General features: G+C 40.1%; 4 protein-coding genes across 8 annotated transcripts; 2 read left to right on the top strand and 2 right to left on the bottom strand.

The window, feature by feature from the left end:
• Nucleotides 1–67,222: 67,222 nt before the first annotated feature.
• xxylt1 (xyloside xylosyltransferase 1) lies at nt 67,223–92,902 on the bottom strand. Of its 2 annotated transcripts, XM_084547957.1 has the most exons (5): nt 92,811–92,902; nt 90,363–90,993; nt 85,661–85,808; nt 79,036–79,168; nt 67,223–69,867 (listed from the first exon to the last, which is right to left on the bottom strand). In XM_084547957.1, the coding sequence occupies exons 2-5, from the start codon at nt 90,891–90,893 to the stop codon at nt 69,471–69,473; spliced, it is 1,209 nt and encodes a 402-aa protein (XP_084404083.1). In that variant the 5' UTR covers nt 90,894–90,993; nt 92,811–92,902; the 3' UTR covers nt 67,223–69,470. The 2 variants fall into 2 exon arrangements, with proteins under 2 accessions (XP_084404083.1, XP_084404084.1); XM_084547958.1 differs by lacking the exon at nt 92,811–92,902 and having other exon boundaries at nt 90,363–91,046.
• Nucleotides 92,903–93,369: 467 nt separating this feature from the next.
• Nucleotides 93,370–101,621, top strand: LOC311491002 (serine/arginine-rich splicing factor 11-like). 4 transcript variants are annotated; one of them, XM_084548833.1, is made up of 12 exons: nt 93,370–93,770; nt 95,073–95,206; nt 98,175–98,284; nt 98,375–98,464; nt 98,552–98,598; nt 98,683–98,816; nt 99,027–99,108; nt 99,197–99,310; nt 99,447–99,536; nt 99,640–99,711; nt 100,633–100,810; nt 101,009–101,621. In XM_084548833.1, the coding sequence occupies exons 1-12, from the start codon at nt 93,649–93,651 to the stop codon at nt 101,060–101,062; spliced, it is 1,227 nt and encodes a 408-aa protein (XP_084404959.1). In that variant the 5' UTR covers nt 93,370–93,648; the 3' UTR covers nt 101,063–101,621. The 4 variants fall into 4 exon arrangements, with proteins under 4 accessions (XP_084404959.1, XP_084404958.1, XP_084404957.1 ...); XM_084548832.1 differs by having other exon boundaries at nt 93,400–93,770; nt 99,212–99,310; nt 100,900–101,621; XM_084548831.1 differs by having other exon boundaries at nt 93,400–93,770; nt 100,900–101,621.
• A 1,032-nt stretch (nt 101,622–102,653) lies between these two features.
• LOC311490877 (ankyrin repeat domain-containing protein 13C) lies at nt 102,654–128,046 on the bottom strand. Its single transcript, XM_084548622.1, has 13 exons — nt 127,116–128,046; nt 125,341–125,382; nt 118,890–118,994; nt 113,993–114,078; nt 112,480–112,525; nt 111,404–111,470; nt 110,000–110,144; nt 109,220–109,351; nt 108,195–108,356; nt 105,623–105,702; nt 105,321–105,419; nt 105,001–105,101; nt 102,654–104,880 (listed from the first exon to the last, which is right to left on the bottom strand). The coding sequence occupies exons 1-13, from the start codon at nt 127,498–127,500 to the stop codon at nt 104,750–104,752; spliced, it is 1,581 nt and encodes a 526-aa protein (XP_084404748.1). The 5' UTR covers nt 127,501–128,046; the 3' UTR covers nt 102,654–104,749.
• Nucleotides 128,047–131,857: 3,811 nt separating this feature from the next.
• Nucleotides 131,858–143,277, top strand: cth (cystathionase (cystathionine gamma-lyase)). The gene is made up of 12 exons (XM_084548040.1): nt 131,858–132,549; nt 134,184–134,265; nt 134,393–134,488; nt 134,582–134,691; nt 134,967–135,101; nt 135,227–135,284; nt 135,855–135,932; nt 136,299–136,451; nt 137,215–137,336; nt 137,883–137,935; nt 139,427–139,565; nt 142,323–143,277. Exons 1-12 carry the CDS (start codon nt 132,364–132,366, stop codon nt 142,338–142,340), a joined length of 1,230 nt encoding a protein of 409 aa, XP_084404166.1. The 5' UTR covers nt 131,858–132,363; the 3' UTR covers nt 142,341–143,277.
• The last annotated feature ends 902 nt before the right edge of the window (nt 143,278–144,179 follow it).

Here is a 144,179-nt window from a genome sequence, read left to right as displayed (position 1 = left end):
CAGTCTATTGTTGGGTTATAAGAAGTTTCCGAATTGGCAATTTACTTTATTAGGCCTGTGCAGCAACAATCTAAAAGCATATACACAAAAGGATAGCTGCAAAAAAAGTGTTTCTCTCTTGACACATTATCAAACACATTTACATCCAGTGCAATTAGTTTTATTTTACAAGCAAACTATTGTTTGGGGTGGCACAGTGTCGTGGTGGTTAGCACTGATGCCTCACAGCAAGAAGGTTCTGGGTTCGAATCCATCTGCCGACTGGGCCTTTCTGTGTGGAGTTTGCATGTTCTCCCTGTGATTCTAAATTGGCCGTAGGTGTGAGTGCAACCCTTCACGGGACAAGCGGTTACAGAAGATGAACTACTGTTTGCATATTAATTTTATCTTGGTATATTTTTCAGTTGTAGGAACTACATTGTTTAATACTAAAGCTTCAGATACAATGCACCAAAGCAATTTTGTTTACTCACAGTCAGAGTCTGAAATATTTTGGCTTCAGTACAATATGGTGCTTTAGCTGGTTAAGCTTAAACATTTCTGTATAATCAGGTTTCCACATCAGGAGTGTACCTTGTTATCTTGGGGTTTTCGTAATCCTCCAACCCGACAAAGTGACCTGGGTCTTTCATTCAGATGGCGTTTCCGAGATTTAGGTTACTGCCAATAGCGGCCGATAATCATATTACTTAAGTGCACATGAATGCACTCTATGTGTGTGTGCATTAGCGCATGTGCAGTGTATTTACATGTGTCCATTAGCGTCCAGTGCAAAGTGTCTTAATGGGGGCATTTCCCAGTGCAGGGGGGCTTTGCAGATTAGAGTGCAGATGTTGTGTTGACTGATTCATCTCTGCTTCTTCCTGTATATTGCTCAGGATGTCCAGTGGGCAGTGTTAAATCCCTTACAGTGGACTCCTTGTTTTATGATGTAAGTAACACCACAACCAAGCATTCCTGAGAATCACACCGTGGAATGCCAAACTAAAAGATTGCAGCTCTGCAGTTACAATCCCTCTTTCCTTTAGCTATGTGATTTGAAGTGTTGCAAATTTGTGACAATTAATTATAATTACTCTGAAATGTTTTGTTTAAACAGCAACACTGACATAATTTCTTCATATCTTTTTAAACTTGATTGTATAAAGTTACAAAGACTACAGCAGATATGGAGCAACATTATCATATGCTGTATTTTAATGTTTCTGTCTTTCTGGTGAATCAACGATGCCTCTCCTTTACCTTCTGTTTTCATCCACAGTAGATCCTGAGTAAAATATTACAGTAAATGTATTGTGCTCCATATTCCACCTTGTTCACCACTTTTTGATGAAAAACGCTGATGATGAGAAAATGAACCAAAGCGCCAACGCCACAGGTTGGAAAACCAAACCATTTGGCAAAACGTCACTAGAGAGTTGGGGTCATATTTATGAATTTATTTATCTTTTGACATCACACATTCACATTTATTATATCAGTTGTATCGACTGTTAATATAAAATGTTGCATTATATCTAGGAATAGTTAATTTAAGAGAAGAGCTGAATTTGGGAATGTGGCATGGAAGGAGGAAACTCCACACAACCATCTGCCTCCTTGACCTCCACATTAAATCCTGCACTGACACTAAACATTGACACTGGTTGTATATCTTGTGCAGCAAAACTGTCAGACCGGACTTACAGTATACAGTATTTCAACAATGACCCACACATTAGACTTGGCCTCGTTTTTGTTTTTTTCAGTAATGTTTTGCACAATAAAATCTGCTTTTTGCACTGCCTTATGTTGCACGAACCACTACCTCACCATCTTATAATTTTTATATTTTTACCATCTATTTATTTGTAAAAACCACCACATTATACATAGAGAATGTCTTTATATTTCTATTTTTCTCTATATAATTTAGTGTTGTTATTTTTCTATTCCACGCTACTGTGACAACAACAATGTCTTATATCTTATGTCTTATGTGTATGTGCAAAACGTTGGGCAGGGTCTTTGAGACATTGTTCAAAATCGTGAAACTAAGCAATGTAAGGTTGTTTATTATTGAACATTACTTTCCAGTCTGTCTCTCTCACCTTGGCAAAGTTAACCAGGCTAATGAGAAATGGTCGTGCTGCTTTAAGCTTCGAGTCTATAAATATAACGTAACAACCACTTATAAATATTTGAATGAGACAATAAATGCATGGGCACACACACATACACACTGAAAAAAGGGGAAAAGGGAGATTGTTCAATTTACATATACATTTCGTATAGAAGACATGATTGAGTTATGTTCTTCTCTGAACATGATTCAGTCATGTATAATCCCTTAAATCTTGGTGGATGCAAAATCTGCAGGTCTCAGTCATGTTAAGAAAACAGAAAATAGTTATGTTTCCTCTGAAACCTCCGCCCCCTCGGAAAACTTCTGCAGGAATTTTGGCCGCCATCTTTTCACCCTCACTGGACAAATTGAAGTCGACTTGGAGAGTTATGGACAAGGTAAGGACAATTAAAACTTATCAAATGTTTGTGTGAGGGAAATTCTTAAATGTCGCTTGATATTGTAATATTATATATGAAATTAACACTGGTGGATGCGACATGGGATTGTATGTAGGGTGGAAGCTTGTGGTATGGTCAGAAGATCTACCTGATGATAAGCATGTGGTTGCAAGAAAGATTGGATATGTTGTTGTGGGCTCCATTGTGTAATATGTTGTGACTAAGGAAACTCACATGAAGGAGTTCAGCCTGAGGGGGTCTTTGAGGTATCTCCTCTATGTCCCTGTGTTCTGGTAATTTGTCACTGTATGTCACACAATGGTGGTCAAAGTGAAGGAGAAGTGGTATGTGTGTCATGAGATGTATGTTGAGATGTTAGTACAATGAGTTGTGTCCAGTCATATGTGATCTTATGATGTGACTACAGATAAGAACATTGTTTAGGAAAGTATAAAAGCTGAGGAGAGACTGCCTCTCTTCAGTCATCATCCGTCGCTGATGAGTGGCTCTTGCTTGCAAGCAATAAAGGTTTCTAGAAACTAAATATTGTGTCACAACTTGGTATTTGACCAACTCTCATCTGCACTAGACTAGCAACTGACTTGCAGTTGCCATGACAATTGTCACGGTTGTCATTTTAGACGTATAGTTTTCATAAAGCCGATGTTTTTATCAGCCAGGAACACTGAGCAACATGAATAAGACTGTTAGCTAACATTTACTGGAGTTTACGTTTAGTGGAGAGGGGAGGGTCATAACCGCCCTGTTAGCCTGCGGAGTCATATCCGCGGTCGCGAGGTGTGGAAAGTCAAAGTCGCCCTGAAAAGTTTTGGGGAAACAGCCACAGCTGCCTTTTACTGCAGATATTCACAGTGGACGCCCCTACTCGGCCGAAGTCCATCCACATTATCCGATGAGAGAAAATTGTTACCATTATGAGTTATATACTTCCATTATAACTTTTCCATATCATTCATCTGATGGTAGACGTCTCATGATATTCATTTGAGCACAACTGGGCTGTATTAGGCTATTGATTCCCGTGATTTTGCTTATAAATTCCGATTCAGCTATTAGCCTACCTTCGTGATAACGCAAAGAGGTCTGCCATGGCGGTCCATTCAGAATTCGCCTAGAAGCTAGCTCACTTCTTCTGATGAGTGGCCACCCCCAGGACCACAACGCCAAACTCGCCAGTCCTAAAATTCCCGTCATTCCTAATTAAATAACCCTCGCTCAAATCACGAGTCACGACAATGCCTTGACATACCCTGATCACGAGCTCATGGCATGGGATAGCAATCTATCAGCATCTCATCAAGCATCAGCAAGTAGCGCTGGGCAAATTGTACACTAGCCAAGTGAACATGGAACAGGAACAGTACAACAAATTAAGTACAGCCAACACGTCACATAATGAAAAGTTAGTATATCCCAAAATTCAATTAAATAAAAGTTGCTATAAAGGTGGTAGCGATTCATCACCGAACTACCTTCACAGCAGGGGAAGTCGCGCTGGCTAATTAGCTAGCAGGCAATGCTAGAAGATAAAAGATAAAATATAAATAATTACGCTGTGCATATACAAATGAAGACCAGTATAAGCATCGCAAAGGGCCTCTGATACAATATATCAATCAATCAATCAACTTTTATTTCCAGACTCATGGTCCAATAAGTACACATACCAATACCAACAACAGCACATAGACAAACAACAGGACAGTTAAAAAAGGCAATGATACCAGTGTTTCCACATGGATGACTGGTATCGCACAGTACTAAAACCAGGGTTTGACAACAGCATAATGATAAGGTTACATGAGCCATTCAACCTGCAAATAAATTTGTACATTAGGTTTCTCAACAGTGCATGGAATGTGTTGACTCCTACCCTACAAAATAATTCACTTGCACTGCACCACCTGGGTTTTTTAAGCAGTATACGCAAACCATCATTATAGGCTATCTGGAGCTTCTGGATACTAGACTTTTTAAACTTGGTCCATAAATGTGCAGTATATAGAGGAGTACAGTATGCTTTAAACTGGCTTATCTTAACTTGATCTGAGCACCAGTGGAATTTCCTAACCAGCATGTTAGCTTGTGCATATAACATGCAGCGCTGCCTATAGATGTCATCATCATCACACATTTGATCTGTGATGATGTGTCCTAGATATTTAGTTTTATTACCTACAGTTAAAGCTTGCCCTGCCAGGTGAAAAGGTGGAAAGATTAACTCCTTATCTCCTTTTGTTTTGCAGATCAGAACAACACTCTTTTTACTATTATATTTAACATCAAATTTAACACCATACTCAGTACATATGTTCAGCATCTCTTGAAACCCAGCACTGCTAGGAGAAAAAATAACCAAATCATCGCCGGCATACATAAGGTGGTTTACCAGGGTGTTGCCAACCATGCATCCTGTTTTACTGGCTCTTAGTTGGTCAGATAGATCATTCATATAGATATTAAAAAGGGCAGGTGAGAGTAAACCCCCCTGGCGAACCCCATTACCCACGCCAAATGGTGTAGAGACTGCATTCCCCCACTTGACCTGCATGCTCTGATTGGCATACCAGTATGCCAGGATCCTAATTATGCTATTTGGCACACCTCTTTGACTGAGCTTTGTGAACAACTTAAAATGATTGACTCGATCAAAAGCCTTCGATGCATCAATAAAACAAATCAAAACTGAAGAATTCTGTCTTCTCTACTTTTCAACCATTTCCTTCAGGGCATAGATACATAAATCAGTACCATGTTTAGCCTTGAATCCAAACTGGTTGTCTGTGGTATTAATATAACAGCTTAATCTATCTAGTAAAATTCTTTCTAGGACTTTGGATAACACACTAGCTGAAGCAATTGGTCTATAGTTATCCAAGCTCCCCACCTTGCCTGCTTTGTCCTTGATGACAGGCACCAAGGTAACAGACAACATGGAGTGCGGCAATAGACCATGAGTCATAAAGCCTGTGAAGCAGATTGCAAGAAGAGCTGCAGCCCTCGGACTTGCAAATTTGAGGTGCTCTGCAGTGATCTGATCTAAGCCACTTGCTTTGTTATCAGCTAGCTGTGTAATTGCTTGTTGCACTTCTCTACATGTGATTCCCACTGTGTCACTGTTGGCAACATTGCCCACCTTGTAGAGATCACTTTTTACACAGTTGAATAGCTCAGAGTAATGTTGCTTCCACAGTTCAGCTATCTTATCGGTTCCAGAAACTCCTTCAACTGTACATGGTAACGATGTACTGACCCTGTTCAGTGCTCTCACCTCCTTCCAGAAGCCAGTAACATCGTTTCCAAGAAGCTTCTCAGCCATAGAGTCCGCTCTCATTACTTGCTCATATTTGCTGATATAACGAACTGCATATTTATACCTCGCGTTGGTAAGCTTTTTGTGGTCTAGGACAGGCCCCTCTCTGGGCCTACCTGCCAGGACCCAGGCCTTATATGCATTCTTAGCTTCAGCATGATAAGCACCCACATACTTGTTCCACCCTGGCTTGATTCTCTCTCTTTTACTAGAGTAAGTTAGGCATGGCCTACTGGCCTCGTACACAGCTCCTACAATACAATTATACATGGTACAAAGGTCCTTACAGTGAGAACTGTCATTACAATTCACATCAGAGCACAATATTGCATCTCTGGGTAGATATACATCCCTTAGAAGACCATCAGTTCTACCATAGTAAAACATCACATCTTCATTCGTTAGCTTAGACCAGTCCAGCTTAGCCTTACAATCACTATTAACTTCTTGCGACATTTCAGGGAGACTATCACAATCAAGTACCATAACCACAGGGACACGATCGGACATCACTGCCTCATAAACAATCTCCATTGATTTTAAACTAGCATGAGCATCAGCAGTGCTAATACAATGGTCAAGCCATGATGTAGAATGCCAGGCCTCACTTATGTAAGAGTAGCTTTCTGCAGGTAGGAGCTTTTGGCTGGATAATACAAGATTATTATCATCACAAAACTGCAGCATGTGCTTGGCAAACAAGGAACCTTTGTCTGACAGGTCAGCATTCATGTCACCCACTACATATACACTTGTGGACAGATTGTCAGAAATAAAAGAATTTATAAAAGCAAGTCTACTCAAATATTCATCTTCATTTTGTTGTGACTCATGAGGATGGTAAACTGTTTGTTATTCATTCGTATCTCTACAGCAATACACCAGTCAGCTTCAAGTCTAATGACATTTATCATAGTGTCCAACTTTTTGTGCCAAATGATGGCCACGCCCCCTGCTATTCTTCCTCTCACTATTCCCATTGATAGGTCAGTAGTGGACTCACCAGCCCCATGGAAATTGTCATTAAAAGAGTTCAGTTTTCCTAGGTCCTGTTTAGATAAAAACGTTTCTTGCAGACATAAAATGTCACAACTTTGCAACAGGTTGTCAACTGTAGCACGTCGGGCTTTGTCTCCTGTGTTGTTGCCCAGGCGCAGCCCACGACAGTTATAAGATCCAACCCGCATAAAGTTTACTTGGACATTGTAGCCACAGCCCCAATCGGTAGGCCCAGTGAATCAGAGAGAGGCCTAGTTGTACAAGCCCCCGACCCGTCTGCTTTACGTGGTTCATAATATCGCCTCACAACAGAGCCTTCCGGCCAGAGTTCTGGATTGTACATTTCGTTCACTTCATTGCACTCTGCGGACACTTTAAACGAGCTGTATCTGTTGCCCGCAGTGACAATGCGTTGACAGCTGACGCTGCGGCCAAGTTGGCCACTTAAGTATTCAGACAAAGTCTCTGCATCAAGGTCCGGTGAGAATTTGGTGGCAAAAACACTTACCAATTTCGTTCGAATCACTCTTATATTTCCTTGCGCACCAGTACCGACAATAGGCTTAAACACCCGTCGTTCAGGTTTTCCAGCACGCGAGGCGATCCGACCCTCGGCCTCGGCATAACTCCTCCGAGCCCGGCCCTTTTTCACCACACGGCTCCATTTCGGCGAATTATCCACAATCCCTCCAGGAGTCGGGCATCCACTCATAGTCCCACTCCCTGTACCTGCCTCGGCACAGGCGCTCACGTCGCCCGAAGTCAACTTCGTGCGAGGTGATGCAGGAACGCCGACACAGGTGGAACCCGCAGGAAAGCCAGGGGCGCTCCCATTAGCCAGCTCCTCACTATTCTCCTCAGCCGAGATTGCTAGTCCTCCTCCATTGCTCGATTCCAGCCGGCGTTCAACAGCATCAACTCTGTAGCCTAAGGTCGTAGTCACAGAATGCAGGGTCTCGCCGACATCTGCCTGAAGTTTAACTGCATGCCTTAGCGTGGAAATCTCGCTGTGTAACCGCTCCATCTTGCAGGCTTGAGACATCCAGGTTATTAAATGACACCGGTGGCAGCTCGTCTAGATAGTGGGAGACGAACCGGGGAATTTTGTCTCCACACTCGTTTAGCACTTTTAAACAGCTTTTGATATTGTTAGCGTCCTTCTGGTTGCCTTTAAAGCCCACGCACCGTTGTTTGGTATCAGGACAAAGTTCGAACAGTACCTTTTTGGAGGACTCAATCCACTCGGAGTTGAATGTGTTTGAGGCTACAAGGACGAGTTCGTCCTGGGTCATTGTTTTAATTTTAACCGTAAGGAAATTGAGGAACTCGTCCTCAACGATAACTTGGCCGTCAATGGTCTTATAAATTACAGGTTTTTCTCGAGGCCGGTGCTTAAAGCCAGGAGCTACCGAGCCACGCTCTGCAACGTCCGCCATGTTGAAAGTTAGCTGCTGTGCTATTTACGGTTGACAATTCAAAAGAGGTCGATATTTCAGCAACTTACCTCTGGAACAACTCAATGCGCAGCAATGTAAGTGAATGAGGTCCAACGCCCAAATGACAGTGTTTGGAACTAATCCGATTTTCAAATCCCGGAAGTAGGCGGTTAAAAGCGCCGCCATTTTTTATGGGAGTGTCGCAACTCTCTCTCTCTATGGCACTGGCTGGAACAACCAACACTTCTTGTTTCCGATTGGACAGAACCCGACTCGTGCACGGACACAGTAGGCGCGTTCGACTTCATGCAGATCTGTGCAGATCTGACTTGACGTGATGCATGCTGGGTAGAACAAGTTCATTTTAACCAATCATATTCGAGGTCTATGAGCATAACAACCCAGCATGCATCACGTCAAGTCAGATCTGCACAGATCTGCATGAAGTCGAACGCGCCTAGTGATGTATAAACAGGAAATGTAACGTCATTTCCTGTTTATACATCACTGTGTCCGTGCACGAGTTTTAAACTGCGTTGGAATAAATCGCTTCATGAGCTACCGTGCATGTGTCGGAGCCTCGGGTGTCAAAGGACCATCACTGCCTCTGGTGCGTGCAAACGTGCTAGCGAGCATGTGACACCTGGCCACGCCAGTAAGGGGCGGGGCCAATGGGCCACATCGTGATGACATCACATGGCCATCATTATGACGTCATCGAGTTACCAGCAAAAGTTTTTAAATAGGATTCACTAATAGTTTGTAGGTTAGGATCCAAGGGCTAGGGTTTGAATCCAGGATAGCATCCCAGGACAAGGGATCGAATTCAGGCTAGGGTTCGAATCCAGGATAGCATCCCAGGACAAGGGATCGAATCCAGGCCAGGATCCTAGTACTATGGGAACAGGATCCTCAGATCCTCGGTGTCGAATTGAATTCGGAATAGATGGATTGATAGATTGATAGATGGATGGATGTATGGATGATAGATAGATGAATAGATGGATAGCTGGATAGATATCACAGTAAAGGCTTCATATTCAGCACATGAGGAAACTGTAAACTGCTCTAATAACTAACCGATAGTGAGACAAGGAGGAGCTAACAGGCGCTAGTTATTTACATTTAGTTATATTCATCGCATGGATTCCTGTCTTCCACATCCAGTTAGTACGGTGGCCCTGAAGGTCAAAACACAGCATTTCACAAGACACAACAACATTTGGAAATGGCTGGAACCATATGGCTGTAACAACCAACACTTATTGTTTCCGATTGGACAGAACCCGACAGTGTAACGTCATTTCCTGTTTATACTTCACTGTGTCCGTGCACGAGTTTTAAACCGCGTTGGAATAAATGGAGGACGAAATGGCATTAATAGATTATTACAAAATATTCAGAGGGATTCAGAGATTTGTATATTATTAGTGCAGACATTCAGTATAATGTTTCAAGTGTATATATTTAATGTGTTTTGTTTGATCTCACTTTGTTACTTTTGTGACTGTGCGCTCTGCAGGCAGAAGATGAAGCCCTCTTTCCAAGGATCCATTGAGGAGACCGTGGTGTGGGAATATATGCCGCTAGACATGATGCTACCAGTAAACCTGAAGACATTGTGGTTGTCTTGGAAGCCCAGATGGTACTGCATGATCTGGACAACATTGCATTAGATGCTGCCATGTTATTTGGCCTAATGTATGCTTTGAACCTCAGCTACGCTCCTGAACTGAAGTATTTTTTGAAGTGCTTCAGAAAGTTGTGATGAAGTTGGGCGAAAACACGCTCTCTAAGAAAGCCCAAGCCCTCCAAAACAGACTCTGTGAGTGAGCTGTTGCCATGGACCATGGTTGGTCTTTTGTTGCTGTTGTACTGGAGTTTGGACAAATACTTGCACTGCCTTTTATTTATACTTTCTTTATCTGTGGCATATATGCTGTGTTTTCATTTTCTTCCAAAATGTGCCTTGCAGTGTTCTTTGACAAAATAAAATCACTAGTAAAAAGTTAAAGTTTTACTTTGCCTTGTTTGTTTTTGGAAATTTCATGGTAAATGCTGTAAATAAGAGCTTAGGTTGGATCAGACAGAAGGATGTACAAAATGGATTTATTTAAGTAACACAAATTAGTGCACAGAAATAATTTTATCATGCAATGGATGAGCAAAGTATGCAGAAGCTTTATAAGTGTAAGATTTACTTGTCCGGGTCAGGTAGATTTAACAGAACAACAGTGTGTGTAATTTATGTAAAAAGCTTATGTTGCTTTAACAGATGATAATTGAATATAACAAGCATAAAAAGCTTTAAAGTAACATTTAAAATAATTATGTTGGTTTAACATAGAGTAATTGAATATACTTGACATTAAAGCAAATTGTTGAATTAACATACAAAAGTCATGTTTCTTTAACAAAAAGTAATTCGGTATATTTAACGTAAATAAATAATTTTAAGGAAACATAACTTTAATATGTACATACTTTTTTCATGTAGATCAAACAGCCTTTTTTTTTTCAGTGCACTCACATACATAGGCATTCACACAAAATAAAATCATTAAGACACACAGATACAGTAGTGATTGTTCATACATGAGCTTCCCCACTGCCTACTAATACACCTGTCCTTGCTGAGAAAGAAGAGTTATATATCCATCACAGGACACAGGTTCATAATCAGCGAACGTGAAGTTGGCGGGACAGGAGAGGAGATAGGGAAGAAAATTTACCAACATGTCAGCTCCTCCACACCTCCACCTCCTTGGCAATAAACTAATAATAGTTACTGCAAAAATAACTGCAAGTGAAGTGAATAGAAAATACACACATGCACGTTTATAACACACAAACAGTTCAGGTCAGTTTAATCATTATCTACCTTTTTTAACCTTAAAGATTCAAAGCAGACATCAAAGAACAAAATCAAAGTGTAAAAATAAAAAGTAATAGTCGAAATTGAATAATTTCTCATTTATTTTCTGTCAGTTTTTCTGCAACAGACCTGATTGGTTTACACAGTGTGCACATAAGGTAATACATTTTTCAGTAGAATACAGGGTTGAAGGCCTCTGGATCTGCTGTGGCTGCTCCTGTTTGATATGAGCTGTCTGAGGATTAAGGCTGCTCAGAACCTGGGGCCTTCAGAGATCAGGTCCACGGTGTATTCACTCTGATAGAGTTACCAGACAAGAGCAGCTGCACTTAAGCAACTCTCAAAGGAGGCCATCAGAAAAAAGCACAAGGCTTTGTGGCCATTCATTTGTTGCCTCACACCTAAAAAAGAAACAAAAAAAACATTTTGGGGGTTGATGTCTGGAGTTACACAATCCCAATTGAATTTAGCTGCCTGTTGTTTTCTTTAAAAGTCCACCTTATCTGCTGAGTGAAAGCCTGGCACTTCTAACTCCCCCTTTCATTATTAATGACCCTATTAGGAATGAGGCTAACACCATGCTGTTTGCTGGATGGCTGTTGTATTTTTGTGCATCTTTGCTGTCCTTGAAAACCTGCTGGAGGCTCAGACCTTTGGAAAGAGGTCATTTTTACCCAGAGAGCTCATTCTGTCAAGTCCATGGGCAACCAGTTTATAATTCAGGACATGGATTTGATTAAAATCACAGGTTTAGTTTAGGATGAGTGCAGAAGCTTTGGATAATTTTGAGATAGTGCTTAGATTTTCAAACATGTCAAACTAAAATAAAAGAGCAATAAACAGAAATTATGACATTAAATTTCTTTAAATGTTTGGTGTGTCTTTATAAACTGGGTGGCTGTGGAACTTTTCACAGAAATAATCCTGTACATTACAGGAGGGACTTAGCTCGGGTGATAAAAACTCCACAGGGGATTGTGGGGGGTCCTCTCCCAGATTTGGACTCAATCCATGCAAAACGGATCCGAAAGAGGGCCAGCCGGATCGCTGCAGATCCCACCCACCCAGGCCATGGACTGTTTTTACCTCCTCCGTCACAGAAAAGGTACAGAAACATCACAACCATAACCAGCAGACTGAGAAACAGCTTCTTCCCCAGAGCTGTGAACACTCACTCAATGCTCCCCCCTGAAAAAAACTGGGGACAACCAGTTGGCCAGTTGTTATCATGGAAGTCATCCATATGTATTGCAGATATTTTTCACAATAAACAGATCAAAGAAAGGCTGATAAATCATCATGCTAACATGAACCCATCAATAACCTTCGATCGAACTGCAATCAAACAGCGCAGTGATAGCAAGAAGCCTTTAGCCAAGTAGCTTGCTCTTTTGTTCCACAGGCCTCATCTTCAAGGACTAATTATCTGTGGCCACTAGACTGCCAACTAAGCTCAAGTAAAATAAATACCACCACTAAAATGAAAAATGTATATATATATGGATTGAGGAGCATGACATGCATAAGATGGACTTATGTGTTACCCAAAGGTGATTTGCTGTACAGCTGGATTTAGAGTGGTATGAATGATAGCATTCACTGTGGGAGCAGAGCTGGATGAGTCTGTTGGAGAACGAGCTCCACTGCCCCTCTATAGCCTGGTGAAGAGGGTGTGAAGAATTGTCCATGAACGAGAGCAGTTTGTCCAGTGTCCTCCTGGGTTGTTTCACTTTTATTACCTTTCACTTCAGCAGCCCACCCCCCGACTATCCAAATTATTCATATCCTGGGGAGCTTTAAACTGGGATTTGTATTTTTTACATTTCATATTATTTACAAGTGAATAACTATAAATGGAGTCGCTGAGACAAAAGACTGCTCACACTTTGCAGCTCAGCACGGAACTGAATGCTAGGCGACAAAAGGTGCTATCAAATATTTATTTACACATATCTAGAACAATCTGTGCAACAATGCACAGCAAGGCTAGTGAAAATAATAACTGGTCTTCAATTATTTAAGTATTTAAGTTTTGTTATTGTTTTTTATTTTGTTAAAACTTTTCAGCACTCCAATGGTTTGTCCAGTAGTCCTCAGCTTGCTCTTCCTGTCACCCCCACACAGCTTGTTTTTCCTATTTACCTTGTGTGCGTGGGTCTATTTTTAGGTATAGGGGCTATATTTTGCTGCGCACCTCCTAATTTAATTTCTCTGAACCAGGCGAAGAAGGTAATAAAACCATTGCTTACACACACATCCACTCAGCACCAGAGTGGTAACAACAGCAATGTGGCAATAAATGTCCATAAGTTATCCTTTGCTAGCACAAAGTGTAGCGATCCCTTGGATTAAAGACGATTGAGAGCCTCGACTGATGCGTAAGGTGTCCTTTATTAAATCCACCAGGCAACAGAATAGTGGTGATCAGGAACTTTATTCGATATATCCTTACGGCACCGTGAAAACTGCATTGAAACATAATAAACAAACAAACATTTCGCACACTTATTCCCACGTTAAACACAATAAATAAAATCTTGATTTAATGGGTTTTAAATATCAAACATCATACCTCGCTGCGCTCTCCAAGGAATGCAAACAATACGACAGTCCATTTTTCTTAATTTAAATACAAAGTAGCAGCGCTAATCCATCAGATTCAAAAAGGTATCGTGAACCCGTCGGCTGATTTGAATGCTGTGCAAAACTACGGAGCTACCAGTGGGACAAATTTAAGCAGTACGATGCATAGTATTTCCGGGTCACACAGAGGTCACATTAAACTCGTACAAAATTTGGGAATATTTAAAATAGTTACATATACACACACATAAATGTCAGTGTGGTCCTTTACACTCCCACCAATCATTCCTTAATAAACTCCTCATAATTAACGAATGATTTAAATTCTAAGGACCATTTAAGCTTTTGAATTGTGCAAATAAGCATTATGTAACGGCTGCCTGTGCCTGTGCAAATATGCAGGTGTATTCTATTTCATTGTTCATTTTCAAGGAGCACCACTAATTTCTGAACTGGTCTCTCCACAATTATGAGCTTTGACTTAGAACGAAGCTTTCCTGAGTCCTTCTCTCCAACTTGCAGTTTCACTCTTCTCACTAGGCCGTCACTGTCCACAGTTGTTTCCACTATTCGTCCCAACTGCCACTGATTCCTTGAAAGTAGGTCCTCCTTTACAATGACTACATCATTCACCTTGAGATTGCGCCGAGCCACATGCCATTTCTGTCGGGTGGAGATGTTCAACAAGTACTCTCTCTTCCATCGACTCCAGAACTGCTCAATCAAGTACTGAACCCGGCGCCAACGACTTGTACTGTACACGTCTTCACACACAAATTTTCCTGGAGGTGGAAGAGCAATCTTTGACTTCATTTGAATTAAATGATTTGGCGTTAAAGGCTCAAGAGAATTAGGGTCATTTAACCCATCAACAGTTAAGGGACGGCTATTGACAATGGACATGGCCTCATAAAAGAGTGTCCTGAGAGAAGCATCGTCAAGTCTTCCTTGGCTTTGAGCCAAGGTGGCATTCAATACGTTTCGAATAGTGCGTATCTGACGCTCCCAAACTCCACCAGCATGACTTGCTGATGGTGCGTTGAAGATGAATTCACATTGCTTTTCGGCCAGAAATATTTGCAACACTTGATAATGACACTGTTTGAGTGATTCCTTAAATTCATTATTCGCTCCTATGAAGTTCCGACCCTGGTCACAGTAGAGCTGGCACACAACCCCTCTCAGACTGATAAAACACCGCAAGGAGTTGATAAAGGAGTCTGTGGATAGATCTTCTAACATCTCCAGATGGACAGCCCGAGAATACAGACAGGTAAATATCAGGCCATACCTCTTATACTCTTTGCGATGCCTTCTGATGACAAACGGTCCAAAGCAATCCATGCCACAGTATGTAAATGGTGCAGATGCTTCAATGCGCTCTCTAGGAAGTTCGGCCATACGCTGTTCCTCGACTGGACGCCTCAGTTTTCTGCATTGCACACACTTATGGATCAATTTAGCGACCAGCTTACTACAGCTGATAATCCAAAAGCCATATGCTCTGAGCTCCATCTGAGTCCGACTTCGACCTTGGTGACACACTTGAACGTGATAGTGAGATATGATAAGCTGAGTGATATGACTGTCCTTTGGCAGAATGAGCGGATGCCTGAACTCATTACTGAGAGAAGAATGTTTAAGTCTTCCGCCAACTCGCAGTCTGCCCTCCTTAAGGAACGGATCGAGGCAGAAGAGAGGACTAGAAGAAGGGAGGCTTTCTCCAGCTTCAAGCGCCTTCATCTCCTGGCTAAATGCCTGCTGTTGGACAAGCTTTATCACTGTTTCAATAGCATTCTCACGCTCTTTGACAGTCACAACATTTGTAAAACACTTGGGCGTTAAAGCCAATCTCTTAATTCTTGCCACTACTTTAAGGAGTGTTGTCCAAGATGAAAATCTTGACAGACGATCGAGAATGTCTGTACAACTACTGATTCTTGTGGCAAAGGTCTTGGAGGTTTTGACCTCAGGGTCACCAACCAGCAAGTCAACTGATGGTCTAAGTTCCTCATGAACTTCTTCCTTCCACAAGAATTCAGGACCTGACAGCCAATTTGTCGACATGACCTCAGAGGCTCCAAGTCCCCTAGAAGCGTGGTCAGCTGGATTTTCAGTTGTGTCAACATAATGCCACTGGTTAGGACTGGTATTCTCTCTTATCAACTGGACACGATTCGCGACAAATACATGAAATCTCCGTGCGTCATTATTGATGTACGCCAGAGTGACTTGAGAATCTGTCCAGAAGAACTCTTCATCAATCTTCATGTCCAGCTCTGATTTCAACAGGATACTCAATCTGGCTGCTGTGACAGCAGCTGACAGTTCTAAGCGAGGAATGCTTGTGATCTTTGTTGGCGCAACTCTTGTTTTAGCCATGACTAGACTACAATGCACCTTGTTTTCGTCATTCTTGTATTTCAGGTAAGAACATGCACCATATCCTACATTGCTTGCGTCTGCAAAGTGGTGCAGTTCTATCCTTACGATCTTGCCGAAGTCTCTGGGATGATAACACCTTGGAATTGACACCCTGCAGAGACCTTGCAGACCAGTCTTCCATTCCTCCCACCGTGGAAGCAGGTCATTAGGAAGCCGGTCATCCCATCCAATACTTCTGCGACACAGCTCCTGCAGAATGCACTTCCCACTCAAGACAAATGGGGCTACAAAGCCCAGTGGGTCGTACAGGGAAGCTATGACTGATAGAATGCCACGGCGTGTATCAGACTTGTCTTTCACATTTATATTGAAACTGAAACTGTCACTTTCAATTAGCCACTGGATCCCCAGTGCATGTTCCACTGAAGCTAGATCTGAATTGAGGTCAAGGCGTTCTGCGCTTGCTGCTCTTTCAGATGGATGCACGCAGGAAAGAACTTCTCGCATGTTTGAATTGAACTTGTGGAGTCGCAGACCTCCTCTTTCACACATCTCTTGTGCCTTTACAATCAGGTCAGAGGCTTCTTTAGCTGTAGCGACGCTCACTAGCCCATCGTCGACATAAAAACTGTTTTCAACAAATGATGCTGCAACTGCGTATTCAGACTTGTACTGCTGTGCCAGATATTTGAGACCAAAGTTAGCGCAGCCTGGAGAGGAGGCAGCGCCAAAGAGATGAACTGCCATCTGATATTCTTTGGGCTCACTATCGAGGTCTCCATGTTCCCACCATAGAAATCTCAAGTAAGTGCGATGTTTAGGGGATACAAGGAACTGATGGAACATCCTTTCAATATCACAGATGATGGCGACTGCTTCCTTTCGAAAGCGACAGAGAACTCCCACCAAGGAATTGATCAGATCAGGGCCGGTCAACAAGGTGTCATTCAAGGAGATGCCACGGAATTTAGCTGAACAATCGAAAACAACTCTTAGCTTGCCAGGCTTCTTTGGATGGTACACACCATGGTGTGGTATATACCAAACAACGTCACCAGTGGATACAACCGGGGCAAGCTCAGCATCACCATTGTTTATCACATCATCCATGAAGGCCTTGTAATGATCGTAGAGTTGTCGATTAGCTTTGAGTTTCCTCTTTAGATGCTGCAAGCGAATAGTCACCAGTTTCTTATTGTTAGGCAATGTAGGCGGGCTGCAGCCTTTAAATGGAAGAGGCATTTCTAAGTGACCATCCTCCTTTTGACAAATATTTTCACTGAGTAGCTGTATAAAGTGCACATCGTCTTGAGAGACATATTTGCCCTCAGCGTTTCTCTCATTAAAGTCGGACTCTAAAACTCTTAAAACATCTAAGGCTGGTGGTACCGGCAGCTCTTTTACAGTAACTCTGTGTACATATCTTTGACTTCCTTGTCTGTCAAGATGAGGATTCGCGGCCCCTATTATACTCCATCCCAGCTCTGTTTTCTGTGCGAATGGCTCACTCTCATTGCCCATAACAACCTGAAGGGGAGCTAAGGCGGCAGGACAATCATACCCGATCAGCAGCCCCACATCACAATCTTGAAGTGCTGGCAACTTGTTAACAAGATGTTTAAGGTGCGGCCATTGCAGTGCTGTAGTACTGGTCGGGATACAGGACATGTCAACAGGAATGAAGTCACGAGTGTATGCTTGTGGTATCTGCAAGTATTTTCCATGATAGAAGCTTCGGGCTCGCAATCCAAATACACTTTGACTAGGTATTACTGTATCTACGGCAGTCATTGTACTGAGTTTCAACTGCAAAGGTCGAGTTGTGACATTCAACTCTTTAATAAGACCTTCCAAGACAAAGGAGGAATCACTCTGTGTGTCAAGAAGAGCATATGTAAGAATTTCCTTTTGAGGTTCCTTGTCAGATGACACAAATACTGGGACAATACTGGAAGTGGCTGAGGCATTACGAATAAGTGCATGAGACAGGACTTTATGGATTTCGTGACTTGTTTCTCCCCCTCCAAGAGCTGGAACGCCATTTTCTGTGTCACCAAGCTGCTTCTCTCTCTCCTCATGCAAACAGGTAGGGTGGCGTCGACCACATATTCCACAGATATGTTTAGTTCTACACTCCTTCGTTACATGGCCCTTGCGCAAGCAGCCGAAACAGAGACGATTTTGATGTATGAATGACCTTTTATCTTCCATTGGCTTAGAGGCAAAGACAGGACACTTAGCAATGCTATGCAACTCTTCCTTACAGACAAGGCATGACAGTTTTGGCTTGGAAATGGAGAGATTCTGATGTCTCAGATGCAAGATCTTTAGATTGGGCATTGGTACTTAGAGACTTTGCCTTTTTATAGAACTTATCCTCTGACCTGGAGCTAAACAAGAAGGGAGAGGCAATGGGATTACAAGCTATACGAGCTTCCTTCTGCACAAATTTGGTAAAGCATTCAAAGCTTGGATACTCTCCAGATTTATCAAGTTCTTCCACGACAATTCTGCTCCATTTGCGCACAATCCAGTCTGGCAACTTCTTTAACAGCTTATGATTTTCTTCACTGTCATTCAGAATGGTCAATCCTTTAACATGAGGCATAGCCTCTGCACAACCTTTTAAGAAGTCAGAAAAGTCTCTAAGCGCAAGAGAATCATATGGACCTATTTTAGGCCATTTCATCAGCTTATCCCGAAAGGCTTTCTGGACAACAAATGGATTGCCATATCTGTCCTTTAAGACAGACCAGGCACCTTCATAAGCATCTTCCGAGCTCCGATAGAAAAAACCCTCTACAGCCTTACGTGCCTCACCAGCAAGGTAACCTTTCAGATACAACATTTTCTCACAGGCAGGGATAGGTTTACGGTCAATCAAAGTTGTGAATGACATCTTAAAGTCAACAAACTGCAATGGATCACCAGCAAATGTGGTAGGCTCAGGAACAGGAAGGCGATTTAAAGAAAATGAGCTTGCAATGGCTTCGGCAAAAATGGCTGCTGTGCCCTGAGAAGCGTCATAGCATTGGGATGTAACCGTTGTACCTAATTGTCCATTTAAATTCATGACAGGAGACGTTCTAATAACAGGTAATGAATTGTTACACTCAACAGCAGCATCGCACTCAATTTGATTATATGTTCGAACACGAGCTGCAGCCACTTTAACATCCATTTCTGCTTGCATCAGTTTTAACCTTGTTTTTTCTTCCTCCAATTTCTGGTCAACTTCCGCTTGCCTTTGTTTTAATTCCACCATCATTTGTGACTCATGGAGTTTCCATTCACTTTCCAGTTTGCTAAGTTTGACTTGCTGAGCTTGTATCTCCTGCATAGACTTTACTTGCTCCAGTTTAGCTGCAAGTTCTGCTTCTGCATCTGCGCGCTTACTTGAGGTCTTTGAAATGACTGACAAGTTATCGATATCATCAGCAAGAACACTGTCTGTATTTCTGCCACCGAAGACAGATTCATATTCATCACGATCCAATGTCATCCGCACTCTTTCCTTCTCGGTTTCAGGATTGAAGGACCTTTGTTCTAGGCATGCCTCCAGTCGTCTACTCACAAGGTCACAGATTTCTGTAGTCAGTGTATTACAAGCATCAATTTTTCTTATAACGTCAGCAGTATTAAGATCATTTCGTTGAAGTGGCCCATAATTCTGATTTACACGATCGTATCCTCTTTGAATTTGTTTGTTTATATTTTCCAAATCCTCCCTCAGACAGAATTTCTTAAGCCTTGTCCTAGATTCTTTGGCTATCTTCTTCCAGGATTCATAAGCCTTCGTAAATGCTTTTAAATGCCCTTTAGAGTCCTCTTCACGCATTTGTTTACCCTTTTCTGTGGGCCGTCGCTCGCGAGAACCAGAGACTGTTTGTTGCACATCAGTGGGCCTTCCGTTCTCTTTATCTAGTGAAGATTCTTCTATAGGACTAAGACCCAAGTCTTTCTCATCTGTGGAGTTTCCCTTTTCTACTGACATAATTTGATATGATTAATTACTTGACTATATGTGAGTGCTATAGGCCCACAGGTTACACTTGAAACACTGGATAGGCTACTAAATTCTAAACACATTGACATCAAATAAAGACCTTGCGGAACCATACAGACTAAAGAGAATTAATAATTCAACCTTTGAATTAAACCTTTACCATAAGAAGGAAATTCAACTTTCAGCATTTAAACGTGGCATTAACCATTCAATTTCATGTAGGCTATAAACCCTTCAGTGTTTAAAACTCAACTTTCAAACACAAATATTTAAGCAATTCACATGACAAATCAATCAGAAATCACGAAGCAGTAATTCAGTTCGTCTTAGAATAGTCCTGTAAACAGTTCAGTTCGCTTAGGTGATAATGACGTTAATCACGATCTCTCACTGCACATGCGGTCTCTGTTAAATCACGATTGAATTACGACCTTGCCTGAAGATGGAGATGGATCAAACGAGAACAGGTTCGCAGGCGACGTAGGCAGCAATCCATAAAATGGCAGAGACCCAGATGTAGCGTCGAGTTTTCACTGTAGCGATCCCTTGGATTAAAGACGATTGAGAGCCTCGACTGATGCGTAAGGTGTCCTTTATTAAATCCACCAGGCAACAGAATAGTGGTGATCAGGAACTTTATTCGATATATCCTTACGGCACCGTGAAAACTGCATTGAAACATAATAAACAAACAAACATTTCGCACACTTATTCCCACGTTAAACACAATAAATAAAATCTTGATTTAATGGGTTTTAAATATCAAACATCATACCTCGCTGCGCTCTCCAAGGAATGCAAACAATACGACAGTCCATTTTTCTTAATTTAAATACAAAGTAGCAGCGCTAATCCATCAGATTCAAAAAGGTATCGTGAACCCGTCGGCTGATTTGAATGCTGTGCAAAACTACGGAGCTACCAGTGGGACAAATTTAAGCAGTACGATGCATAGTATTTCCGGGTCACACAGAGGTCACATTAAACTCGTACAAAATTTGGGAATATTTAAAATAGTTACATATACACACACATAAATGTCAGTGTGGTCCTTTACACAAAGGTTGAGCGGGATATTTTGTACAAATGACATATTGTATAGAGTGTACTGTATGTTTAAATGTACAATATGTGTATGTTGCAGTTGTTCAATCTGTAACCACTTGCTCCTGTGAAGGGTCGCAGGGTCTGCTGGAGCCTATCCCAGCTGTCACCCTGGACTGGTCTCCATTCACACTAACATCATCATCGGGCGAGAGGCGGGGTACACCCTGGACAGGTCTCCATTCACACTCACATGCACACCTACGATTTAGAATCACTTTGGACAGTGGGAGGAAGCCAGAGTACCCGGAGAGAACCCATGCAGACACAGGGAGAACATGCAAACTCCACACAGAAAGGCCAGTCAGCCCATGGATTCGAACCCGGGACCTTCTCGCTGTGAGGCATCAGTGCTAACCACCTCGCCACTGTGACGCCCATGTTGCAGTTGTGCTGGTGAGTAATTTTAACTAGCAGTAATGTAAGCTGTTTTCAGTCTAAAAGCTTTAGAAACCCAAGGGACACTCTCAACTCTAGTGTTTCTTGAAGATGTTTTGCAACTCACCTGAGTGACTTCTTCAGAAGAGTGAGTTGTCCAAGAACCAGAGGGTTAGTGGTTCGATCCTACAGTAAAGGGACCAAATGCATAAATGTCTTTGAGCAAGACATTGAACCCCAAGTTGATCCCAGTGCTTGGCACTAGTGTGTGAATTTGTGTGTTTGTGTAAACAAGTGGGAAGGTGTGCCATTGTGACTGTAAAGCGCTTTGACTACCACTGGGTACCGTTACCACTATGAAAATACAGAACTATTTACCATTCACTGTCCATCTTAAACATACATTACACTTGTGTTTAAGCTAGCACCTGTCAGCAAAACTGCTTAGAGTTACGGTACGGAAACAAAACCAACCTCAATGTTATACCTTCCGCTCCTCTGGGAAATAAATAACTCGGAAGAACTACTATTAGCTGGGTGGGACTATGAAGAGCTACAAACTATAGAACAGAGCTGGCATTGCCCGAATCATGCTGGTTAGTTCAACTACAGTTTATTAATTCTAGGTGATTATGTTGTTGTGAAAATATTAAATATTAATAAAGGTTTTTTTCTTCACGTGCACTGGTCATTGGCCAATCAGAGAGATCTCTTTGGCTGACTTGTTGAGCCTCTGATTTAACATGTGACTTGTGCCAACAGTGTGGAAAACACAAATCTTGACCTCAGTGAAACAACCACTGAATCGACCATGTGAAGTGCTTATCGCCAGGCCAAAACATGAAAACCATTGACTGAATGGAGAGCAGATGAATGATTTCCTATCTCTATTGATGCAGTGGGCTTTCCAATGCATTTTGAGCTTCTGAATGGCAAACATGTGAATTTCTAAAGATGAATGGCAGCAGTTGAATGCACATTAGACCATGAAGACAGTGAAACGTCCACTGAGTGGACCACGTGAGGACCACATGAGGATCTTATTTTCATTTTATGCGACTGCAGGTTGACTGAGGCGCTAAAGGTGAAAGACAAGTACTCATGGTATTATCAGGCTGTTAAACACATTCACCTCTTTTTGTTGTCACTCTTTAACGATGCAGGTTATTGAACTGCACCACCATAGCAAAACACTTGCTCAAAAGCGCCCCATTTCCTGCTGATGTTCTTCGCCTGATTCCGTTTTATTTGAATTTAAATTTATTGAGGGATAGCCCCTTGAGATGTAGCATCTCATTTTCGAGGGGGTCCTGAATACACAAGTAACACAGAAAAACATAGATACAAACATATATTACATGAAACAATAATACAAACAGACAGTACAAAGAGAAAAAAAAAACACTGAAATGAATTTTCGGAAGATTGTACTTAAATTAAAAACATGAACAAAGGAGGAAGATTATTCCGGTCAGATGGAGCTTTATATTGGAAAGACCTGCGACCAATTTCTTTGAAAATTCTGGGTACAAAAAATGAGGGGTATTGCATATGTCTAAGTGAATAAGGGGAACTAAATGGAACAAGAAGTTGACTTAAATAGGAGGGACAGTGAGAGTGAATACACTTAAAGATGAACAAAATCCAGTGAAATTGTCTTCTGTTATTAAGATGCAGCCAATTAAGTGATTCATACATGAAACAGTGATGAGTTTTGAATGGACACCTCAAAATAAATCTACAGGGAATTATAAACAATATTGAGAGGTTTGAGATAACTGTCAAATGTGTTCTGATAAACAATGTCAGCATAATCAATGATAGGGAAAATAAGTTGAACGATTATTCTTTTTCTTTTTCTTTTTCTTTTCAAAAGTAAAACACTTAATAAGCAATACAACTGACTGAGACATCCATAGGTTCTCTTAACAACAGAGTCAATATGAAGTTTGAAGGAAAGTTCCAGGTCAAGCCAAAGTCCGAGATATTTGAAGGAGCTGACAGTCTCGAGAAGTGAACCATCATCAAAATTGATTTGCAAATTGTGGGGATGTAAGTGATTGTAACGAGTATGAAATAACATGCTTGCAGTTTTCTTCATATTAAGTACAAGTTTGTTATTGAAAAACCATTTTTGAACCAAACTGAAGTCTGACTGTAAAGTATTCTGGATTAAAGATAAATCAGTGTGAGATGTATAAATAACAGTATCATTAGCATACAGATGAACAGAACATTGGGAACATATACTTGGCAAATCATTAATGAAAATAGAAAAAAGAAGTGGACCTAAGGTGGAACCTTGCGGAACACCCTTTTCAACAATTAAATAATTGGACTAAAAACCCTGAAAAGCAACATATTGACGCCTGTTATGAAGAGATGAATTAAACCAGTGGAGAGCATATTGTGAAAAACCAATAGAATAAAGCTTGTCAAGGAGGAGGTAGTGGTCAACCAAATCAAAAGCTTTGGAGAGATCAATAAATATTATGACCGTACTAGTCACAGAGCATACCTCAAACTGACTTAACTACTGACAGAAAAAAAACGGTTTATTAAATGAAATGTAAACTGATGATCTGTTCAGGCAATGGTGAAACTGACAAAGTGACGACTAGCTACCTAAAAGATTCTTGCTGTGTAAGTGTGGTTGAATCTAATATAAATGCCGTGCTTTTGCTAATGACAGTGCACAATTACCATAATCGTAATTAATTTAAAATAGACAACTGGGCATTCTCAGTGACTCATGAAGTGAACCAATTTGTCACACTGCTGTTTCCCAAGAAAAATCTTCTTATTTCAATTTAAAGCACAGAAATCAAATGAAAGAGATAATTTGCGTCATATGAGCAAATTTGATATCTGTGATTTCATTTACAAAAACAATCAAATTTAGCATTTAATGCTCACTTTTATATGCAATCAGATACAAAAACAAATGGTTCGGTCTGTTGGGTTTCAAATAACCACATCATTAGCGGAAAAATCGCCATCTCACAAAAGAGCAGCAGTTCATCTGCACTAATGGGAGCAATACATAACTTGTTATGAGTGGTATGGAGTGTTAGTGGAGGTATGATTTACATGAAAAACCTTCTGGAAAAGTTTCAGTACTGAAATATTTCTTACTAAACCTTGCTTTACTGGATTCTGCAGTATGAAGGATGCATGGTATTGTAATATAGTTCTAGGGTTCCAGTGGTGTATTTTGGCCCTGTATTGTTACATGAAACATCAGTTGCAAAGGTGGAGAATCTTTCATTTTAATTGTTTATTGTTGCCATGTCTGTGAAGGTTCTCAGTCATCCAGGTCATGGTATATACAACAAAGGTTCAAAAAAGGCAACTGGACTTTTTTTTTTTTGAGAAGACGTTTCACCACTCGTCCGAGTAGCTTCTTCAGTTCTAGGGGACTGGTAGGAAGTCTGAGGTTTAAATAGGAACTCCTCCTGAAAAAACTTGCTTGTTATGCTAATAACCAGAAACTGGTGCAGCTAATTTCCATTAACGACTGGGTACTTACCTGTTGTTGAGGTTCTGCCAAAGCTTGACTAAGGAATAGTGAAGACCTTCTTTTAAATTGTAACTCTGAAAAATGACCTCTGAAAACTGCTCTTCAGGAATCCTGAGAAGGTTTATTCATCTTTACACAAAGTCAATGATACAAACTCAATTATGAGATGTGTTCTAAAACTCCTTATTACGGTAAGTGTTAAAATTGCTTTCTGGGGTTAGAACTAACAAATATACTTGGTTCTTGAAAAATTACGCTGACTGGGTTTATAAAATATTACAAGCAAATGTGAAAAATGTGCAGCTGATCAGAATCAGAGTCTGGTAACATGGCTTGGGATAAGAGATCGTCCTACAACCAATTAGAACAGCCAGAGAGTGAGATTGAAGACGCCAAAGAGGGACCATGGCCTTGGCATGTTCCTCAGAGAGAAAATAGGGCAGATAACTGACCCCAGCAGTAATCTAACAGAAAGTCACTATGACACAGATGGATTGACTATTAACTACACAAAGTATCTATAGGGAAGTGAAATTATTCTCTAACAATCCCCTCTTATTGATCATAAGATCAATACACTATAATTTAGCACCTTAAGGGTGAGTTAATGTCAAGCCATCAGAATCAAAGACCATCACGCAATACAAGAACCCCATGAGATCAAATGTAAAATGTAATAAACAATTAAACAAATAAATGCATCAACATTGATAAAGATGGTGTTGTAAAATAAAAACACAATTAAACACAGAATCACGTGAGTCAAATAATATCATGATGTAATATTCACACCCCTCTTATATAGTATGTCAGCATATCTAACATGTGACCCATGAATCATTTTGTTATCATGTGAGCATGGTGCTGACATTACTCTTCTGATGTTCTGGCACAGCATATCTTTGCCAGGGCACAATCAATGCCAAAATGAATGATGGTTTCAAGGTGGACTAACATAAATAAAAGCAAAAAAATATGGTTATTTGAACCAAATGAAAGAGTAGACTATGGCACCTGAAATCAAGTTACATAAACATATACAGTATAATGTGATGATAACAGACAGCAAAGGGTATATCCTGATGATGTAAACTGATTCAGATTGCAGGACACATACACACAGCCATTAGCTCTTTCTATTCCAGAGTCTGCATGCCTGATCTGTTACAGTCTTGAGTAACATGAACACAAAGCCTGCTGTGTGTGAGGGTTACCCAGGTCCTTACAGGGTCGTAGATGTAATTTCTCAGATCAAAGTTCACGATGCGGCTGCGAAACATGAAGATGTTGTGAGACAGCATTGATACAGAAGATACAATGGTCCCATTTAGGAGGCCTCGTCAGTGCCAGGGCTAACTGCTTATCGTCTGTACCTAGAGGGGGACAAGGCTCAGCCACATGTAAGTTACAGCGACTGCATAAGGTGGAGATGAAAGACGTGGAGAGCAGAAGAGTCAAACAAAAGTTATTGTCTGTTTGACTCTTTCCTCTTTTATATCCCAAGTGTTTTTCACATCAGATTGAACTGAACCGAACCAGTTAGTGTTGAATACAGCTGAGTTTATTTGAGGATGAGGCTGGCTCCTGCCACAATACATTAGTTCCTTGAATGAACACTCAAACGGTGAGTCCACCCCAGTAGACCCTATGTTAAAATGCACAACTTCACAGCAGAAGTAAACATATTCACAGTCTCATACAGTTAATACTTTATGTCTGTAAAGATATTTTTCTATTCAAACAACTATGGGGTTGATTTTTTTTTTTTTTTTTTTAATAAAACTTAAAAAAGGAACACAGTACCGTTCGCGTCTGGCTCGCATATCCAGGCGGGCGCCATCTTGGGGAAACTGAACTCTCTTCGTTCAGTGCTTCTCTATGCTCTCAGTGCTTTCTTCCGGCAACAGACAGTTCAGTTTCCCCAAGATGGCGCCCGCCTGGATATGCGAGCCAGACATGAACGGTACTGTGTTCCTTTTTTAATAAACTGCCTGTATACTTGCAAAGTTCTCAATGCTTCGGTTTACATGTAGAGACCCTAGTTATGCTACCGTGTAAGTGTGGTGATATTGTGAGCCTTGTTAGTGGTATAGAAATAGCGATTTCTTTTTATGTGTAAGTGTGCCCCGAAGGCTAGCGTTATACGCTAATTAGCGGTTTGCAAGAAAACTGGTCACATTTGACTAACAAAACAAATGCATGAAAACAAATACCAGAGAACGGTCAAACTCGGTACACATGTGTTATTAACCCCAGGTTCATTTTGCGCCGGAGTTGTCCTTTAAATATAGTGCAGTGTAAACTATATCAGAAGTATGTTAGACGCATTATCTGGCCCGACTTCGTAATGGAATCATAGGAGTGCAATAAAAAGATGTTCGCATATAAAGAAATGAATAATTCAAGGGTATCTTAATATTTTATATTAATATAATCGTGCCCTAATTGTTTTTAATGTAAAATAAGAATATATTTTTTTCCTAAAATATAGGTTTGAAAAGATGAGCAGTTTTAGAACTCACACAATCTCAAGGTTAATGAGAGTTTGTCAGGCTTTACGGTCAGAAAAAAAAAAAATAAATGAAAGAAACTTTATAAAGGGTGGCACAGTGGTGTTAGCACTGATACTTCATGTTTTGTGAGTAAAATGAAGGGGTAAATGTTGCCAATGTTACCACACAAACTGTGGGTAAGCAGTAATTCGTGTAAAAACACTATGGTCTCTTTGTTCCTGTGTCATGTCTACATAATAGGCTTGTTTGGACATGTGGCAAGCTCTGTGAATGGTGATATAATGTATACCCTGGTCAACAGGGTTAGATTCAGATCTGGATTGACACTGCACTCTGCTAATGTACTCCGTACCACCTTAACTCTCCTTACTAACAAGCTCAGTAAACACTTCCATTTTAACACACTTGGGATTGGGTCACAAACTTCCATTATATGGTAGATTTAAATTCTATTGTATCTAACATTAATAAGGTAAAGGTTGAAAAAACTAAATAAAACTGCTGAAAACATGCCCCACTTGGCTTATGGAAAAGACAGGAACAATGGCAATTAGCATAATGTGCAGGTATATCATCTGTTTAATGCCTACGAAGCAAATAGACATGGGCAAAATTACTGAAATTGAGAGAACTGGGTCACACTCAGAAAATAAAATAATGTTAAAATAAAGTTACACATTAAAATACATGTTTACATCATATATATATATAAAAAAGACTGCCAAGCCATTTTTATTAAATTGATTTCAGGCACAAAACTGGCTTCAAAGAACTACCAGCAAGAAAGGCAGAGTGTGACGTCACCTCAAGTCACCTCAAGGAATACGGCATAAAACTGACGTCTTGGTGTGGTGGCCTTGTATTTCCTTGTATTGGTAATCACAAGCATTTGAAATGTCTTGTACATTTTCACTACACAAAAAAGTGTGAAATATTCACAACTCTGTTCTTAAAGTTCTAGTTGGCACCGTGAAACAAGAAGCTGTGAGGAGCCGATCAATGTTTTTCAGTCACAGACAACACAGAACATCTCCAATCAGTCTCGTCTTTCCATTTGTGTGTTGTTTTACATCTGCTTTGTGTTACGTCCCTGTGCACCTCCACTGGCTGTCCAAGTGTCTTTGGCTTGTGCTGAATCACCTGTACCGCCCACACCTGAGGAGACTGAAGGGCCTTGTTGAAGAGGCCTGGGAGGATTACTTTTCAGCTGCAGAAGCTCACTATGTCTGACCTGCTGCCTTTTTGTTTTCTTTTGAATGAATTAAACCCTTACTTTTGTAACTCCATCATGTGTATCCACTTTATGTTGCGCCACTTAAGCCAGGTCGTAACATAAATGGCAGCTCATCTGGGATATCTTTTGGAGTTTTTTCTTTTTCTTTTTTTTTTTCTTAGGGTGAGAATTGGGATTATTCAAAGCTTAACTTGCAGTTGATGTGTTTTTTCTTAGACATCAGTGGGGTCAACCTAATGTTGCCAAATGAGGTAAATTTGCATGTTATAGAATTTGCCTGGTGTATTAAGCCTCTGACCGTTCCAGTGGTTACCATTACTACTACCACTTTATTTTTTTGTGCGGTAACCCTGGGGTGGCCCCTGGTGTTCCCAGGAAAGCCGGTGAAGACTAGCTGACGACTAGTTATTTAGAATTTCAGTCTGTTAGGTAGAGAGGAAACCAGGGAAGTTCTGGAACAGTCTAACTGTGAGTAAGAACCTCAAATTATGTGGTGGCATGTGGTAGAATTCGCTGGTCTTTGTTTTTACAGTGTTCTTTGTCGAGATGGGGATATTTTGGGTGAGCTGACAGGAGGAATTATGTGAACATGCCCACTGTGTCAACATTAGTTGTTTTGTGTGCGCGTGTGACCTTTAGTGTTGTTGGGGAGTTGGCCCAGTTTTGGTGGCTAATGTTGTGCCGTTACTAGCTGGGTGAAGGCAGTAACTTTTGTGTGGTGTAGTGCCACATTTGTTGTGAGTGTGGCTTTTCCATTTGTTGTTAGGTCACTTGGCTTCATTGAATTTGTAAGAGGTGTGTGTGTGACCATTAGGCTGTGGTGAGGACAGTTCACTGTGTTGGGATTACTTGTTGCTAACCTTTGTCCAAGGTAGTAACTTGGTGTAAGTAATCATTTGGTTTGTGACTGTTGTGCTCTCCGTTGTGTGGGTCACACAACACATTTTGTATCTGGTGTTGAAATGCTGTGTAATCGTGTGTAAAGGCATCAATTTTTGCACATCTTGGAAGATGGGGCAGGATCAAAGAGGGGCTTTGTTCATTTTCAGGGCTCCTGGAGGATCCCTATTAAGGGTGGAGGTGTTATGCCCCTCTACACCTCCACTGGCTGTATCACCTTAACCAGCCACACCTGAGAAGACTACATAACATTCGGGTGCCTGAATGAAATAAACCCTTATCTTTATGTAACTCTGCCACGTGTCTCCACTTTGTTTATGTCCTCGAGCCGGGTCATAACACTTTATCTCTTCAACTCACTGAGGGACTTAACCTGAGCCAAGCTCAGATAATTAGAGTGGACAACCTTCACGTGTAGTCAGAAAATGAAGCAACCTGTTTACCTAAATGTATGTCACTAACTGTTCTCACTAAATTGAGTCTTAAATTTGTCAGCTTTAATTCCTGATTCATTGCTGCAACACTGACCTGAGTTGATGCTAAATTGACCCTCTTATTTGCAGCCAGACACAGTTTGATGAGAAATACATAGTGTAGCAAACATATACTCCACTCTCCATTTCCCCAAGGCTTTACTGTCTATAATTTAGGGTGAAAGTTTGTCTTATGTACAATCATTTTACAAAGACCTGTAAGCTGCTGAGGATGAAAACTTCAGAAAGATCTTCAAGCTGTGTATCTGTCCAAGTCTGAAAAGCTTTTGTAAATTATGACCATACTTAATTGCCACAAAGTGCCAGTTTGAATTTTGTGACAGACATTTGAAGAGCAAATTTACCAAAAACAAGCAATCCAGTTTAACTGCTGGAGTTCACAAAATAAAAAGGATGCTTGTAATAAGTGTTAAACCTTTATGCAAATAGCTGTCTCGGTTGAATGCTGTTGTCAGTAGTTAAGCTGCAGTTTATCACACTGAAGTTGACATTTGATCATTTTATCCTGTTAGATGTAATTAGTGTACAGATCCTTGCCAAAAATTGCGCCACCAATTGATCACCAATTTCTGATCAGTTCATCCTTAAAACAATATGGATGTTTCTGACTAATTTAAAGGAAATTTGCTTGTTTCATGTTCATGTGAGTGGGACTGAAAACTCGAAAACACAAAGCCTTCAGCCACAGCTATTATGGAGGTATGAAAAAAGTATGAAAAATAAAAAATTGGAACTCAAAGACAGAATGAGCCTGGTCTTTCTTTTATCGAGTCACCTTGACGCCATGTCCCACAACACAAACAACATATTGTGGATAATGCACTGTTTTCTTCCTGCACGTTCACACAGAAGAAAACACAAAAGCTTCGAAAATGGCCTGACAACATTCCAATTGTGTTTTCAGCAACAATGGTTGTGAACATGTTTCATGTGAGCTGCAGATGTTCAATGATGGGCAGAGGGTCTAGATAGTATTCTTTTACAAACTTGTAGTCACACAGTTCAGTAAGAACAATTAAGGTTTTTTGTTTTAGGGCTATTGTAGGGATGAATCTAAGCATATGGAAAACAACACACGTGTGCAAATTGTGACAGAACCCTGCAGCGTGAGCGACGAACAATTATTTCTCATGGCTGACACCACTTGCAGGTATACTGTGCTGAAAAGCAAATTAAAGATAATTTATTGTGCACATCCTCATGTCACTCGTCTGCAGCCTGAGAAACACGGAATGATTCACATGTGACTGTCACCATCCATGGCCTATTTCAACACCTCAATTTCCTGTAGATTCTAACCCTAAGGTTGCCTTCAGAAAAGTGAATACTCTTCAATTTGTGCACTGCCATAAAAAAGAAAGGGAGGCGAGAGGAAGGTAATAGCTGGTTTCACTGCAGCATGTGAATAAAAAAACAAATTTCCAAGACTTCTGCAACATGGATAGAGATGGCACGTGCATCCACTGCGAGCCTGTCATTTGTCTTTTAGAAACTCTGAGCAGAGAGGTGGGGCACACTGTAAAACTTAATACCTTTTCTCCAGAAACAGATCGATAAAACAATCCCTTTAATTTGAATTCTGGGTAAAAACTGTAAATATATCTTACAGTGCAGTGTCTTGATGATGCACTGTAGTGTGAAAGAAAAATGTTTTGGTCTGCAAGTGGCTTTCCTGATGGCCTCTGGCTGTTTAGAGAGCTGATTAGAAAGACATGATGTTCTTTTCCCTTTGTCTTTATGGAGGGAGCACCATTAATGACTGCGTTTCATTTTTAACCCGACTAAAGGTTACTTTTAATGAAATCGTACTAGGTTTACACAGCACATCCCATGTAAATGGATTGGAATTTGTTGCAGCACTACTTATTCTTCTAGGGGATGATGCTAGATCTTACTGAATCTGGTTGTATATTTTGAGTCATTGTTATATTACACAAAGTGAACTGATGGCTCTGTTCGTCTCAGTCTCGTGCACCATTCAATAACATAGTAAATAGTTGTCCTATCATAAAACCAACTTATGTTCTGATATTGTACCACCAATCCCCCCATCATCACATCATTTAGCAACATGCTGCCTGGACTAAACCATTAGGGTCCAGGCATTTTGTGGTATTTCAAGTTAGCTGGAAAACTACAGTTAGATTTAAATTTGTAAATCCAAAAACAAACCTTTTATTCTGTGGTCATAACAAAATAGACAAAGTTTAAACTTAATTTTCTTTCTACTAATGTGACTTAAAAAAATAAATATGAACCAAGTCAAAAACAAAACAGACGTATTTTCCTTCGATGAAAGTAGAAGTAGCCTGGAATCTGCTCTCTCGTGCACTGATCATTACAACAGCCTGTGCAAGTTCAGATTTTCATTGCAAGTACTTTCTTCTATGCTATGGTGTGCTGGGAAGGCAGCACTAAGAAGAAGGTGCACCTTATGGCTGGATAAACATACAGAAGGAGGTCTCTGTGGTAGGGGCAGAGCTGGAGTCCCTGACATCAGTGGCAGATGCAAGGACCTTGAACAAAATCTGGTCCATCATGAACAATGTCCACCACCCTCTACATGACACCATAGTCAGAAAGAGAAGCTGTTTCAGTGACAGGCTGCTGTCTCTGTCTTGCTCCACAGACAGATTGAACAGGTCGTTTGTCCCTTAGGCAATAAGGGTTATTGGTTTATTTAAATCAGACTGAAGAAATACTGCCTACACAATTTCTGACAAGAGTTATTGATCCTGTTTTTTTTTTTTTTTTCAAATACAGAGAACTTGTATTAATGGAAGGATCAGCAGTCCTTTTTATATTGTGTCTTTTATTTATTTACTGGTGAGGCACTCTGAGTTCTTTGCACTGGATAGAAATAGATTTTCCTTTGTGGGATCTGTACCCCTTTGCACCTGGTGTATCTATACAGAGTTGGGAATTTTCCATTCACCACTTTTTCAAATGTTGAGATCCTATTGTTCTTTCACTACAACAAAAGAGGATAACATTCACCCCACTCTCACATCATCCCTCCATCACCTTTGTCCACACCCTCAGCCAAGCAGCAAGCTGCCAGTCAGCCATGGGCAAATGCGATGCACTAAAGGGCTCTGACTGATGATTAAAATAAAGCAAGCAGAGAGCACGTGAAGGGATGGAGTTCATCCCTACAACTAGGTTGGCCTGTCTGCATGCACTGAGATGAGTGTGAGAAAGACGGGTAGATTAAACAGGAGCGAGAAGAATGGAAAATCAAGGCCAATTTTGCCCAAGATGATCAAATTAGTAAATCATAAAAACACATGACACAATTTGACTTATCAATATTGTCCAGTCCAAGTAACATGATTTTGACATGAGAGCACATAAAACACTTTCACTCAAAATAATTGCTGCATTCCTAAGTGCTTTTTGTACTAATCTTTACCATCAAGGTCTAAGGGTGCTTTCTTTAAGTTGTACCATCACAATCTTGAAGATTTAGTTGATGATTAATTGACAGAAATGATTGAGAACAATTTCATTGCCTATGGTAAACTTTGCAACATTTCTTTAAATGCCTGCTTGTCAGTTGTATTCCATGGCTGCACTTCTTTGGCTATATACTTTCAAAATATTATAAGTTAGGCGCAAGTTAGTGGCATCAATTTACTCCTCAGGTGCCTTCTTCCAACCAAAGAAGGGGAGGGAAAAAAAGGTGATGTCATTAAAGAGTGCCTCAAATCTCAGGTGTTACCATAAAGTTGACATGATTGTAGTCTCACTAACTAAAGTAGCCATACAATATTACTTTAATAGTATTCACATATCTGGTATTTAAACAGGATTTTCTGTATTGCATTGTACACGTGTGTCAATGGTATCTGAAGCAACACATCCCCGGTGCACAGCCACATGAATAGTTTTCAAATGTGCCCTAGTTTGTTCAGAACCTCTTCTGACTCCACCCCCCAGTCAGTCTTTCAGTTTATTTGTAGAGAGACATCTTTACAAATTTAAAAGCTGCAGATTCTTTTCCAGGTTTTGACATACTACGTTATGATTGGACAGAAGTTCTCCAACCAGCATTTGGTGAAGGTACTCTTCATCACTTGGACTGATTACCATAACGTCACATTGATTATGGGTTTTAGCAATTCAACAATATAAGATGAAATAGCTTAGACGCATAAAGCTGAAGTATTGAATGTATTTTATTGTGTGTTTCTCTTGGTGGGGCCTCTCAGCTGCTACTGATGAGGGCCTGTCCTGTGAAGAGAAACACATTGGTTGTAAAGATGTTTACAACCAATGTGTAGTGGGAAGGATGTGTAGTGGGACAATCTGTCTGTATATTTTCAAATGTTATGTTTCTTACCTTTGCTGTCTCCTCAGGTGTTCAGCCTAAAAGAAGTCTGCTGGAGGCCTGAACACATTCTTAAATGTGAATAACTGGAGAGGGGATAGCAAATGTTTGAAGATGGTAAATAACTACGTAAGGTTTAGGTTTTTAAAATGAGGTCGATAAAAGTAGTGGTATTTAGAGTATATGAATATATGAATTATTAGAGTATATGAATTATACTCTATTATGAGCAATTTCCCCATTGTGGGACAAATAAAGGTTTTTCTTATTCTTATTCTTATTTATATTATTGAATAGGATATTATATGGTGGATCTGGGGAGGAAGCTCAGTGAGTGATTGGCTGGTATGGTATGTCTTGTCTTGTATTTCGACTACTTAATACAGGACCATGAAAAGGCAGTTTTAGAAAAAGGCACTAAAACTGAAATAACAGAACCCGCTCTCCTAGGTTCACTTGCGTATACTTTTTACAGCGCTTGGCAGGTAGGAGCTTACAAGCATCTTGTTAGACTTGCAACATTTCTTCTGTGAATTGAGGCTACCTCAGTGTCTTCTGACATCTGTCCATCTGTCCCAATCTAGTAAACGTGAATCTCTTCCAGTTGGCAGAACTATCCACTTGGACTCAGGGATGAGCTGATTAGAATTTGATGATCAAAAGATTTAGTATTTGTATCATCTGTAACATTTGTAGGTGGAACCTTCTGTAAACAACCCAATACTCACAAATTCTGACTGCAAATTTCACCGCTGTGGGATAAAGGATTATCTTATTTTATCTTATCTTATTCATCTGAAGTCTTCTTTGCACATTCAATGGTTTTCTAACAGTCCATTAACGATCAGAAATGCTCAAGCCTCAAGGTTCGCCTGGAGGTTAAACTTCTTAGGGAGCGATGACTGTGCTGTAAGAGGCTGATAAGTCAGCAATATCTTCAAGAAACCTCAAATCTAGTTGCCTTTGTTTGCATGACAGAGAATCTTTGCAGACAACAGTATTTCTAGTCAGTATAAGCAATAGTTAACCTGCTGATCCTTCATTAAACATTTTCACTTACACTCCCTTGATAGCTGGTTGGTAACTTTGGCATATTTCTGCAAATACACTTCAACCTAATGAATAAGAGAGCGGTATAACCACCAAAATGTTTTGAGAATTGAAACAGACCCCATGTCTGTTTGGCGGCAATCTAAATCTTTTTTCATCAACCACTGTCTTGTTGCAAGTCCACATGAGCATGTGTGAAGCTAATGTTGACACAAGGTAAAATACTACCTTTTGCTCAAAGTGAAAAGGCTTCAAATTAATGTCCGTCTTTGTGCTGACAGTGGTTGTCTTATTCTTTAACATTCTCATATATAATTTTTCAAGCTTTGCCATTTTATGTAATATATTATAGCACAATGATTAGAATGATATTATTATTATAATGATATAATGGCAGAGTGTGAGATTAAAGGACTGCTTATTATTTAAGGCAAGCTTTTAAAACTTGTCTTAAAACCCATGTTTATTCCTTGGCTTTCGACCCAGCATGAGGCCCTGTTTTTGTGCTTTTGTTTATTGTTTTTATTGTTTTTATTGTTTTTTATTGATTTTATTATTTTTATTGTTTTACTGTTTTTAATCATTTGTCTTATCTATGTACAGCACTTTGTTTCGGCTGTGGTTGTTTTTAAAGTGTTTTATAAATAAAGCTGACATTAGTTGACTTGAGTTGAGTTGAGTAATGCAAAATTTAGAACAGTAAGACATCCAGGCATCCGTATCACCCTGGAAACTGCAGGCATATTTGAAAGTCCCTCTCCATTGTTCTTCCATCTTTCTCTCTGGCCCAGTCTTCAATCAATCAATCAATTAGACTTTATTTGTATAGCACTTTTCATACAAACAAAATGCTTTATACAGTAATCCCACCAGCACCCCCCACATACACAGACACACACATCTTAATAATCCGTGAAGCACTACAAATAAGAACAGTATGCATTAAAAACAAGAGTAAGGACTGTCTTTTCTCTGTCTTCTTTGCTTTCATGCAAAATTATCCATGTGAAGCAGTGAATGAGTGAAAGTTAATTAAGAGAAAGACAGACAAAGGAAAAGACAGAGAACAGCGACTCGTCTGACCAACACTCCACTTTTCCCAATTACACTGCAGACAGTGAGCCATCCCCAGATGACTGGAGCACCAATTAACATCCACGTTGAAAGGCGTTAGGAAACCTCTCATCAGTGCCATGACCCGACATTCACCCTGGCAACAGTGTATATTAACAGCCAGCCAATAAGACCATAATGAGATCACACCTAGGCTGAGGGTGTAAAGTAGCCTACATCCCTCAGGACAAAACTCTGGCACGATATAGCAGAGGGAAATCCAACAGGAGCTCTGAAAGACAATTTTTGTATTATGGGGCACGCAAAAGTGTAGCACAGTGCGACTGCTGTTCCAGATAGGAACTGGAACCACACACTTCAACAAAGCCAGTACAGGACAGGTAGTCATAAACCTCCTGAGAATCACTGAATGGAGACCCAGTGGCCGTTCAGACCTTGCTTTAAGATCCAAAATTTGATCATGTAAAAGTCAGGTGTGAACACCCCAGGATGCACTGAGATCGCCTTTGAGAGACCTGATCTCTGACCCCATTTTGAGGTGGTCTGGGGGCCTGTTTAGACCTTGCACCCTAGTTAAATAAACCATTAACCACAAATTCACATTTAGTTTTACTCTCTCGCTTATTCAGGTTCACTCAATTAAATTAAACCAAATCAAATTTATTTTTAGACTTAATTCCAATATTATAGCAGTAGTGATGGGCTGGAAGTGTAGTGAATGAATATGTACCCTAATGAGGATCATCTTTAAAATATTTCTCTCTTTCTTCCACATCAAGAACATGACCTGGACGCCAATGAATATTCCAACCATCACCTCAGGTTGTGAATCTGTCACTACTATTAACTTGACAGCTAGGAACTTGAACTTGGATCATCTTTTTTTGAACATAAACAATCACTTAGTAACTGTTGTGGAACATTTAACTCATTATTTTCATGAACAGAGACTTAAACATGTCTCCACCCGACAATAGAAAACCGCTGAAGACCAGCATTTGCTTACTCTGTCATTTAACATGTAAACTGAGGTATTAAAAACACACTTGCTAGTCACTCAGTTCTCTTAACCAGTAAAAAGGTAGCTCCTATTGTTGGATAGAAACTGGACAACATGGTAACCATGGCAGGATTGTTTGTAATGAGATCTTATGCAGCAATGCAAACTATTAAACTGTGGTTAATGTAATATGATTCAGTCATTCCAGTCAGTAGTAGAGATGATATCCAGGTGTTTGTGTTCAAAAATTCAGTATTTTGTTTTGAAAATGTTTCAGATTGAATCAAACAAAAACAGAATGTTCCTGGATTCCATGTCCTGCTTAAGTAACTAGTGGACCTGAACCTGCCAGTCACACACTGATCTTACTGAGGGAAAATACTCAAAGTTGTTTTTGCTTGTGAACTATTTCATAGTGATTTTTCTGCAAAAAATGGAAAAAACAAACAAAAAAAATCATCAAACATCTTCAATCACTTTTGGAAGTGGACCCACAGGAAGTGCAACAATGGATACATAAGTAACAACACTAATGATTGACTGAAGGTTTTAATTCAAAGCACTTAAATGCTCTAAAAAACTTGAATCACAGGGAATCTTTAACACAGTAAGATGTCAGTAATAAAACTTTTATAATGCAGCACACTGAAAGACACTGTAGACAGGAAAAGCCCTCTCCTCGATGGAGAACACATAGACAAGGACAATGACACTGACCATGTAAAACGTACACAAAAGTGATGAACTATTTCAAAATCCTTTCAACAGACACAAATAAGGACCTCTCCTTCAGCCCATCACCTACATGTCTGTCCGTGGCAGCAGAAGACGTCTGGGTACAAATTTTTCTTGGCAGTCAGATGGCTGCCCTTGCTTGTAGGAAGGCTCTAATGGCAGGTGACGGACATGAGACCTCTAGGTCTTACTTTAGCTCAGAGTGCAGCCTCAGCTCTGTGGAGAACTGCACACCCACTGTGCTGAGGGGCAACTGTCTTTTGGAAAGTATACTGCAGCCTGAAGACTGTGAAGACTTTGACAAAACCTGTAGAGAGTCTGTCGCACTGCTTCACTCTGCTCTCCTCAGACAACTGGTAAGACACTGACACTAGACAGCAATTTTAGTGAGAACACAGTAAATATTGTAATTTCTGTGTAGTATAAAAAGGCATTTTATATACTTAACATTTTCATAAGCAGTTTAAACCTTAGCTATGCTGGTGTCATTTTTTTGTTCCATTAATTTACTCTTTTCAAATAAATAAACAGGATGTAGAAAATGTTGGGCTTGAAAATCATTCAAGCTCTGGCCCAGCACCACTCTGAGACTTTGGAGACAAAACTACATGACGTATGTCTGCTCCTCATTGAGGAGGTATTTTCCACTTTATATCTTTGTTTCATGGTTTTATGCAGTTTCTATTTGTGTTCATGTGTCTGTGACTGTTTACACTGATGATGTTCATTTTTCCTGTTCAGGTGAAAACCCTACGCTCTGAAGTTGTGTGTGCAGCTATGAACACCTTAGCAGAGCTACAGTATATGTTCACCTCAAGAAGGCCATGGACCCAGAAGAGGAGGGAACAGGATGAGCCCTGCTGCTTAAACTGCACAACAACAAATGGCTTCATTCACCAACAGACCAATCTGGCCCTTGATGCCATGGTGCAACACTGAACACTGTGCTGAGGTGAGAGTAGAGGAGAGGCTGCATTAATTACCAGTAGAAACACTGAAGTAAAGTGAAGTGAAACATCATCACTTGATTTGTGTGTCTCTTATTCCTTTGTCTTTCCTCAGTCATTGCTGTGTTGTTGTAAGAAAGAACTTGGTACAACACCTGCACTAGCTGGTGGACAACAATCGAGCAGCTCACATCTTCCCAGCAGGAAGCTACACTGAACGCTTGCTCACTGCTGTGTCCAAAATGTCTGTGGACGCTGCACTGAAAGTGAGGTGGGCCATTAACTTCTATAAACTGACTTGTCAAGGTTTAGAGCTTGGTCTGAATGAAAAATGTAATGCTCCACAGACACCGTGGACAGATGGTCCTCAAAAAACTGTCTTTACACAAGGACTTTCTGAACCTGTGAACAAAGATTGTCCCTGAGAACTACAGACTAAACACGCTACTACCAAGCGGACCAATCACAGCTCTTGTGGTCTGCATCGCCGCGGTGTTTCTCAGGCAGGCGAGCTCAGTGGCTTCTTTTAAATCTCTTCTTAAAACTCACCTTTATCAATTGGCCTTTTCTTAATTTTGTTTTATAATTTTGTTTTATCATTGTATGATTACTTTGTTGTTGGTGGGTGATTTTAAATTTTAAATTTTAAATTTTAATTCCAATTTTATTTCTCTTGATGGTTTTATTATGATTGTTGCTAGGCATCTGACCTGTTTTATTTCTGCTGTTTTTGTACAGCACCTTGTAACTTGTTTTGGAAAGGTGCTATATAAATAAAGTTATTATTATTATTATTATAAGTGCACGTCAACTACAGCGCTAGGTTCTGTGTACAGTCTGCGTATGCTCTGCGCTGTCGCCATAGCTTCTGTGTCAATTTGACGCAGAAGTCTAAACAGCGTATTGGTTTGTAATTATACCCATTTAAATAATCTAAATAGACTTTAATGCATCTGAACTCGAATGGTCTTTGTCTTATGTGCATCCTTTAATTTCCTACCCAATAGTCTAAAAATCTGTATGGAGCAGTTTTTATTTAAAATGCATGAAATAGAATGACATAATGCACAACATAAGAAATCTGACAAGCTTGGATAGTGATTTAATACGTTTGTCATTTTCTCCACAAAGCTTAAAGGAAACAAGTAAAAAAGTGACAAGTAGAAGTGGTCTGATCTGTGCATGTCCAAATGTTGAAAAAAACACCAACTATTTATCCAAAAACCTTCTGTTTCTAAAAGGATTGAACTGAAAAACAATGAGTTGGTTCAATTGCTCGATCCCAAATCTCTGCAGACCCATTTGTAGTAAGTGTAGACAACAAGTTGACAAAAACGTTAGGGTCACTCAGTTTATTTGATTAAATACCATGTTAGAATTCATAGTGTAATTGAGCATTACATTTTTAAATTAAGAAACTATTTCAAATTTGAACTTTCATCTAAATATACTACTCATCACAAAAGTTAAGATTTATTCAGTGCAGACCTTAGAAAATTGGTTCTATATTCTGCCATTAATTCTGAGTGTTGAGTATAATTTATCTTGAATGGCTTGTGGTAAACATAACTGGAAATGCAGATCCATATTCACAGAAACAAACTGTTTAGTCATTTTCATCCAGCTACACAGTGTTTCGGGAATCACACATCAATTTCAAAAACCACGCATTATTTTCACTTACAGCACTCGAGAAAATGATACAACATAGAAGAAAAGGTTACATTAAGGTATGACAATGCTGCTGACAACGTAACAATAGCTGCTATTATTATTTATTTACGTGCAGTTTACATTTCATGCCTGTGGTGCCTCCAATTCCACTCCACTGGTGCCCAGCTGAATAGGAGATTGCATAAAATGCCAGAGAAGTTATGAAAAATAGTTATGCAACTGAGAAAATGCAGGAAACAAAGTACATTACTGCAGGAATGTAGGGAGCCGTTTGATGTGGCAGGTGGAGCTGGATATCAGCCAGTGCACTGTCTGAGAGAAAGGGAGAGAAGGCACAGGCAAATGTACGAGTGGAAGTGATGAGACAGATAGCTGAGTGGGATTTAAGATGACAGTGCTGACCACAAATGGCTGTAATGAGCTGCAGAGCTAAAGTCTGGACCACAGGTCAAACACTGGTGGTGGACATGCTGACTGAAGAATCTGTGCTCAAATGTTGGCTAACAAGCTCCAAAAGACACAGACAAGAGAACAAGATGACACTTCTAGGTCAGAACCTTCTTTTTTTCTTTTTACTGATATCAGGTGTAGGCCATTAGATGCAAAAAAGAAAACACAACCTTGATGTGTGACAGTTCCACCTACTGCTCCTGAATGTCTTGTTAGATTTGTTTTCAAGTTATACTGTCAATCTATGGGAATTTCTTATGATAAAACAGATTTTCTGTTCGAGCCTCATTTGTTTTGTGGTTGGTTTCTTATTTGTCATTATGTTATTTGGATGTATTATTAAATGTGTTCACAGACAAATAACTCTAAACAATCATTTGGAGATCTTTAGTGTAAATACTTAAAACAATAATAGTAATAGTTTGATTTACTGTATGTGGTGTTGCTCAATATTGACTGAAAAATAGGCACAAACTCTTCCCTTCACTCTTTCACTCTAGAGATCAGTGTCAGTTGGACAGAATGAAAAGATACATGCTACCTCTTTTACATTTTATTACTGTTTCTCTCTCTCTCTCTCTCTCTCTCTCTCTTTCTCTCTGTCTGTCTCTCCTTCCCTTTCTCTTCCATCAAAGGACTGAAATTATATCTTTGGCAAATCTCCTCCAGTAAACCTGGATTCCAAAAGTCTGTATTGAAACTGAGATCAGGTGAAGATCACCCGATCCTCTCTTAGTCTTTCTCTATTTTGGTCTGTTTCCACCTCCTCATGTGTTGTTCTGTTCAAGATGCAGGTCACATTCTGAGAGACAATAACTAGTTTCTGTCCCGGCACTCTGTCCCCTGTCCCCGGCACGCTGTTCCCAAACCCGATGAATCATAGTTGGTGCTTTGTCAAGGTGGTTCTTTACATTTCAGTGGTTCTGAGTCAGTGCTTGTCTCATCTAATACCTGCATGCATCAAGGCTGCATCATTATTTTTTTGCATGTTTATTTGGGAGAGGTACAGAGAAACACTGACAATGTCTGACACTGTCTGACACTGTCCACGTGTAAATATGCATCAGTAGTTCATTCATGCATCTTCTGTAACTGCTTGTCCTGTAAAGGGTTTATCCCAGCTGTCATCAGACAAGAGGTGGGGTACACCCTGGACAGGTCTCCAGTCTATTGCAGGGCTAACAAAGAGAGACAGACAACCATTCACACTCACTCCTACGGCCAGTTTAGAATCAACTAACCTAACGAGCATGTCTTCGGACGGTGGGAGGAAGCTGGAGTACCCAGAGAGAACCCATGCAGACACAGGGAGAACATGCAAACTCCACACAGAAAGGCCAAGACGGCCCACTGTGCTGCCCCAGTAGTTTGGTTCAATTCAATTTTATATGTATATAATGTCAATAACAGTTCAAATTGTCTCAAGACGTTTTGCAAAACCTAGTCTGAAACCCGGCCTGAAACCCCAGAACAAACAGTAAGGTGATGGGGACAAGGAAAAGCTCTCTTAACAGGAAAATACCTTGACCAGAACCCAGCTTATATGGAGGAACCCATCTGCTTGAAGCCAGCCGAGTAGAGACAGAAAAGTGAGAGAAGAGAGCAGCACAAGGAACAAGACAAACAGAGGAGATGGAGAGTGGGACACAGCAGTTAACATGCTATACAGTAATAACACACAAATGCATGTGTAGTAACAGAGAAGAAATTAGATAAGAAATTAGAGGATAGGAGCTTGGTGCCAGAGAATAGGAGCTCAGCAGCCTAGGCCTACAGCAGCATAACTAAGGGATAGTTCAGTGTCACCTGAGCCAGCCCTAAATCTAAGCTTTCTGAAAGAAGAAAGTCTTAAGCCTAACCTTAAGGGTAGAGAGGATGTCTGCCTCGCAAACCCAAATTGTGAGCTGGTTCCAAGAGAGGGGTCTGGTAGCTGAAAGCTCTACCTCCCATTCTACATTTTGAAATTCTAGGAAGCACAAGTAAGTCTGCACTTTGAGACTGAAGTGATCTGTTGGGATGATATGGTACTATAAGGTCTTTAAGATATGATGGAGCTAGACCTTTGAGGGTTTTATTTGTAAGGAAAAGGATTTTAAATTCTATTCAAGATTTAAAGGGACCCAATAAAGAGAAGGAGTAATATGATTTGTTTTGCTAATTCCTGTCAATGCTCTTGTTGCACCATTTTGACTCACTTGGAGGCTTATTTGGACAGCCAGACAGTAATGAATTACAGTAATCCAGCCTCGAAGACACAAATGCATCATACACTATCTCTTCTTACTTTGCTTAAAAGACATTTAAAACTCGACAAAGACAAAAGTAAAACATTCTTTTGGGATATGGGCAAATCTAAAACTGGTGCACATAATTACACAATTGTGAGAGGCAAATGTGAGAAATCAAGGGAAAAAAAGTGAAGTTTACACAGGTATAAATAAATGTAAGTGTAGTACGAACACATTCAGGTACCTGAACTTTTTTCACAGATTAATATACATGGTCCAAATGAAGCTAATGAGTTCAGCTTGTTGGCACAAAGTCTTTTTTTAGCCTCTCACTCAGACAGCAGAAACACAGAATGTCATCTCACCTCTACAAGAACAGATCACCTCAGGAGACAAGAGCAGGTGATAAAGTGGTGCAAAATTCAACAGAATAGCGACAAAGGCAAGCATGAAGGGTAAGCTATGATATGAGATTGAGTATTCTACTTAATGTGAATTATTTTTAATTGGAAATGGGAAAAAGTGAATGAGTTTAGCACTCAGAGCAAAGTATATGAGAAGTCAGACCTAGATTAATGATGGGCTCACCTCCTTTTGAAAGTTAATGTCTTTTTTAAACAATCACAACACTTTGCCACACACGACAGAATAGACATGGTTGTTACTTATATGTAAATCCAGTATGAGTGTGCTTAGTGTGTTCAAATGCATCCTTCTCAATGAACATTCAGTGCTTAGTAGGTGAAATAGAGATGAACAAAAGCAAAAGCCATCATAACTCAACATACAATCCAGAGAGTTACTTCGTTACAATTTAGCATCACTGCACTGTAACACGCTCTTTAGGAAGTAAGATAAGATAGGAAGTAAGTCTTTGATAGCAAGGTTGAACAATCAGAATGCACTAAATAAACAATGACTAAAGCTGTTTGGTTATGCAGCATTCAAACAATCACATATACATATGATTTTAATTCTGTGTCCACCTATATGCACAGAAGCAGTTACTGAGGATTTATACACTTTATTATCCATGAAAATGCAAAAGAAATTGTATATATTTACTTGAAAGTCCCTTAAAGTACAAAGCCAAAATAAGGGTAACTGGACTTGAGCTGAGATGCCACACAAGTGGCATCTACATTTCTAAATGACTGGTGAGGAAGTTTAGATTTTTGTTGGTAACATAAAAATGAAAAAATGCATATCTAAAAAACGAATGAATACCTAAACTCCACACTAGTCATTTAGCGGTGGAATGTCTTCAGGAAAACCCAAGTTCAGCGCTTTATTTTTAGATACACTATAACCTAGATAACTGAGAATCTCTGCAGACATAGTGTCCTATACTAGACTCCTTATAAACAAGGTGATGTATTTCTCACATGTCTCACGTATTAAGCTCAAAATATCACACTGACACTATTAATTCTACTATGCCGGTATAGCCCTGCCTTTTCCTCTGTTCCTAACAGGCTATTTCAGGGTCTGTAGTTTTAAATGCAAATGAGTCATTGCTGCCCACACCCCTTTTCACAACAGGGCTTTCCCAATGTCTGGGGATGAAGACAACACCTAAGTGCCAAAAAGTCCTTGCATGCTAGTGCCAGTGCCTCATAGAACTCCATATCAAAATGTCAAACTTTACAGCAGAAATAAACATATTTACAGCCTGGCACAAAAACAGTTTTCTCTCTTTAGCCAGTTTCTTCATTCCTAACTATATCAAAGTGTCTGCCTCAGCTCTCCAGATACAGTTCACCAGTATAATCTTCAACCAGCCAGGGACGGGCTTATCCACAACCAGCAGTTCCAAGCAGGAATGACACACTCTATTTGGATCTACGGAGAAAAGACAGAAACAAAGGTATGTCCCTTTCTCATATTTTGTTGGTCTTACTGGAGTCATAGAATTAGGTTTAAGAATAATGAAAGGACGGTATGACGGTTCTAGAAAGTACGCTGGTGTGGATCCTGACTTTATTGCTCATCTATAGAGCCCTCACAGATCTAAAGCTGCAATGACATTGCTCGGAGGCAGCAATGCTCCGTGCCTAGACTGCTGGGAAGAAGAAGATCCACCTAAAAAAAACATTAAAGCTGTCTATCTATCTATCTATCTATCTATCTATCTATCTTTTAGTATACTGCCCAGCTCTTTAACTAACAATTACCATCACAGTTGTACTTCACAAACTGGATATGGATTCTATAACTTTAGACTTATGTGCATAATATGCTTGTGTCATACAAAGCATGATGTCTGAATCCTTTCAATAGGTTCTTCACAGTCTGCTTGCAGGGCTTATATTAATAAATACTCCATAAACACATATAATCAAGCGAAAAGTCAAGGGCACACAGACAGCTCAGCAGTAGAGGTGGGGTTTGTGAGTGGATTCACAGGAGGTGGAGGGCTGGGGTTGACACGTGCTTGTGTCACACCTGCCTGCTTTTGCAGCCTGGTGCCTTGTGAGGAGGAAAAAAACAGGGCTGATTGATCACCTACCGCACAGGAAGGCATCAGTCAGCAGCTCAGAGAGAAAGAGAATGATCGAGTGAGGGAAGCAAAAATAGTAAGAGAAGGAAATTTTAGGGATTAGTTGAAGAGAAATGGGTAATGAAAGGAGAAGAAGAGGAGAGAAAGAAACAGAAAAACAAAAGAAAACAGAAAATATAGAACAGTTTAGATGAAGAAAATTAAGGATATGACAGCACAGATGACAGGAGATAAAAATAGGAAGATTTACCAAAAGAAGCACAAGGATAAGAGAAGGAAACATACAGCAGTAGACCTTTTCCGTCATCATAGTAAACTGTTGTTTTGCAGATGGAAGCCAGAAGGACACACAGGTGGAGGAGGAGAGGCGAAAAGATCTAGTTTTCCCCCTCTTGTTTCTCATCAAATTCAGTGCATGTGTCAAGCACATGTGATAACATAAGAGCTTTTTTACTCTGCTGATTACACCACATCACGTGTACAGGTTGTCAGTGTGGCTGCAGATCCTGTGAGCGACATGGGAAAAAATCGAATGAATAAGGCGGATATTGAAACAACAGGAGATGGAAGGGGGAAGGCTTCATTGAGACAATACTCTAATTCCCTACAGCTGTTGTTGCTGTTTTCAAGGTGTCATTTTGTTTACACAAGAGTCTCTGGTAACTGTATGGGGACCGTGTGAGAATACAGTAAACATTTTCAAGGTATTCAAAGTAAATGCACTTCACCATATTTCCTAAATGAACAGCAACCCACCGTAAATGCAATGATCAGGTATTTGCATTTTGAAAAAAACTCCATCTTCGTCAACATGATTAACCCGCTCTCCTGGAGATCTCATGGTGTGAGGTGACAGCATGAAGTGACCACGCTGAGATGATGAGCGCTATTAATGAACATCAGCACTTTCGCTGCTCACAAGTGGGTTCAGATACTGCATCTGACACTGCAAAAGCGTAAGTTCAAACTTGGGTTCTAAATGTCTACACTACGTGGAACTGAGCTGCCCTCGTTGTCACAAATGCAAACTGAGACGGCTGTTGATCAAATACACTGAAACATAAGTCTAAAAAGTGATTCTGAGATCGGAACTTAATGTGGAAATGTTTCAAAAAGAGTGCTCTCATTCCTCATCATCTATGAAATAATATGCTGTAATTGCTAGATACTGTAAGCTCCATGTATCACATCACATGACTTATTAGTGCTAGGCTGGTCATCTAACGAAGTAACAAGCCAAGCCATAATGCATGCCTTCAGTTTTGTTTTTTTGCCTTAGTGTAATCTTGATAAACTTGTCCTTGCCCTAACCATCTCATGTGTCCTTTAATGTCATACAATAACACAAAGCTTCAAGAGTATTGCTATGAAGAGGCGTGTAACCTAGATATTGTTCATGATTCCGCTCTATCTTGCCGTTACAGCAAGACTCAGCTATATAATATTGAGCTATTCAGGTCATCATTTGTTGTTTTTGTATTTGGTATTTTTATTTTTAAATACACCAACCAGTAACATTTCAAAACCATCTCCCTAATAATTGTGTAGTTTAACATAATTCCACCTGACGCACTCTGAGCCGTCAGGATTTGGAAGCAGAACCTCTGGGTGTGTGCTGCTGTATCTGGTGCCAGTACCAGGATGATGGCAGGTGTACTTTAGGTTGCATTTGCCCAGGACAATTCAGTGTCCCAGCACATCCTGGGAACACTCAATTGTATTGGGATCTTGGGAGTTTGGAGGTGGGGTCATTCCCTTGGACTATTTGTCTTGTTCCTCAAGCCATTTCTGAGCAACCTTTGTGGTATGGTGGAGCACACCGTCCTACTGGAGGCTGCTGGAATCGAGGACTATTGTTGGCATAGGGGAGTTTGGGTTGCTTGGTTGGTGACAATTTTTGACATGCATTCATTCATTCAATAATTTTCCATCCGCTTATCTGTGGTCAAGTTGCAGTGGCAACAGGCTAAGTAAGGAACTCCAGACATCCCTCTCCACAGCAACACATTCCAGCTCTTCCTGGGGGATCCCGAAGGCATTGGTGTGTTTGAATGTGTGTGTGCTTGTGTGAGCGAATTAATGGATGTGTCCATGACTGTAGAGTGCTTTGAGTACCAACAGATAGAAAGGCGCTATATGAGAACAAGAACATTTACCATTTACCATTTATATCGTCCATCTCAGCTGAAGTCTCCTGGCCATGAGTCATATTCAGCACCAGGGAAAGAAGATGAGAGCAAGAGATAGAGAGAGATGAAAAAATAGAGGAGAGAGGGCGGTTGCTAGAGTGGATGATGAAAGCCAAGAGTTGTGGATGTAGGTCACCAATTCAGAAATGTATGTCAGTGTGTTAAAAACAAGAGACACAACTTCAGAACATTGAGCTTGAGAGACAGAAAAAAGGATAGATTGCAAAACAAGGCTAAACAGGGGATTAGGAGTAATTGCAGGGAACGTTGTTGAAAGAGTAGGAGAGAGGAAAGGGAACTGTTAGTCAGGTGAGAAGTAGAAGAGGTAAAAAGTAGAGAATGCTGTAGGGTATCGATTCTCTATTAAATTATGTATGGGTCTGGACTGCTCAGAGATAACCATGCAATTAACAGTCCTGTTAAACAACCCTTTTCACTGTGATATTGCTCTGCAACATGAGAAGTATTTAAAAGAACAATGTTTACCACATGCTCTTTTAGTTTTACTTTAGTTTAGTCATCACTGATTTAAGGCTAATAGTAATAAAGGAATGATGAGTATGTATACTAAGAAAAATCCTTTCCAACCACTTTAATGCATAAAAACTGTACAGTGCCTTCAAAGCAGAAGGTTGGAAATTTTGTCTGCATAACTTTCACCTTGTCTCCTCTTCGTCAGTGCTCACCAACAGTAATCAATGCTCTGCATGGACCCATTGTTAGTGTCTGAAACAAGAAAGGGAGGGAGAAATGGATTGGCCCATTTCATTAGCAGCAACATGCTTGCATCAGAGCACAAATAAAGCATGTTCCAAGCAAATGTCATTTCAGCATAACCAGACCACAATGAGCTCAGAGAACTTTGTGGATAGACTAAATGCAGATGACAAATGACAATACATACAACAACAAACAACATGTTCTGCTACCTCCTGCTAACAAGGCCAGTAGCCCAAGCCGCAACACTGGCTGAACCGGGAAGAGAGCAGCTGTGCTCAAACTGGCATTGATAAATCAAACTTCCCCTGCAGTGGTAACCATAAATAATGAGCTGTGACCAAAGTTACATAACACAATTAACTGGAAGCACAGCAGCATCCATTTGCAATTCCAAGAAGAGCCAAATACCATCACCATTAACTGCAATCTCAGCGTGTAGGAGACACAGTGGTAGACAAACAGGTCTATGCGTGTATTTGACTGTACATACATTTGTGGGTTTGCAGAGCAGCTATGTACTTTGTGCATGCATGTGAGGGCATCCATTCATGTACAGGGAGTGCCTGACAGAGATACTTTAGATTTCTTGGTACAAAATTGCCTTTTCATATCTTCTTCCTAGATATCAACTAATATAGGATCTGACTGACTGAAATTTAATTGAATTAAGGACTACATGCACAAAAGAATCTGTACCAAACACAATACAGTATTACAAGGTATAGTAAACCAGAGTTGCCATGACCAGTGTTGCTCGAGCAGAAGTCACAGCAGAGTTGGGTGGCTGGACAGGGAGCTGTGCCAGGGCTAAACTGGCAACCGCTCTGGGGCAGATGGAGGAAGTAGCGCTTCCATGGGAGTGGGATGGCTGGTTGTACTGCTATTGAGCAAGTGATCAAGTGTTTGAAGGCACCCAAGCATGCAAATGAAAAGAAAATCTGATAAATATCTGATAAGATATCACTTAACTGGCTAAAAATATAACATCCAACTCTGTACTTCATTGAAACTACATTATTTTGTGCCTGATACTAAAGAAAAAGTAGAAACAACCAAGTTGTTTATGGGAAAAACACATCATACCTATTCTACCGTTTATCCAGCGTGTGCTGGGCTGCACCTGCTGTGCGCCACAAGATGAACAAGAATAAATGGTTTAACAGCAGAGGACAGAGTTGACTTATATATTGAATTAATCTGATTAATTCATTGTTTTTTAACAATGTTGCTGCTGAAGATAATAATACCCAATAAAGGTAGTTTCGATACTACATTAATGCATTTTTTTCCCATAATTTTCCATTTTTTAATTCAGTCTGTTGAAATGCAATAGACAACAAGTTTTATGGCTGCCAAGTGCCTTATCTTCTCTCAATATGAGAGCTGCAGCATAATTAAAATAGAGCTGCTATTGTAATTATCTGCAGTTCGGGGCCTTAAATTTACCAGACAACGACATCAAGAGATAAATAGTGTTGTCTTGCGAGGATGATTAACTTATTAATATAATCAACCGTCTTTTAGCTGTTTAGCTGCATTTTGCCTCAGGCAGTGTTTCAACAAGACTCAAGTCATCAGAATACACACATTAGTGGTAGAATTTGCCCAGTTGAGTAATCTTTGTTGATGGACGGCCAGCTGGAAACTTGACTTTAGGTATAAAGGAAGTCTATGTTCTGTATATGATCACAGAAAAATGTGTTGCACCACGTGTGTGTCAGATTACATTCATAACAGGATTTGAGACGCACACAGTTAGGCACACACATCATCACAGCTATTTAAAAAGGAGGCATATTTGGGTAGCGTTTACACTCACACAAGGACACTCTGTTGTCTTAAAATGCAGGCTGGATTCCTCATATGCAACAAGGTCACCTGTGTCAAACGATAAAACCCCTTTGGTTGCACTGTTCAGGTAGCCTTATTAATGTGGGGCTTTGTAATCACAATCGCTATTCACATTGAAGCTGGGAGAAATTACACCGAACTCAGCAAATGACTATTTGCTTCGCTGCTGATTTCAACTTAATAAGACCTTTTAGTTTGAAGTGGAACAAAATGTGCAGCGCAGATTGCATCATTAATGAAATAGCTGCACATTTTAAGCACCACCAGTAGTTTGCTGGGCACCTTGCTGCTTTCCAAAGTATCTACAAAGACAGAGGAGCAATTTTCATTAGTCATCCCTCTTTTCACAAAATAGGCTCATCTGACAGAGTAGACATAAACCCAAATGGAGGAAGAGGAGTGCAATATTACAGCCATATTCGCACCGGTTTGTGCTTTTTCAATGCAGAATGTGGGTCAGTCTGGTGGAGCCGACACTTTTCACCAGCAGTGTCAACAAAACGCCTCTGTGCCTGTCAGGGGAAATTAAAATCTTTGACTCTTAGAACTGGCAGTCACACAGACCTTTTCTCTTGCATCTGTTCATCTTCAGCCTGACGAGAGATTTAATCAGTCTGCCAATCACCTGCATGCATCACCCCTCCTCATTTTTCTGCCCTTCAGTTCTTTCTGCGTCACTCAGAGCGTTGATGTCACTCGTGGCCTTCGTCCTTTAAACCCTGGTAATCAGTTTTCTTTTCTCGCAGAGTGTGTTAAAAATCAAAATACTCTCCAGCATCTTAAGTGAGTGACATGGCCTACTTTATTGTGTAACCCCACTCTGTCCCCCGTGGAAAAGAATAGAAAACTGCAAACAGAACTTACTCCAGAAATAGTGTGTCAGATTCACGCAAAGATTTGACCCCATAAACCAGATAAAATACTCTACAATCCAGGCTGAGCAGGACTTCTTTTGTTAGTCAATCATATGCTTTTATTTCACCAGTTTCACCCGGGTCATCTTTTAAGGGGATGTTGTCACCAATGGCAAAAATTGCTGCTGAAGTGCTGAAATGTAGCTGGCCACACTGACTACTTTAAATGCAGCATAAAGTGGTCTGAATGCTCCGTTGTGTGTTGCACGCCATTTATTCGGAAAACGCTCAAATACAGTCTGTTGTTCCCTACATTTCCCAGGGCAGCTCTCTCTAATGCAGTGTTTACGCTATATGTGGCGACATTACAAAATGGTCAAGCATGGCCAGCAATATTGTCAGTGAGTTGCAGTTCAAGGGTTACTCAAACACTTGTTAATGTTATGTCATTTTCTGTTTAAAAATCAACGACTGACACAAACAAACACATTTGCAGCGACAGTTTGTTTGACTTTTTTTCCTTGAGGTCTTTCGCATTTGCACTGTTGTCCTGCTGCACCAACTCACCTCCCACATTGTTTTAGAGCGCAACTGTTGCAGACTGTTAGAGACCACTAACAGGATCCTTTCCATGATAATGTTGGTCACGGTGAATGACAATTGCTGCAAAAAAAAATATCACAAAAACTGGCCTCAGTGATGCTATGAACATACACCCTGCATTGTAACCATTTTGCTGGGTTACTTTTTTCTATGTACAACGTTCTTGTTTCATAGTAGACTGATAGCAAATATACATACACCCATCAACATCAATGGGAAAATAAGGCAAAAAAAAAAAAAAAAAGAAGAGAAGGTATTCTTAATGTTTATTTGAGGCTTTGTAAGTAAATGATAACTTGCATTACTATTGCTTCACTACTGGCCAGGCTTCTTTGAAATGAGAACAAAAAGAAGAAATTAAGTCAGAATTTGCTATGAAAGTTAAATTGATTATTGCTCTAGGTCAGTCTGATGGCAGGACTACTACTGTTCTCATCAGTGAAGGACTGAAGATGAAGGTGAATTTTGAAGTTGAGGAATTAAAGGATTTCTCTCAACATTAGAGGGTCATTTCATTCCATTCATGTTAAATGGATCCATGACCTAGATCATACGCTCTCTATTCAGTATTGTAAAGCGAAGACTTGCATAGATGCACTATACTATGTACAGGCATTTATGGTAGTGTGTGTCTGTGTGCATATAATACATGCAATACAGACATGTTTCTTTGGTGGAAAGAATACCAAAGGTTTGGGTGACATGGCTCCTTCAGTCCTCAAAAACTAATTTTTAACCTGGATCAACCCATGACTAATGATTGATGGACTGATTGATAGTTTCAGAACAAGAAGACAAACTCGGACACTTCTAAGCATCATCAACCTCATATGTACTTATCAGGGTTGGGTAGTAATAGATTACATGTAATCTGGATTACGTAATCAGATTACAAAAATCAAGTAACTATAATCAAGCCAGATTACAATACAAAAATTGTGTAATCAGATTACAGTTACATTGTTGGGGATTACCTGATTACATTTTATCATGCAAACAATGCAACTTGTTTATGACAGCCTAACTATTAATTTGACAAGTAGTTCATTCGTTTGTCCACTAGATATAGTGAAATATGAGAAAAGATAGAAGAATGTTTTAGGAATGTTTTTAGTTGTAAACATTCAATATGATGTGAGAAAAGAGTTAAACAGGTTGATATGAGGATATGGTCTGAAAAACGGATATGTTCAGAGTAAAGAAATTCCTTAGTAATAAATATAAAGTTTTTAGTTAATACAGTTTTTAGTTCATTCACAAAGGAATGCTTTACTGAGAGCAAAAAGTTTTCTTAGATGTAATGAAATAATAAAGAGAAAAATAAAAAGAGAATTCATTGATCAATTCTGTGACGGTGTCTTTTACTTAAGGTGCATATTTATTGAAGTAATCTAAAAGTAATCAGATTACGTTACATGTTTTTGGTAATCCAACTGATTACGTTACTGATTACAAAAATTGCCATGTAATTTGTAGTCAGTAATGGATTACATTTCAAAGTAATCTGACCCAACCCTGGTACTTATTTACATTACTTACATATCAGCTTTGACCAGAAATATAATGAGAGCACAATAGCTTTAACTTAGATGCTAACAACAACTTTACATTGTTACACTGATGGTTTGAGTACCCATTAAGCATGTGAGTGCACCTGTATTGGCAAACTACCCAAAGGGGAGACGCTGCTAAAACCACAAGGGGAACCACTCTTTCAGGTAACGCACAGGTGGACCAACACTTACCTTCTCATGCCTCCATCAATATCCACAACCTGAGAGAGAAAACACTGTCCCTTCAACACCAAGGAGATGAGTTGCACAGGCGCACCAACTTAACTTCAAAAGTACAACTCCATGAGCGCAATCAAACACACCATATAAGGCGAACTACGTAACCGGTGACAAACAAGGGAATCCTCACCATGACGTTACCTTCGTACGAAATCCAAACCCCCAGGTGGCTCACGCACAGAGCCATTGCGGGGGGGGGGGGGGGGGCGCAGGGCGCGGATGGAATGAATGAATCAATAAAGGACACTGCTAGCAATGAGATGGAAGTTTTTGACGGCCACCCACGAAAACGCAAACCTGTTACACTGAACATAATTACACTGTAAGGTTTACTTTTATCTGTTCAAAAATGTTTGAGGTTTGTATTAATTACAATGTGTGAAATAAACTACAATGGAGTCTGAATACAAAATATTTGTATGTGTGTCCTGTTTTTTGGGGGGGAGGGGGGCGTGAAGATTTTAAATCTAAACACCTTGCCACTGTGCCGCCCAGAATGTAATATATGAGGACAAAATGAAACCAAACGTCAGACTTATACTGGTGCCAAACAAGAGCTGAGAGTTAGCAAATGGCAGGAAAATGCCACAATAGCTGGTTCCAAGGTCCTTAACTCATTACTCGACATGGAAAACCTTTCCCAGATGGTTACTTCATATAATAAAATAGCGGCTCACTAAATTCACAGGATAAATGTGGAGGCATTCAACAACATTACCATGTCTAGAAACACAGTTATGCAGCGAATTGAAAACTTCTCCTTTGCATGTGATGAAAGCACGGATTCTACAAATACTGCGCAGCTGTTAATTTTTTACCTGGACTATAACTTACTTTGAATTACAGAAAAGTACATTGAGAACCAGAATGACCACCAAACTTACTCCTGCCCTGCCAACTATCTTTCAGTCCAAAGCACAGCATCACTGAGTACACTCTTACCAATGAGTTAAACAGTAATAATCAATAGAAGAAGAATCCAACTCCTGAATCGATCAAAAAAGCATCTTTGTTGAGTCACACAGATGGCACCCTGTGTGAAACCTAAGTACCATCGTCCTGTTATATAGCCTGCCGCCCTCGTAATATATGCATCAGTGATCCTGAGTGGCTGTTAATCACCCCTGGAGCTTCTCCACTACTTGCCTGTTGCATGGACTGTAGCACACTGACCTACTTCTGCTGTTAGGGTCTTATATCTTGCTTGACGCACAGACAAGGGTCAACATAACAGGGCCTCATTATGACAACCCTCTGGCTTTGCTCTCAGACTCTGGGGTATTCCCATCAGTCACTTACATGTGTGTATGCACATGCCTGCATGTGATAATGTGTTTCTGTGCATGTAACAGCTGCATCATGTAATTGCTATGAGCATGAGAGATGGGTAAGAACGACATTATTAAATCAGTATGTGCAGACCAAGGCTGTTTTGTAAGCATGGCCATTCTTTAGCATTACATTGAACCAATACACTCACAATCACACTCACACTCACATGCTAGACAGCTCTTTCTGCAAGCCCCCGGAAATGCCATATTATGATCTCGCCAGAAGCCATCTTTACAGCCTCAGACAATGTATCAGCAAAAAATACCACAAAAACAGGTCAACATTTTCTGTCTCATCAGGTAACTGACACATAAAGCTTTGAACTTAAATTACTGACCTATCAGTTCTCAGCACGCACACTTGGGATTAACTTGATATATAACCATAAAAGAATTATCCAAGACCAGTCTCACTTTTTCAAAGGGAAATAGACATACTGTCAGCTCTTAAGGTCCTTATGAGCTCCACCAGCCAGTTCACTAAGGCTTTTTGAACATCTGGGTCATTCACATTATGATGCTCTGCTGGAGTTATACAAGTTGAATTAGTTAAGACTAAGCAAAATTCACGTAGCTTCTGCTTTTAGCTATGAAACATTCAAAGACACTAAAACTTTGTAGTGTCTTATAATCAAGAGTAAATTTTGCAGGTTTCAGTTGGCCTAGTTTGACTTTTTAAATGTCATCCCTTTTTCGAAACCCATTTATTTCAACAGATCAATCTCCACTGTAGTGATGGGAGATTTTTTGCTCGGTCATGGCCACCATGACCTCAGACTGTGCTGACAGGAAAGTTGAGTAAAGGTGAAAGAAGTAGATCAATACCAGCAGCATGTCTGTTATATTCACATCCAGGAGTTTCTTTTATTATCACAAATTTCTGGAATTTTACCTGTGTTTATATAAGCACAGTCATTTAATTAGTAACAGCAATGAAAATATGTGCTTTAACTGGTGCCTAATATTTTATAAATCACTGCAAAACCTCACACTGAAACTTGTTTACATTGGATGTGAATAGCAGTTTTCAGAAAAATCTTATTTATTTCAAATTAAGATATGTTATACACTAAAGGGGTTATAAATCCTTTCATGTTATTATTAAGCAATTCCCCGGCAGCTCACTTTCCCAGCAGCTTTCATTGTGTATTTTGAAACACGTAGACGCACAGCAGTGCCTGAACCTGGCAAGCCTTGAGGAAACTGGAAGTTCAGTTAGAGACACTTACGTCAAGGAAGTGACCACTTACTGGATACAGCATCAAATAGATCAAACAGTTATGGCAACGTTTAATGGAAAATGTTCTGGACTTCAAGGAATCTGATCATCTGTTTCTTTAGCCCTCTTTAGTGAAAAAATTCAAGGCATTCTTCCGTCAGCTGTCAAAGATGTAAGTACAGTAGCATTAGAAACCTCTGTAAGATCTAATCAATATCTGGAATCCTTCTCTCCAACAGATCTTTCTGAGCTCACATCAACAATTACAGCATCTAAACCATCAACTTGTCTTCTAGATCCAATCCCAACTAAATTGTTTTTCCATTAATTAACACCTCCATATTAAACCAAATACATTTATCTTTTTTAACAGTATATGTGCCTCAATCTTTTAAGATTGCTGTAATTAAACTCTTACTTAAGAAACCCACTCTAGACCCAGATGTTTTCGCGAACTACAGACCAATTTCAAAAATTCTAGAAAAAAAAAATGTTGCTAATCAGTTGTGTGACCATTTAAACAGGAATAGTTTATTTGAAGTCCATCACAGTACAGAAACAGCTCTGGTTAAAGTTACTAATAATCTTCTCATGGCTTCTGACAATGGACTTGTCTCTATACTTATTTCTGCTACATCCTAGTGCTGCATTTGACACTATTGATCATAATACTTTACTACAGAGACTTAAAAGTGAGATCAAGATTAAAGGAACTGCATTACACTGGTTTGAATCCTATCTGTCAAACAGATTCTAGTTTGTCCATGTCAAGAATTATTTTTCTACTTATACAAAAGTAAGTTATGGAGTTCCTCAGGGTTCTGTGCTAGGACCAATACTCTTCACGTTATACATGTTTCCCTTAGGCAATATTATTAGAAAACACGGCATATTCTATTGCTATGCAGATGACTCCCTGCTATACTTATCCATGAAACCAGATGAAACTGAAAGAAGCCTTAAAGATATAAAGGCTTGGATGACCAGTACTTTTTTACTCTTAAACTCAGACAAAACAGAAGTCATTGTATTTGGCCCTAAACATCTCAGAGATTCATTATCTAATCACCTGATTTCTTTGGATGGAATTACCATCCAAAGAAACTACTGTGAACAACCTTGGTGTTATCTTCGATGAGGATATGTCCTTTAATTCACACATAAAGCAAGTAACCAGAACTGCCTGGGGGAGAGGGACACACAGCAGTTAACATGCTATACAGTAATAGCACAGAATTGCTTGACTAGTAGTAGATAGGAAGTTAGAGGACAAGAGCTCTGTGCCAGAGAAAAGAAAGTGGAGGATGCGAAAGAGGAGAGAGAAGAAAGAAAGAGGACATGTGTTCGGTGCATCGTCCCCCAGCAGCCTAGGCCCATTGCAGCATAACTAAGGGAAGGTTTAGTCCAGCCCTAATTATAAGCTTGATCAAAAAGGAAAGTCTTAAGCCTGACCTTAAAAGTAGAGAGGGTGTCTGCCTCCCGAACCCAAATTGGGAGCTGGTTCCACAGGAGAGGAGCCTGATAGCTGAAAGCTCTACCTCCCATTCTATTTTTTGAAATTCTAAGAACCACAAGTAGGCCTGCACTTTCAGACCGCAGTGATCTGTTGGGATGATATGGTACAATGAGGTCTTTAAGATATGATGGAGGCCTTTACTATCACTCTGAGACAGATGTGCCTAATTTTGACAATATTTCACCTGCGTAATATCGTCAAAATTAGGAACATCCTGTCTCAGAGTTATGCTGTAAAACTAGTTCATGCATTTGTGTCTTCCAGGCTGGATTACTGTAATTCATTACTGTCTGGCTGTCCAAATAGCTCTTTAAAAAGCCTCCAATTGATTCAAAATGCCGCAGCAAGAGCATTGACAGGAATTAGCAAGATAGATCATATTACTCCAGTTTTAGCTTCTCTTCACTGTTTTTCCTTTAAAATCTAGAATAAAATTTAAAATCCTCCTCCTTACATACAAGGCCCTTGAAGACCTAGCTCCATCGTATTTGTGCCATATCATATCATTGTACCTTATCATCCCAACAGCTCACTTCAATCTCAAAGTGCAGGCCTACTTGTGGTGCCTAGAATTTCAAAAGTAGAATCGGGAGGTAGAGCTTTCAGCTATCAGGCTCCTCTCCTGTGGAACCAGTTCCCAGTTTGGGTTCGGGAGGCGGACACCCTCTTTACTTTTAAGGTCAGGTTTAAGGCTTTCCTTTTTGATCAAGCTTATAATTAGGGCTGGACTGAACCATCCCTTAGTTATGCTGCAATGGGCCCAGGCTGCTGGGGGACGATGCACTGAGCATATGTCTTCTACTCTCTTCTCTCTCGCACCAAGCTCCTATCCTCCACTTTCTTTTCTCTGGAACTACCTCCTGTCCTCTAATTTCTTATCTATTAATAGTCATGCAATTCTGTGGTATTACTGTTTTGCATGTTAACTGCTTGAATTTGAGCATCAAAGAGAAACATGTTGGTCTAAATCAATAATTAACACAAATGTAAAGCTTAAGAAAATCCAATACATGGTAGGTTCGGGTAAGGGATGTGCATGAGTGGATCAGAGTTGACAATATCATCCTTAGTAAGTGAATAAATGGTGACAGGGGATATCAATCGTGACTGCACCCATAGGTTTCCTATCATCCTTAGAATCCCATACAATTTTTAGCTATGTATAAAGAGAAAAAATAGTGTGCTGAGGGGAAAAGGACAAATCAATAAAGCTCATAAACAATCAGTTTTATTCAAATTCAACAGCACAAACTAGTGCTTAGCTTCATACTGTAATTTAAGGCGAGTCAAATGTTGTTGATTCAATTACAATAGGATCTCCTTTCAAAGAAATAATATAATTAATTGAACTATACTGAAGACAAAATAGTCAAACACACCTCATCTAAACAGAGTAATTTGCCTCATCTGATTTTAAATCAGATTCATCAGATAAATACAAGGTTAGATGTTAACATGGACATTTTTCACCCTGGACTTTGAAGTAGAGCAACACAGAGACCTGATTTCTCACTAGACAGAGCCATATATTATGTGGGTCAGCCTTCCGGCAGTGTTCAGTTTGAAGACGACATTGTGATTCCATATCTTGGGAATAAACGGTTGTAATATGTCTAGGTGTAGCATCTTGAGACAGTCTATTCATATAACTCACCGTCTGCTCATTGTGTGGCGGCGTGTTTCCTGTGGTTTCTGCTGCACCTCCCAAATTAATCTGCTGTTCCCACCTGATCGCATATAGTTTGTGCTGTGTCATTCACATGGCTAAAAGGCGAACACATTGAAAAAAAAGGGGCTTATATGTCTCAAGGGTTTTTGTACTCTTGCTGCTGCTGTATTTGAACTGTAATGTATGAACATACTGCCTGTGAGGGTTTTGGTAACATGTTGTTTCATAGTGACTTCATTCCATACTATGTTCACTATTCAGAAACCTCATTTACACTTTCAGCTGCCAGCTGTAAAAGTCTTGATGTTAAATAATATGCATAAACGGACTCTGCAGCATAGGTTGATACTGTACACTGTTTATTTACACCATGTTGATATACAGTACAAGGTAGATTATATTTTATCACATTTCCTCATTTAGGAGCATTTAACTGTAAAAACGATAAGGGGCAAACAAAGAGACAAAATTGCTGCACAAATAGTACCCAAAGACAACAGTTTATCAGTCTACCAACCTTATATCAGGCATCAGATGAAATTTCATGTCTGTCTATTCAATACAGTGTAAAGAAATCTATATTAGAATTATGATTTAAGATAATAAAGAGCAAGTTTGCAAATAAAAAGTGTCCATCAGTTCCTCAGGTTAGCTACTGTCAAATACTTCTCATCCTGTCTTCTAACAGGACATCATTATTATTTGTTGCCAACTTTGCACTGTACTTGTCAGTAATCTTCATGTACAGATCCCTGGTCCTTCTGGTGTTGCCGTAAATGAGTGTCTGCTTTGATAAGAGTTTATTAGCTCAGTGCGTATGAGACACATTATAAAACTGCGCAGTTCAGACTTTCATCTAATGAAGTGTGTAAATGATGCTGACAGACACTGGTCCATTTTCAAGCCATTTGGGCTGATGTTTCATCCTTTGCGATTCATGAAATGATCCTCTGCTGTCATCATAATCTTCCCTTTTGTTTAGAAGTTACAGCTGTTCTGACACAGAGAGGCAGGAAACAGGCCACTTTCTCCGAAGGCCACAGATGGTGACGGTGGTGTGAGTGCATGTTAATTTGTGTCACATGCAAAACCTTGGGCAGAATGACAAGAGCATGATGAAAACGAGGAATAGAGAGTCAAAGAAAGAGAAAGAAGATCATCTGCACACTGTTTCATTCTGTTTTGTGAACAGTCAACATCTCTCCCAGCTGATGGGGTTGTGTGTTTAGACGTGATCGCCATTCACATTAAGGTCAAACAGACACCGGAGACAAGGAGAATCTCAACTTTAGCAAGGACTGTCTTTCTGGATTGTGAAGCTACCTAGGATCCACAGACACGTGAAGGTGTTTATGCATTATACGACAGCAGCAGCATTTAATGTTTCTCACTGCTGACGTGCACATTGACACTGGCCTTTGTTGAAAGACTATTGAGTTGTCAGGAAATGATAAGCAGCTCAGCAGCTTTTTTCACTGTCCTCTGAATGAAACACTTTCATGCATATTGACAGTGTGAAGGTGAGTCAGAGGCCTTGGCAAAAAGATAATGGCATTTTGTAAATTAGGACACAGGAGCAGGGGAGCCGACTACAGTTGAATTTAGAATGTGAAAATATATCACAGTGACAGTATTTACTTATAAAGGTACAATATTATTGTGCTGCTACCATGAAACAGTCAATTGATACTGGGGTCATTTTTGTAGTAGTAGTTTTAGGTAAATCAACATTTTATAGACTTTAGTGATGAAATTAGTTGACATTTATAAAAGGAATGTACACCCAACAGTTGTATTATTGAGGTTTACTAGTATACGTGCCTGTAAACCTACAGAATGCATTTTCTATTTCATTTGCAAATGTCAAACAACTTAATAATAGTGGCTGTATGCTTGGAGAGTCTGTCTGGAGCACCAGGGCAGTTCCTAGTGTTCTGGGGGTTGTTTTGGCCTGCTATGATTCAAAATACCATTCACATGAACATGTAAGATATTGATATATAGCAGCTGATATTTGTCTAGATAGAAACAGATTCATTTCCAACTATTGTCTTTTCAGCTGTGATGAGATCAGTGCTGTGTTTAAGCAATAGAGTCAGATCAACAGAGTCAGATCTAAAGACGCTAAGTTACTTGTACGTAGCTCTCGTCAAGGTTAATTGTTTTCCTGCTTCCAATCAGCTGTGCTAAACAACAAGGCAAAGACATATCTTTTAGGAACACACACACACACACACACACACACACATATATATATTAGGACTGGGCAATATGGCTGAAAAATGTATCACGATATAAGTGTTTCATATCAGTCGATATCGATAATTATTGATTCGTTTTTTTTTTGGTTTTTTTTACCTATTCCACCCAGACTTCTCAACTGTGCTGAGTGGGAGCATGTCCATTGCTAAATGATACGCCACTGCATCCGTTATTTCTTTATATCGCTTTGATGTTTTGTCGTAGCCTATGGCACTGCTGTCGTGTAGGCTACCTCTTGATCAGAGGTTGCGCTAGACGTTTTCGTTCCATTTTTGCCCGTCACTTTAATTTTTAAAAAATGATAACAATGACATATTCAATACCAATTAATTTTCATTCATGTTTAATTATATAATAATTATATAATATTCAGTAGCGGTGGAAAAAAAAGATTCGGTTCATATAACTGGCCATCAAAGACGACTCAAGAATCATGAATCTAGACGTCTATTTAACCGGCTCAGTTGAGTCCTACCACGTCTGATTGATATAAACGGCACCATTCAAACATCTTACATCTCACTTGGCAGAGAAACAATACGTACTACCAGACTTGACCACTAGCAAAAGGCACTCAGACACTCACTCACTTATGCACAATACGCAGAGAAACTAAACTTAACCGACTCTTACACTACTAATCAAGAGAGACAGAGCCAATTAATATGCTCACTCGCCACCAAGTTTGCAGACAACATTGGTCTGACTCTTGTCTGACTTAAAATAACCAAAATATTGCCAAACTGGTGACGTGACCTTTCCTTTTTTATCTACAATTTCCTCTCGCGCTGTCGCACTCATATTCTCCTTTCACTCCACACCGTTCTTTTTTGTTGTTGGCTGGCTTAGCTATATAGCCCTAATATATATATATATATGTATTTGCATGTTCTCCCTGTGTCTGCGTGGGTTCTCTCCGGGTACTCCGGCTTCCTCCCACCATCCAAAGACATGCTCATTATTAGAATTGGTGATTCTAAATTGGCCGTAGGTGTGAATGTGAGTGTGAATGGTTGTATAGACTGGAGACCTGTCCAGGGTGTACCCCGTCTCTCGCCCGATGACATCTGGAATAGGCTATAGCAGACCCTGCGACCCTTCACAGGAATAAGAGGTTAGAAGATGAATGAATATATATATATATATATGCTGTGAGGATCATGTTTTTGACTTTTCCAGTGCATTCAAGACCATCCAGCCCCTGTTACGACAACAGAGATGGGTGTTGACTCACACCTCCTGGATAGTGGAATATCTCACTTAGAGACCTCAGTATGTCAGGTTGGGGAACTGCATGTCCGTAACTATCGTCAGCAGCACTGGAGCACCGGAGGGGACTGTGCTCTCCCCTGTTCTATTCAGCCTGTACACCTCAGACTTTAAGTACAACACAGAGTTATGTCATATGCAGAAGTTTTGCAATTGTGGGGTGTATCAGGGATGGACAAGAACAGGAGTACAAGAATCTAGTGAACAACTTTGTATCATGGTGCGAGGCGACCACCTTCGGCTCGATATAGCTAAAACCAAAGAGATGGTAGTGGATTTCCAGATGTCCAGGCCCCACCTGCAGCCTGTAACCATCAATGGGGAATGTGTAGAGGTGGTTCAGACCTATAAGTACCTCGGTCCTTAGCTTACAAACTGGACTGGTCAGCTAACATGGACTCTGTATACAAAAATTGTCAGAGCCATAGTCAGGCAGAGACGTTCGTTCAGTGACAGGCTGCTGGTCTGTCCTGCATCACGGACAGGTTGAGGAGGTCATTTGTCGCTCAGGCTATAAGACTATACAACGCCTCCCCGTGAGGAACCAACTGGATTGTGATTATATATGTTATATGGGAAGAAACTAGACACTGAATTTCCCTCGGGATAAATACAGTATCTATCTATCTATCTATCTATCTATCTTATTGTTTAGTCATTTAATGGGCAGACTGCCCACTATGCGGGGGACAGGTGGTGGGAGAGGGGAGAGACACAGAGGGAAAGTGGGTGAGAAAGAAAGAGAGAGACAGAGGGTGGATGAGAACTCAGATGCTGACCTACATTTTCTTCTGGAACATTGCGCCAGCTGCACTCACTCACACCCACACATATAGAGGTTAAAATACTCTGCGTGAACACTTTTACATATAGTATGTATATGGGGTCACAAATTAATTTAGTCCTGCGCTGTCACATGGATCATGTACAGCACCAGTCAGGTGAATGTATTTCAGAGTTAGCGAAGGCAATTTACTTTGAATTTGATATGGTTTCAATGTTCAGATTGGACATACTCTCAGCACAGTCTGGTGAATTTCAATTAGCTTACTCTTTCTGCCAAAACAGCTTCCACCATAAGACAGCAGTTTGAATTATTAGTGTTGTGTCAGTTGTGCCCACACACTCTTATTTTTAACCAGAACCTGTTGATGTGAATACTGACTGGGAAGAGGGATGACGTATGTGGTCACTGTCTTACCGAGGTGTGTCAGGAGCAGGATCTCTCAGCTTTTCTAAGTTGTTTGGTTCTTCTCATAATACAAGAAAATGTAAATGACAATCATAAAAAGAAGTAGTTTGATATAAAAGAGCCTTCGACATATATCTGAGAGACTAAAAACTTGAATAAAACGTTAATATAAACTCTATAATAAACATATTTGATAAACATTTTTTTTCTGTGTTAATTATGGAACTGAACATTATGGAACATTATGGAACATTGTTTGATTGACTGTTGTCAATCAAACAATGACTGCATCAAAGCACAATTGTAAAAGTAATAGAAAACTCACTCCCTATACGTGCCTCAGAGTGCATGGCTGTTTGCCTCAAGCATTTTCAGTTCAGTGTGAACAGTTTTTGACGTCACCATCTGGATGTTCCTGTCGAAGCTCCTGTCGACCTCTATCCATTCAGGTATTTCCGTGTAAGGTCTCCCTTGGTGGTCGGTTGAGAAGGCCATATAGCGCATGGCCCAAATGAGTTGAAGTCATGAAAGAAATTCCTATGAATAAATTGACACATCATTCATCACCTACCAAAACTCTATTCTGACCTTTAACCTTTCGGGAATTAAAAATGTTGCGTGCGAGATTTGACGGGTTTCATTTGAATAATATCAAAAGCGAATGCAAATTTATGCTGTAATGTGCAACATACCATTAATATTACAGTGAAATGGTTTGCAAATTAGCCATGTTCAGGAGCTCAACTTGTTATAGTCACAAAAAAAAAGACTGAAATAAAATATGTAAAAGCAAACATTTTACATATGCAAACATTTTACATTACAGTGCTAGAATACATACTGATCAGCCATTTAACATAATTAAAACCACTGGTGAAGTCAATAATATAGATCGTCATGTTACAATGCATTGTTCTTCTAAAAAAATCTTTGGTTCTGGCATTCATGTGGATGCAACTTAGATGCATTCAACAAACCCAAATACTCACCTCATAGCAAAAACACTCCCCGTCAGTCGCAGCCATCCCCAGCGGGGCAATGTTGTCTGCCACACCATAAAAACTGCTTAGGAACTGCTCAAAAACATGAAAAACAACCCTAAGTGCTGACCCAAACTCCAAACTCCCCAGATTCCAAATTAATCAAGACCCATCCCCGCAATCCATAAGACCCAAAGGCTCCCAATACCAACATCCTGGTGCCAGACACAGGGTACCTCAGGACAAGCCCGTGTCTGTTCCCCGATCAATCAGAATTGTTTTGGAGTCACAAGCAAGACATATTAGCAAAATATAAGGCAGGTGGTTTCAATGTTGTGGCTGTTGGGGCACCATGAAAAACAAACTAGTGTTTCGGACAAAAAAGTTTCAGTTGTCACGTTTAAATAGCTGCTATGTACAAGCATGGGCTCCTACACATATCTGTCTGTCTTGTTATGTTTCTGCTTGCTTTGACTGTAGTAATGATTTATTGATCGTCATCATTGATTGGTAGTCACAGCAACAATATTCTGCATTGTCTTTTCTTCTTTGTCAATATGTAGCAGAGCTGCAGAGAAACTAAGATCTCGACTGAGCTGCCTCCTCTTGGATGAGACATCAATGCTGCCGTGTGTCAAAGCTATACCAGCGCATACCAGTTTTTGTTGCTCACCCTGAAGGTAAAACTGTTTGACGAAGCTCAGGGATTTTTGGAAAACACAGCACAATAATACGCTGGATAACCCAGGGTTGTTACACCCAGCCTAATGTAATTTCATTCAAGATATAGCTGAAATACAAGGCCAGGCACTGGAATTACAGAAGGTCTAAAAAGCCACTTGAGTTAATATTTTTCAATATTGAATGAACAGTCACAGGCAATATCCTAAATATGCAGTCACGGAGAGTCATGAGAAGGCATTAGGGTGTATTCATGTTCACTCTGCTGAAGCACAGTATGGAATGAAACTCTTCACCCCAGCTAGAAATGCACAAATATGCATTCTCTTCTCCTAAAATCCTTTCTTGTCTGACAGGTATTCAAAAGAATGTAGATGTTACAAAGATATGTGAATGAAAATTGCCTGTTATTGGACACAAATACCACATTAATATATTTTAGCAACTGGATACAAGGTGCATTTTAGGTTCAGGTGTGAATTGGATTGCATTAATGTGAGGGGTCAATACTGATTTATTTTTCTGTCTGTGGAGCGCCAACTGGGTAAGTTTGCAAATTTGAGTGACAGAAATAGGTTATGTCTAGCTTGCAGCAGACAAACTGGGAAGAAGCGTTTAGTGTGTAATGGGAAATGTGAGAGTGCTCTATTAACATAAATGTTTTTCTTACCATCTCATTCTAACCCCTAAATGACTAAAAGATTAGCTCTAAAGTGAGCCACTTCTGACAACAGGAATGAACAATAACTTGTGTATGTGGTTCCTTATTAGTTTCCTTAAAACCAAAACTGATCATATAATTTATTCAGAAGAAGTGAACAAAAGAAAAAAAAGGAAAAAAAAATTTGATAGTTTACAATATTTCCATCATGGGAAAGTGTAAAGCATGTAAAGCTGCTTTTACACTTGGTACTGAAATTTCCTGAAATTATTCCATACACTCATGTGCAAACATCTGTAGCTCTTGTATATATAGAGATCTTCATTCAATGCAAACTATATCTAAAAAGTTTGTGTTTGACATAAGTGAATGGATGCATATAAAAGAAAAAAAAATTAAATGATGAAACCAGGGTTTTGCACATTTAGCTCATTGGGTAGAAGAAACCATTATTCAGTATAATGTTTTAGATTATACACAACCATCCATCACATGGGAGAAATTATAACTATTATAACTGTTGTTATACTACTATTATTTATAGAGCTGTAAAACAGTTAGCCACGGTCATTTTACAAATTCAGTGCTGCCCTATTTAAAGGATGGAGAATTTTCTACTGAACGGCAATGGGTTTTAATCCAATAACTGATGTAATACACACAACTACATTCTGCTTGGAGGAAAAAAAAACCCCAAAACAAAACAATTGATGCTTTCACTTTCATGGATTGCCCATCTCGAGCAATTTTAACAGTTGCACTGGAAAGGGGAAGCAAATTGTTGCCTGAGGAGGAGGAAATAGATCAGAAACTAACAATGTAAATTAACAGTTGACTGGCCAAATATACAAAGTGTTGATATAATAAGAGATCCAGTAAAATAAATCTAACAAGCTTCTAGAGCCTTTGGTGATAAATGATGTGTTTGACATTGTAAATGTGAAATAATAAGTAGAGAATATTAAGCATTTACTATGGTTCTGCTGTTATTGTTCTTTCTACAGTGTATTTTAGAGGTATGGAGACTTCTTTTATTTTCATGAATAAATCAGACTAAACAAGCTGGGATAGGCTCCAGCCCCCCGCGACCCTTCACAGGACAAGCGGTTACAGAAGATAAATGAATGAATGAATGAAATCAGACTAAACAGTTTGCCTGCAACAGTTTCAAGGGCAATTCAAAAGAAGTGTATTGATTTGGAATAATGTTTATTCTCAAGTGTCTCCTGTAGCCTTCCTTTGACTCGTGATGGTGCCGCTTCACTCTCTCTGGGTGCACGTGTGTGTTCAAGTGTACATCGCCTCAGACAATTCCCTGACTGATGAATATAGACTGTTGACGTTTCTTTGGATCTTGACAGTCAGTTCAGCAAGCACGGCAAGAAAACTCAGAAGTGGGTCAGTGTCTACAGTCATGCTCCCTGCTGCAGTGCTCCTTCTGAAGTGCTTGTGTTTGGCCTCAGCTAAACTGCAAATACTGGGCACGACCAAAAGCCTTCAGCGCCATCAGTGCTAACCATTATCTCTATGACCTCCCTGTCCACCTTTTGAAAGTAATTTATTTTCCCTCTTGCGTTCCTATCTGCAAGAAGGTGTGTTCGAAAGGAGCTGTGACACAGTTCGTTGTGCCTCATGTGCTGGGAAAGGAGTCCACTAGTAAACAATTCTGTTTTTCTCATAGCTCATACATGGCATGGTTAACTTGGGCTGTTCTTGGAAAGTTTGAGATCCTGGAGATAGTGGTCTTTTAGATTGTCATCAAAACATCAGACTTTGTTAAAATCTATTTCTGTATAAATAAAAAGAAAAATAACTTGACTTAACATTGTATGAAGTGTCAAACTGCGCTCATTCTCACATTAACCCCTGCACTAATTTGCGTGAGGGCAACACTGATGTAGCAGTGGTCCTGATGCTGAAGGCCACTGCCATAGAGTTGAACTCAAGGTGATGTAAAACATCAAACTCCACATATTTGTTTGCCGCCAAAAACAAAAAATAATAATAATAATAAAGTGACGAGGAATGGTAAAATCCTTCCTGGTAATGTTTTGAATTATGCAGGCATCTGATAAGCACTCAAATGAATGGATCTGTCAGACTCAACCTCATAGTTCAGTCTGACATCCTAATCTCATTTTATTAGTAATTGAACAAACATGCCTGCTTTGATGAAGTAACTTCCACTGCTGTAACACAGAGCTGTTCTCAGCATCAATGTCCACTTATTCTAAAATGACTCAGATAAAAGCCATAAAGTCTGCTGGATTGGAGGGCCCTTCAGTATCCCCTTGACCAGCAGGGGGCATGATGTGTGTATTCAATCAAGAAAGTCAGCTGCCATAAAAGTACAATTACTTATTTTACATCTACTGAGTTAATGACAAACACTCCTTTTCTGCTCCAGTATCAGGCCAGGCCAAAGTTCAGTCTTCCGGTATAGGGGAATTACAGTTCCCGTGGTATATATAGATGGGGCCATCACAGCGATAATACAACTGGAACACGTCTCCGTACCCATGGTCCCTCCACCAGGTGCATAGCTGCCGGTTCCAGCCGCAGGCCAGGGAATAAAACAGTTCAGGATGCTCCATACCAATCATGGTGAAGAAGTCTTGGTCGCCAAGGTGACCCCTGAAGCGATACTGGTCCGCTAGTTTGGCCACATTGCTGGGCTCCAAAAGCTGGTCATAGAGAGCAGAGTCCCTCATAGCACCTAAGTCCAATAACATCACTCCACTGTTGAAGCCTGGGAGACCGTCAGGAGGAGGTTCTCCTACTTTGGTCTGAGGGTTCTCCTTACGATACTGCCAGAAGGTGTGTCTGAGGAAACAAGAAAATAGGTGTGAGCTTGAATTAACCATCCAACTAGCAAATTACATGACCTGTGACCAAGCAGTACTTTGGGTTTTGTGATAGACTTGGTAGAGAATCTAATTTTAAGGGCCCCGTTACAGTATTTTGGCCTTGTGTCTTTAGTAACTGATGCATTTTTTTTAATTACACATTACACGCTAGAAGGCTGCAAAAAAAAAAAAAGACTGCTGGTGCATATTCTGCCTAACTTTATGAATAGTATTGCTGTTTAGGATGTCTCATGAATGATGTGAACTGGCTGTATTATCGTGTTATTGTGTGCCATCATGAGAGCTGCTGATTAAAGGGGCGAGCTGGATGAGTCATTCATTGAGCAACACTGAACCAGCATATTACTGGTAAGGTTACAAGTCACAGCAGCTTGCCTACTATTTCCTGCCAGTAGTCACTGCATCACCAAGCTTCCACAATAATTCATTGCTTGACAGAGCAAGCCTGAAGGCGACGGTGGCAAGGAAAAACTCCCTTGTAACAGGATGAAACCTTGAGTAGAACCCAGCTCATATGGAGAGCGACACACAGCAGTTAACATGCTATACAGGGAAAATAGGGAAAATATTGCCTCCTTGTATGTATGTATCATCTGCTCTATATTCATAAAAATGAGAGACATCTTTGTTTCAGTCCACATTTGCTGAACAAACAGAACTGTGGCCAAACACAGAAAGAGAGTTGGTCCAGGAGTGTCAGAGCATGTTGAAGTGCCAGAGGCTTGTGCCAACTCAGCGCTTTGTGCTGCCAACATACCAACACTAAGGCACAGAGCTTCATTCAGCAAACATTTGTATGCATAAATTCAATGTGTGGACACACAAGGAAGTTTGTTTTGTAAAGAGGAACAACATAACAAGTTATAATTTTTGCAATGCACATAACCATAGAGTTCCGCATGAACAGAATAGAAGAACAGACGTTTACTGAAGAGCGGAGCTACTTTTAACAACTCAACATGAGAAGTTGCCAAAAGAGAGAAGAGACATTTGATCAAGGAATATATCAGCTGACTTTAGTTTGGACAGTCCTTAACTTCAAAGAACCACCAGTCATGAAGGCCGACCTGTGACATTGCTTCACGTCACCTGTATCTAGGCCACAAAGTTGCACTTAACCACTACTACAAAGACTATAGCCAACAGCTGGCACATACGTTTTATGGCTGCGTAAAAGAAAATAACTCTTCCAATACTCCATAAGAGCTACTGTTGGATGGGAGGGTAGGAAGAGCTACAAACGATTGAACATGGTTGGTTTACCCTGAATCGTGGTAATTAGTTTAAGTCTTGATGACTATTATGTTGTGAAAATATTTGTGTATTTGCATGTTCAAATTAGGTGAAGATGTAAAATAAGAAAAGCTTTCTGTGTGCCCTGTGAACTTCCATCATTTCTGTTTTTCTTCTCCTGCACTAGGTCTCTGTGACTCATTCCACCACCAATCCAACATGCTGAATCATCTGAAAAGTCAATTGCAGCGGTGCAGGTCACACTGGATAAATGTACACCGATGGCCACAGATGCTCAAGGATTGCCAAACACCAGAAGACGACAAACCATCGGCCCAAAGAGGATAACTTTCTTTTCAGTTCTGGGTGTTTGGCAGCTTGGCAACTCAGAACATCTCATGGACTTGGAACTTGCACTAAGCTGCACTTTATCTACATTTCTTCTTCTTTTTAAGGGTGTTTTATATTTTTCATAAATGTTTTATTTAAATGTCTCTGCAAAATTGCATTATGTTCTCATAATGACAATAAAGACTCTTGATTCTTGATTGATTCTTGATTCTTGAGCTTGATGAACTCCTGAACAGTATGCATGACTTATTTAACTCATCTTGCAAGAGAAACAGATGGGACGAATAAGAAATGCATGGGAAAAAGAATGCGGTCACGTCTACATCTGTCATTCTATTGAAGTGTTCATGTTGCTGTGGTTTGTACTTCCATCTAGTCTATAGAGACTGTTGTTTAAAAAGACGTGCTTGTACTATTTTTAATTTTTTTGGTGGGTAGGGTGAAATGTTTATTCTAAGAAAGTACAGAATGCTGTCTTCCATAAAGAAACAGTTGGAAAAATATGTTTCATTCTTACTGAACACTATGATGAATGGGAATCAACCCTTCCTCGGAAGTCTATCCACACACACTTACCATGGAGTTGAGATAATTCTTAGTGCTGGCCAAGTCATTCAGCCATCCACTGTCGATAGATAGTATACTGCTCTCTTTTGTGCAGTTTGATCTAATCTACTGGGAGCAGCAGATTCTCTGAGTCAAGCTTTAATATTATCACTGACCGATATTCAGCAGCTGCAGCTTGTCTTCACAGTTTTACTCAGGCTGTTGGTTTTGTAGCTGGGGACTAGGGGCCCCTGTGGAGCATTTTAGCTTTTTAAAGACATACACTGGGTCTACGTGTCCAGAGACACATCCAGGGTGAACAGGGTCAGCAAGAGAACATTTACACAGACTTTTCCATTCTTTGTTGTTTTGACATAGGGTTTAAAGTGGAACAAATTGCATTTACTTCAGTCTCATGATGGCCATGATACAGTATATGACTGACACCATGTTGGCTATTAGACACAATGGAAAAGGGAATGGGGGACAGAATCCAATGTTTAGTGCGTAAATGCATTCTTCAGTTTATCTGAAGATAATATTAAGCGGCCAATTTTGGAATTCGCACTCTTTATGTATCAAATTACCTCTGTCCAATGAAGACCAAGAAGGTCAGTCCAAAACAGTACATGCAAGTAATTATATAATAAAATGGTTAGATTGTAATGTGAAAAATGTTAGTATCTTCAGCATAACACATAAGAATCTCAACCCACGCCATAGCAAAGACACTCCTTGACACTCCCCAGCAGGATGCAGCCTGACACAGACACACACACAAAAATGGTTTAGGAACAACTCAAAAAACACGAAGAACAGCACAAGGTGTTGACCTGGCCTCCAAATTCACTAGATCCCAAACTGATCAAGTACCTGTGGAATGCACTGGAACAAGTCTGATCCACAGACGCCATTCCCTTCAACACATAGGACCCAAAGGCCCCCACACCCAAGTTCTTAAATAAAATAGAAGAACCGACTTGATGTGGACAAGCATTTACAATTACTAGCTTAACTGTGGTGGGTTTTTTTTTTTATTACATGGGTGTCTTCAAGATACACACTGCTTAAATTTAATTTAAAACACTTTGAAAACACAGAACATAAAAAATCATGCCTAATATCTATACTGATATCGACTTGCTAATGTGTTAGGAACGAAAGGATGCCATATTGTTTGATGGAAATGAAAATGACCATCCAAAAAAATCAAAGTGAAAAAATGATGCAGCAGACTAGTCCATTTTGCTGAAATTTCATTCATTTGCATGGCGCCACATGTGCTTGTATGCATACCTGACGTTGGGGCATGCTCCTAATGAGACAATGGATGTCCTAGGGTAATATCTCCTACATCTGGACCAGGGCATCACTGAGCTCCTGGACACTCTGAGGTGCAACCTGGTGGCGTCGGATGGACCGAAACACAATGTCCCAGGAGTGTTCTATTTAGGTCAAGTTTAACTGACTTGATGCTATACTCTGATTAAAAAGTTCTCCTTTAATTTTTTGGAGTAGTGTAAGTGTACTTTACACTCCGATACATTTTCTCTTGCTTTACTTCTTCTGGAACTATTCAGTCTTGGTGAAGTTCAGAGATTTGAGTGGTACAGAGCTGCACTCTGTTCTCTGTCACAATGTCCCTAGTTTTTTCTGTTCCCTTGTACTAGTACACTCAAACCAGACTCAGTCAAACTTCAAGCTTAGATTGGTGCTTCTACTCCAATTCTCACCTCCATCCTCTCCTGTCTCCAAATTTTCACTGTCAAGCTTTCAAGTCAAGTGTTTGTCTTGCTAGCGAAAGAATGAAAAGCATTAGCAGGTGACGAGGACATTCTGTGCTGCTATCTCATCCAAATGTGTGCTGCACTTTGTTCAGGACAAGAAACAGCCTGCTCTCTGAAAGCTGTGTAAAACACTCCAGCTGACAGAGGAAAGTCTGGTTGTGGCACGCAGAAATGAAATGTCTGGTAAGTTTCATCACATTTGGCAGCACAAACCAAAGAAAATTCTAGTGTTGAAAAGATGAGCCTTTAATCAAAAATGTAAAGTGCTTTTTCATCCCTCAGAGGCTCCTGTCCCTGAGAGGTGGATTATGATGTGAAAAATCAACAATCAAGAACGTTGGCAGAGTCAAAACCTGATTCTGATTAGAACAGATGCAAGAACAAAGATGTCTCAGTGAATGTGCTTGCAAAATAAAATATTTTAGAATCACTCTTTGATACCATCTCACAGCAAAAACTGGGAAAACGTGGGATGTGTCACACAATGGAGACTGAAAACACAAAGCATAAAGAGTCATTTCCTTCAGGCTCTCCGTATGTGTTTGTGGCTGTGACACTTATGTAAGTGGGTCTTGTCTCCTGGGTTTTAAAACATTACAATGCAGCTGGAGGGAAGAGACATGGGACATTTTTCCCCAATAATGAACTTTTCAGTGGCAGGATGTGCTCTGAATGCGGCTGGTGGGAGGATGCGTTCAGCTGCATAATGCTCTGTCCATTAGCACCAAAACAGAGGGGGGGCTAAGAACCCACTTTGTGCAACACAGGAAAACACTCCAGTGAAGAGGATGCTTTGCTAATAGCGTGTTTCAAAAATGAACACTACAAAGTTCATTGGCTGCTGGCAAATGACTAACAAGGTAGCTTATAGGGATTACAAACTGGTAGCAGATCTGTTTATCAAAGGTTCTTTCTGTGTGATTTATGTTCTAAATGCTGCTTTGTTTTGGAGAGCCAGTAACACACATTTTATTATCCATAAAATGTTATGATTAATATTAATCACCAATATAAGCTGCATTACGCATCTCCATTCAAAAAAGAAGTCCACCAAAGTGGACCAAGAGTATCTTGAATTTTTAATGATATTCTTGGTCAACAGTAATGTTCTTCAGAGTCTCAAACCTTCACAGATGAGATAAATTAAATGCTCGTCATCAAATTTGCTTTAAAAGTTAAAAATTGGAAACTCACATGTCACTAGTTGTCCTTCATAAAAAAAAAAAAAAAAAAACATTCCCACACATGTTCACACACATCCTTACAACAAAGACAGACACCCAGGTCTGACAGCTTGTGTGAAATTTTGGAAACGGTGAGGCATACTAAGAGGCATGAGCTCCTGCTATGCTGCCATGTGCTTTCAATAAGTGTGTCCAGGTTCCACATTAGCAGGGAATTCCCAGGGTTGGTAAACCATTGAGCCAACACAGTGGCAGGGCAGGCATACAGATCTGTTTGGAGATACTGGAGCCAACTGGTGTCTGGCAGGAAAACTACAACTCAATGTCTAAAACCTCACATTAAAATTTACTGTATGACATGCACACACGAAATACTACTTTTCTAATTTTAACTTTGTGATGTGTCAACAAGCCTGCCATCCATAAACTCCTGAACACAAACACCACATTATATATGAAGCTTATTCATAAATGAAGATTAGTCCTGGAAAATTAAAATTCCTCTTTGGCTGGGGTAAATTTTGAGTTAATCATGAGATGTGAACGTACTTGGAGTTTAGAAAAGAGCCATATTTGTCACATTCATTTAGAAAACAAAAAATCGTATACACTGATGAACAATAACATTATGACCACCTTCCTAATATTTGTGCCTCCAAAACAGTTGTGACTCATCAGAGAATGGACATGGGCCTTCTGAGGGTGTACTGTGGTGTCTGACAACAGAATGTTGCTAGTGAGGGCATACGGGTCCTATGGGTTGAGATGCTTGATCAGTTTGGGATCTAGTGAAATTGGAGGCCAGGTCAACACCTTGTGCTGTTTTTCATGTTTTTTTGAGTTGTTCCTAAACCATTTTTGTGTGTGCACCTGTGTCAGGCTGCATCCTGCTGGGGATGGCTGCTGCTATCAATGACATTGCTATGGGGTGGGGGTGGGGGTGCCTAGTCTGGTCTAGGTGGGTGCTACATGTCTAAATAACATCCACATGAATGCCAGGTCCAAAAGTTTCCCAGCAGAACATTGAATTGTCACAAGATGGTCAATGTTATTTACTTCACCTATCAGTGGTTTTTATGTTGTGGCTGATTGGTGTATAATATGAATACTAAATCTTTTTTCAGATACAAGTAATATTACGAGATAAAGAAAGTCTAGTACACGAGGCTGCCAGTAAATGAAAAAAGGAATAAAAAACAATAAAAGAGTAGAAAATGTAGAAGCAGTTATGATGCATTTATTATCATCATAGGCTTTGTAACTAAAGTCAAGCACATTCTAATTCATTGTTTCATTCACGCAGTCTTTAAGAGCCCAGAGGAAACCACCTGCCTGTGTGTTTATACCAGTAAGCAGCTGCTGGATGAAGCCTCCCACCTTGCATCATATAGTCTTACCGTCACACATGCGCACACACATGCGCACACACGCACACACACACACAGTGACGTCCTGTTTTGATGCTGTGCTTGGGTGGAAAACAGTGTGGTAGTCTAAACGGAGCAGGCGTGTTTGTTTTACTATCTTGGAGAGAGACGGAAAAATCAGCGGAGGAACAAAGAGCGTCGGAGCCCCTTGTTTATGTGCGCAGACACAGACACACACACGCACTCACACACACACGCGCTTAAGAGTTGTGTTTCCATGACTACAGAATTCATAACCACTACTTACCTAACCTTTACCTGCACCTTAGAAGCAAAAGTGTATCTTAAATGCATACGCATTTTTTAATAAAATGAGAAATGCCCTGAAGATAGCTGATAATAGGATACTGAATGTGAACAAGTCTGAGAGGAATCTGATCAAGCATTTGATGCTATTGATGGATTCTTGTTGTGACGTGCACGTACATTTCTGTTTTTCTTTAGGACGAAAACAGTAGTCTAGGAAGGCAGTCTAGAATGTTCTGAAACATGTCTGAAAGACTTGAGAGCACCTATAATGCCACCACGAGACACGGCAACAAGAAGTGGATTTAAAAAGTTTAGTTGTCAAGTTTCCAATGATCCTGAGAATAAAACATCCATTTAGAGAAGGTTGTTTGGATCTTATCTGTGTGTTACCAGTTTGTCAGTTTGAGGGACGAACAAATTGTTTATTTACTGCAGACACGCCTGACAAAGAGACTGGAGACACATCTGAATCACAGGATGAGGACAAAACATTCCTGTCAAGTGGCGACTCTCCGCGTAGATCCTGCCAATTCTTCAATTATTTATTTGGCACGAAGGACTTGAAATAACATATTCATGAAAACATCACGTCATGCTGGCATTGCTGAATAATCCAGCAATTTTCAGCTGTTTGTGGCTTGTTTGTGGTTACAACTAATGACGGGACAACATGTGCTGAACAAAAAAAGATTAAGCCCATCAGGGTGGCAATATATAATATATATAGTCCAACACTAGATGAAGAAGAGCCAGCACTGATCAGCCACAAACCTCATAGGCAAACTAAATGACAGAAATACAAGCAAACAAGAGTTAACATGGCTGTTACTTTCCGCTGCCAGAGACAGCTCTTGGTGAATGAAGCTAAACTTGCAAAGTTTGCCACGAGCTGATAAGTAACAGACTTAGAGACAGCTTATAAATGTAGTGAACTGTCTAATACATATTACCAACAGTGGTCAAATGTTTGCTAAATTAAAAAAAAAAAAAAAAAAAAAAAAAAAAAACAGCATTTTTTGGAGCAAAAGAACAGACAAGCCAACTGATGGATCATTCGTTTTTTACTAATAACACAACAAAACACATACTGAACATTTCAAATGGCATAAATATGCTGAATGGTTTTGCTGTAGCTGTTTTCTTTGTAACAAGATGTTGTTAAAAACTGAGGTCAGCAAGCTTTAAAGTGAGTCCACAAGTGAAGACTATGAGATACAGTAGCAGTGTGGGCCTTCTTTGGTGCTTGAATAGGGACTGACACAAACAACTTTCAGGTAATATGTTGCTACTCTTCTTTGAAAGTAATTTTTGAAACTTAACCTAGATATTGGCCCATTAAACAGTATTTTTGTCTAGTTTTCAGCACATCAAGATCAACCCCGAACTGAAAAACAGACATAACAAGAGATCTCTGGCTGCTCTCCTTCTGTCTACATGCTCTGTCAAATCAACTCAACTCCCACGAAACTATAAATAGATTCTCCCAGTATTTCACTTTGAGCTGCTATTTTATAAATCTGTCAGTTTAGTTATCATGAAAATTCTGCCATGCCAATCATTACACAATCCATGAGAAAATCCACTTACTCGTTCTGTTTAATGCTGCCTTACAACTTTTGAACTTTTGCTTGTCGCAGAGAAAGACAGACTTGTAACACAGCCGAGGATCCCCGTCTGTATGAGAGACTTCTGATGTTCTTTCTCACATTGAAAATGTGATAAAAACTATGAATATGCAAGAGAAGCCAAAAAAATAAATCCATCTGGAGTTAAAAAGAGTGAGACTTGTCTGGTGGCTTGAAACTACACAGCTGAACCATACAGATAAACCTGTTGCTGTGCTGGTCTGACAGAGGTATTATCTGTTGAGCAAAGTTGTGGTTTAAGAAGAAAATATGACAACTATAGCGCATGCTTGAAACTGGGTGCCACTGGTGTTTTTCAGTTGTTAAGTATTGACGCCCTTGTCACATCAACAATGAGGGTTAATTAACTGCCTAGTGAACCAAACTCTGATTGCTGATGCATAACAAGCTAATATTGGACTCAGGTGACAACTGTCAGTTTAATTTCTCCCCAACAAAGACCAGTTCACAGTCTAGAATTGAACTCTTATAATCGGCTGCACATGATTTTAAAACAAAGTGAGACTTTTCTCTTGACAGATGCAAACCCTTGATCCAATGTGAGTGACAAAAAAAGAAACATCTCAGAGTTATTCATGGGCATGTCAGCATCACACAACACTGGTTTCGTGTGAGTGGACACTGAAAGACTGGACATTCCCATTTTAGTAACCTTCTGGCTTTACGTGTTTGCATCACTAGCATGGGTTGCATGTACCTACCTGTAGACTGGCTGCATCTCTCTGGTGATGCCTATTACTGCTCCATGAGGAAACCGGTCAAATTCTTGGAAAAGATCCCTGATGTTGGTCCTGTATTTAAGATCCAAGTCAAGCTGCACTATGCGAGTCAAACCTGAAAGTGGAGCATAAAAAGTAAAATAAAATACACCGGTCAGCGACAACATTAAAACCAATGACAGGAGTAAATAACATTGACCACTGTGGTGCATCCCACCCACCTAGACCAGACCAGGCACCCCTACCCCATAGCAATGACACTCCTTGGCAGCCGCCACACCCAGCAGGATGCAGCCTGACACACACACAAAAAAACGCTTTAGGAACAACTAAAAAAAACATGAAAAACAGCACAAGGTGTTGATCTGGCCTCCATATTCTCTAGATCCCAAACTGGAATAAGCCTGATCCACAGAGGCCTGTCCCCTCAACCCATAGGACCCAAAGGACCCAAAGGACCCCACTAATAACATTCTGTTGCCAGACACCACAGGACACCCTCAGAAGGCCCAAGTCCATTCTCTGATGAGTCAGAAAAGTTTTGGAGGAACAAGAGAAACCTGCACAATATTAGGAAGGTGGTCACAATGTTATGCCTGACAGGTATTTAAAAGCAAAGGTTGCTAATTAACAAAGAACAATGAAAAAAAGTCAGTGCATCATGAATAATAATTACTTTGAACAGAACTCAATAAATAACAAACACAGTCAACTATGCCTGTAGGATCAATGTGTGAGACCGCCAGCATGCCTGTATGATCACAACTACGAGTCCTTCCAAGAATATTAGATTAAGAAGAAATCAGAGCAGGCTTTGACAGACTATGAATGGTTTCTCTGCAATCGTGTATTTGACTTTTTCGCTGACCTAAAAGTAGGGAGACTGCTTGAAGAGAATGTCAATGAAATGTGGGGATAAATAAAAAGGACAAACAGCACGTGTCTGCTCTGAGGGCATGAAAGGTGATGAAAGGATGGGAAACACTTGAGGATAGCGCATGCCTGCCGTGTAAGATGAAAGTGTACCATCGAAGGTAGTTTGACTGCCTATAGTTTGCAGACGATAAATATTTATGGGCACTCTTCATAGATGCTGCCTGTGCTGATACACCAAAAATAGGAATCTACTTAACAATAAAAAGCAACAGGCTTTACAGGTTGTCTGCACTACAGTTAATTAGTCATATAAGCTACTAAACACCTACTGCGCTCATGGACTTGTACTTGCCGTCATTAGAAATTTCACTGGCTATAAGATTAGTCCATGAATGAAGTTGCAACCCTGAGAGAACCATCAGGCCAGAAAGCTGATTTGATGATGACAAGAAGTATGACGACAGAGAAAAGCAAAGCCATATGTCAAATGTGAAACTAGACCACAAATCTCTGGACCCAATGACAGCATTAGTTTTGTGAAGATGTCTTCCATAACTAAGTAAAACTGTTTGGGAGACACTACCAGGGCCAAAAAGCCCCGGACAGCATAGCCCCGAGGATCCTAAGGACACTCAAACTCCTCCACCACGGTATGGTGACGGTTCAAGGAGGAGCATTTTCTATCATTTACAATATAATACCAAATAATATTAGACAACATCTTTGATTAAATTGTACCCTGTTAATGCTTAAGGAGACAGTTATTGTAAGAGTTGCTGATTTCACAGTGAATAAGATGTGAATTATAACAAGAACTGGTTGAGCAGCAATCAGTGGTCACACATTTTGATCATGTCAGTGCCTTATTTGACTGGTGTAAAAACAGACAAGTGAAATGCAATGGAGTTAGCAATGTCAGAAACCTCCAATTAAAAGCCCGTTTGGGGGAAAAAAAACAAAGTCACTTCTTTTTTCTAATAAAGCGAGTGAACCTTTAAACAACAAAGGTTTCTCATGGAACTACAGGGAGTTCATGGTTAAACTAGAGGCATTCACAAAAACATACTGAAGTGCCGGTTTCTGTTGAAATATGCACTGGAAAAAGATGACTCAGCAGTACGGGAGCGACCTGTTTTCAATGCTCTCCAAACAAGGAAGCTGCCCATCGCAATGCCTTCATGTACTGTGGCAACAGAGAGGGGAGAGGAACAGTAATCTCTGCGTTGTCAGCGCTGTTTGTTTGCACTAACAGAGCTTAACTAGTGGGGGTATAACAGGAAGAGGGCCTACAGTTGTTACAACATTGTGATGTGGTGGGTTTGATGTTAGACCAATGACTTAACACCAAATCCTGTGAAGGTATAAGTGGTGCTGCTGGTGTTTTTGTCCCTAATAAGAATAAGAAAAAAATGACACTAATGACACTACAGAAAACACTGATAGAGTTCAATAAACTTTTACCACATTTAAATCTAAATTTAGTGAAACACATTCATGCGACAAGTTTGGGATTTAGCTTTTGTCCAGCAGATCTTAGCCGGACCATGATCAATTACCAAAGCAAGTTCCCACGGAAGTTGGTCTGGCATGCAGGCTTCTGTCACCACATTGTCGGAAATCTCTCGCTGTGACACAAATGTTTATACTTGAGTGTAATCCACTCTAATTTTCAAATTTTAACCAGTCATTTAAAACATACATGAAACATAAAATAAAAACTTTAATTGAATTTGCAAGAAAATCTCATTCAAAATTTACAGGTGACGACTACAGAATCAGTTCACTGTAGCTCAGCTTTATTTGTTGTTTCAGGTTTTCCTGAATTCTCACTTGCACTTACTTTGCATCTCCTACTAGTATTTAGAGAACTATCATGGTGGACCTCAGCAGATTTCTAGGTCACCCAAGTAAGACGTCAAAGGAAATCCACTTACAACTGGGCAGACTGTGTACGCATGAGTCTCTATATAGCCTGTTTTATTTCAATAAACTCTCCAATGATGTTTTGGAAGGAAAAAGCCACATAACCCCTACATACTTTTTATTATTATTTTTTACAATAACTGCAATCAATAAATGGATAGACAAGAGAATGTGGGAGTTTAAGTCAGTCTTGATTTGGTGCATGGATGCTGCAAATTTATAGCAAGAATAATTCCATTAAGGTGGGTTAGAGTTTGCCTGAGGCTCTGATCAGATAAGACAGCCCTGTTTTACTAAGCCTCAACTGAGCCACACACACAAACACACGCAAAAAAGCAGGGACACTGTTCATCAAATCACATTTTTCAGGTAGAAAGTGGGTCAACCTCATTAAGCCCTAATACTTGCCTTGATGTGAGCACTTACAGCCTATTTGTAGCACATTAGTTCCTGCTTTTATAACATTCACTAGAAAATCCAGTTTCTTTTTCTTTTTTTTGTAAGATATCGCATCACATAGCTTCTGTATTTCCTGCTTCAATAAAACAGTTTCCTACAAACAGCAAGGTTCTCTAGTTTCATTCTCAGACATCCAGGTCATGGTATATTCAAAACATTTTAAATTAAGGCAAGTTGAATTATACAAGTTCAGTTGCCTTTCTTTAACAATTTTGGATATAACCTTCTACACAAGACAAGTGCTTGACTTGTTGTAGACTTTTCCTACAAAATAGGTGTCACTGCTGAGAAAATACAGTCTTCACCACTGGGTGAGTTTTTTTTTTCCAAGAGTTCTATGCCATTCAAGAAATCCTGTGCTAATACTTTTCCTTTGGAAACTAATCTGCTGTATTTTGCATTTGTGACAGTCAAACCACAGATGCAAGGTTACAAAATCTCAGCAACATGCTTGCAGACATGTCTGCAACAGCCAGAGAGACACAGAAACTGTTAGCATACTCAACTCACCGAAAGAAAAAACCAATAAATGACGTGTGACAAACATATGCATGCAGATTTCAGACCATCATTTACAAGGTTTCAAACCTGGAAAACAAATAAATATACGGGGAGGAGATTGACAAATTTGAAACGCATAGGTGAAACACTGTAAACAGAGTGCTGCAGCTGCATAGAAGAAACTTTAATATAAAATAATAATTACAGAGGCAGATGAGATGTGTTTGAACACATTATACAAACTTTAAAACTCTTTTTAAGACTTTTAAAAGACATTTTAAATTATTCCAAGCTTTCAAAACATATTGTAAAAGATTTGCATTATGATCTTAATCCCATTCATGTCCAACCAAATCGGCACCATACCAGTAGTAGAGACCAGTAGTATTGATGCCATTTTTGTATATATATAGTAAACACAGACCGGATTCAATACATTAAACAGAAAGTATACAATTTTGTTTTTTTCGTTAAACGTTTTCGTAACATAACAGATGATCTACTAATTCACTTTGGCAAAGCAGTATAACTTCTGCCATAAGTGGAAAACAAAGGGTAAGACTCAAGTCCCAGCATGTTGAGACCTCTAGAGAGGAGTCCAAACACTTCTTCCACTGACAGAAATAGTGTTTCTTAGGGCCCTTAACATCAATTACTATACAACAGCTTTCCATTGAGCAGTTTTAATTCTCGTCCTCCAGGACACAAGGGTGACAACAGACTCCTGATTTCAAGCCATTTACATATAGGACATTTTTCATGTACTGTTGTCTGAACTTTTACGACATTCTTATCATACATAATATTTGATAAAATAATATTTCCTCAGAGCCGACTTATTCGCTTTCCCAATTTTCAACCACATCTCATTTCCTTCATCATCACATATAGTGTGCTCACATGCACGCTGCATGCTGATGACTCTTTCACTTGCTTTCTGTGATTTATGGCAGATGGATGTCTTGCTATGCTATCATTTATGAAAATGACACAGAGAAGAGAACAGACTGCACTCCAGCATTTCTCTAGACTGCATCAATAAAAATACAATACAGGCCTGTGCAATTTTCAAAATATGTTCATCAAATTCTTTCCTAATCAGACTGTGTACTTGGCTTTACACTGAACCCAAAGTGCTGACAGTATGTTCCATTATTTCTCTTCTGACAACCAAATTAAACTTCACTCCCACTTTACAAGTCTGTGAATGTTAAAACTTCCATCCCACCCACTTGCAGCTGCTATTTTTCACTTTTATTTTTTGTGGACATCACTTTTGTTCGCACTGTCATTAATCAGAATCAATGTTCCCTGTCTGCTGTGCGGCTCGCTCGCGGACTAGGCTTTTTCAGAAAACCTGTAAACTCAAAGTCAAAATAACACTGATTTAGGTATGAGCAACACACACTCCCGCCCCCGACTCCCCCGCCCTGGCTCTCTTAAGACCACCACATTATGCCCTTTCTAGATAAAAGCCTTCTTTAAATAGAAATGTGTGACGATGTGGACACACAGGGCAGACGGGCTGACACGTGTGGGATCAATAAGTATTTTAAGGACGCAACGTGAGCCGCCAACAGACACGCAGCTCCGGATGCCCCATTTGTCTTATACAACACTAATGCTGCTTAAAAATACCTTTAAAACCGTGTCACAAAACAAATTTCTGGCCTGAGAGCTGAGTGACAACCACACACTTAAACTTCTACTCCAAGAAGAATCTGTTATATATCATCCTTTTTTCCTTTTTACTTCTTAAGTGATATCTGACTTTACTGCTTATACTGTAAATATTTGGTGTGGTATAGAGAAAGCCAATTAAAGTATACCTGAATTTGACTCCAAATGTCTTTTGACAAAAGATCAAAATCTTTCTCGTATACAAATATGAATGGATTTCCACTCTTTTCAAAATGTTTTAATCACAGCCTTTATTACAGAGACAGTTCGTGCTGTACCAAACTGCGCTCCCTGAGCTCAAAGCCTTATGGTTTGACTCATCTCTAGAGTGACACCCTGTGCCGCACACCCACTGAAGTCAGCCACAGCAGCGCACAAGAGGATCTTGCTGCCATCGGTCAGCGCCAGCACGGGGGGCACTAATGTGGGCAGCGGTGACAGAGCACATCCTTCCTTCCTGGCTCCCCAGGGTCTCTGCAAAATGCCACATGTATGCTAGATACCTGCCCATACTGCCTTCTCTAGCTGTGCATTAGTAGTGCCAACTGAGTGAGGTGAGCATCTGCATGAATTTAAAGCAAAGTCTGCAAAAGAACTGGATAGCCGTAGGGATTTCCTTAGATTTTAAAAAGCAAAACTGACACTGCAGGATTACAGATGTCACCTCACAATAACTTGGAAGCTATTGAAAATAGATGGATTTGCATGGAATACGTTCCTGATCATTCACAATTACAGAGACTTCTGTTAACCCCCCTCAGCAGAGACACCTCAACGTCTCTGTTGAGGGGGGCAGCATCAGCAAAGCAGAAGCTAATGGATAGTATTGCAATGTTTAGAAGTAATGGTTATTATTTGGTGGTAAATTAACCAAACGAGTAATTGAAAAGATAACTGACAGATTAAAAGACTGGAAAAGAATACTGATGGTGGGGTCCCCATTATGTACACCTTTCTACACATAAAATGTGATACAGTAATAATTTGGGGGATATTCATTGACAAAAATGAAAAGGGAAGCTCTGACACAAAATATCAGAACAAAGGAAACTTTGACCCTGTTAAAAGTATGATTATGTGTGGGTTTCCTCTACAGGAAAGCCATTTAGGGGTTTAAGCAAAGTCTGCCGTTTAATCACTAAGTATGAGAGAAAGTTGTATGTCTTACTTTCAGGCATGATGTGATGCATGGCAACTGACAGGAAGAAGATGGAGTCACTGTAATAAGCTCCAGAGCCAGCGCTGAAATGCTTCTGCATGGCCTCCACAATAGGGAAGAGCTTCTGTGTGAGGGCCACTACGTCATGAAACAACACCTGCAAGGAAGATGAACAAAGTGGAATCATGTTAGTACAAGAATGTCCAAACAGCAGTAAAGCTGGCTATACTTTTATTATTTGATCAATACCATACATGCAAAGTTTTTAGTTATAGTAATACGGTTTAAAATAGCATTTAGCCGTTTAAAGCAAAAGACTACACTTTATGATAAAAGTCAGTTGTGCTTGGGACATATTTCTACACAAAAGCCAAAAAGCCTAACATCAATGATTGCGTCATATGAGGGCTGGACACAGTGATACTGATGTATCGTTACCTTCTTGTGTGCAGCTAAAAAGACAGTAAGCACACATTATCATTAAAGCTTTCCTGCTTAAAGAAGAATAAAAAGGATGTTTCTTTGTCTAGAAAAGAAACATCTTTCACATATAATCTGGACAATATGGCTGTCGTATTATATACTGGATCAACATACCTTGATGATGGGGAAACATTTCGTGATAGTAAAAGTAATTTCTCAGCTGTTTGTAATGTGATATATTGACACCCTGCTGTTTTGTAGAATAAAAGCCTAGAAAATAGGGGGAGCCCAATGGAGGTATTTAAATTCCATGAATTTATTATACTGCATGTTAACAGTTTCATGTCAAAGCACCCCTAAGGGCCAGCAGGGCTTGCTCATATTACTATTCATACAATGTTGGAATAATTGAAAAACACAAAGGCTGCACAAAATCAGATTGTCAACTATGGCAGTTGTCAGAATCTTGCTACACAACCTGCCGAGTTATGCAGAAACATATTTTATTGTCACACAAATACTGAAATGCTGGCAGCAGTTTCAATGAATTGCATCTTGTAAATGCGCCTGTATAATTTATCTGCAAAAGGTTGCAAACACCCACTTAAAGTGTAAAGTTGATGAAAATTGTTGTGTAAATTGATGAGTCTATATGCATGACAAAAAAATGATAGTGCAGGTGCCAGACTAGAAATTAGCATGTGCTCTCAGACAAAACGCACAGTAATAGCCAAAATATTTACACTGCTGCCTTGTTGTTTTGAAATTGCAGACAATCTCTGTCGAGATGCTTTGACATAAGATGGCACAGTCCAAGAGACAGAACTGAACAGTGAACCCTAAATCCTACTTTTCCAGAGTGTTTATTTTTGAAGGATTCTTGTATTTTGTATGATTTTAATAAACTGTTCACAGAGAAACAAAACAAATCCAACTCAATTACTTGCTCAACGGTGCTGCAATAAATAACACAGTAAAATCTTGCAATTTACTTATAAACTCAACATTTGAAACATAAAAGGCTAGTATAAAGGCTAGGTAATCTCTCAACAAGACTTATGTGGAAGTATTAATATCTTCCTATGTTTCTACAGCCCCCAAAGTCTTATCTGTCTATGTATGTATCTTATGGCTTATGTTACAGTTTTTGCAACATTCCATTTGATAAAGAGACAAAACCATCTCACCAACTAATCAACCCAAGAAACTTGAAAACATAATTCAAGCCAGGTCATGTGGCCACATTAAGAAAGAGCAGTTGATTGGGAGAGAGATTTGATGATTCATATTCAGTTTAAATGACATTTGTGCACAATTACCCAACTCACCATCCTACAACTTTTTATAGATCCCCTAAAATGTATGAGTGCACAAACAAACTAACAAACTAACTAACTATCTGCACAAAGTTAAGCCTGGTCATGTTTGGCAACGTTTGTGCTGTTTCTTGAAGGGGTGCCAGTCCTGAGAAAAATTTCCTTTTTTGATTCTGCCAGACTTGCTCTGCACTACTTCAAGGGGAAAACCGAGACCTCTGTGAGCGCTTATGTACAGAATAAGAGCCACAATAACGTTGCGTGGAACAGCTCAGCTATGTTCTTTTGGAGTTAAAGGTGTATACAAGAGTCTTTGTCAGCAGGACAATAATTAATGACTTTATTTTATCTACTTTATGAGATAAAGAATGAGACTGAACTGGGAATCATACTGCTGTTTAGTCATTAGCAGTACAAGAAACATTCTCAAGACTTCAGTGTGTAGTGTGAAGGATGGTCAGCTCTAATGAGGACAGCCTCTTGGCGGTGTGACTATGAAGGACTGTTTGTTGCAGATGTCGAATGGGTCATTGAATTTTCTGCTGCTGGGATGTGCTTGGAGGCTAAAATCACTGCCTAACCACTGTGTTATCCTCGTGCACCTCAAAGATAAATAATTAAAAGGAATGAGCCTCAAGGTGAGTCCTCAAGTCTGTGCACATGCACATGCCTCTGTCTGGCCCTGGGGAGTAGTTGTGTCAGTCTTGGAACATTTTGTTTTATGATTTGTGATCTGAAACCACGATGTTTAAAAGCTCTGGTCTGGAATGACATCATAAAGCTGACACAAACACTGTACAACTGCAGACACAATCCAGGATCCATTTCAGTTTATGGATAATTCAACTTAGATTTCTAACTGGTGCATATCTCAACATTTTTTTGGGATCATTTAGTGTCTTAATTCGACAGCAGATTGGTCAGAGACCAACAGAGAGTGTGGTGTGGTCACGAAGACCAGCCAAAGACATGTGTGAGGTGATTTAGAATTAATTGCATTTTCATAGTTTGTCCATCTGAGTAAAAAAATGTTTTTCTCTTTAAAGACATATTTTTTAAATAATGGCTGATGAGACCACTTCTAAGTTACACTGCAGAACTGTTGAGTCCCCCTCAGGGCAGAGAGTAATTACATAACTTCTGTTGATGTGTGTATGATGTCTGCTTACAGACTGTAACCCCATACTTTGTTTTGTTTTTTTATATTGAAGTCCTGATGCCTTGATTCTATTTCATTCTTTCTGACTCAAAGAAATGATCAAACAATCATCGGTGGATGACGTAAAACACACTGCTACCTGTGTGTCATTGACACCCCTTGATTGGATTAATCAGCATTGCGTGAACTGAAGGGCTTGAATGTAAATTAAACATGTTTTTCAAGGTTGCACATGAAAATATATACAGATACATCTACAGTACGCTGACATGTTGTTATGACATGTATAATTGTTAGAAAAATCCAGTATTGGTCAAGTTGTGCCATGTACATATCTCACAATGCACTTTCTCTGCAACACTGCAAAAGATTTCTTGCTGACAAAAATGTCTTTCTTATTGTCAAAATGTTTGTAAATTGGTTTGCCAAGGTACCAGATCTAAACAACGAACTTTTCCAGTACTTTACATCACACACTTCAGCTGTGTCCCTAGAACCTTTGGAGAGGGAATCAAATGAACGGGATGCAATCCAACCAGCAGGGTGAGAACTGCCAAATTGCCAACTGCAAAGCTGAGCAAACCTTGAACCAATCCAAAGCCGGAATGGGATCAGCCTAAGATAATAGAGAGCATCATCCACAGCACATGTTAAATATGATGAGACATTCCTGAGGGAAAAAGAGAGCTCTTGTTCTTGAGGAGGACTTGAAGAGTGATGAGTAATTTGTAAACAATTCTATGTTTGTGCGCTCTGTGGAGAATACAAAAGAGGTGAAAGGGGGCAGGACACTGCAAGACACAGAAAGAGAACAGAGAAAGGACATAATCCTGTGTTTTTGGCAGAGAGAACACGGTAAGGGAGGGATATCCCATTAGTGAAGGATTGGTTTGGCAGAACAAGACTGCCCCCGTGTGTTTAAACTTTAAACAGCACCAACAGCCAATGCCTTTCTCATTTTAATTTGGATTAAAGGGACAGGAAGCTTCACTTTAAAGTGTTGGTCAGATTGTTGAACAGTCTTTGGAGTGGGGAGTGAGTCCAGTTTTTCCTGTTACTTTTCTGAAACCAAAAAGCTAAACTTCAGTCAACTTCATTTATCAAGCAGCCAAGGAGGGAAAAGAGTGAGAAACTTTTCTCACAAAGTCTACATATTTTTGATCACTTTTTGAAATGCAACAACGTAAATGCCTTCCAGGAGATTTTGTCAAAAAGAGTGCACCTTTATTATCTTTTGTGTATACAGAATACAGGGTCACACTAGATCTCCAGATGATCCAGGGCAAGTTTTGCCAAACTTCAAATGCCAAACTTAAAACGTTGACTGTCATACATTAACTAATTTAGAGTTTAATTTTCTCAAAAATACTGCTAGGATCCTTTCATTTTTGTTACCGTTCTGAGAATTTTGTGGCCTAAAATCTGGATCATAGTGTTGCTCATCTCATCAGACTGGAGAAATAGTATAAGCAATCAACATACACTTGTCAAAATCTTTTTGTAGATTTCTTCCACTTTGAAATACATTTGAAAATGAAGTTGGGACTGAGACAGTCCAAAAGGTGTGTTTATCAAAAGATTGCAAATTGACCTCGTAAAAGCTAAACTCTGGTTATAATGTGAGCACTTTTACGCATCTAGAGGCTATGAAATGTAAATTATGCTAAATAAATCCACATTCTGTGAGAAACACTGACTCTAATGTTTGAGTATCACAGACAAATGGGACAACAAAACAAACATTTAAAATGTTGTTTCAGCTGTTGTTTTACTACAAAAGTCAGTAGTAAACAGAACTAGTGACTACACATACCTCATATTTAAAAGTTGCGCCTTGGAGAAATTCCTGTAGCATTCTCTCACCCAGCTCTTGGCTGGCCTGGTCACTTACAAAATGAAGCACCAACACCTCTCCTTCCAGGAAGTGTCCATGTTTCACCATAGACAGCATGGCCACTCTAAACTTATCCTGCAGGCTTCGGCTCTTGTCCACCTTGGTGAACATCATGAGTGCGTGGTAGCGTTGGTCACCAGACTCACCACTCCCTTTCCTGGACAGAAAACCCTTGTTCTCTGCGCCTGCATTGTCCCCTCCTTGTTCTTCGGATCCAGCTGTATGTGAGATCCTGGTGTCCACGGTTAGGTCAGCATCGTTTCTATTGGTGTTGTGGCTGGCTTGGGTCTGCTTGATCCTCTTAGTGGTGCTGGAGAAGTTCTGCTTCTCTGAGCCGAAGTAGTAAAACGCTACAACAGCAAGTGCAGCAGCAAGGAGAAGCACAAATTGATAGGATCTGAACGTGCTGATCCTACCCATGATTCTGGCTACCAGTCTTAAGAAGCCCATAGCTCCTTGTCTATGTCACGAGAATGGGGTTGTAAACAGGAAAATATTCACCATTTTGTGTACTTTGAGTTCAAGATGAAACTAAATTTCCAACATATTCCTGTAAGAGAAAAAAGAAAAAAAAAATTTAGTTCAAGCTTTGGTGAGAGACTGGAACAGTAAATTACCAATCAAAAACAGGAAAAATCATAATCGTTCAATCTATGCATTAATTTATCCAAGCAGTGTTGAAATTATTCCATGCACATTTTAATTAAATAAATAACCAAATAGCCTTGGTGTGTCATAGCTGGGTCTTTATGAACCCTGATTATAGCCAGCATTACTTTCTAAATAGTAGTAATAAAGTAGTGTCCAGTTCTAGTACAAACATGCAAGCATACAACAGTTTTCATTTGAATTCCAAATACAGTACCACATTTTTATTGCAAATAAAAGAGAGCATGACCCCCTACAACACTGGAATTTTTCAATTAGCCCAAAACAAAAACAAAAATCAATCAATCATGTCTTTTGAGTTGCTCCTAAACTGTTTGTGTGTGTGTCTGTGTCAGCCTGCATCCTGCTGGGGATGGCTGCTGCCATCAAGGAGTGTCATTGCTATGGGGTGGGGGTGCCTGGTCTGATCTAGGTGGGTGCTACATGTCTAAGTAAGATCCACATGAATGCCAGGTCCAAAAGTTTCCCAGCAGAACATTGAATTGTCACAAGATGGTCAATGTTATTTACTTCTCTTGTCAGTGGTTTTAATGTTGTGGCTGATCTGTGTATCCACAGTAAAATGACATGAACAACATAACTTTAACAAGGAAGAACCCACGGCTCCAGAACCAGCATAAAAACTCCAAACTACATTTTGCAGCTGCACATGTGAACAAAGAACTTTTTGGAGAAATGTCCTCTGGTCTGTTAAAATAAAAGTTAAACTAGCCATATATTGTTTCATCTGGAGGAAAAAGGGAGAGGCTCGCATGTTGAGGAACACCATCACAACCGTGGAGCATGGGGGTGGCAGCATCATGTTGTAGGGGTGCTGTGCTGCAGGAGGAACTGTTGCACTTTAGAAAATAGATGACATCACGAGGAAGGAAGATTTTATGGATATATTGGAGCAACATCTCAAGACACCAGCCAGTAAGTATGGTCACAAATGAGTCTTCCAAACGGACAATGACCCAGAGTTGTGGCTAAATGGCTTAAGGTCAACAAAGGACAGGTACTGGGAGTGACCATCACAAAGACATGACCTCCAATAGAACATTTGTAAGCAGAATTCAAAAAGCATGTGTGAGCTAGGCAGCCTACAAAACTGACTCAGATACACCAGTTCTGTCTGGAGGTAAGGGCCAACATTCCAGCAACTTATTGTAAGAAGTTTAATGAGGGATACCTGAAACATTTGACCTGGGAATATTTACTAGAATTAAAGGCCAGGAATTAGAAAAGACTGAGTTAAATGCATTTAAGATGTATATAAACTTCTGACTTCAGCTATATGTTATTATGCTGTCCCTGACTTAAATTTGAACCTTGTAAATATGATCATTTACCAGAGTTATATGTGTAATGTTTTCGATGTTTTGTCCTATACTTGACTCTTACAAAGCAAAACTCTTCCACTTGCCTGTCTTATGTCCGTGATCTCTACAGCTCCTCCTTGACAGCTTGTTCAGAGATTACACTGTCTCGAGATCTCTCAGTGCATAAAGCAGCTTTTACCAATATCCCATTAACCACAAAAATATAACCATTCAGCAATGGAATATCATCAAATTAAAACAACTGTAATAATAATCCATGCACCAACGTGTTGACATGCCCACAAACGAGAGGGCTAAGTTAGCAAGCAACGACTTCCGTCAGTTAACCCAAACACGAACCAAAGCACGGTACAACTATCGTTGTACATCTACTTACCTTTGTTCTTATAAATGCACCATGGAATTTGCACAACTATGCACTTTCGAAAAATTAAAAATGCACTAAGAGTTGCAGAAGCTTCCGGCTAACATCCTAGCAACAAGCGCCTGGGATACAACCTTAACCACGCCTACTCTTGTCTCAGCCGTATTCCGAGTCATGCTGCCTTTAAGTGTAATCGGAAAATGGCAAAGTATACTCTGCATTTCCTTTGTCTGTATATCAGTGTAAATACAATTGATGGGAAGTAATATTTCAGAACATAATTTAAGTTTAATGTACCTGTATACCTTTGCTTAATGCTAATTATAACTTTTATCCATTTTATTTGTTTGGCACCTGGTTACCTGCACTTACTTTCCAGTTTATTATTGCATACCTGTAATCTGTTTCAAATCACGTACTTATATTAAAGTAAATATTAAAATATGATGGTAATATTATCATACGTTTTTATTGTGGTAAAAACAACTACGCCAGAAAATGTTCTGAATGTTTCCTCCACCACTAAATATTTCAAAACTATGTTGTCATATTTAGGGAAATACGCGTTTATTGTGCTACATTGCTTAAGTACGAGCCCCCAAACTGCACGTGAAGGCTGCATCCAATCCTCACGACAGTTTCAGCAGTGGCATTGTTGCTTCCTGCTCACGACCGTTGTGTTGTCTTCAGCAAATATCGACCACCTTCTATCTCCAGGAAGGATGTTAGATTTTGCAGTCGTCTAATGTTTATTTCTTTCATTATAAACGCACAACGCTCTCATTTTTTGTTATAAATTCGGGCACGTTGCTAGCATATAAGCTAGTTAGCTTGATTAGCACTCGCGAAAATGAATTCCAGCACGCACGTCATCCAGGTGACAAATGTCTCCCCGAGCACGACGTCCGAACAAATGAGGACTTTGTTTGGATTCCTCGGAAACATAGAGGAGCTCAAACTGTTTCCACCCGAGTGAGTATCCTAAACTATCAACGTGTAAAACGTTTTCTTGCGCGTCTAACGCTGTGCTCAGATTTGAGGCCTATAGCATCCAGGAGGCCTCGCCGCACGGCATGCTAATGCTAATGTTTGCCCGCGTCTTTAGTCAATGCAGCAGCAGTCACTCCCCTCAGTGTTACCGCATAAGAGTCTCACATACACCATTTCCTCTTATATGTCAAAACATATGAATCTCCACCTCCGAGAACTCCGATAACTGTAACGTATCCCGAAACAATCGATTAATCGGTTGAACAATTTGTGATTGCTGAGCAAAAATACCGGCGTTGTAGTATATATCAACTGTCCATTATAAGCAGATTAACTGAGAAATAAATAATAATAATAACAAAATGTTCATCACATGTTCTCCAAATGACTTGTTACGTTTGACAAAGCTAAAAGACATTCAGTTTGCAATTATATGAAAAGTAATGCACGATCTTAATAATTTAAGAACTAAAAACAGTTCTAGTAAATTGTTTATCAACATTGTTGCCAGACATTTATTTGTTTCCCTGACTCGTTTCACAACTTTGTTGCCTGTGGACTGTCATATTATCTACGTCGGCTATTTGACATTGACATTGTGTATATTTCTTTCCCACATTGAGATTTCATAATCTAAATCAATAAGTTTACAGATGTAACTGTAGAAAATGAAATTACATTTGTGAATGTTACATTACAGACCTGAGCTAGAGTATTTTCTAAATTTTGTTACATTTAAGTAAAGTAGTTGGAGAAAAAATTAGCTTTAGACTCAGTGGATTCCCCAGATCTCATGTGTACGTTTATGAGCTACTGTTAAATGCAGTTCATAATTAAACGTTGTTATTGGCTGTAGTAGGAAATAATTGTTCTCTGCTTTGTATTTTCCTCTATTGAATTAGACCTGGCTACTCTACAGGTAGGAGATGTCAAGGATGAGTTTTACATGTTAGATATGGTAATAACTGTTTTGTCATAATCCAAAAGGTTTTGTGCCACAGTCCTTAGCCACTGGAGGGAGAGATGTTAGAAGCCTCTGTCAGTTTAATTCTCAACAGATAATTTTGTGTTAACACTAAAATATCATAAATCTAGTAAAAATATTTCTTTAATTAAGGTTTTATCTCAGGTTTATACTGTGGAGGGGATGCAGGGAGCAGGACTGAACACTCACTAATGCATTTTTGTCTTAGTTGTCCCTGAGGACACAAACTCAGTTTGAGGAAAGCATGTTGGGTCTCCTTGTTTGTATTCCTTGCACAACATATCTGTATTTTTTTCCAGTGACTCTCCCTTGCCTGTGACTTCACGTGTCTGTTTTGTAAAATTCCTTGAGTCTGAGTCGGTGGGAGTTTCTCAGCATCTGACAAACACGGTCTTCGTGGACAGAGCCTTGATCGTGGTCCCTTTTGCTGAAGGTGGGTGTCTGTTTTACTCCTGTGTCACTCACACGGCTGTCTCTAAACATACATCACAATGTGTAGGTTTATAGTTTTTTTTTATAGAATTGAACTATCTAAGCCATTGTGAGGTGTGTTTTTTTTTCATGATCAAGAAAAACTAGCTAAGCTCTTGAGTGCTTGGCATTTCTAGGTATGTTGAAGGGAATTGTACATTTGTGTCTATGTCTTACAATCTAGCTGTAAACTTCTCTCTCTGTTATTTGTGTTGTGGTTTTCATAGTGGACAAGTCATTTGCAGAGAGCCCCTTCCTTGCTGGCTGAAAGTGGTCCTCTGCTGCCATCAGGAGATTAGAAAAAATAATGGCACCAGGCTCGCAAGCCCCTTCTCTCTCTTGTTCTGCAGTAAAATATTAACTCTTTTTTTTTTTTCTCTCTGTTTAAGGCAACTATAAAAAAAAAAAATAGCCGCACAATTCTTTAATCAAATGGGGGAGAGGGTGCAGGGAACATATCCACATATTCAAAGAATTACATTTTTTAATTTTTTGTTATATTTTACATGAAATGTATGTAGATTAGTAGGCATGTAGGCCCAAGTAGGGATGCCCCGAGCAGGTGGAACGGTTCTTGGCCAATCCAGGCAATTTTACATTTGATTTACGTATTGGCTTAGGCTTGAACCATTTCTGATCCTCTGTTTATATTTGGACCTCTTGCACTTTGGCTAAATCAGCTGTTAAAACATGTGCTTGTTCCAGTAGCATTTAGTTCCCAGCTATAAAGTGTTGTACACTTCTAAAGACAAACTGTCAAAAAATAGTTTTAAACTTGGGATATTTGGGATCATATAATTAATGTTGTATGTATACATACATGTATGTAGACTTGTTGCCACTACACCCCTAGATCTACTGATATGCAACAAATGCTGCCTTTAGATGGTACTTGTTAACTCGGAGTTACGACAGTGTGTACAAAAAAATGCTTGAAGTTCAAACGGCAACATCGACTGTAAGTTGTGAGGAGCCCTGTGCAAGAACACTGTTGTCATCCAACAGCCAAGGAGTCTAACAGCTGGAAAGTTAATGCCCGGGTAGCTCAGTGTAGGGAATGTAAAGGCATAGGTATGAGAACATTGGAATATTAGCATTTCATTCAGGCATGTGAAAAAGCTATAAAGAATCCTCTATACACTACCTTATATCAACTTACATATTGCAGCTTGTCAACTGTGACCGTATTAAAACCACTTACAAGGTTGTAAATATAGCATTTAAAGGCAGCTATGGAACAAAAGAATTAAATGTCCTGCACATACACATGTGTATTTTCCTTGACTGGCTGAATAGACCCACAGTCTTACAGGCTCACTCAGTCCTGAGGAGATGACTAATCAGCTGAATGAATGAAAGCACCTGCATGGGTGTCTCTCTTTTCTTAAGGCTCATAAATTTGGCAAACATATCCAAACTGAATTAACTTTTTAAATGTGAGCTTGGTTTGTTACAAACTACTTTACAAGGAGAAATATAAATACTGGATCAAGACTTGGTGTTTGTGATATTAAATGGGAACAAAACGAAAGACAGATGTTCGGGACATCCCTGCACCAAGCACAAAGCATGCAGCATAAGCGGGACTAATCAGCTGTGCATGCTAGACTAGATGCTGACAGTGTGTACCATCATCTAAACAGTTTTGATCAGCGGACTCTGTTAAAGTTGATTGGGTTATTGATCATAAGAACACCAACTGCCTTTGGCATTTACTTGTTTCATGTGCCAAAGAAATGTATTATTTTACACTGTGTTTTCAATTTGTTTCCCCAAATTTTCACTAACACACAAGATATAAACATAGTTTTCAGTACAAATGCCTTTTTTTTTTTTCTTTTTTTAAATTGACCCTCTCCACACATGACTCTGAACGAGTTGAGTGAATCTCACATTTAACGGTGGTGTTTCTTTTGTTGTTGTGTTTTACAGTTCTTTTTCCTGGTTCAGCCAGCCCTATATACCAGGCCCTGCTGAAAATGCCACCAACAGTTTTGTCTTCTGCAGCCTTATCCTGTTTCTCAAGTGTCCTTTCTGTTGTGTGCGTGTGTGTGTGTGCGCGTGTCTCTCTTTCTCTCTCCCTCTCTCCCCCCCTTTTTTTTAAAATGTAAAAAATGTCAGATTAAAAATAGCCTGTTTTCAGATTGCACAGCCATGGATGGTCATCTCTCATAAGTCTCCCAGTGATTTTACAGATTGGTTCTCTTCAGCTTTGGGCATATTTTACATGATGTCTTTGCTGGCAATAGCCCGTAGCTGTCTAGAGCAGTTTATCTTTGACATTGTTTAGTGTTTAATGTAAGATACTGTTGGCTAATACCTAGCAGTACTGTATCTGATTAGCAGTACTTTATCTGGTTGCCAAGTAAGTTTCTTACTGTGGTGGATTGTACATTGTGTAACCACCAATAAAAGGCCAGAAAAGATAAAATAACTGAGCCTTTTCTGTTTTTGTATTGGTTATGGTAAGTGATGTTGAAATGTACCCTTGTGTCTACACCCAAATCATGAACTTTGTTTTCTGTATCTCAATGTTTTTGTGTGCTTTATAGCGAAGCAGCCGGCGCGAGTCGCTTGTTCATAAAACATCTAATGAAAGTTGAGAGCACATCCCACGGGACAACTGGCTGTGCTTGCTTACGTTTGGTTCATGACTTAAAAAACAAGTACAGGTGATAAAATCTTGGCAGTGTTGACCACAGTGTGTATTGTGACTGTTAAGCTCATAGCAGCTAATCCTACAATCATACATTCACACAAAAAAAAGTCAGGGACCAAGATTTACAGACAAGACAAAAAAAAAAAAAAAGTGGATTTTTATTATTTTTACTACAGAGTAGTTAGACTGAGGTGGCTTGTCTGCAAGTCTTGTCTGAGTGTTGTCAACATTTTCTCTGAGCGTGGACTGAAATGTTCCTGTTTTTCTCCAGGAGTGATTCCTGATGAATCTAAAGCTATGTCGCTGCTGGCTCCAGCCAATGCTGTGGCAGGAATGATGCCTGGGGGAGGCCTTCTTCCAACACCTAATCCTCTGGCATCAGTAAGTTTTTACAAGTTAATCAAAATCAGCTGAATTTATTTTTAATTTGGCTCTGCAGAGTATTCTGAATGTCTTTGTCCAACATTTCAGATGGGAGGGACACCATTCGGAGGTCTAGGAGCTCCCAACATGGAGCAGATGGCTGCTATGGGAATGCCAGGGCCTAACATGAACCCCCAGGTGAGGATCGGTAACCTTTATAGGCAGCATGGCAAATGTAATGTATTCCTGATAATAACCGTAACATCCTCCTTGTTTCTTATCCAGGCTCTTTCTGCAGACTTCTTGAAGCTCATGCAGTCCATGGACCCCAAGTAAGAAACTGTACAGACTCTTAACAGCCTATGCAGCGTACATATTTTTATGAGAGCTACGTAAATAATTGATTACACTTGCAGATTGAATCCATTAGCGGCAGGACTGAACTTGAATCCAGGGCTGAAGACTGATGCATCCAATAAGGAGATTGAAGAGGCCATGAAGAGAGTCAGAGAGGCCCAGTCTCTCATCTCTGCTGCCATTGAACCAGGAAGTGAGTATAGTGTTTAATGCTGCCCCTGCCACAGGACGTATGTAGCAGTTTATAGAACTTTAAAATAAACAAATTATTGTTGCACTTGAATTGCACTATGTGGTGGTGCAATTCACCACCACATGGATTGAGTTCAGTGAACTGTGCCATTATGTGACCAGTCAGCCTTTACTGTCTGGTAGAATAACAACTTGGTGTTTCGTTTGGCAGATAAGAAAGATGACAAGCGCAAACATTCCCGCTCCCGTTCACGGTCACGTCGCAGGCGGTCCAGATCTCGCTCAAGGCACAGGTAAAGACGCGTATATGAAAAAGAAACGACATATTCAGTTTCTTGATTTCAGTGTGTTTTCAAATGTGAGATCTTTTAATCTGAGCAGACGTTCGAAGAGCAGGTCTCGGCGTAGGTCGCATTCGAGGAGCAGAAGGAGGTCCAAGAGTCCACGAAGGAGGAGGTCCCACTCCCGGGACAGAAGCCGCCGCAGTAGATCGAGGTCAGCAACTCCCCATAACTCCGCATTTTATTTTATTTTATTCAAGGAGGTTTGGCTGTTAATGTGACAATCACTGGGCTTGCAGTTGTAGTCACTATTACTAATGCTGTTCTGTTTGCTTATGTCTGGAACACAGGGACAGGAGGAAGGAGGAAAAATCTAAGAAAAGGTCCAAGACGCCTCCTAAGAGCTACAGCAGCGCCCGAAGGTCACGGAGCATTAGTCGGTGAGTGGTCTCAAAACATGAAAGTTCAGACATGATGTGCTAGTCGCAGCAGCAAATCATTCAAAGATCTTTGTCTTTTTTTAACTTATCATTTATGTATCAGGAGGCACAGGAGAAGCCGTACTGCTTCCAGGTCTCCCAGGAGGAAGCCCTCCAGATCTCCATCACCCAGACGGTAAGTTTTCATATGCACTACTATCTGCCATTTCACATACAGTTGCGTTCAAAATAATAGCAGTCCAACATCACTAACCAGATCAATCACTGTTTTTGGTAGAGATTATATTTCTACATGGCAAATCATTTACTAGTAGGTGTAGTAGAGTAATAGAAAACCAAAAGACCCAACAGTCATGACATGCATGCTGCTGATTCTGCGTTATTGAATCGAATTGAAAGGGGCGCGTTAAAAATAATAGCAGTGTGGAGTTCAGTTAGTGAGGTCATTCTTTCTGTGTCAAACAGGTGCCTCTTATTAAAGGACAAAGGCAGTAAATGTTGTTCATGCTGTTTATAGAGCATTTCTCTCTGGAAAAATGGGGTAAAATGGGTCGTTCCTGACACTGCTCAGAAGAACAGTGCACTTTGATTAAAAAGTTGATTAAATAGGGGAAAACATACAGAGAGGTGTAGAAAATAGGCTGCTCAGCTAAAATGATCTTATTAGCTTTAAAATGGCAACCAAAGCCAGAAAGACGTGGATTGAAGTATAACCAAAATGTCATATTAATTGTTGCTCCAGTGTTAAAAGCTCTATCCATCTTTCTTTTCATTATTGTAAGAAGAACAATTGTTGCACAGCACCTTCGCATCGACTGGCCTAAAGAGTAGCACTGTATGGGGAACACTGTCATGTCCTCTTATGCCAAGAGGAAATGCCCTTGAAATGGATGTTTCAACAAGATAACAACCCCAAACACGGCAGCAGGGGTCTAGCATTTTGGTTCCAGACCAACAAGAATAATGTTATGGAGTTCCAATCCCTGGACCTTAATCCAATAGAAAACTTGTGTGGTGACATCAAAAATGCTGTACAATGAACATGTCGTCATCATTCGGAGTGCAGTAACTAAAAAGAGTTTTGTTTTATTTACAGCCACAAGAAGGAGAAAAAGAAGGACAAGGACCGTGAGAAGGAACGAGACAGAGACAGGAGGGAGGACAGGGACCGCAGCAGAGACGAACGAGAACGCTCCAACAGTAAGAAGAAGAAGAGTAAAGACAAGGAGCGAGATCGGGATCGCAAGTCTGACAGTGAGAAAGGTGACGTTAAGGTATGTTTAGAGAGAAACTTGTCATGTAATCAAATCTTAATGTAAGAACTGTCTGGAGTTCAGCGTTAACGTGATACTACACGGTGCAGGTAACCCGGGATTACGACGAGGAGGAACAAGGGTATGACAGTGAAAAAGAAGGAGAGGAGGAGGAAGATGAGAGGAAGAGCGACTCTGACTCTGTCTCATCCCCTAAAGGCCAAGAGGAGACGGAGAGATCTGAGGGCCAAATCCCCAAAAAGTCCAAACTGAATGGAGACGATCACCATCAGGAAGACATGGAGATGAGTGATTAAGAAGGCCCTGAACCAGACTGTGTTATCTTTCCACTGTCTTTTTTATATTTTTAATATAGGCCACAATATGTCTGTGCCTGATCGCTCAAAGTTAAACAGATCTTTTTGTCTTAACTGTAGAAGCATTGTGAAAGCGGGGTGTAGAAAAAGCAGTCCATTTTTGTAAAGACGTGAGAAAACAAAACTAAAAATATGGATAACGTGGTTTTAAATTGTCATTGCTGTACTTTTTAAGGATACTGTTGACTCTGTTCTGTTGCCTTGGTTCAAATTTTGTCCTCCTGACGGTAGAATACACAGTAAAATGCTGTACCTGTAAATATCGTACTGGTCAGGATTCAGTCCTTTACTCAGATGTTAGTCACTCACCACCCAGCACTACTTTGATTTGTTTCAGTTGATGAACCATTTTGCTTTAACTGTAATGCACCCAGTCGTGTCATCTCTGCTGACCTTCCTATTTACGACCCTTTGTAAGTGTACATTGTAGATTAAAATGTGTTGTTACAATGAAATACGTTGTCTGCAATATGTTTTCCAAAGGAAACAAATAAAATTGGGTTAAACCGTCAAATACTTGTGTCACTAATGGATAATATCAAACCTCTAGTTTTTTTCCCCTTAAAGAAACTTCACTGGTTTCCTGGCAACTACTCAGTCATGAATGGGCTGTGTACAATCACTTGGAAGAAGGTGAATGACTGAGTTTTATTTGCATTAAACATAGTAAGAGGTTTAGCTGTAGATTGAAGTTAGATTAATAAAGGGGTAATTGCATGGTCAGTATGGGGAGCATGTTTCTATAAGCTAATTAGACATCCATTAGATGTTTCCACTACAGAATAATGTGCAATCACATTTGGCTGGACTCACAACGAAGAAGCACAGAGTTATAGGTTGAAAAACTGGGAATTCTTGTGGGTCTTGCAAAAGTGCAGTACCGCTTTGTAGTTCATCTCGACAGAACATTTGCCCATGGAGCTAGTCTAGCTGCCACAGTTTATAATACTAATAATATGTACACCGGTCAGGCATTGCATTATGACCACTGACAGGAGAAGTGAATAACATTGACAATCTTGTGACTTTTGGATCTGGCATTCATGTGGATGTTCTTTAGACATGAATCGCCCACCGAGACCAGACCAGGCAACCCCACCCCATAGCAATGACACTCCTTGATGGCAGCAGCCATCCCCAGCAGGATGCAGCCTGACACAGACACACACACAAAAACGCTTTAGGAACAACTCAAACATGAACAGCACAAGGTGTTGACCTGGCCTCCAAATTCACTAGATCCCAAACTGGTCAAGTATCTGTGGAATGATCCACAGAGGCCCCTCCCCCCACTAACCCAAAGACCAACATTCTGTTGCCAGACACCACAGGACACCCTCAGAAGGCCCATGTCCATTATCTGACAAGTCACAACTGTTTTGGAGGCACAAGGGAGACCTGCACAATATTAGGAAGGTGGTCATAATGTTATGCCTGATTGGTCTATGGGAAAAACATGGAGCCCAAACTCTTAGATATGTGGATTTTTATTTTAGTACATTTTATATGAAAATAGTGTCTCAGACTTATACAACAGGTCTTTTTGCTGTCCAACTACTATGAGGATAGATGAATAATTTCCTACAGAAAACAGGTAACGTCCAGGCAGCTGAAGTCAAGAAGGAGCGGCAAATAAAATGTATAGGATGATGTGAGGAGGCACACTTCCACTCGCTGCTACCACCTACCTGTAAGGAATGTCACGTGAGAAATGAAATTTGGTTATGATACTAAATATGGATATACTATTCATGTCAGGAACAACTGAGCCACTGCTACAATATTAACACCTGAACCTGCAGAAACCTGTTGGTATCAACATCAAGGGATTGTGACACCTGTTAACATGTTATGTATCTACACTCTGGCTTTTATGGACAGAATTCTCCCTGGTGATTTGTGCTTTTCACACAGCTGAAATGATTACTGGTTGTGCACATCTGGAGGAGGTTCATGGTTTTATCATGGAGACAAAAATTACATGAGATTCTTTTTTTCTTCTTCTTCAAAATAATACATGTACAAAAAAGCAACTTCCACCATTTACAAATCAATCAACTCTCAAATTAACTCAAATGATGCTACATAAAAAAAAAGACGACAACTCTTCCTGTCTGAAACTCATCAGCACAGAGGATCAAAAAGAAGAAAGTACAAGACAATAACTAAATAAAACATGATGAGAAAACATCATTCACATACGGTGCAGGGGAGAGACCTGGTATGTTATGTGTAAAAATAGCATGAGTGTTGTACTCGCTCATCCCTCTGCTCTTCTTCTTTTAGCAGGACAGTATAATTTATAAGGTGACATAAGAAAGGCCTGGTTAGCATAACTTCTACTCCCTGCTGTTCATACAAAGAGACTGTTGTACCATAAAAATCTGCAACATTACTAGCAACGCTTCAATGATTGAAAGTTCAGTATCACAAAATGAGTGTCTACGAAGTCAACTGAAAGTAGCTGTAGTGGATCTAAACAGTGCCCAAAAGGTCTGTGATGCTACTCCATGCCTGTCATTGAAAATCATTGTTAAACACACTCACACAGTTTTATACTGTGCAGAGTTAAAGTGGAAATTCAACACACAAAATCATTTTTTAGGTGTCTGACCTACAGAAGGACTAAACCTTTTTGCAAATGTTAAGATTTGATACATTTAAAGAGCGTCCTCTTTGACTTTACAGACCTTCAATGGAATATCACACAATTAAAATGATTACATATTTTTGCACCTTGAGATTTTCTTTATAGTAGGAAAATAAAGTAAAAATGACGCACACTTGCCAGTTCATTAGGTACACGAGTGAAAACAAATGCATGGTAATATAACAGCCCTGCAGTAAATCTTAGCTTTATCATTTTTACGGTATTCAGCATTTGTTTAAATTAACAGAGAGCTGTATTTTGGAAGCTGTGGTTTGTAGTACTTTTGAACTGTATTACGTACGTTTTAATTCAATGCAGTTTAACAGCGCCACAAACTACTTCCTCCAAAATGATCATACTGTTTAACTGCCACCTTCTGTATGCTATTTCAGCATAAAATGAACATTACAACAGTCATGAAGGGGGATTTAGTTCAGGACTGTTATATCAGAATACATTCCCGGTGTACCTAATATACTGGCAAATGGGTGTCATTTTGAATGGAATTCCTTTCTTGCGTCTCAAACAGTAATATCAGTGCTTTTACTACAGGTCAGTTTAAGACAGTCCCTTTATAAACATTACTTACATACTTTAATACAAAGCATCGTTTGAACTGGTTGCCATTAACAGAAACCTCATCTGTTCTGTTGCCACTCATTTTAACTTCAATGCCCTTTCAGTGCTGACATGATCCGACTCTTAACAGCACTTCCTACAACACTATACATCCAAACATTTTGTTACTGCGAGGAGATGTCGACCTCCATGTGTGTGTCTGGTTGTCCTGTTGCTGTCTGTTTTCAGGTTTGAATGAGGGGGATCACCACTGTTTTTTTCTTTTTCTTTTTTTTTTTTTTAATACAAACTGTATGCCTTGGAGCATAATGTGGTCTTGTTTCTCATTTGCAGCTGAAAGTCCAGCGCGAGAGGTTAAAGGTCAGGGAAGCGGCTTGGGTCTTCTTTATAATCACTGGGAATGGTAAAAATGGATTCATCAAACTCATCGTAGCGAAACTCCTGAAACGTCACCGTGGCTGTGATCGTGGGAAAGACGGGGATGTCTGCAGGGTGGCAGGAGACACACGTTCCAGATGTAATTAAACTTTCCAGATTAAATATAAAATATCAACATATTATGAAATGAAAACATATAAAAGTCCCTCATATAAAAGTCTGCTTACCAAGTTTGACTGGAAAGCCAGGGGGGAGCTTCATCTGAACAAACTCCCTGAGTTTATTAAAGTGCTTGAAGGGTGCAACCACCTCCAGAACATTCAGTAAACTGAGGGTGAATTAAACACATGTTGTTGTCAACAATTAAGACACCTACAAACATCAAATCAGTTCACTTATTTTACAAATAAACCATTTACCTTTTTATCACCACTTTGAATACCACTTTATAATAATATGCCAGGAGAAAATAACATGCAGATTGATTTATTTTTTGCTCCCTGCTTTTTAATAAGTATCTAGAGGGGAGCTTAAAGTGAAGACTCACGATTCAATGCCCAGAGGGAAGTCTTGACTCATGGCTATCGTGGCTTTGAAATTTTTCTTGCTCTCTTTGCAGACCAGCTCTCTTCCTAGGTGAGGCGCTCTGAAGGGAGAACAACAGCAGACAGTTGGAATATTATTTCATGATGAAGACTCACTGAGGAAGAGTTATCGTCATGCCATATATTCATCCACAACAGACATTAGATTTTGCAATTTTGTTTTCGGTTAAGTGCTTTATTCACTAACCGTAAACAAATGACATTATTTCCTTTTAATGTTTAATAGAAAATTGTAATAACCTACTTTCCATTGTCAGCAGAGATGTATTCTTCCCAGGATATAGTGTTGGGTGAAGGTGGAGTTAGAGACTGCCTCCTTGCCGGCTGAAAACAGATCAAATTAAACAAGTCAGACATACAGACCAAAACTCCTAAAAGGTTCCAAAAAAGCCTGACACTGATGGTAGACCAAACTCAATGATAAAAGTGAAAATAGTGCTACAGTCTCTGTGCTCCTGAAACTAGCTTTTCATTTGACAAATCTGAAACTACTGATAAGATCAAGATGTGACAATGATAATAATAATAATAAAAAGAATATTTCTACACTTGATTTGACGTGCAGGGTAAAATATGCCTCGACAATCCACTAGGGGCCCCCGATGCATCAATAAACCACAGTAACCTCTGGCCTCCGCAGCCTCACACTGAATACAGCTAAAATAACACTAAACATCTGTGAGGGACAAATACCAGAGACCTGGCACTGTTCCACATCGTATGCTTTACTGTAGTTTACATCCTCAACATCACTGTCCCTTTCCACATTCACATGGAAATGTTAACTTGTAGAAATATAAACATTTAAAAACACCACATTTTGATTGCAGTATGCTCCACTGTATAGTTTGCCGAGGCAGGAAACAGACACGTATATTTTTACTTTCTTTTATAAAACTGTCATGGTAACACTAAAATATAGCACCTATTGTGATTTTCAGCAGGAAAGGCTTCTGGAGTCATAATGGATAAACATCTTAATATATCATGAAAACAATACTATAGGCTGCATAGTAATATTAGACCAAATCTGCCCTGACTTTAACATGTGACTGATGGAATAAATGATCTATTTAGTACAAAAAACAGCCATGATGGCCTATACTAAATGGCCTATAAAACAACTAGGGTAGAATAATGTGGAAAAGATGATGAGACGCCTGTCTGTGCCAAGTGATAGTCGAATGAGGTGTGAGTTTACGAGTTTTAAAACTACTCTGCAGTTATCACAGAAGTGTTTTGGTGTTTTCTAGACCTGCTGCCTTGTTAAGTGCTCGTCAGGACAGGGTACACCCAGACCCTAATCTGTTGGTATGCCAGCCCTGCCCTCCCCATCATACCATGGCACCGGGGGTTTAGCCTTCATCCATGTAAACAAATGGTTTCAAGCCCTGTTTAAAAGCCCTCCATGCTTGCCTGTGTCCACAGACAGACCTGGTCTCCCTCACCGTAGTAAACACAACTACGTCACAGCAGCTGCTCATCTCACCGACTTCCCATCTATCATTTTCCGCCATATCAAAACTTGAAACACACCTTTTCCACTTTAGACATGGCTAGGCAGTAATTCACTTCTGCAAAAAAGGACTGGCACACAACATGGGACACTGTGATAAAACAAAGACCAACACAGAACAGGGGGAGGGGGGGGGTCCGAAAAAAACAAGTATGCAGAAAAAGGCAGCATTGAAGAGGCTTTGTCTTCACTGTGTGACTCGCTTTATGCTCGGTGCTTAGACAAGGGCTTGCTAAGCAAACTCTGGAACATACTGTAGTGAGGGGATGGTGGGTGAATAAGGTGCAGTGCTGGAAATGTCACCACTAGGTGGCAGTGCTGGAATTCCAATTTATGCATAATAAATGTGGGGGTCTTCTGTCTCAGTGATCAGGGACATCTTTTTATTTGCAACAAATAAAATAAAATCTAAGAAACATGAGTGGGGGCCCAGACAGGATTTTTTTTTAATAAACCATGCTTGACAGAGTCCGTCAGGAAATCCATGCTGTTTCTACATGATTTATCTTTGTAGGGCTGGTGCAGTAGTGAGGGTTTATTTTGTCTGCGAGACTCAAGCCCTACCCCAAGGTTCCAGCGAGACAGGACAGTTTCAGGACTGGACTGGTGGTTACACTGCAGGTGTAAGTCAACAGGATGTTTATTAATGGAGTGTGTAACTGGTTCTCAACAGTGATTCACACGGTAATGAAATGTGTACCTTTGTAACCACTTACATGGCTGCACTCAGAATTCATGATACTAACTGATAGGTGCAGTGCGGCAGACGTTTAGCCAGGTGTGACTGACTCACGGTGTAACTTAATCTCTGAATGAGAACATGTCAGTACAGATGGGGCAATCAGAAGGTCAATAACTGCATTAAACCTGTAGAACCTGTATCAGACATAGCTCAAACAGAAGAACTGGAAAGACCCCAGAGCGCCTCCATGACAACTACAACTTGAATACTTTCCCAAACACATAAATACTTAAAATATAGTAAAGTTAACGAAGTCAAACTGATCTGGTCTGTAACACAGGACACACTCTTCAGGTACAGGGTGTGTGCTGTCACAGCTCAGCAGCACAGTGGGAGGATGTTAGTAATAGTAGCTCCCACATAAGGCCATATTATCAACACTGAGGTCTACAGTGGAAATATGTGAAAGGGTGTTGGCGATATGGTGCCAGGTAGACTGTACTACCAACCATCACACTGCAATATAAACCGTGAGGAGCACTGAAGCTTTAAAGGTTGATCCTTTAGCTTAATGTCTGTCCTACTTATGACATCACAAGTTAATGACCCATGACAAACCTCAAAGTTCTGCTCTATGAGGTTCCCTCCTTTGCTCAGGCTCTCCATGATGGCTTTGTTCCTCAAGATGTCCTCCTCACTCAGATGCTCTCGTCTCTTCCTGGACTCGAGCACTAGGCCGTTCACGGAGTAGAAATCTGCCAGAAAGTTTCCCACGCGCTCCTGGAGACAGAAGAAACAGAAATGATAAGTCCCCCTGCCGAGTAACCAATTTCCCTTTTAAACAAAAGGACAAAGAGGACTGAAAGCAATACTCTCATATCTTATTCACTGCCTCCGTGTCCCTCCCGTCCTGTCTGTGTTGTCTTTGACCCTAAGCCTATCACCTGTGGTAGCTTCCTGGGGTTTATCACTGCTTCTCCTCTGATTTATTAACCATTCTTCCTGCTCAGTGTGGTAGACGTAGTAGGAAATTGTGATCAGGAAAGTGTCAGGAGTCTACAGCAGAGAATAGCAGAGCTGTAGTTCCTTAACAGGAGTCACCCTCTAACAGAGGAAGGTTCAGATAGCTAGATAACAAAACAACATTTGAACTAAAAATACAGCATCTGGAGTAGCTGAGGTTTAATGACTCATATAATAAATGTATGAAGAATTGTTTTTGCACCTCAATCTGAAGAAATCCCCAGATTGCATCCTAAAATTTCATATTTAATGGCCAGAATGGGCTGGAAATATGGCATATTTTTCTTTTACAGTAAAGTAAAATAAAGACCAGGTGGATGGACACCTTTCTCTCTCTGTGGAGTTTAATAAGAAATAAAGAATAATAGCATATCCAGAACACCATCAGACTTCCCAGACCATTTGTTGTCACTGTTACATAATATACTGATCTGTCTGTGACCCATGTGTGAAGCTGAATTTCTGTTTCCTGCTTTCTCCAAAGAACTAATCAAATTCAAAACTCTCTATCTGGAACACACCACTCAAAATTCCAGAAATTCCATGGATAGATAGAAACCTATGATCCACCGCTGAGATGTTGGGAGTAGTAATGCTACGTTATGAAAAGTGACACCAACCGTCTTGTCTTCTCTGAACAGCCAGCCGGTCTGCGCCCTGGAGAAGGTGATGGACTTGGTGGAGAGCGTGGCGGAGTAAACATCGCTGCTCATCAAAATGTCCACTTCCTCTTCTGTCTCCATCTCAGACTCCTACAGAGAATTCAGGACAGAGGCATTAACACGGGCCTGAACACTCACTTTACTGTAAGACTGAAGGTGTCCCTTCATTTTTATGTTTAGCTCTAACATAACCATTACTGGCCGAAAAGCAGAGTGAAAAATCATTAAAGACAGGTGAAAAAAATAGGGCTCTTTAGTCTTTGGACAAAAATGTACGCGATGTGGAAAGCGAGAATCCAGTTCATAGCTGAGAGGTTAAATTTAGCAGTTTGTCATTTTCATTTCTTTCTCCATCAAATCACTGATATCTATAGGTTCTTCTAACACTTAGGGGTCAAAAGCTAGACATCTTAAAAACTAAGTTGCCCTCAAATGTTATCTCTTGGCAGCTCCCCGAGGATCATTGCTTACTGTATAATGTATGCACCACCCTGACCTTTTGTCTTGTTCTGTCCTCAGGCTTCTACTTGGGCATATCAAAATATGTAGGACCACCACTGTTCAAAAATTCATGATTACCAGAGAAGGGACCTAAGAGCACTTACTGTAGTGTCACCATCATTCAAACCCCTCCATTGTTTTCCACACTACTATTAAACCAGCAAGCACGGCAAAACCACAATGTACTAATGCAACCTTTTTTGATATTGCAAGCTTATAGGCAAGGGTCTCACACACCTCATGGTGTATCCTCTGGTAGACTTTCTGTTCATTGTCCAGCACAACGAAAGACTCTGAGGGAATGGCATTGCCGTTGAAGATGAAACTGAGGTCTCCGCGCTGACACTTCATGTCCGTAAAGTCTATCAGGGTCGTATCCAATCTACAAATATTGAACACACAAAGACAGAATTATGGTGAAAATGTTGCACTAGTAGACAGAAAAATGAGACAGAAAATGGCAATATTGGGATATGGTTTACTTGTGCTTACATCATAGCCAACAGAAAAGCAAACTGTTCTCTGAAGCTTCAGAGACAATATGTATGCTAATCACTGCCATGGGAGACCAGCAACACATTTCAAGATTTTTTTTTTTGTCTTGTCAAAGTGGGTGGCCCTGGAATGAAGCATGACAGCAAAGAGAATAGCTGATCTGTTTGTGAAGCCCAGACATAAAGTGGTAGGTGCTATGGATAGGTATGTCATGCCTGACACGCTTTAAGCACTAGAATGTAAATGACTGTTCTTTCACGCTCTCTCTCTCTTTTTCTTCCTACCAACTCCTGGGTAATAAGAGGGCTTTCTGAATACCAAATGAGACCAAATGAGACAGCCAGGAGCAGTTTTAGAGAATAATGGCAGGCTGCACATCAAGGTTACCTCACTTACTAACTGCACAGAGACACAAACACACTATTTTATGAACTCAGTACAGTCTCCATATACAGTTTGATAATATGTTATGATATCTATATTAAGAAATATCTGTGCATGTGAGGGATAAAGGGGTGGGTGGCCTGATTTGTCATACATATAACCCTGTGGAAAATCCATGTTAATGTGTGTGTACATGCTTCAGGAGCTAAAGCTAAAAGCTGTTAAATGCTACATGATGTTAGCTTATTTTCCCACAGGGCAATTAAGTCTCACTCTGGATACACTGTTATGACTGCATGTTGGCATGTGTCACAGTGTGACAAATTTCTGCTGATGCTCTTTGTGAGTAGGCTAGTCAGCACAGTAGACTTTATAGTAACTCCTCTGTGGGGCTCTGATTTAAACTGAAACACAGAACTAATCGGCACACAGAGGCCCTTTCGTTCAGCTTCCTCCTGCGGCAGGTGCTGATTAAACAGTCTACTTAACAAAACTAAGTTGAGGAGTGGAAATAGGAAGTAATGAAAAGATAAGTTGTTGTGTGCAAGTTGACAAATAAATAAATACATAGGTAAGTCTTGAGAGTACTAAGGGAATCCATAAAAACATTTCTCAATGAATAGCTGTTTAATCTGATGAGATGTCCATAGGGTGGTGTACTTTGATGCAAAAACAGTAAATATCTTCTGCTACAAGGCATTCTTAGAACTTTCTTTCTGTGTCTCTAAACATCAAAATTGTATCTAAATGAAAAACACTTGCCTGATGTTGATGCCTTGCTTGTAGATCTTGCATGCATCAGAAGGCAGGATTCTGGAGAGCAAAGGCACTGCAACATGAACAGATACAGTAAGGACACGTACAACGTCTCGGCAGTGCCTAATTTTAGACGGCTCACTCAAAACTTAAGACGAGTATCCACTTTGAAGCTTCGGGAGCATATGACCCAGTAGACAAGAGTGCTATATACCAGAAATAACATGTAGCTCTGCAGCTAAATATTTAATAAATCACAGCAGGTCAGAGGCAAGAAACTCTGCTTGATGTTCCATCATTGCAACAAACTGAAAAGGTGCTTTAACAGTCCAAAACAATTCTGTGAAGATTTGCATTGATTAAAAAATGTTACAAAATTAAGAGGCTCTTTAAATCCAGCAGAGTGCTCCACTTAGCCTAAACAGGTCTGCAGGGGCACAAAGGCAGAAATCTATTTCATGCGAGCACAGATCCATGAGATTGTGTTGGTTTAAACCAGACGCGACTCGGCACATAAATCTTCATCTCTCTACAATACACAAATAGGATTTTATGATGATTGTCACAGTTACCGTCACAGCATGTACAAATACATGTTTACAAATAAATATACAAGCAGCTTAGATTTACTATCATGCATGCATTACATAACCTCGTCCACTTTGTCAATAATTCACAAAGATACAGTGAGTGCACAGAAGTCAGTCCTGGCTCACACTCTGGAGCTGCTATTGTGCAGACTAAGCAAATGCTGATTCGCCAGTTCTAGTGGATACATTTCGTCTACTGCCACGCATTATCCTCCATCTAAATTATAGATTGTGTGTAGAGAGTCAGTACAGCTAGGGGAACAACTGTGCCTCTGGCATGAGCACGAATTACTGCCATGACTGTAAAAAGTGGGACCTTCACATTAAAGGACAGTGTGTCAGTTCATTCTTTCTCAAAGTCATGACACAAGGTATGCAGACAAACACTGACCCTAACCCTAAACAATTTCTTTTTGTTGGTGTACACCCAGCACATACCTAATTTCCAATGTGGATTATGTCATTGTCTTAGGACAGCAGATAGTAACTCACCCCAACTCTGGAAATCCCAGTGAAGCTCCAAGTAAAAGTCTCCAAGCTATGAATGAAGATGAAGAAAACTTAATAGGACGTAGAAGTACACAAGTGAAAGGGTGGATGTATAACTCTTAATCAAAATGTTCTAATTAATGTCACAAATCCCATAAAAAGTCCAAAACATGTAAGTGTTTGTTTCTCAATACTTTACGCCTTCATGTAAATCACCAAGAACTAAACAGGATCCACTAAGTAGAATCACTGTAGGTATTAGATGGTTTTTGAAGGGACTTAGTGACCATAACAAAAATAAAGAGTATCTCCAGCCTTCTCTAATAGTGGCAAAAGAAGCATTTTGGAAAAACTGTGAGATATGACAAAAATGTATAAATAAAAGGAGGCATCAGTTCGCAATAGAAATGGAAATGCGTTCCACGCTTGTGTGGACCTGATTAAACATGAGCCTCCGTATCGGTCCATAACTAATCACACCTGACTGGCACAACTCACTAGAGCTTAATTATTTTGTAAGGCTGAGATGTATTTGATCTCATCACCAGGACTACTGGTCTGAATCCATCCATCAGTAATGACGTCAGGCTGGGAGCGATCATCAATTCCCAGAGCTTTATAATCTCTGAGAGATAATGACGGGAAAAAAATCTGCCTCGTCATCCGGGAAGAATCTCATCATGTCATGTAAAACGTAGGCTTGAATTTACAGTCAAGCAACTAGCGGTATTAGAATATTTACGATAAGACGAGAGGTTAGGAAAGGTGTTATGACCACTTTAAACGCTCACACAGATTTCTCATCTGCTTACTTCCTCCTCTACACTCTTGTGGGGGTGGTGTTGCTGCACTTTGACCTAGAGACTAAAATCTCTGGATGATTGTACCTACAATTTGGCCTCCATGACTTCATGTTTAGCAACAACAACAAGAAGCCAGAAGGGCTCTTTTGCAGTTGCTCTGAAAATATATATACATCACTGCATGTATGACTAAATGTTTACAGTCAGGCAGACCAAAATAACAGAGAGATCATTTTGACTGAGTAGTCACATGTTACTCACACCCAGTGTGAGTGTTCAAATGATGTTGTAGCGCACAGCCACAGAAGAGCACAGTAAGGCTTCATTTAGCCTTATTGCCTTTGACTCTGACCAGTTTATAACATGTGTCCCTTCTAGCTCTGCTTCGTTGTGATGACAGCAATTTGTGAATGACAAATTTGACTGAAATCTGGGAGGGATGATTATATCCGCAGACTCTCTTTGCATTTATTAGATCTAACCCTGTGTGTCTGCTTTCTGCACACAGCTGAGTGGAGAAGCGAAGAGGGGTTAGGGAAATTAAAGGACAAGTGCAGAGGACACAGAACATTTGTCATTTTGGACGTTAGAGGGACACAAACAGAAGAATACAAAAATACAAAATAACAGGACACAGTGATATAGGAGAAAACTGAATATTAAAAAGATCTACATCAAGATGTCAGGAGCAGGAACTATAAGGACCTACATACCTCTTTGAGGGCTTTCAGGAGTTTGGGCCTCTTGTCCTCCACACTCTCCCTGGATTGTTGCTTCAGCTTCCTGAGCAGTGCTGTGACTGTGAGAGGAGGAAGAGAGATGAAGAGAAGCTTTATGCAGAGTGGAAAAAACAGTGGCTCAAGAGGTTTCTTTTTCCACACTGAGAAAAATAATAAAAAGTTTATTGGATGACAATTCATGTATCTGTTTTTCCTCACATGAAGTCTGAAGTCCAGGTTGTCATTGGCTCTGAATTGACTTACTAATCTTTTTATTTAAAGGGCTTAAACTCACTCTGCTTTAGAAAGTACTACAATCCACTTCCATGGATGTTTTGGGAGGGTCAGCAGTGTTTTGTTTTTCTTAAAGAAGATTGTAGTGCGTGATAGATACTGTTACTGCACGATTCTTTATCCATGCAAACAGCTAAAATGTGGCTAACATATGGCACATATTTTTAAGGGGGCCACAATTAATGCTGTATTAATGTGTCACTGTCACCATTATAGAGGAAAATACATTAATTTTGCATCTCTTGACATATATTGAAAGTTGATGTTAATGTACAAGCTAGGGTAAGTATGCCCATACGAATATACCTTAAGTCACACCTATTATCTATAACAGTATCTCCATGCAAATCCTGCAAACAATGGAAAAGGCTGAAGTACATAGAGATGAGCCAACTTCCTGGAGCCAGCATATATGGGGAACACTCCCAGCATCCTCCAACCAATCCTGGCACATCGACTGCAGGGATCAAAACATTCCATGAAGTTCAAAGGGAACAAGCCTCGCAGATATGAAGCATCCTGTTAATGAGCTGCGCCTGTGACCTCTTTAATGACCTGGGGGAGAGGCACGATTTTAACCACGATGGGTCACATTAATGGGCATTCACAGCTCTTTATCCTACTAACATAATTATGGTGCTTTGATGATACCAGGAGGGGAATAAATGACATGACTGAGCCACCATTATAAACTCATGGAAACAGTTATAAAACAGGATAATGTTTGGCCTGTGACAACCTGACCAGCCTACATTTTAAAAGGACTAAAAGTAACAGTGGACATATGGCATAATCATTAGCTTCACTACCTCCTGAGCTACCTTCTGAGTCAACATACACAAACATGTTGTTCACATTGTCTAACTGGTGCTCCCTATCCAGCAGCACAGAGGGGACAGAGGGCTCATTGGTGAAAGTAGGCCAAATGAGAGCACAGGCACGCACTTTACACATGACACCACACGCGCCAACAGACACGGCTACAAGATGAGGGTGTCTTTGTGGCCAGGCTGCCTAATGGATGTGGACAAGCTTTGGATGGGGCTCCTCCTGATCCTCGCCGCCTCTCAGCAGGACAAGAAAAGGAGTACAATCTCACCATCTGGCCACAGACACCCAGCCAACACAAGGCTGAGAAACCGATACGGTCGTCTGCTTCAACGTTAAACCAAACTGACTCTCCATGCTGGCACTAATTCACCCAGACCCTGATCATGGCACTTTCCAGACATTAATTAGGTGAGCGATCTGAGTAGTTTTGTCTCCACACACTAATGAAAGGAGACTTGACAACTTTGCCTTTACATCACAACAAACTGCTGCCATTTAACAATTAGTTTTCAGATTCAACTGGACAACTGCTGCTGACAAGACTTGCTCATATTGTTTCAATATTAAGTTGTATATTGATTTGTCGGAAGTGTGAAATATGAAATCTATGAAAAATTATGTAGTGGATTAATAGGGTTAGCAACATCATACATTTAAAATGTTACCAATTTTTACGTCTTCCTCACTGGCTAAACATGGGTGATTTGATGGGTTTAAAGTAATAACATCCAAATAAATGCCTCAGTTTTATTCTCTTAAGAATAAGAATAAGAATACCTTTGTTTGTCCCACAATGGGGAACAATTTTATCTTTATTATTCTGCAAATACTCCAAATTGTTCTTCAAATTTTAAGTATGGTATGAGACAATCAAAATCAGAAACTTATGAAAGAGACAACTATCTTGAAAGCATGCGGCTCAACTAGACTTTTTTTTTTTCATTCACAGTTCACTAAACAGTTCTGGTCAAATCTTGTTGTTTATTCGAGCTACTGAGGCCATTACTGTCTGATACCCACATGAAAAGGCAGTTCTCTGTCTAATAAACACCAAAATGACTGAGAAAGTCTTTAAACAAGCTCCTGAAGCTGAAAACACAGCTGTGTGAGCAAAAGGCAATTTAGGACAGAAATAGGTCTTACTAAACAAAATCTATTTCTGGGTCCTATTTTGTCTCCTTGTTCAAATGGAAAAGTTTTAGGTAACGAACCTCAGGTGAAGTCAAAACAAATGTGGGCTGATATCTATGGAATTTAGTCGCAAACATAAAAATAAAAAAATAACACAGCAATCGGACTAAGTTGGGATTTTTGTTGAATGATCACATTTACTGCAAGTTTTGCTCAAAATAGTAAGGAGGATCTAACAATACTGAAATATAGACCTCTAGAAATGGATCAAAAATAATGTTAGTTTGTTCTCAACAGTATCCAGGGCAGACATTTGCCTCATGTAAAACAAACAAAAGCTCCCAGGTCTCCACCTCAACCAAACAAAACCTGAGTCAGTCCACACTGGGCCTGTTCAAACCTTGCATTACGATCCGATCTGGGCGATTAGACCACGTAAAAGACAGGTGTGCACACTTCCAGGACACATTGAGATGGCATTTGAGAGATCCAATCTCTGGGCACATTTGGAGGTGGTGTGGATAGCATGTGTCTGCATGCCTTTGGTAGTGTGAACACAATGCATCCTGAGTCGCATCAAAGACCCCCTGTACTCAACAGGGGTGCTCCTGCGTCAGTCGAGTTTTGCCTGATTCATTAAAAAAACAAGCAGGAATCCATTAGAGACATCAGCTGTTAAAGTATTATACTGCGCCCCAGATGATGTCGGGTTATATTTGCATGCAGAGTCTGAAACTGAGATTGGATCTGGAGACGCATTTGCCGACGCATGTTGGTGCCAGGTCTGAACACACATACCTAAAGCTGGCCACTTGCAATCAGATTGCCCAGAGCGGTTCTTAATACTAGAATTATTCAGTGAACAGGCTCACTGAATAACTGCAAGGCACAGCTCTGCTAGGCTAACCCTATAAAGGACTCAACATTTATTATGCTGAATAGGGAAAACAATCAGTTTCCTTCAGCAACTTTCTCCTGTAATCTCATCATGGCAGCCAGGTAAAGTTCCACATATTCAAGAACCGAGTATGAATGTTCAGCAGCAAGCAGAGTCAACCATTTGTAGCCAAGCTGTCACAACAGCCTTGCCTTACACTTTGGAGCATCATTAAAGATCTCAAAGAGGTAAAGAGTGTTAAACAGCACCATTTTTTCTTCAGGGCAACAGAAGCCTTTTCAGGTGATCAGCAGACTGACCTACCTTACTGTACCTGTCTGCCAGCAGACTGACCCTCCACCTGTCTGCTGATCTCTTAAATTAGCAGGCACAGAGAGGCGCAGACAGCAGGAGCATGCCTACAAATTCCTCTTTCAGGTTCAGAACCAAGATGCATGGGTACAGTCCTGCTGAATTTCCCAGAATGCCAATTTTACAGAGGCTAAATTTGGTCACTCACGTTGTGCCAATTTGGTGACTCAACAAATGCTTACAGCAAGAAAAGATGGTTTTCTTTACAGCCTCATAATGTTCCCAGAGCATCATTTAACATTTAACAGCCAAAATCCAGGTGCAAACGCACTGTACGTCTAGATGCACACATCATTAAGTCATATCAATAAATTAACAGGGTTTATAAATAGGGATGGAAGAGAGCAATGCCTTTAAGGGCCATAGCACACCATGCTGACAGACGTTTTGCAAAGTCATCCGTGGCCTACGTTTTTTTCAGCGTGTCTTTTCCAGTGTGCACCATTAGCACTAGTTGGACCCTTGTCAGCGTGTTGAATCGACAACGGAACAGGTTGTTAGAGCAATGACTATGATTGCCTGTTCAGCGTAGAGAACCAGTGCATGAGAAGAAAATTTGCTTTCACACAGGTCCAGTTGGCTTTTATTGCTGGTACTTCTTTATTGTTGCATTGGTTTATCTGTTTTTTTAAGGCAAAACACACTGCATCATATACTGCCTTGCACATTGGTCTGCATAAACTAGTTGAGGTGAGGACAGGTCAATGGTAAGGTAAAATGTCACCAGAGTTCATTAGAGGACTCAGTCAATAAAGACACCTGAGTTTATTAGGGGAAGCAGTCAATGGAGGCACTTAAAGATTCCTCCCTTTAAGAATGCTCAGTGTTGATGCTCATACATTGTATTTCATTACTGATAGAAAGTTCCACCACAAAGAACAAAACCTCCAGCCTTTCTGTTCCCATGATCAAAATATCAGACCAATGAAATGCACGTATTAGTGCAACTGGTTTTACTTGTCTTAGTAAAAGTGAAATAATAGAAAATATTCTGAACATTTCCAGACAAAACTCTAGCCACTATGAACTGTGGGTGGAAAATGGGCAAAATACGGGCTTGAGTTTAATCAGCCGAAAAGGAGTGAGAGAAATATCTAATGAATTGCCTTTCACTGCAGCACAAAAGCCAGAGGGCTTGGAGGAATGTCCTCTCTCTCTCTCTGAGGGGACAAAGGAGGCAGACCAGCATCGTGGCCTCACTGGTAGGCAGCAGTGTGGAAAAATGTGCAGAGCCATTTGTTGATTTGTATGTTGATCGAAACTCTTTCCTCAATCAGTGTTTTCCCAAAATGAAACGCCACTAAAACCAAAGATATTTCAGTAAAGAACCTTATATGTTTCAGTGGATAACCAAGTAGAGCGAGTCAGACAATCACAAACACTTACTCATCTGTCGGTCTCCGTAGCTAATGGCCTCAGCGAGGGGACTCCATCCCTGAGCATTTTTCACCTTCACTGGTGCATTGTGGGCCAGCAGCAGATGGGCACACTCTGCAAGAAGGACAGTAGGCAGGTAAATCACCACTCAGTACAAAAAAACAAAATAGAAGCACAGACCTAAAACACAACTTATGTGCCTACCAAATGTGATTCACTAGGTTCACTCACAGTTAGAATCTACTTGTTTTAGTCTCAAGATCTGCTTGTTTTTAGAAACAGATATAGAGTCACTCACCCTAAAACTCTCCTATTTTAAAGTCTTGGCACCTCTATAATTAATTCCCAGAGTGATATATATACACACTGATCAGGCATAACATTATGACCACTGATAGGAAAAGTAAGCAACACTGAACATCTTGTGACAATGCAATGTTCTGCTGGGAAACTTTTAGACCTGGCATTCATGTGGATGTTACTTAGACATGTAGCACCCACCTAGACCAGACCAGGCACCCCTACCCAATAGCAATAGACACTCCTTGATGGCAGGAGCCATCCCCAGCAGGATGCAGCCTGACACAGGCACACACACAAAAACAACTCAGGAACAACTCAAAAAACATGAAGAACAGCACAAGGTGTTGACCTGGCCTCCAAATTGGGTTAAGAACTGTCCAACGCATTATTAAAAACCGGAAGGATAGTGGGGAACCAGCGCATCAGGGTAAGAAGAGAGGCAGATGAAGTGATGCACCCATCATGCCTAGTGTCTACTGTACAAGCCTGTGGGGGCAGTGTTATGATCTGGGGTTGCTGCAGTTGGTCAGGTCCAGGTTCAGCAACATTATCTGCCCGAAGAATGAGGTTAGCTGACTACCTGAATATACTAAATGACCAGGTTATTCCATCAATGGATTTTTTTCTTCCCTAATGGGACGGGCATATTCCAAGATGACAATGCCAGGATTCATGGGGCTCAGATTGTGAAAGAGTGGTTCATGGACCATGAGACATCATTTTCACACATGGATTGGCCAGCACAGAGTCCAGACCTTAACCCCATTGAGAATCTTTGGGGATGTACTGGAGAAGGCTTTGCACATTGGTCACATTGAACAATGAATGCAACACTGGATTGAAATAAATCTTGTGACATTGCAGAAGCTTATCAAAACAATGCCACAGCAAATGCGTGCTGTAATCAAAGCTAAAGGCGGTCCAATGAAATATTAGAGTGTGTGACCTTTTTTTTTTTGGTGGCGACTTTCTTGTTTGCCCAGGCAGTGCATGTCAGGATATGCAAGACAGAAGATGTTTTTCCTTTAAAAAAACATCAGTATGCTTTCAATATGCTTGAAAAAAAAATGTGTTATTTCCTACGGGGTTTAACATTTCCTGTAAGCTTCTTGCCAGCATCTTTGATGTTGCCATGATGACACTATGCACATAAAAGCCTCTGGTCAGGTTTGATTTTGTGTTCATACCTGTTTTCCACAGGTTAAACAGCTTGTGAAAAAAAGAGTACAGTATAGCACTGACACAGCTTTACTGCCTACTCCTGGTCAAATGTTTTAGCATGGTTCCGTTTAATCTGACGACTTTAACGTAAATGTTTGTGACTACTTTGCAGTAAATTCATATCCAATGCAAAGACTGGGGACATTTGCTATAGCATCAAATGAGCGATTAAGTAATCCTGGTGTTACAGAGGGACCAACTGTGTGTAGGATTGAAATGACAGCTGGCCCATTAACCACCGAGCCATATGGGATCTACAGTTACACAAGACTCAGTACCCTCCTTTAGAGTCTATATTGCTGTAAAGAGATGATAGATTCTGAGGAATAAAATGCAAAACCTCACAAAAAGACATCCAATGTTACTGTGTAGGCTCAGAACTGTGCTTTTATTCTAGCACACAGCCAAAGAGCCTTGTTGCTTTTTTGTGGCAAGATCAGCACAAAATCCCTCCACTCTGTGGGCAGCTTGTCAACAAACTATGGGCAGCCAAAAATGAAGCCTGTTGTTCCGGCTCAGCTGTTAGTTTTGTCATGACATCATTCATTACACGCTGGCGTCTGTACAGCTCTGTCTCAGCACCGGAGCCGGAGCAGTCACAGTCCTGTGAGCACCTAACCACACAAATGCAAAGCAGAGGCTAACTGCTAACTGTCTGCTGCCCAGTGGACATGCAGGGCTTTCACTTGAATGGGCTCATGGTATTGTTTTTTGACAAGGTTAAGTAATCATTTAGGCTGGCAAAAGCAGCATAGAGGTTCTCAACACAGCCCATTTTTCACAACAAGCTTTTGAGTTAACCCAATGAGTCACGTGAACAAATTCAAACTAGTGGCTGTTCTCATGTTCAGACTTGTTAACCTGCATAACAAAGGTATGAAAACAATTCCAAAGCCCGCATATTCCACCTGAAATAATAACTGCAGCATTTTGACAGTGGAACACAATAACACCACATCAACTATCTACATAATCACTATGATTTATTAATGAGAAAGAGGCCAGGGTCTCATACATTTGTAATGAAAGAGAGGACTATATTTTGAAACTATTCCTAATTAAACATATTAATCACACAGCAAAGAGAAGTGTGACCATCCTGAGAGTGTAATTAGAGAGAAATAAAAGGGCATGTTGTGACAGCAACCAAATAGGTTAGGCTATATTCTCCTAAAAAGCAATTACTAGCAACACCATTGCTGTAATGTGCAGCAGAAATCAAAAAATCAAGATGGAAGCATGGCGTTGACGGTCAAAATGAACAAAAACTAGGTGCTGGGAAATATAATACTATATATACAACTCATAATCCAAGACTGTGTTCACACAGTCTTGGATTATGACAAGTATGAATGTCTTTCCTTGTTAAATTTCTGCCCAGTTCTACTCAACGCAATCTGGATGTTAAGTGCTAAATACTGTCCAAAAGCTGACCTGGACTACTCATATCACATGCTTTAATTAATTACAGAAGCTGCGATGGCAGCAGAAATGCAGCCGCAGAGTGCATCACAAAAACATTGTAACATCAGCAAAGCTCTGTGTTTACACAGTAGGCCAACCTTTGAGTGGGTTCTAGTCTGGGGCAGCTGATAACAGAAGTTGATGGCCAGAAAATACATGCAGCCAAATGCACGAGCGCTCGCTTTCTGACGTAACCCTCACAATCCTCTGGGCCTCCAACCCATATATATCACTCTACTAAATCCAATGATTGTGTAATAATTACATTTAACTGATATACATTACATAAGCATGGAGAGAGCAGCCAGACCATGCGTCCTGGGCTGCACACCTGCTAGCTTCTGCTCTGAATTTAGCGCGTCATGTACAATGAGAAGAATTTGTTGGATTTTGTGGACAAATTGATTAACCCTCTATGGGGCATTCATCGAAATACTTGGAAATTCTAAATTTCAACCCGAGAGTGTTATTGTAGGGCATAAGGAGACTTTTTTACCTTTCTCAAAATTTTTAATATTCATGTAGAAAATCAAAGTCAAAGAAATTACCATATATGCCCTTAAGTGGTAAACAAATGTCAACATTTACTTAGACCCTTAGAATATAAGTGCTGATTCAGACACATCATACACATTATCAGACCACTTCTTCCTGGTACCTAATAAAGCAGTTAAGCTCAGTGTTCATGCAGAGGTGGATCTTGCGGACCACATTTGCCCCTGATTTGACCTGAGAATGTTGTCTTGATCTTCTCTGACTGACTGGGTTAAACCCACATGCTTCCCAGCCTCACTATGTGGCACAGGGACGCAATTTAAAATGTGTGCTGAAGTTACCATATATGGTTCCTCGCCCCATAAAGGGTTTAGAGCCAGCGTAATACATGAACATAGGATTTCTATACCAGTGGTTTTACCGATGTTATGTTAAACAGTTGGCCTTCTGGGAAAATCACTGTAAGCACCTGCCATTATCAGACCATTTCTGATATGTTTGCATTACCTGTGACACTCTATGAAAGCTATGTCAGAGAGTCATAATGCAGGCTTTCTGAGAGAGACATGCAGCTGCTCCACTGGCAATGCATTAAATGCATAAAAGGTTCGGTGAAACTTGAACCTCCAGACATTTTGTCCTACTTACAAGTCCAGGTATAAGCACTTGTCTCCGGTTTGCTGTAATTGGTGAAGTAACAGGATCTGTGTCACTTCAACAAGTAATTTATCACATCAAAAACAGTAAGATAGTATTATAAAGTTTAATCTCTACTAGCTTTGCATCTACCTGCAGTTTACTGTTGGTAAGCAGCAACAAAAGATCTGTTCTTTTTTAGTTTAATTTCACTGATTTGTTAAATTTTTAATGTAATAACGTGTATATATTTCAGTGACTCTGTATTTCCCTTGTCAGATCCTGAAAAAGAATAATCAACTGCAGATTGTCAATTTTAATCAAATCAATTATTTCAGCCTTGATGCATAATTTAGCCTATAAGTCATTAGCCACAGTGTGGGATCCAATTCATTGTGAAGTATTGATAAGCAAGTCTCTGTGGGTTGCTGGGTTGATTGCATATGTGCAGCAGCTGTACAGACATTGTGTTCAAGTCTCATACAACTCAGATAAATGGTGGAGCAAGATGCCAAAATAAAGCACTGTTCCAAAGCCATGCGGTGTCTTGTTGAGAGGTTCGGTGGGTGATTAAAAACCCCCATCTTCAACTCTGATCAAGCTTAAGTGGATATTAAAAATGTTTTTTTCACACTGATCACCCAATCAGACAGTCATCATAGTCTGAAGCAAAACATAATCAGTTTTTATTTCCTTAAATTCTCAAATTTCCACAAAACTAAATGTGTCTCATTATGTATATTAACATAAACATAATGAGACATATACTTGAGGAAAACACCTCATAAAGTATGACTGTGTGCCATTTCTGAGGAAGACCTATTCAGCTAGACTGGCGAACTGATGCCAGACGCTCACTTGAGCAGCTCTCTTGTATCTTTGACCATTTTAACGTCCATTATCTTTATGGCCAGATATCACAATAGTGTCATTCACAACCAGGTAACAGTGGTCTTTATTTTCTGTCTCGTGAGTGAGCATGACAGCAAACACGTTTCAGGGAAAAACTCTTTTACACCTCTAACACTAACAATGTGAACCGCATCATGCTGTAGTTTGGCTTTTCTTCATCGTTCACGTTGGATTGTTAACCTGTCCTGACTGTTCAGATTTTTCAAAGCTCACAATTAAAAGACCACTGCTGTGCGCAAGTGTGATCACTGCCCTGGTAAATAATAAACATGCACACGCACAAAGAAAGGCTTGTCCTCTGTATCCCAACAGAGCAGCCACACCCAGACAGTGATCTCATGCAGCACGCCTTCAGCCTGTCTAGCCTGAGCATCCCTGGAGGACTGGGCAGCAGCTCAGGCAAGAGATAGGCAACCTCATTAGCACAATCAATTCCACGGCGTCCCATCCGCCACTACACTTCAGCAATCCACTGTCTGAATTACCAATAAGTAGTGACAGGGCCTTCGCTCCAGCGAAAGGAATTGAACTTTGTGAATGTGAAATCAATTGAAACTCATGCTCCACTGACAGACACTAAACAAATGGGAATGTGCAATATGTGCAACCCAATGCCTCAACTGTTCGCCAAGAGCCTGCTTCCAAAATAATAATTTTAAAAAACAAAAAAAGGGTGGATTAATTTTTCAAAAGCATCTTCTAGGGACAGAGCCTTAATGTTTTATGTGCATGCTATCACCTGACCCAGTGCAATTCAGCAAAAAAAAAAAAAAATAAATCATGTAAAGGTTTCTGTAACGCCTTGATACATTATGGCATATTCATCCTTCAGTCTGAACTCAGTGTTATTCTGGGTTGTTATACAAACACACTATTTGACAAACAGAGGTGTAGCATCTCTGTGAAACAAACCAAAAACTGTTTAGCTTAACTGCCTCAAACTCAAGTAAAAACTAACAAGTCAGTAAACTCTTCAGCGTGAGATGTGCAGGCAGAAAACGAATAATAGACGTTTAAGGAAGTTGAAAGTTACAGCTCTTATCTGAACTATTCATGAATTATCCGTGCCAACTTAAAACTATTAGTCTTTGAACCATCCTTTTGTTGCAGTTATTGTTTCTTGCAATGTTGTCTTCATCTAATCCCTACTGATGACATATGATCTATAAAAAAAGGTTTCCTGTTGAACCCTGATTTTGACCAGGAAAGCCAGCTCTTTAGCCATGCATGACCATCTGTCCTTCTGGGACTAATGTGGTGATCTAAGACAAATGTTGGTGGTGCTGATCCAGACAAATTTGAACACAACTACAGAGCCACTACAGACAAAAAGAACTGCAAGGAGATTAATTTAAAAAGCCACAGAGACAGAAATAATGAGATAGAAAAAAATAAAAGACACAGTGGAAAATGTTTCAACGCTACTCACCTTTGTGTCCCATCATAACGGCGAGATGCAACGGTGTGTTTCCTGAAGAAAGGGGGGAAAAAACAGAATTTGTATACTGCCTTTGACAATAACAGTACTTTGCCTCTAGGACTATCACAGTTAATGTTTAAACTGGGACGCAGAATCTACTAAATTCCAAATGATGGGCTAAGTGCATGCCTACTGTGTCTTCTCCTACCATGACAGGTTATATTACCGTTATACACCGGTCAGGCACAACATTAAAACCACTGACAGGAGAAGTAAAAAACATTGACCATCTTGTGACAGTACAATGTTCTGCTGGGAAACTTTTGGACCTGGCATTGTGGATCTTACTTTGACATGTAGCACCCACCTAGACCAGACCAGAAACTCTCTCTTTCTCTTTCTTTCTGGTAGATGAACAACTCAAAAAACATGAAGAACAGCACAAGGTGTTGACCTGGCTTCCAAATTCACTAGATCCCAAACTGATCAAGTATCTGTGGGATTATCCACAGAGGCCCCTCCCCTCAACCCATAGGAACCAAAGACCCCCACTAACAACATTCTGTTACCAGACACCACAGGACACCCTCAGAAGGGACCTTCACAATAGGTCATAATGTTATACCTAATCGGGTTATTAATCTGCTGCACTCCAAAATAATCTGCATTTAACAAGAAAGGACATGGCTTGTTAAGAGACACAATTGAAACACTGCACATCAGGAATGCACTAGTGGAAAAATAACATTTTAGCCAGGTGTGGAAAAGCTTGGGTTTCCTATTAAGGTTTTCCTTTTAGAGGAAGTCAATTTGCCTGTTCAGCTCCTTCAGGCTTCAGGAGAGGTGGGCAAGCATTCCTGGTGAGAAAAGCCTGTATGGTAGTAGCTCTAATGTGGCTGAAAACTGTTGAGCTGCAGAGACAGGGCAGTGGCTAATGTTGTGCCAAAGAAAAAAAGAGACATAAATAATCAAGCTTCATTTCTTTGTTCTTATTATGAATGTATACTGATAACACAAAATAGAGACATCCTATCCCATTTCAGTAACCTGTCAGTTCTGCTTCAGCGTGTATCAACTAGAAACCAAGCTAACTTGGAAGTAAACACACAAATGCCAATGAGTCATATCAACCTTTAAAAAGTACAGATACCAGAGGCATGCACTATCTGAATCCTTTGTTACATACGCCATACGAGAGCTTTGGATACAGACTGCATTCCAGTCTTGACACTAAGTGCAAGTACAGACATCTTTTTGTCTCTACGTGTGAACCATAATGAAACCACCTTGATGTTTTTGTCAGTTGAGGGGTTTATTGTGGAGATTGTGGTGTTATCTGAACAGACTTTGCCCTGTGGAAGAGCTGCTATCAGTCTGGGACTTTACAAAGTTCACACAGGACACATTAATACATCAACTAGAGTTAGTGGATCATCTTATCTTTCGGTGTTTATTCGAGATCAGAATTATCAGTGATAAATTGGGCATTTCACAGCTTGAGGCTGAAAGGCTGAAAGGCCACAAGCGCCTCTGGTGGAAGCACTTTCTATTGTGCTGCCTTGAATGAAGTGGATTTGAAGAAATTGCAGGGTGGTACATTTAAGCTATTGCTCATTTGCGAAATTAGTTATCCAGGCCTTGTAGAGAAGCCTCGCCTCCGTCCACCGCTGATGAAGACTGATGGCCTGTTAACGAAAACTAAGCTTCACTGGACATTGGCTGATCATTACATTTTTTTAGGCTCTGTCTTCAGGGCTAATGAGATGAACAGCTGAGAAACTCACCATGAACGTCTTTCTGGGCGATATTCTGAGTTCGTATGAGCGAAGACAGGCGTCGGACATCTCCTTTAAAGACACATTCGTGGACCGGAAAGTCCAGCCCTATTCGGATAATAGGGTTTTTGTTGTTGTCATCGATAACTTCCGATGATGACAGTGTGTTGGTGTTAGCATTAATCTGCGACTGTTGGTTCTGTTGTTGTTGTAGTTGTGTGGATGACGACTTGATTAACTTGTGGTTGCTGAATATTTTACTCGCTCGGCTCTTGCTGTTCGTCTTCGAGGCGGTGAAAGTCCCGGTAGCAGCCTCCTCGTCCGGCTCCAGTAAATCCTCGTCCTTGCTCGGCCTTTGGTCCTTGCGCAGGGAGCGGATCTTCTCTCCGGTCATTTTCTAAACGGCTGACGCCAACGGAGCAGAGGGTGTCGTCGCTGACGATGACCCTCCAGGCGAACTGATGCGATTCGCCAGTTGGAAGTCTTCACGCAAACACTGAAAATTGCACAACATGAAAACACTTACTTCTCTACCGGATACATAAAAACGACAGTTTATTCGAAGGCGAACAAATAGCAGGTCCCGTTCCCCAGTTTATGGTGACAAGAAACAGTTCGCTCTCCTGGCGTTCAAAACTGTCGCTGGTAGCTGTACAACATAAGCGGCTCCAGTTGACTAGTATGAAAACGATGTCTTCCGCCTTGTACTATCGCGAGAGTTCAAGAAGGGTTACTATCGGTCATTAATTGAAACTGCTCATACTGTACATCATGTGTCAGGTCACTAGAGAAAGGGAATGTATTCTAATACAATAGTCCTGCACCAAGTTTTAGCTTCATGAAGATTATGGTATTTGTTTCAAATAAGAGAGAGCTGTTGATTCAACTGTGTTTCATTTTGGAGGCTGTGGTTCGTATTACTAGTGAATCAGAATCAGAATTAGAAATGACTTTATTGCCAAGCATGTTTGTACATACAAGGAATTTGTTTTGGTGTTGTTGCACCCATTACGCATAAACAAATAAAATAAAATAAAATAAAATAAAATATAAAAACTCAGCTCTCAAATATACAAACATACAAAAATATATACACAGTATATACAACAACCAGAACATTTACACCTGGATGGTGGTGGGTTTGATGTGTTCATGGAAGTCAACCACAACCAAATACCTCCAGAGAGGTATTTGCCTTTTCAAGGCAGGCCCTGAAAAGTCAACTGAATGGCAGGAACAAGATCCAAGCCATCAACGTGTACGCACTACCAGTCATCAGATACCCCGCTGGGATCATAAGCTGGCCAAAGGAAGAGATAGAAGCCACAGACATCAAGACAAGAAAGCTCTTCACCATGCACGGAGGGCACAAGAACAGACCCTAGGTACAAGAGCCATAGAGGCCAAGATCTACAGGAGAAGATCAGACCCAAGGTGCAGACTATGCAAAGATGCCCCTGAGACAGTCCAGCACATAGTAGCAGCACATAGTAGCAAGATGCTAGCCGGGTCAGCGTACATGGAGAGGCACAACCAAGTGGCTGGAATAGTGTACAGGAACATCTGTACCCAGTATGGAATAGAAGTACCCAAATCCCAATGGGCCGTACCACAGAAGGTGGCTGAGAACAACAGGGCCAAGGTGCTGTGGGACTTCAGCTTCCAGACTGACAAACAGGTCCTGGCTAACCAACCGGACATAGTGGTGGTAGACAAAGAGCAGAAGAAGGTGGTGGTGATAGATGTGGCGATACCAGCAGACGCCAACATCAGAAAGAAGGAACACGAGAAAGTTGAAAAGTACCAAGGGTTGAAAGAACAGCTGGAGCAGATGTGGAAGGTCAAGGCAAGCATGGTCCCCGTGGAAGTAGGGGCACTCGGGGCAGTGACCCCCAAACTGGGGGAGTGGCTCTAATAGATCCCAGGAATAACATCAGAAGCGTCAGTCCAGAAGAGCACAGTCCTAGGAACATCTAAGATACTGTGCAGAACCCTCAAACTCCCAGGCCTCTGGTAGAGGACCCGAGCTTGAGGATGACACAGATACCACCCCAAGAGGGTATATATATATATATATATATATATATAGAGAGAGAGAGAGAGAGAGAGAGAGAGAGAGAAAAAATGCAGTTGTACTGTACTCACTGGCACATGACTAACCGCTCGACACGCACAGACACGCACACACACACACACACACACACACTGCCAGTCAAAAGTTTTAGAACACCACACTTTCTTCATTTTTTCTTTACTGAAAATTATTCAGTTTAGTGTCTCATTGCACTCTGAAATGAAAGCATAGAACAAATAAGCAATTTGAGTTGAAAAAGAAATCATGGAATCAATTTATAGACTAAAATGTATTCTAAACTTTTGACTCATCAAAGTAGCCACCTTTGGCAGATATAACAGCTGAACACACTCGTGGCATTCTTTCTACAATAGAAATCAAATATTCTTCAGAAAGTTCTTCCCAAGTCTGTTGCAGAAGTTCCCATAAATGTGTGGCACTTGTAGGTTGCTTGGCTTTCACTCTTCTGTCCAATTCATACCAAACCAGCTCGATGGGGTTTAAGTCTGGAGACTGTGCTGGCCATCTTACCATCTTGTTCTTTTTTCCTGAGGTAGCTCTGGCATAGCTTGGACTTGTGTTTTGGGTCATTATCTTGCTGTAGGATGAACCTCTGACCAACTAGGCGCATACCAGAGGGTATTGCATGGCGCTTCAGAATGCTGTGGTAGCTGTTTTGGTTCAGGGTGCCTCTCACTCTGTACAAGTCACCGACCCTGGATCCAGCAAAACAGCCCCAGACCATCGCACTTCCTCCTCCACGTTTGACAGTTGATGTCACACACTGTGGAACCATCCTCCCGCCTACTCGACGGCGTACAAAGATCCTGCGTGATGAACGGAAGATTTGAAATTTTGAATTTTATTATCAGTCCATAATACCTTCTTCCAGTCTTCAGTAGTCCAATGGTGGTGTTTCATGGCCCAGGCGAGCCTCTTTGTCTTATTCTGACATCTTAGCAATGGATTTCTTGCTGCAACTCGTCCTGTCAAACCTGCAGCTCAAAGTCTTCTTTTCACAGTTGAAACTGAGACTTGCTTACTACGACCACTATTAAGCTATGCTTGAAGCTGTTCTGTGAGCCACCTATCACGCAAGCTGTTAACTCTCAGAAACTTGTCCGCTGATTCAGTTGTGGCTTTGGGTCTGCCAGACCCAAAGAAACAGAGTTTCCCCCAGTTTCTGAGTGCCTTTTGATGGTGAAGAAAACTGTCCTCACTGACACTTTGACCTTCTTTGCAATTTCCTTTGTAAGTAATGATTTAAAGTTGGAACACCTGTAGGAATTAGTAGCACCAGCTTTCAAGGCTGATTCAACCTTCATTGCTGCAGAACAGCTTTAAATTGTTAACCCACTTCGTGTTCCCTGAAAGAGGCCTTTTTGTATAATTCTGAAATGTACATTATTTTTCAGTTTTGGGTAACCAAACCTTTTTCTTTTAACCTCTGGCTGTTCAGTACTTACCTTTATAGCATTTCAAGCTATTCATTGGACTTGCACGACTTTAAAGAAAATTACGGTGTTCTAAAACTTTTGACTGGTAGTGTGTGTGTGTATATATATATATATATATATATATAAGTAGTATACTACTTATTAATCAAGTCAAGATTAGATTAGGCTACATTAAACTTTAATGCAAAACGTATTACTCTCTAAATATGTCAATAAAAAGTCAGAAAGCAATAACTTCATGCAGTACGTAGCTGAGACTAATTGAACTTTATAGTTTGAATACCATCTCGTATTAGATTTAAGTTTTAGCTCGTCAACGTCTCGTTTCAGTCACAGCAAAAATGATTGTTAACGAATATTGTCATTCTCATTGTCTACACTGGGGTCCAAAAGTCTGAGACAGCTAGTGATGATTGTTCCATTTTGCCTTCATTTTATTATTGTATTTTTCATTACAAATCCCATTAGCTCAAGTGAATCTGAGTTCCAAGTCTGTTTTGCTTTAACAACAGAAATATTCAAGCTGCATGAACTAAAACCTGCAGGCACGAGAAAACAGAGTGGTGGGATTCCTCCAACGTTTTCCTGCCAATATGGTGGTGTCAACATAACAAAGTCACGTGATGCCCGGAGCTCTATATTGTATGTATTTAAACCTACTTCAATAAGACTGAAGTGGATTTACTTGGCATCTACTTTTGGCCACCATAAACATTGTGCTGTATAGTTTATTGCACCATATCATACTATGCACAATGTTGTAACTATTATCATTGAATCACTCACACAATTTCTTTTCTTTTCAACACATATAAAAAAGAAGATTAAAGGTCTGATATGGTATGATGTCCTCTGATGTCAAGGTATAGCAAAGAGAACCAAACCTTAAGTTTTTCAATGTCTTAACAATTAATGCGATTTCTCTTGAAACCTTTTTTCCTAGATCTGAAAAAGAGTGCTCACATGGAATTGTTTATATATCATCCACTCAATATGTCCTTGATGCTGTCACCATTTGACACATGTTAGACAAAATGATGGAGCATCAGCATTATCATGTTTAACAGAGAATAAGGGCAATCAGACTTCTGATGCCTCTATTCATGTGTCATAAAAGAGCACTTTCTCCCCCTATGGATCAAGAATGGAAACACAGAAAAACGTCTCTGTTGTGTTTCCAACGAAGAATAAAATCATGCAACTGCTTCAGTGTACCATGGCACAGCTATTCCAGCTGTTATGGCGGAGTGGCTAAGTAGTCTGAGTATTGCATTGAGTGTATACAAAGAAGATGACATTTTTTCCTTCCTATTTTGTTATTTTTGCTACTTTATGCAATTAGAAACCCGTATGAATTTCAGTATAAGACGGTTTCGGTTTAAAATGTGACCGTTAAACTGTGTGAACATTACTTGGTGAAGTAAATATGTATTTGAAAATACAGAAAGAGCACCCTCCCTGATTTAAACAACAGGAAACGTTGCATCAGTCATCGGTACGTCAAACACAGAACATAAGAACGCGAACAACGTGCATGGTCACATGGGCAAGACGCCCCCTGCTCAACAGCCAATCGGCGACGTCTTCTGCGTGTTGATGAGCGCTGATTGGCTGAGGGGGACAAGCGCAGCTCCCGGCCCAGATGGCTCTTCCTTTTACTATGCTGAGGTAACGTAATCTCACCCTCGGTCCTCTTTTTGGCTGTCATTTGGAGGAGCGCATTGCCATGGATCCAACGCTTAAACAAGGCGAGCAGAGCGACGTGTTCGCCGGCTTTAGCACTGCCTTTAAATCCTTCGCCACAGAGGCCATACACGTCGGTCAGGAGCCGGAGCAATGGAAGTCAATGGCTGTGGTGCCGCCGATATCTCTCTCTACCACATTCAAGCAGAACGGACCAGGAAACCACGCCGTAAGTGTCCCGAGATGAATGGTAATTTAAGGCTGGCTTAGGGACAAACCCTTTTAGTCATACACGATGACTGACGTGCGCTAGAAAGCAGATGTTTTTTCTTAGTTTAAACAAACATAGAAACAACCGCCATCCTAAAACTTTTTGAATTTATTTAAAATACATCTCTAGCGCTATCAGTACTATATAGGTTGTTTTTATTTGCATATTTATATATATTTTATTGTTAGTAATGTGGTGCTGGACATCCTTGTTTTATTTCTTAGTAATCATAACTATGAATACCATATTTTAGATCTATACAAATCTGTAAGTATACAATGTATACAATCATGTTACTGGCATTGCATAGATACCCACATTTATATGTGAATATGCACATAAAGAAAATAATAGGTGTTCATGCGTGCCTGACTGTGCATGTGTCAAAGAACATGTACCTCCAGATGAATTCCACACAAATGACCACGTTTGTGTCAATAGTTAAACCATCTTTAGATTTCCTCCCGCAATGTGGCAGTGACCCTGAGGCCATGTCTGGGACAAAAAACAGCCTGTGTGAGAAATGTATCGATTTTGTTTACCCTAACTGTCATATTCTCTCAGTAGTTAAGATGGTTTATCTGTCAATGATTATTAAGTCTGGCACACACAGTACATAACATATAATGAGTTACAAAGATCAGAGGTCATCATGTTTCAGAGTTTTAAGACTAACCTTGAGACATATGTATACCATTAACAGCAAAAATGATTGTATCTATTAAATTAGTCCATTAGAAAGAAATACATAAATCAGATCTCATTGTGACAGCATGTCCCAGAACTCCCGCTACAACTCCAGTTTTTACATGGAGTAGACATTTCTTTCACAGGACCTAATTGATCCTTCAAAAAGACTGGCAGCTCTTTGGTCTGATGGGAAACAAATAAGAGGGAACTTGTCAAACTAGAACTCGTTTAATTTATCTACCTTAATAAACCACTGAGAGACAGGGAGTGTGAAAAGTCCAGGGCCTTAAGTTGTTTTCCTAATGCATTTCTCAACCAACCTAATTCTTGTCTTTGAACAAGTAAATGAGTAGTAGAAACCAAACTTAGAGCTTCTAGGAAACAGGCCATCGTCTGGAACAGATAACATTAACAGAGTAATTACAGATGGCCTTGTTCACACCGAGTAAACTACACAACACACTCTGTTCAAAGCTATTCAAGTACATTTAGTGCTACAGACATGTAGTCTCTTGCGTATAGAATGTATACACATGACAAGACAAACATTTTTGTGGTCTTATTAGCTGCATTTTAAAGTTTCTCTCACAAGTCGGCTTGTATAACTCCATGATGTGTTGTTGAACCTTTCTGAAAGGCAATTTGCAGATAATGAATGACAACCTGATAACCAGATTAAAAAAACAAAAGGAAAAATTGGACACTGCAGTATTCCTGGTGCAGTTCTCCTGTTTAAAACAGAAGCCTTCCCAATTACTTGTGCTGTATTCATCAATTACTGTATGGGACTGGTACTGTACGTAGACTAGTGTGCTGTCCGATGTTCGACCCAGCATTTGAGGCATTTTTGATACTGGTATTGGTACTGGAACTTGTCTACCAAATCTATTTCCTTCCTGTAGGGGTTTGAATACAGCCGAAGTGGAAACCCTACCAGAAACTGTCTCGAGAAGGCGGTTGCAGCTCTGGATGGAGCAAAGTACTGTAAGTAAGACATATTCTATAAAGATAGGATATATTTCAACAACACCAGGACACAATTTTCATGCTTGATGCTTCAAAAATGGCAAGTATTTTAGCCTCAAGGATTTTTGTGGTTCTTCCTCTGCAGGCCTTTCTCTTGCCTCAGGACTGGCCGCAACTGTGACCATCACTCACATGCTGAAGGCAGGTGATGGAATCGTCTGCATGGATGATGTGTATGGAGGTGAGACATGGCTAGATTACTGACTTGAGTTGTAAAGCCACATTGTGAGTTAGTCAAGTGCCGTTAACCACTTTTCACTATCTTAACTGCCAGGCACAAACCGCTACTTCCAAAGAATTGCTGCTCAGATTGGTCTGGAGGTGTCTTTTGCTGACTGTACAAAGCCAGAGCTGCTTAAGGCTGCACTGAAGGCCAATACTAAAGTAAGTCAAAGAAAAATATCATAAGACAATAAAATCAAGTACTGAGTTGTTTTTCAAAGCTATTTGACATCTTTTCCAATAGACTTTATCATTTTTAGTGCAATGAAAACCCATCACTAAAGTCTGGCATTACTAGCATAATGTCATTTAGGTGTGTTCTTTGTGTTAACTCTGAGCAGTCATTGTGAGTCAGCACTTCAGTGTCTTAAATGTCTGACTCACGCCTCCCAAGCATGTTGGTGTAGTGAAATGACGTCGTCTCTTTGTCCATGCAGCTGGTGTGGATTGAAACACCCACCAATCCCACGATGAAGGTGGTTGACATCAAAACCTGTTCTGATCTGGTCCACGAGCACAACAAAGACATTGTGGTGGTCGTGGACAACACCTTCATGTCAGCCTACTTCCAGGTGAGACCGGCAGACGTGCATTTCATGCGCTTTTGATACTGAAGCAGCCGTTTAATAATTGCCTGCAATCAAACTCTAGTTTGTGTGGAATGATTAACCCATGTGTTTGTCTTGTACTTCCTCAGCGCCCCCTGGCTTTAGGCGCTGACATCTGCATGTATTCAGCCACCAAATACATGAATGGTAGGTTTTATATATACATTTAACAATTTTATTAACATAAACATTTATTAGGTTGTTAGTTGCTTTAATGATGACGTTTCCTGGAGTTGTAACAGGTTGGAAACTTCTTTAATGTGGCCTGGTGATGTTCAAAATTGAGACAAAGGGGAAAGACAAAGAGAGTACATTTAAAAAGTATACATTTCCGAACATCCATAGAACTTGAGAGACTATTCTAGTCTAATATTTAATCTTATAAGCATCTGCAAAGGTAACTGGGTAAAACAAGATGTCAACAAACTAATATGGGGTAAATAAATTATTGCATGTCTGCAATTCATAAAGTCCACATTTTGAGCCTGTTCTACATGGATAAACATATGAATTGCAGATGGTCAGGCACTGCAACAAAATAATAATGCAATATTTTGGTTGTTATATTCTTGGAATAAAGCAACATTACCTGTTCCTTGAAGTGATGCCATATGTATAGTACAAAAGCAGACACATAGACAGTTCAGTTATACGGATGAAACATATTTATATAATCTTCCAGTTAAAACAAACTAAACAGGACTATTTATTTGGCAGGTCACAGTGACGTGGTGATGGGTCTGGTCTCGATGAACAGGGATGATCTGCACGAGCGACTGAAGTTTCTGCAAAATGGTGAGTCATCTGATTCTACTGTATAATGTATTGTACAGTGAAGTAGTGCTGGATGTCTTGATTTTTTTATTTATGAAATATTTGCTCTAGTTGTAACATTTATGGCATTAAAGTGTGATTTAAGGTCTTTATTCAGTGTCCTTCTTTGCCACGCTCAGTATTTGGGTGATTTGGTTATTCGCCCCTGACCTACATTCACTCATTAAACACCAAAACATGCTCCTGTGAGGCCAAAGTTCTGAAACAATTCAAAACCTCTTTAGAAGGAAGTGTTGGTTTATGCAGTTCTTTGCCTGATCTGGAGTTTTGGGAGGCCTTGTTTTTAACCTCTTTATTTTTTCTCTATGTGATCTTGCATTGGTGCAGCACTGGGTGGGGTACCGTCTCCCTTTGACTGCTACCTGTGTAACCGTGGACTGAAGACACTACACCTGCGGATGGAGCGCCACTTTAAGAACGCCATGGCTGCTGCCAAGTTCTTGGAGGCCGATCCCAGGGTGGAGCGTGTCATCTTCCCAGGTAACACAGTTGAAATGAATCCCTTTTACCTCCCTTGTCATACTAAAGTATTGTCAAGACAGTGCCAAAATAATAATTTTGACTCTGTAGTTACATGATGTTTGGAAGAATACCAGAGTAGGTTACAAAGCCTGCAGTTGTTGCTTTGCACTTTACTGCATTTTACATTTCCTTAAGCCAACATTTTCATGCTGCCTTTTTTACAGATTCTCATCCAAAAGAATAAATTGAAATGTTACAATTTGATAAAATGTCATAATTTTCCAACAAATTGCCCACTACCTAATTTCTTTTGAAAGAAAACAGGGCTTGTGAGCTTGTTATCATCACATATCAAGCATGTTAACTCCATCAAAGTGCATTAATCAGCACTCTTTGCTCCAATTTATTCTTGAGGTTCGAGCCAGCAAAATGCAGAAAGAAGACCTTTCGCTCTTTTTATCTTGGTATGCTAAGTTTGTTAATTATGCGACTGGCTCCCAGATGCCAATTAACGCCTCTCCGTATGCCACGAAACAAAAGCATTTTGTGGACATTGGTTTTTTTTGGCTTTCAGTGACATATGCAGCTATTTGATTAGCACTAAACTAAAGGAGTAAATATGAGCTTCTCCATGGTTTCAAAGACACATCAAAGTCTATAGATAATATATTTGAAACTAGAATTAAGCCATGCAAATGAGCAAAGTGTGTGCACTGCCTATGTTTAAAGGATTAATACTTTACTGACTGTTTTTTCATGTTTCCATCTCTCTCTATGGTAGGCTTGCCGTCTCACCCTCAGTATGAACTTATGAAGAGACAATGTACCGGCTGTCCAGGGATGATCACTTTCTACATTAAGGGGAAACTAGAGCATGCCACCGCCTTCCTCAGTAACCTCAAAGTAATTTGCCAGTAAATTTTATTATATTTTGTCTGTTTGATTTTGTGTTTGACAAGTGGAAGATGTTGCAAAGTGTGAGGGGATTATGAAAAAAAAAAAAAGTGGGTCAGATTACCAGTCTCAAAAGGCTCACCTAGGCGGAAAAAAACACTTCAGTAGCACAACTACTTCCTGATGCAGGCATTTTAATCTGCCTGCTCAAATAACCAGAGCTGAGATGATAGTTCATATTTCACACACGGAATTGTGCTATAAACCATCAAAAGATGTGCAGGAGTGCATGCAAACATTATGAAATGTGTTTATATTGGAAACCGTTTCTTTTATTCCATGTTGGCACTTGTAGAATCATTTTCAAGTTGCACATGTCGCATGAAGAAGTATATATTTTGTTGTATATGACAAATATGATCCAGTGTTGGAATGTTGTTTGACTGGAGTGGTTTCTGAATGGTTATTTATTATCTTATTATCTTTTTGCAACTTTGTTCTTTAAGTCCTTTCACTATTTTGTGACCTGTTTCCTCTGTTGTCTTTTTATTTTAGATGTTTGCAGTAGCTGAGAGTCTGGGTGGCTATGAAAGTTTAGCTGAACATCCGTAAGTATCTCTGTAAAGTTTTAACTTTGAACAGTGTTAAAAAACATTTAGTGTAACCTAAGCTGCAGTTTACACTGCCTGGCCAAAAACAAAAAGTCGCAACTCGGATTTAACTAAGCAAATAGGTACAGGATAATTATCCTATTGGATAATTACTGCGTGGTGATTATCTTTCAGCTGACAACAAGTTATTTAACCCAAACCAATGCTATGAGTAGCTTCTCATTGTCAACCATGTTGAAAGACACATCCTGTGGTCATGGTAAAGATGTTAGTCTATTTGAAAAGGGTCAAATCATTGACATGCATCAAGCAGAGAAAACATCTAAGGAGATTACAGAAACTACTAAAACTGGGTTAAGAACTGTCCAACGCATTATTAAAAACTGGAAGGATAGTGGGGAATCCTTGTCTTCCAGGAAGAAATGTGGTCGGAAAAAAATCCTGATTGATCGTGATCGGCGATCACTTAAACATTTGGTGAAATCAAATCGAAGAAAAACAACAGTAGAACTCAGGGCTATGTTTAATAGTGAAAGAGCATTTGTAGAGCATTTCTACACGTACAATGTGAAGGGAACTCAAGGGATTGGGACTGAACAGCTGTGTAACCTTAAGAAAACCACTAATCAGTGAGGCTAACCGGGAAGAAAGGCTTAAATTTGCTAGAGCATAAAGATTGGACTCTGGAGCAATGGAAGAAGGTCATGTGGTCTGATGAGTCCAGATTTACCCTGTTCCAGAGTGATGGGGACATCAGGGTAAGAAAAGAGGCAGATGAAGTGATGCACCCATCATGTCTAGTGTCTACTGTACAAGCCTGTGGGGGCAGTGCTATGATCTGGGGTTGCTGCAGTTGGTCAGGTCTAGGTTCAGCAACATTATGTGTCCAAAGAATGAGGTCAGCTGACTACCTGAATATACTGAATGACCAGGTTATTCCATCACGGGCATATTCCAAGATGACAATGCCAGGATTCATGGGGCTCAGATTGTGAAAGAGTGGTTCAGGGAGCATGAGACATCATTTTAACACATGGATTGGCCACCACAGAGTCCAGACCTTAACCCCATTGAGAATCTTTGGGATGTGCTGGAGAAGGCTTTGCACAGTGGTCAGACTCTCATCAATACATCAATACAACTTGGTGAAAAATTAATGAAACACTGGGTGGAAATAAATTTTGTGACATTGCAGAAGCTTATCGAAACAATGCCACAGCGAATGCGTGCTGTAATCAAATATTGGAGTGAGTGACTTTTTTTTTTTTTTTCTTTTTTTTTTTGACCAGGCAGTGTTTAAAAAAAAAAAAAAAAAAAAAAACACACAAGGGGGCAGCAGAGATCACCAAGAGACCCCTGTGAGGCCCACAAAATGACTTTAATAAAGACACATTATTGCCATTATGAAGTCTATGTCTCTGCCCTAGTCTCGATTCAAACCACAGGATGTACAGTATATAGCTCATTCTGTCCTCTATCATAATTTAGGGCAATTATGACCCATGCATCAGTGCCAGAAAACGAGAGGAACGTGCTGGGCATCAGTGACACACTGATCCGACTGTCTGTGGGACTGGAGGATGAGGCCGACATCATTGAAGACCTGGAGCAGGCACTGGCTGCTGCTGTAAGTATCAGACATCCAGCTGTGCAGCATCTGAAACCCTTTGGTTTATAATTCCAACGTTTTTAGGAGATTAGAAATCTTGCTGACTCACCCGTTTAGTGCTGAGAGCTGTCAAAAGTTATCAACTTTTATCCCCTCTGCTTCACACACCTACTCAGTTTCTGAAGTTTTGACTTTGACGTAAAAAAGAAGGGAGGCTCAGACAATGACTACATATTCATTTGGTTTATCTCTACTACAAATAAGTTCTATGTTCACTGTTTTCTGGAGAAGGGTCATAGCTAAAGCAACACCACCACAGTCCCAGAGAAGAGAAGCATACATCTCTTGTGCATCCACAAATATTTGACAACTATGCTTTCCAACAATTAGTAAATGTTAAAAATGTCTGACTATAGTGGAACACAAAATGACTTCAGTACAATGGAGCGTTCTCTTATATAGTCAATTCATTTCATCTAAAAAAGGCTATCCAGATCAAGCTGTGTCACTTTCAGGATGTTTTTAATTTCTTATTATGATACATACTACGCCATCTAGTACTGCTAGTTTTCAGCCAGAGTCTGCGCGGTATGGTCCAAGAGTGGAGCCATGCAGGACCTCGTTATCAGTGACCTACCCACATTTCCTTGGATTATACACTGTATTTATTTTTATTTATTAATTAATTAATTTTTTCTACTCTCATCGTCCTACGGGACCATATTACGGACCGGTTGGTAGTCATCATGAGATCACATCCTGTTGCTATAGCGTCAAATAAAAAAATGACACTTGAACATGCATCAGCATTATATTAACTACCTAAAATGAGAGAAACTATCCTTGAAAAAAAAAACATGTATTTTAGTGTTTCAGTTTGACCCAAGTCCCATCCACTAACATGGAGGACGTGGAGGTTATGACCTATACTGCAGCCAGACACCAGGGGGAGCTCTACTTGCTTTGGCTTCACTTTTGAAGAGCTGTTCAGCCATCCATCTTTATTTACAGTCTGTGGTTGAATACTGTGAAGTGGCTGCACATGCGTGACCTGCTAATAATTAATCACAGGATAAACAAACCTGTGGCTCCATGCACTTTACAGGTATACAGGTTATATCTGCTCTCAGAGTTGTGCCTGATCCTGCATAAGTCATGGTCTTTAATAAAAATGAAAACAAATGATCTTATGAGTAACTTGCAAGAAACCAGTTCCATTTAGAGCTGGGAGCAATCGAGCAGACACTTGTTTACTTTTTTAACGCACACCAATTGTTTTACCTAATTATTTGGCAACATCTTGGGAACATTCAGGAACAGGCAGCCCAGGAAGGACTGCAGACAAAGATTGAGTTAGTTGTTCAGTGGTAGCCCATGAACTCCGTCTGTCTGCTGTATGACCAGACACATCATGCAACGAGAGGTTTTTGTGTCTGGGGGTATTCCTTAATTTTCACTTGCTCAGCAAACCCATGTTTATTAATTTTTCGCCCAGTTAAATTTGTGTGTTTATATACTCAGCCTTCAGTTAAAAATATATGGAGTTGATTTATTAGTTGTTCTCAGTATTTCTGCTGTGGAATTTTTTTGAAGTATTTCTGCTCGTGATCATCAACAGATGGCTCATCAGAAATACTGCAGCATTCTCAGAATTCACTTTCAAGTTCATTGCCCAGCTTTTCTCACCTCTGTGCAGTGCTATGCATCGTAAATTCTCAGACCTGGCAGGATTTGTCCAGACATCTGTCCAGACATCTGCATTTTTATCTCTCTTCCTTTGTTGTCGACACCAGAGGAAGAGATGTGGAAAAAATGCACTTCTGTCTTGCTCCATCTGCCCAGGCATGGTGATTGACGTTTCATTACAGACATTATCACTGTGGAGGGTTTATAAGCATAGATGGGTGTATATTTTAGATGCACGGACGCATTAAGAGCAAGGACATAAAAAAGAATGTGATGAAGCCACTGGATTCAACAGCTCATTTAGAATCAATTTGCCCAGCGTTGGCTATAACTCTGTCACGTTAAATCTGTATTAACTGAGGTTTCGTATGCTGATTGGGGATTCACTACTAATTCACACCTGCTGACTGCATTAGCATCAGCAAGGAATTTAAATGTCCTAAAACGCCTCTTTCCACCTTCATCCGGCCACGTTCTGCATGGCGGTCTGCACCTCCCCTCCTTGGCTTTCAGATAATGTCGTTGAATCTCTCTGCTACCCATCTGGAGCAAATGGAAATGAAATGGAGACGAATACCTCTAATGACTGTCTGTGGTCCCAGGAAAAGCCTCCTATGACTGGAGAAGCTTTTAATTGGATCTGACGGTGGGTCAGATTGGGGCAGGCGGTTAAATATCCGGTCAAGCATCCTCATTCAAGGGTGGGTTTTGAATAACGAACTGGGCTCTTGGTTAATCATTTGGTACAACCTAATAGGTGGGTAAATTTATAATGCTGTAAACACAGGGTTTGGTTACATGAATGAATGAATGAATGAATGACTGAATGGTTTCCTCTGCACTGGACCCTCCGTTATATACACTGCAGGCTCTTGACTTTATGAGAACCTTTTGGCATCCCGTTTCAGCTCACTATCAAAGAGGAGAGGAATGATTCTGCTTCTTTTTTTTTCTCTCTCTAATAAAGGCATCTTTTCAGGAAATATCATAGCCTGCTATTAACTGTAGCCTCTTCTGCTGCTTCTTGAAACGACTACGAAAAGTATTGATTTCTCTCGTGCTTTTTCCTTTTCTTGCTGTCTTTAACAGCATCCAAAGAAGAAGTGAAATACCTTCTGGGCCGACAAGCGGAGAGACTTGAAGCCTTGAACCACTGCAGATCAACATACCATCTCAGCTCAGCGAGATTCACCTTTCAGGGAACAACTTGTTCTTGAAAAAGTTATACAAAATGCATACTGTCCGTGAATAATTAACACAATTCTTACATGAGAATCTTTTTAATAGAACCTCAGTTGCGATTTTTTTTATCATATGCTGATTTTGCATTGTTTACATGTTTGTTTGTGGTTTTTGAAATACTTTAACGAGTACAAAACTTTAAAGGAGTGAGTTTCTGCAGGAAAAACACCAAACCAAACCAGATGTCTCCAGATGTTCTCATAGCAATACCACTGTTCCAAGAACAGAAACAAGTATATTTGAACAACTGACCAGACGTGGAGCTCATGCTGACTTTTACTTGCCAAACATCTGAAGCGTCAGCTTTACAGATGTTCAAAGAATCTTCCTACCGTGAAGAACAAATATCTGAAATTATGATTAGAAATTAGTTTAGTTGGAAGCACAAGAGACACTGTATACCAGTTTTGTTTGACTAGAACATGATATTAAACATTGCAAACAAGAGATTCCTCGTGTTTGAGACTAATCAGGATTTTTGCCAATATGTGTGGGAGGGCTTAAGTACACACATGCCTTATTTGGAGCAGAACTTCCCAGCAATGACTACGGTGAAGTTTTTTTTAATGGTAGCAACTGCAGGTTGTTACAAGAATATTTCTTAGAATAATATTGGATAAAGCGCTTCATGTGTTCTTGAAGCTAGCTAACCAAAAAAGCAAAATCTCTCCCAGGCCATGTCTCTCTTTATTTCTTTTCTTTTTATCTGTGCAGAGGCTGAATCCTGTAGTCTCATCATATTGCTGCTCATCAATGTCATTAATGTAACCGACAAATCCATTAAAATCAGTTTGCAGTATAAGTCTCTGCATCTCTCACTTCCTCTCAACTGCAATGCTGCACAAACACAGACAGTGTAATTGTGAGTTCAACACCGTAGCATTATGCCACATTCAATTTAGTATGGGTAGGGAGAGAGGGTAAGAGTGGGTGCACACTGAGTTTTGAGCTGATGGATCAAATGAGTCCTAATGACCACACCATCAATAACATTTGCAACTGAAAGTATCTCCTGCAGTAGACCACTTATCATTTCTGAGGTTTTGGTTCAGTAGAACTTTAATTTTCTCTTACCTACTACCATATAATGGATTTTACATCTCTGAGGAGTTTCTGCATCAGCGAATGAATTTATATAAGCCCTAGTAACTCCCCAAACTCTGCCAAAGCAGTTTAAGTGTGCAGATTTGTTATGTTAGCCTCACAGAAAGCAATGAAAGCTGGCAGGGAGAGGCTTTGCATTAAAAGCAGAGGCACAGCTAAGGTGTTTGAAATTCAACTCTCAACACTTCCAGCCGTGACTGCAGGTAGATCTCGTCACTGACTGTGTGGGGGTTAGTTTTCTCTCCCTTCATTCTGCCAGAGTCTTTTCTGGAGAACGTGTCTTTATCAGATTAGTCTCAAATGTGGTCAAAAAAACGAGGGTAGAAGAGGAAGCATGAGTCATTATCACTACATGTGTTTTTCAGGTATTTCTCTGGAATTGTAGTCAGTGCTAAGTAATGTGAGCTGTGCCAGTTTAGATAACCAATAACTAAATATGTGGCAAACATCTTTCCTGTAACTATAAAGGTGGTGCTGTGACTGCTGCATCATCAGTTTGCCTTCACTGGAGGCCATCTTCACTCCATCACATGTGAAGTCACGGATGACATTCATGTACACAAATCTGTAGATAAGGATTTACTCAACAGACAGCAGCAG

The sequence above is a fragment of the Chelon labrosus genome (genome assembly GCF_963514085.1).
Source record: "Chelon labrosus genome assembly, chromosome: 7".
Taxonomy (NCBI): domain Eukaryota; kingdom Metazoa; phylum Chordata; class Actinopteri; order Mugiliformes; family Mugilidae; genus Chelon; species Chelon labrosus.
This window is presented reverse-complemented; position numbering and strand designations above follow the sequence as displayed.

What these genes read in the sequence shown, in the direction of transcription:
- LOC311491002 (XM_084548831.1), top strand. Translation starts at nt 93,649, where the DNA reads ATGAATTCCAGCACGCACGTCATCCAGGTGACAAATGTCTCCCCGAGC. An exon ending in ATGCAGTCCATGGACCCCAA is followed by an intron (nt 98,599 to 98,682) that starts GTAAGAAACTGT and finishes TTACACTTGCAG; the next exon opens with ATTGAATCCATTAGCGGCAG. An exon ending in AGCCGCCGCAGTAGATCGAG is followed by an intron (nt 99,311 to 99,446) that starts GTCAGCAACTCC and finishes TCTGGAACACAG; the next exon opens with GGACAGGAGGAAGGAGGAAA.
- cth (XM_084548040.1), top strand. Translation starts at nt 132,364, where the DNA reads ATGGATCCAACGCTTAAACAAGGCGAGCAGAGCGACGTGTTCGCCGGC. An exon ending in TCTGGATGGAGCAAAGTACT is followed by an intron (nt 134,266 to 134,392) that starts GTAAGTAAGACA and finishes CTTCCTCTGCAG; the next exon opens with GCCTTTCTCTTGCCTCAGGA. An exon ending in ACTGAAGTTTCTGCAAAATG is followed by an intron (nt 135,933 to 136,298) that starts GTGAGTCATCTG and finishes GCATTGGTGCAG; the next exon opens with CACTGGGTGGGGTACCGTCT.
- LOC311490877 (XM_084548622.1), bottom strand. Translation starts at nt 127,500, where the DNA reads ATGACCGGAGAGAAGATCCGCTCCCTGCGCAAGGACCAAAGGCCGAGC. An exon ending in CGTTATGATGGGACACAAAG is followed by an intron (nt 118,995 to 125,340) that starts GTGAGTAGCGTT and finishes TCCTTCTTGCAG; the next exon opens with AGTGTGCCCATCTGCTGCTG. An exon ending in AAGCAAGGCATCAACATCAG is followed by an intron (nt 110,145 to 111,403) that starts GCAAGTGTTTTT and finishes CAATATTTGTAG; the next exon opens with ATTGGATACGACCCTGATAG.
- xxylt1 (XM_084547957.1), bottom strand. Translation starts at nt 90,893, where the DNA reads ATGGGCTTCTTAAGACTGGTAGCCAGAATCATGGGTAGGATCAGCACG. An exon ending in GCATCACATCATGCCTGAAA is followed by an intron (nt 79,169 to 85,660) that starts GTAAGACATACA and finishes CTCCACTTTCAG; the next exon opens with GTTTGACTCGCATAGTGCAG. An exon ending in GAGATGCAGCCAGTCTACAG is followed by an intron (nt 69,868 to 79,035) that starts GTAGGTACATGC and finishes TTGTTTCCTCAG; the next exon opens with ACACACCTTCTGGCAGTATC.